Source organism: Talpa europaea, assembly GCF_964194135.1.
Source record: "Talpa europaea genome assembly, chromosome: 12".
In the NCBI taxonomy this organism is placed as follows: domain Eukaryota; kingdom Metazoa; phylum Chordata; class Mammalia; order Eulipotyphla; family Talpidae; genus Talpa; species Talpa europaea.
In genome coordinates this window covers 7,184,775-7,294,909 of record NC_140079.1, presented here as the reverse complement: position 1 = coordinate 7,294,909, position 110,135 = coordinate 7,184,775, and the positions used below count along the sequence as shown (strand labels likewise).

Sequence of the window (110,135 nt, the reverse complement as noted above, 5' to 3'; positions counted from 1 at the left end):
CAGGAAGGGTTTCGAGGCGAGAACAGAGGAGGGGCGGGGCTTATCACAAAGGAGGCGGGGCGAAACCTGAAGGGCGGGGGATAAGGCGGGGCTAAATTGAGGAGGCGGGACTTACTAGAAAGACCAATTGTGGTTGGACCGAGAAGAGGCAGGGTTAATTCTAGGGGGAGGGGTGTGTAGGAATTGGGCGGGGCCAAGTCAAGTTGTGGGGCCAATTATAAAACCAGTGAACCCGACCCTATGATCAGATTTGGGTCATTGCGCAAATGGGAGACTGAGGGCCCAGAGAGTTTGGGTCTACGGAACATCAAGGAGGCAGGGTGTGCTCCCCTCATCCACTGTTGGATCTTGGCGCCCCTCAAGGGGCGGGCGTGGGGGGAAAGCCGCAAGGACCCCTGGGAGTTGAAACTTTCAGGGGTTGCTATGGCGCCGGGGGCGGGGCTGGCGCCTGGGCCGACTCGGCGGTTTGGACGGGGGGAGGGGCTTTCTGTGGCCCCGCCCAGGCCCCGCCCCCGCCTCCATGCGGCCCCCCCGGACTGAGCTCTGGCTGCACCTGACCTTGGCCCTGGGCTTGGCCCTCCTTGGCCCCCCGGCTGTGGGGTGGGCCTCGGCACGGGCCCCCATCTATGTCAGCAGCTGGGCCGTGCGGGTGTCCCAGGGTTACCAGGAGGCCGAGCGCCTGGCGCGCAAATTCGGCTACGTCAACCTGGGGCAGGTGGGCAGACCCAGGCGGACCGGAAGGGGTGGGGGGCTGGAGGACCCCAGACTGGGACAGACAGAAGGGTCCTCCCAGGTCCCCTAAATATCAAGAATACACAGCCCAGCTCTGCCTCAGCCAACTTTAGGTTCTGGGGACCCCCTGAGGGTTCCTGGAGTCCCCATCTGGGCACCTGGTTAGGGGTGGATGTAAGCAAGGGGGGAGCCCTCTCTGTGCGGGCCTCCATCAGGGCAGCCAGGTCCCAGCAACGTAGCTCCCCCCCTTCCCGCCCACTTTCCCAGATCTTCCCTGACAGCCAGTACTTCCATCTTCGGCACCGGGGGGTGGTCCAGCGGTCCCTGACCCCGCACTGGGGCCACTGCCTGCGCCTGAAGAAAGACCCCAAGGTGAGCCTGGCCTGGAGGCTGCCTCCAAGGGGCCTCAGCACCTCCTGTTATCCTTGTGATTGTTATGAATGGTTGTGTGACCTTCAGCAAGTTATCTGGTCTCTATCTCAGTTTAAACTTGGCCCCGTCCTATATAATAGGGAGATCAATGGGGAGATCAATGAAGAGCAACCGGTCTCCTCAGGGCCTGGCACACCATTGCATTTCTTGTTGTTTCCCCATTCCCTCCTCCAGCTCACCCTGAAAGATTGAGGTGCCTGGGTACCCAAGTCAAGGGGCAGATAAAATTCCTCCCCATCCTCTAGCTCCTGGGATGGATGGAAGGGAAGTGACCCCTCTCATGGAAGAAGAAATGTAGCAAAGAGTGGGACCCTTGCTTGTGTCACTGGTGAAGCCCTGGCTGAGCTGGGACAATATTCCAGTCTCTAGACACTCAGGTGACTGGACCAGATTGGGGAAAGGCCCGAGGTGTCAAGCCTAGGAGCTCGGGCAGAGTCTGGCCAGCCCCTGGGAGCCACAACAGGAGATGGATGGTGGGGGGAGGGGATCACTGATGGGCAGGGAGGCAGAGGCGGCACAGCTGGAAACCTGCTGTGAGCATTGGTGACAGAGAGATGTTGTTGGATTCAGATCAGATGGGGCCTGCAGGAGAGAGACCATGACTTGTTGATGGATTAAATGTGTGGGAGAAAGAGAAATCAGGGCCAGCTCCCAAAAGTAGGGCTAAGGGCAGAAGACACTCGGATTGCTAACATGGGAGGGAGTAGGAGATTGACAAGGAAGAGGAAGAGCAAAGGTCTGAGAAGCTGCCTAAGGGAGGCAGAGGGCTGGTGTAAGGCCTGAGGGGAGACCACCACAGTGCTGCAGGGGAGGGGCTGTGGGGGGCGAGGGGCCCTGGAGAGGACCCTGGAGAGATCTCGGCAGAATGGGTGGGCAGCAGAGGCAGTGGGTCAGCTGGACGCCAGGAGGAGGCTGGTGTGCACATGCGGGGCGCCCTGCCCCGGGGAGTGGAATGTGAAGTGCCCCCATGGGCAGGCCATGGGCAGAAGGCTCAGAATAAGTATAGAAAAAGGGGCAGAGTTGGGGACCCCACAACCCTAGATAACTCTCCGACCTCCCTCCCCATCCCAGCCCACGTCACCAGGGCCCGGGGCAAGCGCTGCACAGTCCCGACACACATCCGCTCCCTCCAGCCTCATTCCTGCACACTTGCCCCTCGGCGGGGTGACTGGGAAGAGGCGGTGCAGACCCTGGAAGTGGACTGGGGCCCTCTGACAGGGAAAGGGTGGGGCAGGCTCAGAGGGATGGTCCCCCTGGCCAGGGGGGCAGGCTGTCCAAAGCGGAAGGGTGAGCGCAGGAGGGCTGGCAGGGGCTGGCTGGCTGCAGGGGCCCTGCAGGCCAGCAGGCGGGGAGCATGGGGTCCTGCGCCCTCCCGCAGCATGCCCCCTGCAGGTGCAGTGGTTCGAGCAGCAGACACTGCGGCGGCGGGTGAAGCGCTCCTTGGTGGTGCCCACGGACCCCTGGTTTTCCAAGCAGTGGTACATGGTGAGTGGTCTGGGCTGGGGTGGGCCAGGCAGCAAGGTGGAGCCCGCTGACCCCGGCCCTGCCCCTCACAGAACAGCGAGGCGCAGCCAGACCTGAACATCCTGCAGGTTTGGAGCCAGGGGCTGACGGGTCAGGGCATCGTGGTCTCCATCCTGGATGATGGCATCGAGAAAGATCACCCGGACCTCTGGGCCAACTACGTGAGCTTGCGGGCGCCGGCGTGGGGTGCCAGGGCCCACGCTGGCTCCAGCCCCTCTCATCCCCACCCTGTCCTCAGGACCCCCTGGCCAGCTACGACTTCAATGACTATGACCCGGACCCCCAGCCCCGCTACACGCCCAGCGACGAGAACCGGTGAGCCCAGGGTCCCACTTGGCAGGGGGGTAGTCCCGGGGCGCTGGGAACGGGGGCTGTGATGGCTCATCCCGTCTGCCCCGCGCCAGGCACGGGACCCGCTGTGCCGGGGAGGTGGCAGCGATAGCGAACAATGGGTTCTGTGGTGCAGGTGTTGCCTACAATGCCCGAATTGGAGGTACCCAGGGTCCCCCAGGGGCACTGTTCTCAGCCCCAGGCTCCTTCCTGCTGCTCTTGGCACCCCGGGTGGCAGGGGGTGGCAGGGAATGCTGGAGGGGAGCAGAGGAAGCTGACAGGCCGGGAAGGAGAGCGGGGTGCCCGAGCCTTCCCATCAGGGCGGGGGCCCAGCGTGGGGAGGGATGGCCTAGGCCCGGGGAGCCCAGAGCGGGGTCGGCGGGCGGGCCGTGGCCTAGGATGGCTGCCGCGCAGGTGTGCGCATGCTGGACGGCACCATCACCGACGTCATTGAGGCCCAGTCGCTGAGCCTGCAGCCCCAGCACATCCACATCTACAGCGCCAGCTGGGGCCCCGAGGACGACGGGCGCACGGTGGACGGCCCGGGCATCCTCACCCGAGAGGCCTTCCGGCGCGGCGTGACCAAGGTGAGCCGCGCCGCAGGCTGGCGGACAGGTGGACCGCGCCCGCGTGCCGCGCACCCACGCCTGCCCGTCTCCAGGGCCGCGGAGGACGGGGCACGCTGTTCGTCTGGGCGTCGGGCAACGGCGGGCTGCACTACGACAACTGCAACTGCGACGGCTACACCAACAGCGTCCACACGCTGTCCGTGGGCAGCACCACCCGGCGGGGCCGCGTGCCCTGGTACAGCGAGGCCTGCGCCTCCACGCTCACCACCACCTACAGCAGCGGCGTCGTCACCGACCCCCAGATCGTAAGCGGAGGCGCACCCCACACCACCGGGCCCCGCGTCTCCTGACCTGACCGCTGCAGCCACCCAACCCTAACTCGAGGGCCTCTGACCCTGGCGCGCCCCCTCGCCCAGCCCAGCCCCAGCAGCACGCCTGCCCCACCGAAACTCCCGGTCCCCCACCTTCCCTCTTGCCCCCCACCTTCCCTCCTCCCGGGCTGCCTTTGGCCGCTGGAGCCCTCTCCTCTCAAGCTCTGAGCACTGCCCATGACGCCCCTATCTTGCCCCCCGGCTCTGCTCAGAGCCCTGCATCAGAGGGGCCTCCTGATATGTAGTTTTTTAAATATTTATTTTTATTTATGCATGCATCCAAGAGCTGGGGTGTAGCCCTGAGGCGGGGGGAGAGGATTCACCAGAGACAGAGTGGGGAGCAGAACAGGCGGATCCACTGAAATCCACTGCTGAGGGGAGCAGCGGGGAGACAGGAAAGGTCTGCCGCGCCATGTGGGTAGCTCCCTGGCCCAGGCCTCGCTGTACCAGATGGAACTCAGGCCGCAGTGGCTGGCAATAGCTTGATAGCACCGAGACTGAACCCCTGCACCACCAGGAAGGCCCCAACCTCCTGACAGCTTGTAAACCTAGTCCGTGGATTTCTGCCCAAGTGCCAGGCTTTCACGTGCCAGGCCCTCCGTCCCCTCTCTGCCCCCAGGTCACCACGGACCTGCACCACCAGTGCACAGACAAACATACGGGCACCTCGGCGTCGGCCCCTCTGGCTGCAGGCATGATTGCCCTGGCTCTGCAGGCCAAGTAGGTGACTGTGGGGGCCCTGCCTCCTGCCCCACCCCCCTAGGGCCCCCGCTCACCCACCTGCCGCCCCCAGCCCCTTGCTGACGTGGAGGGACATGCAGCACCTGGTTGTCCGGGCATCCAGGCCGGCGCAGCTCCAGGCCGAGGACTGGGCGATCAACGGCGTGGGGCGCCAAGGTGAGTGGGGACTGGGTCGATGGGGGCACCACACGCACAGGGCGGTAACGAAGCCCCCCTGCAGTGAGCCACCACTACGGCTACGGGCTGCTGGACGCGGCGCTGCTGGTGAGCACAGCGCGGGAATGGCTGCCCACACTGCCCCAGCAGAAGTGCACCCTCCGGGTCCTGCACACTCCCAGGTGAGCGCCTCCGGGGCTTCTGCCGGCCCAGCATCCCCCACCTGTCCCTTCTCCCGGCCCCCGCACCTGTCACCCCGACCCTTCCCGAATCCGCACGCCTCCACCGCCCAGACCCCCGCCTCTCACCTCCCTCCACCCCATCTGCCTTCGGGGTAAACGTGGGAGGCAGCCCCGAGGCCTCAGGTTCCCCCTCTGTAAAACAAGAGGGTTGGCCCCATGCTCGGCGCAGACCCCACCTCTGGCTGCTCATGCCTGCTGGCTGGCAAGAAGCACCCTCACCCCACATGCCACCTCCAGACCCATCCTCCCCGTGATGCGCGTGAAGAGGAACGTGTCCGCCTGCGCCGGCCGCCCCAACCACATCCGCTCCCTGGAGCACGTGCAGGTGCAGCTGTCCCTGGCCTACAGCCGCCGGGGGGACCTGGAGATCTCCCTCACCAGCCCCATGGGCACCCGCTCCACGCTCGTGGCCGTCAGGTGCGCGCGGGGACCGTGGTGTGGGGAAGGGGCTGCGTCACAGAGAGGCACCCAGCTGGACCCCGCCCCTGCCCCATGGGGCGTCACACCAGACACTCACTTCTCGGTGTGGACCTTCCCAACTGTGGTTTTGAAGCCCCTCTCCTCCCCCCCGCCCCCCGCCCCAGGCCCTTCGATGTCAGCGGCCAAGGCTACAACAACTGGATCTTCATGTCCACCCACTTCTGGGATGAGGACCCGCGGGGCACGTGGACCCTGGGCCTGGAAAACAAGGGCTACTATTTCAACACGGGTGAGCGCCGGGCACTGGCTGGGGACTCAACCCCCGGCCTCTCCACAGGTTCTGGAGCGGGCCTCACACCCCACTTCACAGGGGCGCCCCTGGTCTCCTTGGGGAGACTGAGCACAGCAGGTGTCAGTGCCAGGGCACAGTGGGTATGCTGCTCGCCAGGGAGAACTAGGTTCCAGACACCAGCACACAGTAGGCGTTCACTTCCCAGCACACAGTAGGTGTGTTGCCACCAGGAAGAAGAGCATGTTCAGTTATCAGCAGGCTGTGGGAGTTCAATGGCAAGGGCGCCACTGGGGCGTGGGTGGCCAGGGTAGGGTGGGGGCCCCTGGGGAGAGGGACACCAGAATGGCAGGAACAGGCCTCCAACAGCCTCTCCCCGTCCTCCCTGTGCCCACCGTGACCCCTGCCCAGGGACACTGTACCGCTACACGCTGCTGCTCTACGGGACGGCTGAGGACATGACAGCGCGGCCCAAAGGCCCCCAGGTGACCAGCAGCGCGTGTGTGCAGCGGGACACAGAGGGGCTGTGCCAGGGTGAGTGCCCGGCGCGGCATGGCCCACTTGATGGGAGGTGACACCGGTGGGCAGTGTGCGTGTGCGCCCTGGGGTGGGAGGGTGGACCAGGGCAGTGGCCACCATCTGAAACCTGTGTCCATGTCCCCCGTACAGAATGCCACAGCCCAGCCTACATCCTGGGCCACCTCTGCCTCTTCTACTGGCCGCCGCGGCGCTTCAGAAACCGGCAGGCCATGAGCACTGTGCCTAGGTGCCCGGCTGCCTCCGCCCTACAGGTGTGTGCCAGCTGGCACTCTTCTTGCTACACCTGCTGCGGCAGCTCCCCACTCAACTGCACTGCTCGCCCCCCCGTCCTACATGCTGGATGGGTTTCAGGGCTCCTGCTCAGGACCTGCCACCTCCAAGAGCCCCGCACAGTCCATTATAACCGCGACCACCTCCCTCTGCCACCGCCATGGCCTGGCACAGACCATGCTGCTGGCCCTGCTGGCCCTGCCCTTCTGGAGCTCCCTCCGCTGAGGCTGTCTCTTCTCTGCAGGCTGCCTACCTCCATGCGGGGCCTTCCTAGTGCTGGGGATCCCCCCAGGCCCAGCGTGGGCTGGAACCCAGAGATGTCTGGTTAGGAAAGTGAGTGTGCACCTCGCAGGTGCCCAGGGTGGGGGCTGAGGGGTGAAGAACCTACCTCCGTAAGGTCCTTGCCGACCACCAAGGCCCTCAGGCCAGGAGTGGCCCTGGGGGAGTCCTGCAAGCTGGACTTGGCAGGTTCTGGTGAAAAAAAGAGAAGTCTATTTACACGGTTTGGGGGTTTGGGGGTTTGGGGAGGGGGGCAGGGGTAGAGGCGAGGCCTTGACCACTATCCCTCTCTGCCCCAAATCTGGGGAAAGGTGGAGGGAGTGAAGACAACACCATCCAGTCTCAGGCACAATACCCAAGCTCGGCATTTGCAAATAAAGGTTGAATAGGAGGTACACGTCTGTGGGCTCCTTTGGGGCAGGTGCCCAGCCCTGTGGCACCAGCTTGGGGCTTCCTCTGTGTCCTGTTTGGAATCTGCCTACCCCAGGGCATCAGCTGCCTAAGGACCTAGCAGCCCACAAAGGAAAAGGGGTCAACATGGACCCAGGAATCCCAGACATCGGTGTGGGGTGGGGGGTGGGGGGGGGTGGGGCCTGAGTATCCCCATATGCCCTACGGGTATGTGCCGGCTGCCACTCTTCTTGCTACACCTGCTGCGGCAGCTCCCCACTCAACTGCACCGCTCGCCCCCCATCCTACATGCTGGATGGGTTTCAGGGCTCCTGCTCAGGACCTGCCACTTCCAAGAGCCCCGCACAGCCCATTATAACCGTGACCACCTCCCCCTGCCACCACCATGGCCTGGCACAGACCATGCTGCTGGCCCTGCAGGGTCCTCCCAAGATTTCCACGTGCCTTCTCCCCTCCTGTTGGGCGAGTTGCTCTTGCCCAACCAGCCAGAAAGTGGTTCCATCTATTCCCATTTCCCTGCGGGTCACTGGGAAGCCGAGGGGAGGGGGTGGGGGGAGGTGACTCCACAGGACTTGGAAACAGAGACAGACGCGGGACCTGGCCCAGACCCCCGGGGGAAGCTAAATGCACATCCAGCTGCGCCCACCTGAAGCAGGAAGAACTTCTAAGCTGCCCTCAACCTTCTAAACCACCCCCGGACCATCTACCCGGTAGCCCACCAGGCTCAGCCCTAGCTTGAGAGTGAGCCTGAGGCCAGGCATGCCCCCGCAGGCCCAGGCTGTGTGTCCACGAGCTGCTAGGCCCCGCTCAGAGCCTGGCGGCCTCCCCTGTGCAACGGCACTACGTCCAGCCCCAGCCCACTACACTCAGGACTCCGAAGAGGTGGTTTCTCCCTGGGCAGTGAGCGGTCAGCACCCAGCAGCCCGGGGCAGGCAGGTCAGGAAATGGGCAGCCAGAGATGACTGAACACGGCGCTACCAGCTGACCCGGCAGCTCCCCTCCGAGGCCAGCGCCGGAAGGGCTGCAAGCGCGCATCCCACAGAAGCTGCACACGCGTGTCCGGAGGCACACCTCCGCCCGCTCGGGGAAGCGATACATGCGTGTCCGTCCACACGCTGGGGCATCGGTCAGCCCTGAAGGAGCGAAGCTCTGGCACATGCAGTGAGAACGGGCCTTGGGGAGCAAGTCAGACACGAAGAGTGAGCGCGATTCCGCCCATGTGGAATGTTCAGCACAGGCAGGGCGCAGAGGCCTCCGGGTCAAGGGTGCCTCTGGCTGGGGAAACAGGAATGGGGGGTCACGGCTCATGGCAGCAGAGCGGTGTTTGGAGTGAGGAAATGTCCTGCAGACACATGCATGCCCAAGCCACTGAACTACACACTTTAAACAGGTGGACGCCACGCCTCTAAGTTACACTCCATAAAGCTGTTAAAAACCAAGAGATCCTGGGCCTCCCTGGCAGCGCAAGGGGTTAAGCGCAGCACCATGAAGCTGTCCGCAGCCGCTGCTGCGCGAGTTCCATCCCCGGCCAGGGAGCCACCCACATGGCTCGGCAGACCTCTCCTGGCTCCCCGCTGCTCCCCTCAGCAGTGGGTTTCAGTGGATCCGCCTGTTCTGCTCCCCGCTCTGTCTCTGGTGAATCCTCTCACACACACACACACCCCACCTCTGGCCTGTACCCCAGCTCTTGTATGCATAAATAAATAAATCTTTAAAAAATAAAAGCCAAGAGATCCTCCCTCTGCTCGGAGCGAGCCTGGCCATCCTGGCGGGGGCGGGGGCACGCGGACGGGGAGAGGACGGTCCCTTGCCCCCGGCCGCGGGGAGGGGCTTCAGAGATCCCGAAAGACTCGACCGGGTTCTGGCAGGCGCGGTGCTGACTGGCCCCCTGCGCCCCGGGCCCCGGCCTTCGCTCAGCGGGGGGTGGCGGGGGGCTGGGGGCGGGGGGGCGGGGGGGCGGGTGCGCGCGCCCTGGCGCGGTCAGAAACTTCGTCCCCGAGACAGCCGCGCGGGCCGGGGGGGGGGGGGGCGTTCCCCTCTTGCAGAAAGCCGGGCGGCGGCCGCCCCATAACGCAAGCCCGCGCGCGCACCCCCGTCCTGCCGCGCCCCGCGCCGCGGGGCGTCCGGGTCCTGCCGGAGCCCCCCCCGCCGGCGCGCCCCCGACGACGCGGCGCGGGACCGGGCGCGGCGGGAGCGCGGGCGGCAGGACGCGAGCGGCGCGCGCCGGGCGGGGCCCGCCGGGCCGGAAGCGGAAGCGGAAGCGGCTGCTCGGCGGCGCGGGGGGGCGACCGGGGCGTCCGGCTCGGCGGCGAGGCCGGCTGGCGCCCGCGGCTGCTCTCGCCGGAGGCTGCGGGCCCGGGTGTGCTGCGGCGCGGCGAGGTCGGGGCGGGGGCTTCCCCGGAGGCGGGCGCTGGCCGATGTGTGGGGGTTCCTCGGGCTGAACCCCAAGGCTGAGACGCGGAGGCCCCAGTCAGCGCGCCCTTCTGCCTGCAGTGATGGGCTCCAAAACCAAGAAGCGTGTGGTGCTGCCCACCCGGCCGGCGCCCCCCACGGTGGAGCAGATCCTGGAGGACGTGCGGGGGGCGCCCGCCAGCGACCCTGTCTTCACCGCCCTGGGTTCGGAAGGTATGGGGAGCAGGGGAGCGGCGGCCCCAGGGCCCCGGCCAAGGGGCAGAGGAAGCACATCCCCACCTCCTGCACCCCCCCAGCCGGGTTAGCAGGACTTGTGAAATTCAGGGCACTCGGTACGATCCCGATACTCCCTGAGCCCCCACTTTCTCTGTAAAGGGAGGCGCCACTTCAGAGGAACTTCTGAGAACAGAAGTTGGCACACTGGGGTCCTCAGCCTTCTGCCTGGTTTTGTAAGGCCAGAGAACTAAGTCAGTTTGATGTTTTTTAAATTTGGGAAGCGGGTATTTTGTGAGAAGTGAAATTCAGATTCCCGTGTCCTTGGGTGAAGTTGTATTGGGAACCAGCCACACCCTTTACCCCGGTCTTGACTGCTTCGGGGTGTGCTGGCATGATTAAGTAGGCTGGACACACAGGCTTTGCAAAACCAGAAATATTTACTCTCTGGACTTTGTCCATTTTGTTCATCCCTTGTTTGGAGGAAGCAGACCACTGGTCAGCAAGCCTTCAGTCAGCTTGCACCGGGTGTGTTCTAAGCCAGGAGGGTAGAAGGGCAGAAGCGAACAAAAAGGACAAAAATGCCAGGCGTCGGGGCCATGCATTAAACAAGTCTTGTGGGGCCTCCCTGGTAGCCTCAGGTTTGGGTCTCAGCACTTCACTGCTGCAGCCTGAGTTTGCTCCCTGGCCAGGGAGCTGACCCATGTAGACCTCTCCTGTGTCACCCGCTGCTCCCCTCAGCAGTGCATTTCGGTAGATCCACTGGCATTTTGAGGGTGGGGACAGGCAAAGGGCGAGAAGGAGGCGCTTCCCCTGACAGCCTGGGATTGGTTTCTGGAGGCGGAAGTTTACATCTCGAACCTGGAGGGGGGACAAGGACCATCCTATTCTGTCATTCCATTTGGGGTGATTGCTGGTGCCCTTCGTCCCAATCATCCTGGCAGGGCCATGCCCAGCCCACGTCAGGCCTGTTCTGCGACCTGCTCCCTCACTCACATCCTTTGCTGGGGGGATAAACTGAGTCCTCCCCGCCCCTACCGGTGGTCAGTGACGTTGCCATGTCCTGTCCCAGACATCGCAGGCCCCTCCTGGCAGGCTGAGGACGCCGGGGCCCAGGAGGAACAGTTCTACCAGCAGAGCCGGACCTACGTGGCCATCAACCAGCAGCTGCAGCAGGCAGGTGACAGGTTGAAGCAGAAGTGCAAGAACCTGCGGGAAGCCGGCGAGGAGCTGGAGCGCGCCATCAGCCAGGTGAAGCAGGTGGCGCTGCCAGGCACAGAGGCCACCTCAGGCTGACCTGGCCAGCTGCGCGCCTGAACACGGTAGGATCTGGGGCCTCCCCATGACTCCTGACCTGGCTCACTCCACGCAGGGGCCCCTGGACCCAGAAGCAGGCTGCAGGCTGTTTGTTCCACGGCTTGGACTCACCTGGTACCTGGAGACCCAGGGCCAGAGCCCGCCTGCAAGGTGGCAGCAGGGAAATGTGGGCTATGACCGAGATGACCCCGCCTGCCTCTGCGGGGGTGCTGCTCGCCCCCAGGATTTCTCTCCAGGACCTGATCACATTCGAGTGCAGACTGGACTCTGTGCAAGGCCCCCAGAACCCAGGACCCTGCCTCTCGCCACCTGTTTGGCTGCGTTGCCCCCTTCAGCTGACACAACCCGCCCTGCCGGCCCCATACGTCTTTGAACTGCAGCCACGGCAGTTCTGGAACATGATGGGGTTCTTTCCCCCACTCCCCACCCTCACCCCCATGGCCCTACGAGGAGTGGTCACTCAGCACGCCGGAGCTGATGTGGGCACTCAGGTGGGTGCTGCCCTCGGGCATCGAGCTCCCTGACCTGAGGCCTGGGCTCTCCTCCAGGCCTCCAGTCTGGGTTCCGTCAGCCCCACGCTGTGTCTGACTTGATTGAGAGAAAAGACTGATCAGTCACTGCCCCAAGCCCGACTGCCCTTGTCCTGGCAGGCCTCGCCCCATTCTCTCTTGAGTGGAGTGGGGCAGGTGAGGCTCTTGAAAAGGGCCTAAAAACATCCCAGGGAAGCCATCGGTCAGCGAGAAGTGACCCAGGGGCCCGGCCCATTGTGGGTCCCCCCTGGGTACCCTGTGCCCCTACCCAGTTTCACCCTCTGCCACTGCCCGTCCTGGCAGCTACTCGGTGCGTCCCTGCTTGACCCGGGCCCAGGTGGGGGGCACGAGAAGCCCTTTCCTGTTCACCCCAGCCCAGCCTTGACCACTTGGAGGTGGCGCCGCAGGCACAGTGGGCAGCAGTTCGATAGCCCCGTTTATTAAAGGTGCACGTGACACGTCGGGTCCACGCTTCCTTCTGCCAACAGACGGCTTGATGAGTCATGGGGTGGCTATTTACACACGTCCTGTAACGCTGCAGACACCCGAAGGTGCGGGAGTGGAGGGAGACCGAGATGACCAGGCTGAGCTGTGGGCTGCTGTAGCTGCCGATGGGACAAACGGGGGTAGGTAGGGGCGAGGTAAACCTGCGCGGAGGGCATGTCGCCCTGAATTCAGCACCCAGCTGATGGTGGTGTCCATCTACCCCCGGGCTAAGGCCAATGGTTTGGGGTGCCAGGCATGTCCTCAGCTGGCCCCTAGAGCACTCAGAGGCAGATGGTGTCTCAGTGGCTCCGGCAGCCTGTGTCCCCTTGGGGTGGCCAAGGAGACTGGTCGTCCTGAGGAGACTGGGCTTCCAGGGGCAAGTCTTGTGAGTCCATAAACTTGAGCGCTCTTGCTTCGCCTTCAAGTTGATTGTTCAGTGACAGCTGATCTCCTTGGGGAAACAGCTTTTCTTCTCGGGGCCCCAAGGTCCCCCCCCACCCCTCCACCCTCCTCCAGGCTGGATGATGAGGTGTGCTGTGGCCGAGGCGTCAGGGGGATGGAGAAGGCAACGGTGGCCGCTGGACGTGGGATGTGGTGCAGGCTCCCAACTGTCTCTGCAGACAAGAGGCAATTGGAGGGGCACCCCCTCCAGCCTCTCCCCCAGTCACGGGGCTGCTCTGCCTGCCTGAGAGGTAGCTCTGGGGCTTCTCCCCATAGCCCACACGTGGAAACTGAGGCACAAAGTGGCAAGAGCACTGCCCAGGGTCTCCCAGTACATGGTGGCCCCTCCACTCTGAACCCCTTGACTGTGCGGGGCCGGGTCTCTGCTCCCCACCCCCATCACTTCCAGATGTGGCTGGCCCATGGCTGTCCTGAGTCAGTCGGCGTCCGGCAGCCCCCAGATCTGAAGAGGAGCTCGGGAGACCGCCTGTTCCCGGCCTTCAAGCTACAGATGGGACGTGGGGGCGGTGGGGGTTCTGAGGTGCGTCTTAGATCCTCGTGCTGTGTCCACTGGCAAGGCCCTGTCCAGTCACCCGGGAGCTCCTCAGCCACTGGTTGCAGCTGTGCTCGCAGGAGTGTTGAGCACGCCAGCTCCACTCTGCACACTTCTGTGTGCTAGTCGGGGTGTCTCGGGGAGTGGGGTGCAAAGCGATACATGTTTGAGAAGCAGCAGCGTGTGTCTGGGGGCAGATCAGACCAGTGGGGCCCACAGTGTCCGTTGGTCAAGAATGGTCCTGCCAGAGGAGACACTTCCCGCCCTGGGTGATCTCTGGCCCGCAGGGGCCCGTGGCAGGGGAGAGCCCGAGGACAGCTTCACCCAACTCTCAACCCACCTCCCCTCCTCCCAGGGCGGGGATTCGCAGTCCGTGATCGCGAGGAGCACCCATACCCAGCCCTGCAGCACAGCTGGGAAGGCAGATCCTTCCAGAGCCAGGATTCGACAGGAAGGGAGGCCCTTGGCTCTGCTGAGGAAGGCACACCCCGCGCAGAGGCTGACCAGGCTCACCCCAGGGTCCCTGAAGTAGGGACAAGATGCAGGGGAGACGGGCGCCCTTTGGAGCAGCTTCCTGGGCTCACTGTGGCCCCCTCTGGCACGGTTCCTCCCCAGCTGGCATCTGCCTCAGCACGTCCAGCTGATGATGCTTTGTCCCTCGGGCCCAGCACTTCCTCCAAGGGCCAGCAGCCTCGTCCGCCCCCACAGCAGTGCTGTCCAGGAAAGGAGGTGCGTGGCATGGAGCCCGCGTGCCAGGATAGCCCTCAAGTGCCTTTCCCCATGGAGTCTGCCTCGCCTGTGCCCTAAACCCTCAGGGGTCCCTAGAGGGTCACTTCCAAGACATGATCTCCCCCTGCACCATGCCCACCATCTCTGGACCTGATCCCAGGGTCTCGCCAGCTGGCTGCCAGCTGGGAATGTGGGGGTGGCCCACATGAGCAGCAAGGCCCTCCCATCCACCAGCCTACCTCTTCCGGTTCTTTCCAAGAGACAGGGAGGAGCCTTGGTATCGCTCCAGCCTCCTCCCTCTGTCCACTAGCCAAGGGTGCCTTAGGCGCCCTAAATGTCACTGGGGGCAGGGCTGTCTTTCTGCGGGGCTTAGTCACGCCCCTCCCCCTGTACCCCCCAGCTGGGGCTGAGAAGACAAACAAACTGGTAAAGTCATTATTAACCAATTACCCTGCCTTGGTAATTACAGACATTGTCCCTGTGCCAGTGCGTGCCATGGCCCCAGCTGGTGGCAGGCTGTGCCACCCTCTCTAGACTGTCTTCCCCTGTAGCAGGTGCAATCACCTCCCTGCAACTCTGAAGCGGAGAGAAGGGTCATGCCTGAGGCCTGGCTCTCGCTGCTGGGGGCAGCCCTGACCTGGAGGGTGGCCCTGAGCCTGCAAGGCTGCAACCAGGCGCCTCCTTCATGCTCCCTAGCCAGGACTGGAGGCTCAGGCCGGAGCCCTGTCTCCTCCCACAGCCCCCAGCACAGAAGCAAGCGTCTACGAGTGAGATGTGAGGCCAGTGCCAGCTGCGGTGGGGCTCCCAGAGCAGGGGCTGGGGGGCGGCAGGCCCTGGGCCCACTCTCCGGCGGCCGGGTGGCCTGTGAGAGGCTATAGCTGTGCCAGGGCAGCTGCTATTCCAGGAGGCTGGCAGGGGCGGGGGCTTTCTCCACACCTGGATCAGGGGTGGCGACCACCATGGGGCTGGGCACGTAGTTGAAAGGTGGGACGCGGGCCGAGCGGCTGGGAGAGCCATGCCGACTGGTGGGGAAGCCCCCCACAGCCACCCCCAGGCCCTCGTGGGCGAAGGGGACAGAGGTGGGCGCCTTGGCTAGGCTGGGCCCATCCACGTCGCTGCCAAGAAGGGAGGTAGGGCCGCTGGCCGGGGCCAGGGGGGGCCCCCTGCTCTCCAGGCTCGGGGACGTGCTGGAGTTGGTCTTAGAGGCGGCGAAGTCCTCTGTCTGGACCACTGCGTCGCTGGTCTTGCGCTGCAGGGCGGCCCCTGGGCCCTCTTCGGGCGCGGCGCCCCTCAGCGGCAGGGCCGTGGCGGGCAGCGTGCTCCGCAGGATGTGAGGCACGTCCTCGTCCCGGATGCGCCGCCACGTGGTGCCCGGCGAGGCCACCCGGGGCAGCGGCCGCGCCTCCCCGTCGCTGCAGCGGCGGGCGGCGTCAGCCGGGCCGGGGGCGCCGCCGTCGGGCCCGCGGCCCACGCTGATGTGCGGCAGCGAGGCGTAGCGCTTGACCGCCTCGGGCTGGGCGCCCCGCGCGCGGACGGGCAGGCGGGACGGGCTCTCGGAGCTGGTGCGCCGGGGCTGCCTCTCGCCGGCGCGGGCCCAGGCGGTGGGGGGCCGCTGCGGGGCGGGGGCCGGCCGGGGCGCCGCGCGGAGCTCATCGCAGCGCGAGGAGCAGAGGAAGACGGCGGGCAGCGCGGGCCGGCCGCGGCGGGGCGAGGGGCCCGGGGGCGCGGGGGCCGCGCGCTCGCCGGCGGGCACTTCCGAGCGGAGGCGCCGCGGCGGGTCCGGGGACTCCTTGATGAAGGTCAGCTGGCGCCGGAAGCCCGAGTGGCCGGAGGACTCGCTGCCGCTGGAGCGCGCCGAGGCCACACGCACCAGGCCCAGGCGGGCCCCCCGGGCGCCCGGGCTCCCCTCGACCCCGGCCCGGCCCGCGAGGCTCGGCTTCACAGCCGCCCGGGCCGGGGGCGGCGGCGCCCTCCGGGCCGGCCTCTGCATGAAGGGGATCCGCACGGGCGACTTCTGCGTCTTGTGCTGCTTGGCCAGCAGGGCCCGCGCGGCGGTTTTGGGCACCGGTGAGTCCCGGGGGCCAGGCAGGGGCCCCGGAGCCTGGGCGGCCGGGGCTGACCGCCTGGGCAGGGGCCGCGAGGCCGGGGAGGTCTGGGAGGAGCTGGAGGACGGGGTCTTGGCCAGGCGGGCGGGCGGCGTGGTGCTCCTCTGCGGCGGGCTCAGGGCCGCCAGCTCCGAGATCTTGCCGGGCCGGTGCAGGCTCCGAGACCGCTGCTGCGCGGGGCCCGCGGCCTTGGCGGCCGGCGCTGGCTGCCTGGGACTCGGGGGCCCCGCCTTCCTGGGCGCGCCGCGGGCGCCGGGGCCGTCTCCGGGCTGGGTGCGGCCGGCGGGGCTGGGCACGTAGATCACAGTGCGGCCCCGGAGCACGGCCGGCGCCCCGGGCGCGGCCCTCTGGGCGCCACACGCCTTCTCGGGGACGCGCGCCGCGCGAGGGCCGCTGCGGCGCGGGGCCGGGGCCGCGCTCCTTCTCTCTGGCTGCGCGGCGCCCGCCAGGGCTTCCCCCCGCGGCCCTCGCGCGCTGCGGTGCGGGGAGGGTTTCGGGGTGGAGCCCACGGAGAGCCCCGAGGCGAAGGACAGGATGGAGTCGGACTCAGAGGAGGCCTCGGGGGTGGCCACGGCCGCCGCCTGATGCAGCCACGTGACGATGGAGTTGGCGCCCTCCTGGATGGCGCGCCAGTCCACGCTGTCCAGGTCCGAGGCCTGGTCGGAGCCGGCCGCGTCCTCCGCGCGCTCCGGGGGCGCCTCCGCGGGCCAGGCGTCCGGCCGGGCCGCGCGGGCCTTGAGCCGTCGTGGGCCCGACGCCAGCGGCCGGCGCCGGGGCAGGGACGAGCCCGCGCAGCGGCGCGGGCGCTCGGCCTCCGCGCGGGGGCCGGGGGAGCCCGGGGAGCCGGCGCCCTGGTCTCCCGGGGCCGGGCCCTGGGCGCCGGCCGGCCGAGGCGCGCGGGGCCCGCCGCCGGGCTCGGGCTCGCTCAGGGAGCTGGCGGAGGAGCTGAGGGAGTAGCAGGGCGGGGTCTCGTCCGCGATGAGGCTGGGTTGGGCCCGCGCGGGCGCCTTGGCCCCCGGCGCCGCCTGCGCCTCCTTCCCCGCGGCCGCGCGCTCCCTCTGCGCGGCCGGGAGGGCGGCGGGGGCCCGCCGGGGGGGCGGCGCCGGGGGGGCGGCGGGCTCCTCCTCGGAGTCGTTGTCGCAGAAGCAGTACACGGCCTCCTCGGTGGGCGTGGTGAGGCAGAGCGACTGCAGCCCCCGCTCCCCGGCCCCCTGGCCGGCTCGGGGGTCCGTGCAGGCGCTCGCGGGCCGGCGCAGGGGGAGCTCCAGCCCCGCCCGCCTTCTGCCTGCCCCCCGGGCCTGCTCCGAGCTCCGGCCCAGGCCCCCCGCTTTGTGCCGGTACCCCGAAGCCTGCCTGGCGCCGGCCGAGCGGAGGGCTGGCTTCTTCCTGTCCGCACGCCGGCCGGGCGCCTCCGGGGGGGCTCCCTGCAGAGTCTCGTCGCTGAGCGAGGCGGCACTGGAGAGGTTGACGGGCGTGCCCTCGGCCGAGTCGGTGCCCGAGTCCTCCTCCCGCGTGGGCGCGGGCAGCAGCATGTAGACCGGCACGGGGCGCGCGCGGCGGCCGGGCACCAGGGCCGAGGCCACCTTGCGCAGCTGGGCTGGCACCGCCACGCCCAGGCTCTCCCGCAGCAGCTCCAGCTCCTGGTCCGTGGCTGGCGGCCCCTCCAGGCGACCGCAGGCTTCATCCCGCCGGTGGTGCCCCGCGAAGTGCAGGCCCGGGCCAGGGCCTCCGCCGCCTCGCTCGGGGCAGCCTGGGGGCAGCAGCCGCAGCTCCACGTCCTTCTGCACGTAGTGCTCGTGCAGGGCCAGCGCGCTGAGGCTGGAGGCGCAGGAGAAGTTCTCGTCAGGCTTCTCCACGGTGAAGCGCACGCTGCCGGCGTCCAGCTCGGAGGGCAGCCGGCACCGCTCTCGGCAGTCCGCGATGTCCAGGAAGCGCTTCACGTAGCTCTCCCACTGCAGGCTGAACTGGGTGGTCTCGCGCTCCCCGGGGGCCACGGGGGCCAGCGGCGGTGTCTTGCTGCGACTGGGCGGCATGGTCTGCCCGGGGCTGTCGGGCAGCTCGCTGGGGCTGACTGTGCCGCTGCCCAGCCCGCTGCAGGGGTCACTGGGGATGGAGCTGGCAATGGACGGACTCTCGAAGCTGCCCAGCGAGCTCACTGAGCTACAGCGGCTCAGCACCAGCGGCGTCTCCTGCACACAGTTCTCTGAGGAGCTCGATGGGGTGGCGTCCTCCACCCCGAGGCCACGACCGCGCCTGGGAACCGGGATGGCCATGGGCAGGGAGGCGGGCCCCTGCCCACTCCAGCCCCCATCCAGCTCCACCTCGCTGGGGCCTACCTCCTCTAGCCCCTCCAGGGACGAATCACTGTCCAGGTCCCCCGCCTCGCTGGGGCCCGGGCGGCTGGCCGAGGAGAGAGAGGACAGGGAGCTGCAGCGGGACAGGCACAGCGGCGCAGCCTCCACCACCCGCTTCTCTGGCACCTTGCCCAGGTCCTCCCCTGGCTGCCAGGCCTGCTTCCCGGCCCCGGCGTTCAGGAGCCCTGAGCTCGCCCTGGCCACACCCTCCAGCAGCGGCACGTGCTGGTAGGTGGGCGACAGCTTGATGGTGCGCACGCGGGCATCCACAAGAGCAGCGTCCCGGGCTGCCCGCTCTGCCTGGTTGCCCAGTGGGTTCAGGTCAAGCCGACTGGGCCGTGCCTGGCCACAGGGCGGCCCCTCGCGGCGCTCGGCGAGCACAGCCAGTGGGCAGGGCCGCGCGTGCTCTCGGGCACAGTGCCCGTCGCTGCCGCTGCCGCTGTTGAGGCTGTCGTTGGAGAGGCTCACGTGGGCCGCCTTGAGCCGAAGCAGGGGGTGAGCTCGGCTGCCGCCCTCCCGCCGCCCACCCTTGGGCCCCCGGCAAGGAGAGCAGGACTGAGCGCGGCCCTCCCTTGGGGCCTCCTGCCCGGGGTCCCCGGAACTGAGGCTGAAGCTGTCGTCTGAGGAGGTGTGCAGAGCCGAGATGTCCTCCACCAGCCGGTCAATCCTTGCCACGGCCAGCGCCAGCTTGGCCTTGGCCCTAGCCGCCACGGCGGTCTCCCCACCGGCCTCCTTCTCTGCCTCTGGGACGCCACCACAGCAGCCAGGCGGGGCGCGGGCCAGTGCCTGCCCCTGCAGGAAGGGGCTGCCCAAGAAGAGGGGCAGCACAGCGGGGCTGGCAGGTTCGGCGGCGGCGGCGGCCAGAGACGGGGCGTCGTCGTCATCAAAGCAGCCCGAGTCCGAGGCGTAGTCCTGGGCGAGCCCGTCCAGGTGGCGCAGGGGCGGCAGCGGCTTCTTGGAAGCGCTCTCAGCCTTGGTCTCGGGCAGATCCTGCTTCTCCAGGTGGTTGAGAGCCTGTGCCAGGTGCCGCGCATCCAGCTCGGCCTCTAGCGCCCGCTGCTTCCGCACATACAGGCTGGGGGCGCAGGCGCCAGGGGAGATGGCGGTGGTGGCTGCCTGGTACTTGGCTGGCCGGTGGGCCAGCAGGTTCCGGAGGGCGGCCGCACTACCCATGGCGATCATCTTGTGCTTGGAGTGCACCAGGTTGCGCAGCATGCCCACTGCGCCCAGGTCCCACAGCAGCTCCTGGTCGTGAGCGCTGCGCGCCGACAGGTTCCAGAGTGTGCCGCAAGCGTTACTCACGATGGTCAGGCTGTGCGAGGTCAGATGCTGCAGCAGTGTCTGCAGGCAGTTATGGTCCCGCAGCACCTGCCTGTGGGAAGGAGGGGCACCTCAGCCAGGCCGCCCACCGGCCACCCAGACCTGCCCTTCCTCCTCCCCGGAGGGGATCGGATTTGGCAAATAAAAATAGAAGTGACTGCGTGAGCTTGAATTTCAGAACAAGGAATAAATCTTTAGTGTAAGTATATCCCAGTTATTGCATAAGATATACTTGTGCTAAAATATCTATTAAAATAAACAAGATACTTTTTAAAGAATACACTAAATTAATAATATTCATCTTTTAAAATAAAGTGTACTTCTAGTATCTCATTTGAGCACAAGTGTATCATAGTTTTAGAGATATACTGAAGATAACTTGCTTTTTTAAAATACTATGCAGGGCCTCCCTGGTGGCACAAGAGGTTAAGCACCGCACAACAGGTGGATCTACTGAAACACACTGCTGAGGGGAACAGAGGGCGAGACAGGAGAGGTCTGCCGTGCCATGTGGGTTGCTCCCTGGCCGGCTGGGGATCGAACTCATGCTGCAGTGGCTGGTGATAGCTTAATAGCGCTGAGACTTAACCCCTGGTGTGGCCAGGGAGGCCCAGCAATTTTTTTTTTTCACTATTTAAGGTATAAAAATATGGGACACTTCACAAATTTTCACATCATCCTTGTGCAGGGGCCACACTAATTTTCTGGGTATCATCCCAATTTTAGAATATGTGCTACCGAAGTGAGCACAAGCATTATTCGACATCACCTAGTAAAGATACATATTTTATTAATTTTAATAAAAACAATGTATTTTTATTGAGTATTAATATTTATCAGTATTAAGCTTATTAATAACATTTGCTATTATTTACTAAATATTTTAATAAGCAAATGTTATTGATATTTAACAAATAGTATTTTTATTTTAATAAATCAATTTAAGTTTTAGCTTAACTGTCCCGTACGATATTTGGGGCATATTTTAGCATCCATCCACAGGAGGACAAACCAAGGCCGCAGTTGCCAGCGGAGGGAAAGCTGTCCGGCCCACCCCGGCTCCGCCCCGGCCCCTGCCCGCCATGTCTGACCCGTGGGGGAAGTGACCTGTAGTCCTCGCGAGTGGCAATGAGGCTGGACACGTTGCGCAGGATGCCGCCTCCGCTCTCGATAATGGCCAGCGAGTTGCTCTGGCACTTGTAGGTGAGTGTGCTCACCAGGAAGCCCAGTGCCCCCTCCACCTGGCAGATGGCGGCCTTGTTCTCTGTGCTGTGCGCCGAGAGGTTCCACAGGGCGCTCAGCACACTCTTCAAGGTGGACTCCTGGGCACCGGCAGGAGGGAGGGAGGGAGGGCAGGGTCAGTGGCCTGGGGGCGGGTCCCCAATACACGTTCAAAGAAAAGTGAAAGTAGGCACTTGGGCGGTGCAGGATCTTGGCCTTAAGGGCCTATAGGCCCGGCCTGGCCCACCTACCTGGTAGGTTGTTTGGTTTCACTTTCCCTCAAGACGGAACTTATACCTGTACCCATCTCTCCCTGACTGGGGCTCATGCTCAACCACCGTGGAGGCTCCCACTCTCTGGGCAGGCCTGGCCTGCTCCCCCACTGGGTGCCCACCTTGGAGGCTCGCAGGACACACTGCATCAGGGCGGTCATGCTGCCAACCTCCCGCAGCACCTTCTTGCTGTTGATATCAGCCCGCCAGGACAGGTTACGCAGGATGCTGGATACCACCTGGGTGGGGGGTGCACACAGCGAGCAAAGTGGACCCAGCGCAGGGTGCCCCACACCCTCCACCCGGCATGGGGTGGGGCTACCGTGAGCCCCAAGAAGCCCCTGTCACACTTGTGGGCAGGGGCTGCTGGGGCAGCAGCCACCCAGCCCCTCCCGGTACCTGGTGGAGTTCCTCGCTCTCAGAGGACAGCTGAGCCACAATGGCCTCCATGCAGCCCCGGCGTGCACACAGTGTGGCCTGTGGGGAGAGAGGAAAGTCACACCTTGGTGGGTAAGAGGGGGTCATGAAGGAAACTGACCCCTTCTTCCAGCTCCCTCCCACCTGAACCAGCATCTACTAGCAATTGGCTCTTGAGCCCTGGGCCTCCCATCCTGGCCACCCTTGGGGAAGGGAGAGCAGTTACCCCCTCTCTCTGATGAGGACACCGAGGCTCAGCATCTTGCCTTCCAGGCTCCCTGAGCTCAGAAGCCCCCTCCCTGCAGGGGCCAGTGGCAGAGGGGCCAAGAGGATGGTGGCCTGGCCAACAGAGTCCGGCTGCAGCCCCTACCCTCCCAGGGTCTCTCTGGCCTCCATCTACCCACATGTAAATTGGGAACAACTGCCCCCACCTCTCAGGGCTGTATCAAGGCTAGGATAAGGCCTGAGGAGGCTCAGGCTTGAGGGGGTTGCTGATCCCGCCTGCACCTTGTTGGCAACGTCCCCAAAGGTGAGGTTGGTGAGGGTCATGCCGGCATAGCGGCGCAGGGCCAGGTTGAGGGGGTCTCGGGTCATCTTGTGCATCTCATAGTCGACCTGCAGTAACTCTGCCACGGCCTGCAGCCCGCCTGCGGGGACAGGGAGAGATGATCTGGCTAGGGACAGGCGGGGTGCCCCGAATGACCCCACCCACCTCACCTTGAGCTCCTGCCTAGCCAGTTACCCTACTTAGATGCCCACCTTCCACCCCACCTCCTGATTTGCTCTCTACGAGTCCAGCGTGAAACCCCTACCCTGAGGACACCTCCTCTGGCTGCCCCGCCACCTGCACGTGGGCAGCCCTCAGCACCAGCCGTGACCTCCTCCTGCAAGGCTAGTGCCCGTGCTGGTACTCGGGCCTGGAGTACTCTCCCCCCTTTTACCCAGGTCCCTGGCTCTCCCTCTCCTCCCAGTTCAAGTCAATCTCTCAGGGAAGCCCCCGGCTCCCCAACAGAGGACCCCCCCAAAATCATAGACCTTGAGCACTGAGGGCAGGGCTGGTGGGCTGTGCCCTATTTTGACTGAGGGCAGGGCTGGGTGCCTCCTGCTCAGTAGCTACCGGCAGACGACTGTCACACAATTCTTTATTCACTAGGAAAATTAGATTTTCAGGGCCTCCCTGGTGGCCAGGAGTTAAGTCTCAGTAGTACCACCACCTCATTTTGGCCTGAGTTCAACCCCCCGCCAGGGAGCTATCCACATGGCACAGCAGACCTCTCCTGGCTCCCCGCTGCTCCCCTCAGCAGTGTGTTTCAGTAGATCCACCTTTCTGCTCCCCACTCTTTCTCTGGTGAATCCTCTCACCTCCCCACCTCTGGCCTACACCCCAGCTCTTGTATGCATATGTAAGTAAATAAAATGTCAGTGCTGGGCCATCTGCTTCATAAGAATAGTCCTTCACATCTTAATAATCCTATTAAAATGGAGCCTGTTGATGCAGTTTGGGGCCTTTGGTGCCATGTCCTGGTTGCTCCCACATGAAATGACATGAGATGGAGGCTCTGGAAGGCTCTGGAAGCTAGGCTTCAGAGGCCAGCCCTCACCCAACCACGCCATGCTCTGCATGTTCAGTCCGAAGTTCACCTTCGCTCGTGGCTTCTCACACTCTCCTGTCCTTTGAACCCCAGGGGACCAGTAGGGCTGAGAGCCTGCCCTGGGCTAAATGAGGCCTTGCGGGCTCAGGCCAAGGCGGGGTGCAGCCCAGGGGTAGGGGGCACTCACCCAGCTCATTCATGGCTCGCCGGTACTCCTCGTCGAAGGACAGCTTCATCACGGCGCAGGTGGCCTGGCAGATCTGCGGCTCCATGGGGACCGGGGCTGTGGCCAGGGGTGGATGCAGAGCCCTCTCAGTCCAGGAACGCCCCGAGTCCCTGCCCACCCTGCCCTCTCCATCCCGCAGGCCTGCAAGGACCCCAGTATTCTGCAAACTGCTGCATGATGAGGGGTGGCTGTGGGCCTCCTTTTCAGAACCTCCCCACAGTAAGGGGGTCGTGCCTCACTCAGCATGCGGAGGAAGACAAGGTCTGTCTGCTGCTCCCTCCTTTCACGCGTGCTTTGGTCTTGCATTCACTTTGCAATCAGCGGCAAGATTTAGAAACCTAAAAGTTTGCACCCATATTGTCGGGGTTACCCTCCATCCATTCATGAATTCAATTATCCTTCCTTGAGAACCTGCGCCAGGCACGAGCAGGCGTCAGCTGCTGGTGGCTATCTTTCTGCAGTTGTCACGACAAGGTCCTCAGGAGGTCTCAGCTGGCACGTGGTACAGGCCAGAGACTACTGCCACTACTACCAATTTGCCCACCCTGCCTGCCCCCTCGGACTGGGTGTCCTGCAAACCCTGTACTCACCACCGCCTGATCCTCCACCCTCTGGCCCACTGTCCTGAGCCTGCAGCCAGTCCCAGCAGGTCTCGCAGTAGGCACGGATTTGCTCCAACACATGCAGAACACGCATCTCTTTGCGGGCCAGGCCCTGGTCTGGCTGCGAGAAGACGATGTTGTGCAAAGCCGCGTTGGCACGCATGCGTGCATCCTTGGCTCCTGCTGCCCCAGAATTCCCGCTGCAATCCCCAGACCCCGCCTCCGCGCCATGCAGGATCTGCAGCAGCAGCGGCAGACAACCCGAGCGGCGCATGGCCACGCAGCTCTCAGGGGAGCTGGACATGGCCAGCAGCGTGCGAGCAGTGTCCTCCTGGTCACGTGTTGCCAGCATGGACAGCAGCCAGAAGACCACCTCCACCTGCGAGGGGCGGGGATGGAGTCAGGGTGAGGACATGCACTCTGTTCAACTGACTGATCCCAGACAATCTGCCTTCCCTCCCTAGCCAGGGGTGCAGTGACCCCAACTCCTGGTGAGTCACCTTAAATATGGTAGAACTCCAGCCTAGGAGACTGCTTGCTCACCCCTACTATCCCACACCCGGGGGGCGTCACACACACACACCCCTGGGGAGATGGACAGTGGGTGTAAGTCACTGAGGTGACGCCCTCAACCATGAAAGTCAAAGTCCCACCATCAGCCTCACCAGGCCTCCCAGGTGTTGCCGCCCAAACATACAAGACAGAGATCGCTGCCCCTCTGGCCCAGTGTGGCCCCATTAGTCTTGAACTCCCTCTTAAGATGGCCCTCCACACCTGAGGACACCTGAAGGAGGCACGGGCAGAGGCGGGCCCCACTCACTGTGCATCCCTACCCTCAGCACCCTACCTCTTAGCACCTGGCCTTCCCCTCACCTTGCTGTTGCCGGGCTGAGGGGCACCATCTTCAGGGTGCGTGGGGACCTCAGTCTCAGGGTCTTCATCCACCCGCATTGGCTTTACGGCTAGTAGGGCCTGTAGGGACAACGCAGGCCTAGGGGTTCCGTCGGGGAGGACCCCACAAAGTGCCCAGGCAGCTGTTGCCAGCCACATCCCCAGAGTGACCTGGACCTGGGGAAGCTGCAAACCAGTTCCTGCACCTGAGCAGGGCCCTGGGGCCGTCTTGGGTCATCACCATCTCCTAGGGCCTTGGCTCTGCCTCTCTTCGTACCTGGGGCTCTGTCTGCTGCACCAGGTCCTGCGCTGACAGCAGTTCCTTGTCGATCTGCTCCAGGCGTGAAGCACGGATCTGTCCAGGAGGGACAAGTTGGCTCGGGCCATGCTTGGCTGGGAATGACACTGCCCCCCACTCCCCCCTCTGCTTCCTCCGCGGAATGGGCCCGCCCTCTGTCCAAAGACCACCTCCGCTCTGACGCCACCTACACCCTGATCTACTAAATGGAGCCCTCGACCTCCTACCTGCTCGCCCCCACTCCCGGATACAGGTCTCCCCTCACTGTCCCAACCCCACCCTTGACTGACACCTTTCAGCCCACCCACTCCCAACCCCACCGGTTACCCGACTCACCCACTGCGCGGCCCTGCCCAGCGCGCAAACCCCACCGCCTGCTCCGGCGCCCCTACACCGTCATTTGGCCCTTCCACCTATTTAGATGGTGCCCCAACCTTGCAGACGCAAGCCCCCATCGAGCCCCGCACCCTGAAGAAGTTAACGCTCAGAGCGTGTTCAAATTCGTGTTCAAATCGGGGCCGCCTACTGGCCACATCGTCCCGGGGCTCCGTCCTGGCCGAGCGTGGCTCTCCCTTGCCCCCTCTGGCTGCACCCACAAACCTCTTCAGCTCTGGCTGCGCCCCTGGCGCCGCCCCGCCCACAAGAGTCCCCGCCACCCCCAGCCCCTCCCACGGCGACGACGCCCGGCTGCCCGGGCCCCCCACCTGCGCCCGCTGCACCATCTCATCCGAGGTCCCGAAGCGTTCCTCCATCAGCGAGCGGATGTGCTGGGCCTCGAACTCCAGCTGCTGGCGGATCAGGTCCATCTGCATGGAGAACTGCTGGGAGGGGCGGGGGGACCGCGGTAAGAGGCGCCCCAGCTGGACATCACCCCCCACCCCCGCGCTCCCCAAGTGCTCACCGTCTCCACGTGCGGCAGCTCATCCAGGCGCTTGGACAAGCCCTGCAGCTGCGAGTAATACCAGAGCTTCTCCTTCTCCTCCTTCTCAATCTCACTCAACAGGAAGCACCTGGGGGAGGGCAAGCGGTGGGCTCGGGGCCGCAGAGGGCAGCCAGAGTGTGTGTGCGGCCGGGCGCTTACGGTAACTGGCAGTGGCAGTGTTTGAACAGGGAAGGCCATGCCTACAACAAAAATAAAGGGCCAACTCTACCCAGGGCCCCGGGAAACACTTGCCAGAGCCGATACAGCCAGGGGAAAGCCAAGAAACGCCCAGAGGGGCGAAGGCAGTGCCCCCCAGCCTGCACATGGGTAGAGCCTGAGGAGAGCAAGAAGGCACACCGTGGGCAAGGCGGACACCCCCCACCTGCTGCCTGCACTGATAACACTACCCCAGGAGCACAGAAAGGGGGGTGACTTGGAAACTGCTCCCTGGGTTGATAAACCAACACCCCGGGGCGTCTACACAGTACACCCCAGGAAGGGACTAGTGACCAGCCTCCCGCACTCCATTGAAGCCAGGAGTCCCCTGCCTTTTCCTGCAGCGGCTCTCCCTGGGCTCTGACCGGCCTCTCCTGGGCGTGCTTTCGTCTGTCTCTAAATGCTGCGTTTGCTTCGGCTCGGGACTTGCTTTAAATGCTTTCATAGCCATAGTCAAGGACCAAGGAACCCAGAAGCATCTAGGAACCCCAAAATCCAGAAAGAGCAAGGTCTTGCCTGGGCACTCCCAGTACTTGAGGGCTGGGGACAGGAGTTGGGATTTACTGGGTGGGGTGCAGAAAATTAATTGGGAAAAAGTCATTCCTTTGTTAATTATGGTCCTGGGAGAAAGACTCTGAGGTGCACGGACTCTCCACCACTTGCTAACCTCCCTCTGACCTACACAGCATGAATTTCAGGCTCGGATAGCTCCAGCTACAACAGAATCCCCTTAACACACTGTGAGGAGCCAGCTGGGGCTATTCGCATTTGACACAGCCGAAGTCTGCAGACCAGGATTTGCGTGAGGCTGCACAGCAGAGCAGGAACGAAACTAGTCCGCTCCAACACTGCCCGAGCTGAGCTGGGCTCCAGGCCCCACCCTCCCTCTGGTGGCTCCAGGCCCAGGCTTCTTGGGCCGCAGCCCTGTCTCCATAAAGGCTGCCTTGAGCCCCTTCTGGCTCCCGGCCTGACCCGTCCTGGCACTGGAGACAGTGAGCCCCTGATGACGCCTGCAAGTTAGGAACCCCTGGAGGCATCTCCTAGGTACCCTCCCCTCTGCCAGGAGCGAACCCCACCATCCCCCCTTCCCTAAGCGAGATCAGCCAGGCCAGGAGAGGGAGCTGAGGGGTCACAGCTGGGGTGGGGTTGGCACACAAGGTGGGCGGGGCTGATGAGGAGGCAGAGCACGCGCTGGCAGGCCAGTCTTGGTGGGTTACTGGGTCTCACCTCTCCCGATCCAGTTCCTCCAGCAGCCGGATGGTGGCTCGACTCAGCTCCCCGAAGCCGTCCTTGGAAGGCACGGAGCCATGCACTGGGCTTTTCTCAGGAGTCTGGGCAGCAGGCTCAGGGCCCAGCGCTGGGGGCTGGAACTTGAGGTTGTACAGGCTGGTGATGTCCATCTGCAGGGCTGGATGGGAGGGAATGGGTGAAGGTCAGCACCCCTCCCTGCCCCTCCTTCCAGTTTCTGCTGGGAATGGACCGGGCTGGTCCCTCACCTTTCAGTTGCTCCAACACCTCAGTCTGCCCCGAGGACACCAGCACCCGGGCCTCCTGCTCCAGCTTGCCCTGTAAATGCTTCAGGACCTCCTGGTGGGGGCAAAAAAAGAGCCGTGGGCACTGGTCCTCGGCCCTGGGCTGCCCCGGCTCACCCCTCTCCCTCTGACATGCCCAGGCCTGCCCACACGCCCATCAATGAGGTGTAGTGCCCCGATGTTTTTTTTTTTATTTTTATATTCCCCATACAACTGCAACCCCCTTATTTTGACCCCAATCCCTCCTTTCTCCGCCCCCCACCCCATAGTGTGTCTCTGGTTCATAGCTGTTTGTTTGCCCCGATGTTTGTGCACGTGGTCCCAGCCCACGTCTGGCCTGCACGGTCCCACCTTCATGCCAGATGTCTCCGTCTCCAGCTTAGACAGGTGGCTTGAGTTGTCCCGCAGCTCCTGCCTCAGGTGACTGTTCTCGGCCTTCAAGGCCTCCACCTGCCGGACCAGCTGCTCATAGGGAGCCACAGAGCTCGTCATCTTCAGCTCCTGCAGCGCCTGAGGCCAAGGGTGAGAGGGCTCACCACCCGGAGCCTGGGGAGGGGCGGCCCTTGACCACTGGGCGGTGGGCAGGAACACGGGGGACAGGTGGTGTGGCATGTGGCGGGAAAGACGTATGCAAGGACAATGGGAGGCAGAAAGGCCAGTGGACGAGTGTCAGACACACAGTCAAATGCCCAAGTGACAGACGTTCTCCTCACTGCCGCGCCCCCGGACGCGCCCACTGACGACCGGTCAGACAGAAGGTGGAGACCCTGATTGTCCAAACCAGCACAGGACCCAGCCAGCTCCGTACCACCAGGCTCACAGACACTCTCAGCTGGAGACAGCGAGAGACAGACAGCTGGACAGCCAAGGCCCTCCCCTGGAAGAAGCACAGCTGCCCAGAGACAGACCACTGACGGGTCCAGCCGATGGACAGTAAAAAGTGATGGCCAGGCTGAGGGTGGACCCCTGCGGGACAGGCAGAACCAAGCTCACCCTGGAGGCTCAGAACCTGAATGCCCTGTGGCCCCCACAGCCCCTCCATCGTCGGGTGAATCCCAAGTAGCTCTCTGTGAGTCTGGCACCCCCTGGGTCAGCCCTCCCTTAGACCCTGGGGGCCCTAGTGCCCCATCCCCCGGGCTCGCCCCCCCACTGCCTGCTTCTTTGTGTGTCAGCGTCCTTCCCCACTCGGGCCCAGCCTCCCCCTCTGTCCATTTGGCCTGGACCTCCTCACATGGCTCGGCCCGCCCCCCACTGCTGTCAGGCAGGCCTCCTTTCGCTCTTTGTTCCTTCCCATCGGGCTCACCCCTCCCTCCGTCTTTGTCTGAGGAGCACCAATGGCAGCCTATCCGTTCTGCCACCTCCTTCCTGGGAGCCGCCTCCTCCACCTGCCTGAGCCTCCTCCCCAAATAAGCCAGCTGTCCCCTGCCCCAGGTTCAGGGGCATCTGACACTCCCCTCCCTTCCTGGCCGCGCTCATTCGTTCACTGCTCACTCACTCTCCTCCTCCCAGAACCTTCCCAAAAGGGCACTGGAGTAGAGGTAGCAAGCGGCTCACCTCCAGTGGGGGGCGAGGTCAGGCCGTCCTAACCTGCTCAAAGGACCCACCAAATGCTTGGTCCTGTCCTCTGAGCTTCCTGTCACAGGTCTGAGTGTCAGGGACAACCACCAAGCCATTCTTAGAGGGAGAAACTGAGGCTAGGGGGACAGACCCTTCCAGAGGTCAATTGGGAGATGCACAGACATGACCTGTCTCAGACACTGCTCCAGAGGTGCCCGGGCCAGGCAGTTCTGGGGGCACGAAGACCCACACCCTCCGTGTCCCTGGTTCGCGTGCTGAGGAGTGGGAAGGAGTTGGTTTGACAGCCCCATCCTCTAGGCTAGACAGAGGGAACCAAAAGTCACAGGGCAGATTGGATGGTCAGAAAAGGAGACAGTGTGACAGATGGGGGGCTGGCCATCTGTGGACTGCAGGCTTGCGTCCAACCTGGATACTGATCAGGGGCCCCAGCTGGGGGTCCAGTCCCCGGTTATAGCAACATCCCTGGGGTCTGAGTGGAGCCTTTTGTCCTGACTGATGCCACCATGCCATGTCCAGCCAGGGGGACACAAGTGAAACATGCCCCTCCCTACAATTCCCACCACTCCCCAAACCCAAACCCAGACCAGACACCTCCTGGAGCCCCCACTAGGGCTGGCCATGCCCCTCCCCACCAGCTCTTCTTAAATGGCCCAGGCCCAGCCTCCAACACATGCACTTCCTCACATGCAGTGGCCACTCCTGCATCCCATTAGGCAGCAGACCCAGCACCAAGCTCCCCCTCATTCCAGCCTGGCATCCTTAACTCCCACCAGCCCCTCAAACTCTGCCCAGCTGAACCCTCCCTCCCCCGGCGCCTCAACACGGCTCTAATCAGGGCATGGTCACCTGCTAGCCTCTTCCCAGCCTCCCACAATCCACTCCTCATACACAGCCAGAGGGAGCTTTGACAGTCACTAAGCTGGATTCCATTCCCTGCCCTGCTCCTAAACATCCCATGGCTCCCCAGTGCCCTCTAGCTAAGATCTAATCCCTCCACGCACATCCCACCTCACCAGCATCTCCAGAGCCTTTGCACAGGTAGCTCAGCCTGGAGCACTTTCCTGTCTCCTGCCATCCTTCACAGGGCAACTTCCTCCAGGAAGTCCTCCTGCCTGCCCCTCACCGCAAGGTTGTGTATGGGGCCTCCCTGAGAGATCATCATCACAGAAGGAAAAGCACCAGTATCTGGGGGTTCATCTGCTAGAGCAGTGAGTGGCTACATTTCAGGGGAGGGCGGCACAAGTTGTGCCCAAAGGACTCCTCTTTCCTTTAATCCAAACCTCCACTTTAGTGAGAGAGAAACGGATGCCCAGAGAGGTGCAGCATCACCCCGCGGGCAGGCAGCAGGCCCGCCTGCAGACTCTGGGAGGCCCAGGTGCCGGCGCCCGCGAACGGGAGTGTGCAGGGTGCTGGCTGCGGCGACGCTGACCACCCCCTCCCCCAGGACGCTCCTCGGGCTCCACCCTGGGTCACCCGACGCTCCAGTGTGTGCTGTGAGCGGGACAGAGAGAGGGGCCGGACACCCCCGCAGGGGTCGCGCCTCCTACCCCGGGCGAACCCACCGCTTACTTGAACTCCCGGGGGCTGGGCTGGCGGGGGCGCCGCGGGGCCTGGGTCCTCTTCCCTTGGCGCAGCTCCGCGGGCCCCGCCCGAGATCCCGGCCCTCCTGGGCCAGGGCGGCCGCGGGGCGCGGGCTCCGAGATTCCGGGGTCTCCACGGCGCGGGCAGAGGGCTCCGGGGAGGACAAAGCCGGATCTGGGCCGGACCGGGCGGCGCGGCCGCTCCCCGCGCTGGGCGCAACCACCGCGGGCGGGAGGCGGCGGGTGCGGGATGCGCGCGCGGCGGCCAATGGCGCGCGGGAAGACGAGCTGGTGCCATGGCAACAGCCAATAGCTGCCCGGGGCGGGACCTGGCTGTGGCCTCGGGGCGTCGGACCTTCGCGCGGGTTCTGGGGATGGGTGTCTGGGGGGGAACCCCCTAGGGGATGGGGGCCGACGACCAGGACCCCGAGTTCCCCACGGCCACTCTGGGGTAAAATCGCCTCTTTGGAACCTGGCGCTGCTGGCGGCCCCGAATTCGAGAGCAGAACAGCAGCGCTGGGTGTTGCATCAGCGCCCCGGTTGGGGGAGGGAAGCGCTCGGGAAGGGCTGGGGGCCAGGCCAGCCCCCTCCCTGAGCATCCCGGCCGGCCTTGTGTGGGTGGGACAGGGCAGGGCGCGGCACAGGAATCAGGCTGCACCTCCCTGGCGTTGGGGGGTGGGCGACCATACGGGGGACGCTCGGGACCCTGCATTTCTCCCTTCCTCCCCGGCAGAGCTTCAGCTCCTGCACGGACATTTGCCATGACTGTGTCCCTTCCCAAGCCCTTTTGCCCCTGGGTCTTCCTCTTTCAACCTTTCTCTCCCTGTGTTTGTCCCTCACTCACCCCTAATTCACCAACACAGAAGGGAAAACAGAGGGGGGCGGGGCGGGGGGTCCCGTGGGTGCACATCCCCAGCAGTCTCAGATCCTCCATGCTCCCCGGAGTCCACCTGACCCTCGGTTTCCCACTCTGTAAAATGGGGAGGTGGCGTTGGTCCTTGCAGAGTCGGCTTGGGGACCCGCCCTGGACCAGAAACACTGGGGGCCTCTGAGAAGACTCGAGCCTGCCCTATGGCTTGGGTCTAGGGCACTATGGCTCCACAACCACCTCCAGGCTGGGAGCACAGGGCAGGCGTTCAAAGGGCAGAGGAGCTTTTTCTGGAGGCTGGGAGACTGCACGGAGAAGGGAATCTGGGGCTGGGCCTCTTCAGGATGCATGTGTTGGCCACATGACCAAGGAAGGGAACAGTATCCAAGTCAAGGGCACAGCATGTGCACAGCCTGGACCCCAAGAAATCAGCCTCCTGCAGGGGCTCTGGTGGGGCCATTGAGCACAGCAGAGAGCGGGCTGGACGGAAAGGGCCATGGAGGTTTGAGACAGAGGCCGCCCCTCTGCGGGGCTCGCGGGGCTGAGGTCACGGGGGAGCCGGGGACCCTGGCAAGGTGGCAGAGGGGAGAACAGAACACAGGGCTCTGGCTTCAGCCCTCTCTTGATTTGTGTGACCTTGGACAAGTCTCTCTTGGCTCGGTTTCCCATTTGATTCGTTGGGAGATAGTTTGCTTGGATGATCCCTGCTCCACCTTCCCACGGCACTTTCCCCTGGCCCGCTCAGCCTCAGACGTAGCTGTTCCCGGGTACTTCTTGGCCAGACCCACGGTGCCCAAAGGGGCGTGGGGAATCCAGTCGTCATCCTGTCCTCTTCCATGACACTGAGGCTCGGGTCAGAGAGCACACTGGGTTCACACAGGAGCCCCACCAGGCCCTGGAGTGACCCGTCCCCCCACCTCTCTGGTGTGGTTGAGATCTGAAGGCTGAGGGCACATGGGAACTGAGACCCCGTGGCAAGACGTCTTTGTACTTATCTTGAAAGATCAAGTCCCTGACATCCACTCCCCCCGAAATCCTTCACCCTGTAAATCCCTGATCCACAGGCAGTCTCAGGCATCATTGGAAATTCCAGAACAGGAGCTTCAGAGCTCCCATTGCCCCCCAATACCCCAGGCCCAGACTCAGGGGCCTGAGAAAGTCTCCCACTGCAGGGTGCCCAGTACTGGGGGAAGGCGCTACCCAGGTTCCTTCCCTGGGATACTCCTTGCCCCCAACCACCGCTGAATTCTCCACGGAGAAAGCTGAATCCCCGAGGTTCACGTCTCCCCTTCCCCCTCCCCCGTCCCGATTCTCCCAGCCCCAGCACACGCAACCTGGCTCGTGGCAGCCTTGGTCCTTCTGAATTTAACCTTGGGTGTCTACACCCATGACGCCCCACCTTTCTCTATCGAGCCTCTGCTTACCAGGGGCTCGGAGGAGAGCCAGGAAAGCCCCCCCCCACAGAGTTGGGTGGGGGTGGAGGGTGACAAAGTCACCTGGTCATGGCTCCCCACAGAGGTGGACTGCGGGCTGTGACTGGCAGGGCCCCGACAGGTAAGGAAGGAGAGTCACTGGAGATGGGGGTGGGGCGGGGTCGCCCCTGAAATCTGACCCAGGATGGGTCACCAGATCAGGGTTCTGAACCTGCTTCCCGGGTGGGGAAGGCGGGCGTCTCAGAGCCGTCCCGCGCCAGGTGCCGTCAGCACCGCGGACAGCTCTCCAGGCCGCGTCCACTCAGGCCTCTCCAGCCAGGCTCGGGGTCCGCTCAGGCTCGGATTCAGCTCCAGGAGTGACCTTGGGCTCCCCGCGGCACCCCAAACCTAAGTTTGCTCTTAGGTACGAGGTGTCACAGTTCCAATATTCAGACGACCACGAAGGCCTGCAAAGCGCTCAGGCCCCGGGGATGGAGGTTGCCAAGAACACCAGACTAGACAAGCATCGGAATCCGCCCCACGCTTGGTGTCCAGGAGGTAAACTGAGGCGTGGAGAAATGCAGGGCGTGGCCTGACCCCCGGCCAGCCTGTCCTGGGTGGAGCCTCGGCACAGTGCGCCGCGGCCCGCCCGTCTCTGCGTTCACACTTTGTGGAGGGGTTCGAGACCCACGGCTGGGCCCCCAGCGGCTGCACATTATGCGGACCCGGTGCAGGGGGAGTCCGCTGCAGCGAGGGGAGGGCCTCCCCGCCCTGCCAGCATCCGGAGGTCTCCCTAACAACGGCCTCCAGACTCCTGTGGCGACACCCCAGGCCCGGGAGCCCCCGTGCGCGCGCCGGTGCCTCCCAAGCCACCGCGACCACCGCGCGCGCGGCGCACGCCCATCCCTGGCTGGGATTCCTCTGCCCCAGCCACGCCCAGGGTCGGCGCCGATCCCCAAGCCCTACCTGGTCCCCGAAGAAGGCCGAGGGCAGCAGGCTCAGGAGCCCCAGGAGCCCCATGGAGCCGCGGCCGTCTCGGACCAGCCCGCTCCCCGCCCCTCGCCCGCGGGGTGGGGGGAGGCGCCGGGGCCGCCCTGCGCCTGCGCGGAGGGGGCGGGCGCCGGGCACACTGCGGCCGGCGCGGGCGACCCCCCCGGGAAGGCGCGAACGGGGGGGCCGGGGCCGCGGCGGGCCCGAGAGGGAGTCTCGCGAGACTGAGAACTCGGGCGGGCCGGCGGGAGGGGACCCCGAAAGGAGACGGGGCGGGAGCCGCGTGACCAGAGGAAGGCGGGGGAGGGGCGGGGGCTTGACGGTCGGGGAGCCCCTCGGAAGCGGGGACGGGGTCCGGGTTCCGAGGGGAGGCGCGGGAGCTGGGGCAGGGCGGGGGGGTCCCGGGAGGCGCGGGCTCCGCGGAGAGAGGGGTGCTCAGGGGGATCGGGGGAGGCGCCCCCCTGCGGCTGCGCTAGAGGCTCGGCCTCCGCCGGCCCCGGACGCGCGGGAACGCGGACGGCAAAGCCCCTGATGTGGGAGGGGGGGCGGGGGGCCGCCAGAGGACATTTGCCGGCTGGACGAGCGCCGAGCCGCCGGCAGGGCAGGGGCAGGAGGTGCGGGGGGGCCGCGCGCGCGGCGTCTCCACGGGAGCCAGCGCAAGGCGAGGGCAGGTCGTGCGGGGCCCCCCGGGCCTGGCAGCGGTGAGCGGCTGTGGGCAGAGCAGGACCCGCCCGCCTAGCTGCTCACAGCCGCCCCCTGGCGGCCACGGCGAGGCAGCCCGTGAGCGCCCCGCGACGAGGGCGAGGCGCCGCCGCCACCGTCCAGGCGGGACGGGGAGGATGGCACGGCGCGGGCTGCGCAGGGGAAAGGGCCCAATTTAGGCCGGGACGCGGAGGCTGGGCTCTGCATCAAAAGGAGCCATCAGTGCGGGAAGCGGAGGAGGGCACAGCCCACTGCAAGGACTGGAGGGGAGAGCAGCCAGCAGTCCGCAGAGCAGAGCGGGGGCAGGCGTGGGGAAGGGGCGGGGTGGGAAGCTCGCTGCCACAGGGAAAGCTGCTGTTAGACATGCAAAAATGGACCAAAGGGGCCTGCCGGTAGTCTTTGGGCCTTAACTTGTGGGCTGGCCCCCAGGGGAGGGCATCCCTGGTGGCGCAAGGGGCTAAGCCTCAGCACTATGAAGCAACGCCCAGAGCAGACCCACAGGGCCCGGCAGACCTCTCCTGTCCCGGCTGCTCCCCTCAGCAGTGTGCCTGTTCTGCTCCTCACTCTTGTGTCTGGTGAATCCTCTCACCCGCCACACTTCTGGCCTACACCCCAGCTCTTGTATATTGTAAAAAAAATTAAAAAAAGCTAGAACTCAGGAATGTGGCCAATAGGCCTTAAGGCAGAACCTGGGCCGTAGAAGGTCCAGAGGGTGAGGTTATCAGGGTCACAAAGCCTCACACCCTCCCCCTGAGGGTGCTGCTCTGGAGCCTTTAACACTTAGTGGCTGAAGCCTGCACCACTGTCTGAAGAGGGCACAGTATTTTGCTCATTTAACACTAATAAGCATATTCTCCCAACCTTAAGTTATAAAAAATTGAAAAGCTTGATCATGAGCAGCCCATCCGGGTGACCTGTGGGTCAGGCTGGAATGCTCCCTGTGAAAGACAGGGCTGTCTGATGGAGGGTCAGCTGCTGTTAAGGAGGAAATTTCAGCGTTGTGAGAGTACCATGGATACGGAAATGAACATGTCTATTCAAACTCCTGAAAACTGGGCCTCCCTCATTAACGGGTTGAAGTCAGTGCTTTCCAGCTCTCTGGCAGGAGTTCGATCCTTTGCCAGGGAGCTGACCCATATGGTGCAGCAGACCACTCCTGTCTCCCAGCTGCTCCCCTCGGCAGTGTATTTCAGTAGATCCGCCTGTTCTGCTCCCCACTCTCTCTCTGGTGAATCCTCTCACCCCCTGCCCCCAACCTCTGCCCTATACAACCAGTTCTTGTATGCATAAATAAATCAATCTTAAAAAAAAAAAAAAAGCAAAACTCCTAAAAGCAGATCACAGGCCAGACTTGAAGGATTCTAGTTTGACTGCCTCCAACAAAGGGGGGCTCGGAAACACCCATCTGATATGCACTTTACTCCTGCCAGTGGGCCTGGTAACCTAAGAGCTATTTTTTTTAATATTGAGTTTTGTTTTACATAGAAGAACTGGGGTGTCGGGGTGAGATGATTTCAGGGATAGAATGGGGACCCTAACAGGCAGATCCACTGAAATACACTGCTGAGGGGAGCAGCGAGCAAGACAGGAGAGGGAGAAAGGTCTGCTGCGCCTTAGGTGGGTCAGCATCCTGGTCAGGGATCAAACTCAGGCCTTAGCAGGGACAGCACTGAGACTTAACCCCTGGGCCACCAAGGAAGTTTTTAAAACACCACAAAGCAGCTGAGGATCTGTCTCAGCGGAGGATCTGACTATCACCCAACATTCACTCTCCTTGAGATGGACTGAACTGGTCTTATTTGAAGCTCATGGGGCCCAGGGGCCATCCCAGGAGAACCCAGTTGTCTCCATTTACTATCACATGCACACCAGCCCCTAGCACACCTCCTTGAGACTTACTCCCCCACATTCTCTTTCTGCAAGGTGCCTTTTGGAAGGACTTCAAATCCTGAGGGGAGATGCTATTCTGCTTTCTTCCTGCTAGTATACTAAACCCTAATTCTTCTAAGACTCCCCAGTATTCTTTTGCTTTGCTCCTCTGTCACTCACCAGGCCTCCTGTCTCGCAAGATGCAGAATCAATGACCACCTTGGCCAGCACCAAACATTCAACAGACAGTAACTCCCATTCCGCCTGCTCAGGCCTACAGGGATAGCTCAGAGCCTCACCACCGCCTGGACAGTTCCTGCAGCATCTGTTGGGCACCTGCCAACTTATCCTCCTTGGTTTGCCAAGCATCTCAAAGTACCTGTATGTATCTAGTCAAGGATACCTCAGGCGGCCATGTTTGGGACCTCTGGCTGCATCTTCAGGTTTGAGGTTACAGGCTGCGAGACCCTGGACCAACCCGGGATTTGCCACAGGGCCCAAATCACTTGGATCTCCCAGCACACCCACTTCTCGGCCACTGAGTTGGTCTCAGTGTGCAAACAGACTGAGCTGAATGTCTGGCACTTTGTCTGCAAAGCAAGAAACCCAGGGCCACACTGCACACAAGTCATGTCCAACCTGTGCCTCCCTTCAGGTGTCGAGACCAGGCATAGCCCCCCAGAGCCCAGATACTGGAAGGACGGGTCAGAATCAGGATTAGAGAAGTCTGTGCCTTTACTGGTCATGCAGTCTATTTGAGGGGGATGAAGCGGGAGGAGTGGGTGGCCCCAATGCCTGGCCGGCCGTGTTTGACAGGCTTGTAGGTGATGGAGAACTCGCCCAGGTAGTGGCCAATCATCTCAGGCTGCAAGAGGCAGAGAGCAGGAACATTAAGTGACCTTCATTGGGTAACAGACCACCCCCACCGCCCAGGCGCAGGGCAATCACAACACACCTTAATCTCCACCTGATTGAAGGTCTTGCCATTGTAGACGCCCACCATGCTGCCCACCATCTCAGGCAGGATGATCATGTCTCGCAAGTGTGTCTTCACCACCTCTGGCTTCTCCATGGGTGGGGCCTCCTTCTTGGCCTTGCGCAAGCGCTTCAGCAGAGAATGCTGCTTCCTACGCAAGCCCCGGTTCAGACGCCGCCGCTGCCGGGAGCTGTACAGCTGCATCAGCTGCTCGCTGGGGACAAACAGCGTATTTGTGTCCCAAGGCCCAGAACCACCTCTACCTTTCACCTCACTAATATCGCTGCTCCCATGTGTCCCCAAAGGCTGCTGGCTATAAAGGGACCACAGGGAACCCTATGCCAAATACTCAATATGAACCCTTCAAGCTCAAGAACCAAGCACCGATGTCCACAGTTAACAGACTAGGGGGCCGGGTAAGGTGGCCAAGCAGATAGAACCCTGGGGAACACCACGCTGTGGTCCTAAGACTCAAAAATCCAAAACAGAAGCTCCCAGCCAGTGGGGAGACTATCCTGTTCCCCTCTGCAATCTAGGAACACCCTGATGAGACGGTGGTGTGAGGTGTGCCCTAGCAAGTCCACCTCCCCATCCTGGGGACAGGACCACCGCCCTGCCCGGGAACTGTAAATTTCACCTCCCACCAAACCTCAGACCTAGGATTGGCAACTCTGATGGATGTGCAAAATCCTGGGCTGCTGCGGGTTTTTAAGGCCCATGAGCTAAACATAGATTTTACTTTCCTAAGTGTAGGGTAAACGGTTTTCAGGCTTTTCTGCCCTCTGCCATTAGGACTGCCCTGCCTGATGGGGCACCTGCAGTTGTTACATGGTTGTAACCTGTGTTGTTTACTTCTGCGCGCCACGGCTCAGTATTGAGCGATCTGCCAAGAGGAGGAGAAGGAGAAGACGCAGCAGAGAAGGGGAGAACGAAGCCCAGAGTGAAGACTTGCGGGGGGCTTGAAGGCCTCCCGGCCCCGCTGCCTGCAGTGCCTGGTGGCTGCACCACCCCTAAAAGCGCAATGAAAGCCTGAGGACGCCACCGCGGGCCCCAGGACTCTCCCCCGCCCGTCTGGCCTGCTCGAATCATGAAGAACCAGCTCTGCGCACACCAGGCCAAGGGAAAGCCGCGTGAAGCGCACAGGCGGACCACCACACTCGCGCTCCGAACGTCTCCCCGGCCAGCCCCGCCCCGGCGCGCGGGCCCGAGCCCCCCTTACTAGGACATGTCCAGCAGCTGGTCGAGGTCCACGCCGCGGTAGGTGAACTTGCGGAAGGTCCGCTTCTTCTTCTGCTCCACTTCCGCCTGCGCGGGCCGGGGGTGAGCACGAGCCTACGACCCTCCTCCCCCGCGAGGGGCCGCGGCGGGGGCACCGGCCAGAGGACCCCGCCGCCAGCCACGCGGCGCTCCTGGGCAGGAGAGCGGCGGGGACGCACTCCCGCCGCCCGGGGCTTCGGCCAGGCCCACGCGAGCCCTCCCGGGCCGGGTCGCTCCGACCCCCAACCCGCAACCCCCATATCTGGCGTTCCCGGAGGCCCGGCGGAGGCTCCCGCAGTGGCTCAGCCTGACCCCGCGATCCCCCGTGCGGCCAGAGCGCGGATGTCGCCGGATAGGCTCCGCAAAGACACAAGCAAGCGCCCTACTCACCATCCCGTCGCCTCTTCAGAAAGGACCGCTTTCCCGGCGCCGGTGCAGTTATCGCGAGGCTAGCCCCGGGCCCCGCCCCTCTGCGCACGCACTTCCTTTCCCCTCCAGAGGACGCGCGCCCTCTGCTGTCCGGAGGCCGGAGCGCAGGCTAGAGGTCGAAAAAGGTGGCCACCACCTAGGGACTTGGATCCTAGAGTCCTAGTGTTTGGGGGCCATTTCCTCTAGGGGGGACGGAAAAGTCAAAGATAAAGTCCCCCTCCCCCGTTTGTAAAAAAGATTTATTTATTTATTTATACAAGCACCGGGTACAGTCAAAAGCGTGGGAGGGTGAGAGAATTCACCAGAGCCAGAGTGGGGCGCAGAACAGGCAGAAGGACCGAAGTACACTGCTGAGGGGAGCAGCGGGCGGCAGGAGAGGTCTGCGCGCCATGTGGGACCCTCGCCCGGCGGCCGGGGATCCAACCGGCGCTGCAAAAGCTGCGGGCAGCTTCGCAACCCAGCGCTCAACCACTGTGCCACCAGGGGAGACCCCCCTTTTTTAAAAAAATATTTATTTTTATTTATTTATACAAGATCGGGGTGTAGGCCAAAGGTGCAGGGGGTGAGAGGCCTCACTAGAGACAGAGTGGGGTGCAGAACAGGCAGACTGACTGAAATACACTGCTGAGGGGAGCAGCAGGGGAGTCAGGAGAGGTGTGCTGCGCCATGTGGGTAGCTCCCTGGCTGGCCGGGGATAGAACTCGTGCTGCAGAGGCTCCAATAACTTCGTAGTGTTGATTAATCCCTTGCGCCACCAGAAAGGCCCTATTTTTTTTTTTTTTTTTTTGTCTATGAATTTGCTATTTACTTCTCTTGGCCTGTCTGATGTACCTATAAAACATATTCAACAATAAGCAGGAATTTACAAAACCAAACAAACATGTATATGATAAGTTCTGAAGATTTTCTAAGAAAATCACTCAAAATATAGAATGAAAAAATCATTAGGTTAAAATGCTACCCTAGAAAATTCTTATTTAAAGCAAAAAAAAGAAAAGGGGGGGAGGGGGCCTCCCTGGTCGCCTAGGGGCTATGACTCAGCATTATCACTGTTACAGCCTGAGTTCGATCCTCAGTCAGGGAGCTGACCCACATGGCGCAGCATAAGTCTCCTGTGTATTTCAGTGGGTCCGCCTGTCAAGCTCCCCACTCTGTCTCTGGTGAATCATCTCACCCCCCACAACTCTGGCCTGTACCCCGGTTCTTGTATGCATAAATAAATAAATAAATCTTTAAACAAAAAAATATGAATGGCTGAGGCTGCTCTTGTCTTAAGGCTGCCCACCTGTGTCTATGCGGGAATCTCTTCACAAACCTGTGCCTTTCAGAAGCAGCTCTCCTACTCATTTGTGTCTGTGAAAGCATCCTTTCCTTTCCTTTTTTTATATAATAATTCTGCCCTCTTGGATATGAAAACAAACAAACGAATGGATGGAGAAGGCAGTCAATCCAGCTGAGAGGGACATTTCTAGGATGCGGCAAAGTGTGCAAAAGCTCTGGGGTAGAGATGAGCTGGGTGTTGCTAAAACAAATAAAAAGGTCAGTGTGCCAACCCACTTTACACCACTGCGCCTTCAGTTTCCCTGAAGGGTGGGCAAGACAGAGCATCCAAGCTGGGCCCGGCTCATTGAGGGGGCTGTGGCCTAGGCTAGTGGCTTTGTGGGAAACTGGGGTTGGCCTATAGGGAAGGGCAAGTCTCCAAAGCTGAGCCCTCCATAGCCACTTCCACATTCCCAGAAGAGCCAATTAAACTCCAAGCCAAAGAGGTATCTCTCCCAGTCCCAGGGAGTGACCTGCAGCATTGGAGCAAACTCAGTTCTGTACACTCAAGCTGACTGGAAACCCCCTTAACTGTTTGCACAATGCTTTTTTGTAGGGGCCCTTAATTTTTTTAAATATTTATTTATGCATACAAGAACCAGAGTGTAGGCCAGAGGTAGTGTGTGTGTGTGTGTGTGTGTGTGTGTGTGTGTAAGAGGTTTCACCAGAGACAGAATGGGGAGCAGAACAGGTGGATCTACTGAAATACACCACTGAGGGGAGTAGCAGGGAGACAGGAGAGGTTTGCTGCACCATGTGGGTTGCTCCCTTTCCGGGGATCGAACTCATGTCATAGAGGTAATAACGCTGAGACTTAACCCCTAGGCCCCCGAAATGGCCTGCTAACCAGCACCCTGGCCTGGGCCCAGCACCCCTCAGAAGTAACTGCTGTTGCCTGACCCACTACATTGCCTGCTAACCCGGGCCACTGGCCTGTGCCCAAGCCACCTCTAGAGCTCTCCTGTTGGTGTTGCCTCCAGCGCTGCCCAGCCCAGTCTCTGCACTGCTGCTGTCTTAGCAGAGCCATCTGTGATAACCTCCAGTTGCCACGGTGAGCTGGATCCTGGTACTACCAGCTCCAGTGATACCATCATGCAGAAGCTTTTGGTTTGGACTACTGGACACTGCAGACATCTGGGGTAGGACAGTTGGCCATTTGTGGCCGTAGTCTCTTTCCTCCCCATTTCCCCCCTTGCAAGTAGACCCTGTTGTTACACTCGAGCCTGAGTAGTGTCTCACAATTTTAAGCAAACAGGTGAGGACCCACAAACCCTGACATTCCCCAGGCTTGCATGATTTCAGGAGAGTCAGAGGCAGAGACCAGAGGCTGCTATGAGGATGGAGGAAGACCCTGAGCCCTGGATGTGCTGCCTCGAGAAGCTGGAGAAGGCAGAAGAGTTTCCCCTTGCAGCCTGAGGAACAGTCCGGCCCACCAAGTCTAGCCCCTACACTCCATGACTGCAGATGAGATGAAAAACCTGCGTGGTTGGAAGCACCAGCCTCTGCAGGAAAGCAATCACACACAACAGGGGTCTCACCATTTTGTTCACAGCCCGTGCCTGGACCAGACCCCAGCTCCTCCCCACCTTGCCGAAGTGGATCTCCCCACCCTCCCCACCTTGCCGAAGTGGTTCTGGGCCCCCTTCTCAGGGCTGCAGTATTGAACAGCAAACACCCTTGCACCTGGGCTGGGGGCAAAGAGCAGACAGAAACCGGGTCACCAAACACCAAACACCCAGGACTAGAAAGGTCCTGCAGGAGGGGTGGCTGCTGTGTGATGTCTGAGCTCGCCCTCCTCGGCCCCTCTGACGCCGTACTCCTCCATCCTCATCCTGCCATTCCAAGTGTCAAATGCCTGCCCCACTCCCACTTACTTCTGGGATCCACCCTCCTTTGAGTGAGCCAGAAGACCTGGGTCCAGCTGCTCCCCTACTCTAGGTGCCTCAGAGGTGCCATCAAAGCTCCTTGGCAGTGAGCCCCACAGGCCCCTCACTTCCGATCTGAGCTCTGACTAGGTGCCCAGCCCCCACCCACCCAGGCTCCAGAAGTGCTGAGGCAGGGGCCCCCTCAAGCAGGCCTCCTATGACGTGGCTGAGACCAGGGGAATAAATGGACACAACGTGGGTTTCTAATCCAAACGTACTTCTTTTTATTCAAACCAGGGTCAACTGGTCAGTGGGAAACGCCCTGAAGCCTCGTGCCTGGAGATCGGCCTCCAGCCCCTGGTGCCATGGGGTGTGATGGATGGGAGGCTGGGCTGTGACCCCCACAGCACCTGTGGACATCCCAGGCAGTTCAGTCGACAAAAGCAAGGAATAAACAAAAAACAAAACACTCAGTAGACTTCTTTAAGCTTCCAGAGTTTCTGGACCAACGAGTCCCAACCCTCGAAGCCAGGAGTGAGGAGACTCAATCGCTCCCTCACTGCCACCAGTGCCGGAAACCCTGTTTTAAATTAAAAAATAAGCCAGTATACATTGTAGAAAATTTCTCTTAAAAATCTCACAATTTGTAAATGTATATTTTTTCTTTAACATAAAAGTTTACAATATATGGTAAAACAAAAGGCTCAGGAAAATAATTTCAAAAAAAAAAAGGAAAGAAACCTGAAGTTTTGAATTAAAGCTGAAGACTTTTTTAAACCCTGTTGTTGAACCAGTGACTTTTCTTTTATTGTGCTGATGGGTTAGAGAAAGAAATATATTTAAAAACTTCAGTCCAGACACCCACAGCCACCTCCAAAAGCCTCTCACCCTCCCCCCCGCCCCCCAGGTTGAGTCGCTATTGTCCACCAAGTTTGTGATTGTCACGAGTTCACAAGTTTCAAATCCTGGGTCCCAGCCGTCCTGCAGTCCGTGTGGTGCCGGCTGGCTAGCGTCTATAGGGATGGAATCCTTGCACGTTGTGGTTCTGCCCTCGTCCAAAGCCACTTCCGCCAGCGGGGGGGCCCCCCGACCCTGGCACCGAGGGGCCCCCGTAGGAGGGGGGCTGCTGACTGGGGTCTGAGAAGCCCTGTCCAAAGCCAGCCAAGTCCTGTCCATAACCTGCTGGGGAGAGAGTCCAGTGAGCCCTGGCAGGAGCACCTCTGCCAGATCGCCTCTGGCACCTGGCACCTGCTTCACCGGGCATCCTGCTGGCCAGGGCCCACGCCAGAGGACAGGGGCAGGTTGTGGGGAAAGTTAGGAACCAACGTTTCCCCGGAAGCCCACCCTGAACTCCCACAGCAGGACCCTGCGCAGGGTTGTCCACACAGAAAGAAAAGTGCTCTAAGGCCCGTGGGCCCAGCCCTCAAGCTGCCAGCTCCAAGGCCCCCATTCCCACCCTGGGGCTCTGCGGGCTGGGCCCTTGCAGCAGGTCTGGGTGGCGGAGGAGGGCTTGGAGCTTGAAGCCACAGGCTCTCTGACCTGCCTCCCAGGGTGACGTCTAGGTTTGCTCCCAAGTGAACTGCAGGGTGGGCACAGTACTGCTTTCAAGGATAAGAAAATACGAAAGCGAGCGCCTCAGTCATGCGGGGTTTACCCCCACGTCTGCAGGAGGCAGACATGTCAAATTCTTTAAAAAGTTAAACTTTTTCTTTTTCTTACAAAAAAAGAAAAAACGAAAAAAGAAAAAAAATTCAATGCCCCTTCCTCCAGGACGCCCCCCCAGATGTCCTCACTGCGGAGGTCAAACAAGCAGGTGACAGGCACAGGTCCAGGAAGAGACTGTACCACGAGCAGGTTTCAGCGCTCCTGCTGGATATGTTCCCAGAGCCTGTTCAAACAGGTCCCAGACCTGGCGCACGACCTCAGAGGGCGAAGAAGTGCTTCTGGAAAAGGTGACCGCACCATCCTGGCCCATGCCCCCCTGGAATGCACTTCGGATGAAGGCTCAGCCCTGGGCCCTCCTGGATTCCCAACGGGGGCTAAGAGGCACGGGGTCTGCACAAGCCTGTAGCGGCAGGGCTCTAGGGTCTGTCAAGAGGCTGGCCCCAGCAAGGGCCCCGTCCCACGGGCACCCCTGGGTCCACCCCGCCCAGCATGGCAGAGAAAGCCATATCCATTGCCTGGGTGCAGGCAGAAGGGGGACCATGGATTTGGAAGTGCCACCTACCTAGGCCACATCACTGCTCAGCCTGACCATAAGAGTGTAAACAAAGTATGGACCCGAAGTTCGACGGGTCTGGAGAATAGGAACCCAGGCCTGGCAAGAGACGAGACCAGGGTGACTACCCCGGGGTGGCCTTGGCAGAAGAGTAGGGTAGGTGGGGACACACTCTTGCTCATGCACACCCTCACCTTGGGGACTTACACTGTGCCTACCACCAAAGCCTGTGTGTTCCAGGGTAGGGTCAGGAACCCAGGCACTGGGTGGCAGCAGTCTGGCGATAGCCCATGGGGAACAAGAAGCGTGATGCAGGAGTGTGAGGGGCACATGGCTGGGAATGGCATTCAAGGGTAAGAGCAGTTTTGCTGCGCAGACACGGCAGTGTTGAGCAAGCCAGTCTAGGCAAGGAAGTAGGAACAGTGGAGCTCCCAGTGGGGAATTCAGCAATGAAACTGCAGGTTCCGCAGCCCCAGCTGTCCTTGGGACCTGGGCTCAGGCCCCTGGTATGGGTGCATTCCCAGTGCTGGGAGACTGGCAAGCTGTGAACCCTGTCTGACGCAGCCCACCAGCCAGACGCTGCCCTCACAGAGCTCTGCCTCCTGGCACACGCAAGGCTTGCAAGGATGCACTCAACCACCAGCCTGCCGAGTGCAACACAAAGCCCACATCTAAGGCAGAGCCTGCCACAGACGAGAACCACCAGCCCACAGTCCCAGCAGTGCCTTAGGAACTGGAAACCCGAGAGCCACCGGGAAAGGGCCTGCTGGGTGTCTCTAGACCCAACAGAGACTGCAGCCTCAGACCATTCTCCAGGGAGTCCAGGACAGATGTCAAACCCATAGGACACCTGCTGTGCAGCCAATGTCTTTCTCAGACTAGCGCCCTGGCAGAAACCTAAGAAACCAAATCCAGCTCCATGGTTGCCTGGCCCTAGGTCACTTGAGCTCTCTCCAACACCCCCCACACCACAGGCCATCCCCTGGCTTCACTAAAACCTGGCGGTAAACTGGTCTGCAAGGGAGGAAGCTGGAGACTGCAGGGCAAGGGCTGGGGCCCAGGCGGCACTGCAGGTCTGAGCAGGGGTAAAGATGGCAGTGACTCACCATACTGGCTGTAAGGGAAGTCTGGCTGTGCCGTCGGGGGTTTGCTCATGTCTGGGGCGGCCTGAGATGGAGGCGGTGGGAAGGCCAGAGGTGCTGCCCCTGGAGTAGCAGGTGGAGGGGGGACCCCCGGAGGGGCAAACTGATCCGGAGGTGGAGGTGGAGGCCCATAGCCGAAACCTGTGAACAAACAGGAAAGAAAGACACAGACACGAATACACCCATGACCCTGTCCATTTGAACACCAGTGAGAGGCTAGTCCTTGAGGGCCTCACACGGTGAACCTGGGCTCTGCTTAAGGGATTGACCTGCTCCAGAAAAACTGACAGGTACACTTTCCAGTGTTGGCAGAGCTCACCCAGCTGCCAGTGCTATAGCCAACCATGAGTATTAGGTAGCAGCTTAGAGGAGGAGGAGGAACTGCCTGGAAAATACTTTTAAAAAAAGATTCCTGTGCCTCCCTGGTGGCGCAAGGGGTTAAGACACAACTTATGAAGCTAACCGCAGCCTCTGCAGCACGAGTTTGATCCCTGGCCAGGGAGCAACCCACATGGCGCAGCAGACCTCTCCTGCTGCTCCCCTCAGCAGTGTATTTCAGTCAGTCTGCCTATTCTGCTCCCTGCTCTGTCTCTGGTGAATCCTCTCACCGCCCTTCCCCGACACCCCGCATCTCTGGCCTGTCGTCAGCTCTTGTATGCATAAAAGTAAACCTTTAAAAAAAAAAATTAAGAGAGATTCCCTTACACATAGAAGAACTGGGGTATAGGCCAGAGGTGTGGGGCCAGGGTGGGGAGAGGGAGGAGGAGAGGGTTCACCAGAGACAGAGTGGAGAACAGAACAGGCAGATCGACTGAAATACACTGTTGGGGGGAGCAGCGAGCGAGACAGGAGAGGTCTGCCGCGCCATGTGGGTCAGCTCCCTGGCTGGGGACTGAACTCAGGCTGTAGTGGTGGTAATGCTGAGAACTAAACCCTAGGCTACCAGGGAGACCTCTGCTTGGGAAATACTTTTAAGAACAAAGTCAGGGGCCTCCCTGGTGGCGCAAGAGGTTAAGTCACAGTACTATGAAGGTATCTACAGCCACTGGAGCATGAGTCTGATCCCCGGCCAAGGAGATGACCCATATGGCACAGCAGACCTCTCCTATCTGGCCCGCTGCTCCCCTTAGCAGTGTTTTGGTGGATCTGCCTATTCTGCTCCCCACTCTGTCTCTGGTGGGTCCTCTTACCACCCCGCACCTCTAGCCTACACCCCAGCTCTTATATGCATAAATCAATCTTTTTTTTTTTTTAAGATTTATTTATTTTATTTATACAAGCACTGGGTACTCAGAAGCGCGGGAGGGTGAGAGAATTCACCAGAGCCAGAGCGGGGAGCAGAGCAGGCAGAAGGACCGAAGTACACTGCTGAGGGGAGCAGCGGGCAGCAGGGGAGGTCTGCGCGCCATGGGGACCCTCTCCGGTGGCCGGGGAGCAGCCAGGGATCAAACTGGCGGTGCCGAGGCTGCGGGCAGCTTCGCAACCCAGCGCTCAACCGCTGCGCCACCGGGGAGGCCCGCATAAATCAATCTTTAAAAAAATAAAAAAGAACCACGTCAACCACATACACAGCACCATCCCTGTGCATGGGAAGACAGAGAACCCTAGGAAGTCAGCCGTGCAGGGGCCGCACTCACCCAATGTGCTCAGACACCCCCCAGTTCTTATCTACCTTTTGACTAATTAGAAATCAAATCGAAGGGCCTCCCTGGTGGCGCAGGGTTAAGGACAGCTCTATCAAGCTACTGCCAGCCACTACAGCACAAGTTCAATGTGGTCTGGGGAGGAGGAGCACATCTTTTACTTGGTGGTGGCTTAGTCCATGGCCCTGGTCCCAGGTGACCGAGCCCCCGTGAGAACTATCCAAATTGCGGCACACCTTGAGAGGCAAACACATGAGACTCGGAGGACTCAGCAAGAAAAGAAAGGGGTATTGGCCCTCCCGGTGGCGCAGTGGGTTGAGTACAGCACTGTGAAGCTGTCCACAGCTTATGCAGTGTGGGTTCGATTTCTGGCCGGGCAGGATGAGATTCCACATGGCGTGGCAGATCTCTCCTGTTGCTCCCGCTGCTCCCCTCAGCAGTGTTTGGTCCGTCTGCCTGTTCTGCTCCCTGCTCTGTCTCTGGTGAATTCTCTCACCCAACCGTGCCTCTGACTGTACCCCAGCTCCTGTATAAATAAATAAATAAATCTTTAAAAAAAAAAAAAGAAAAAGAAAAGAAAAGAAAGGGATGTTTCCTGCCAGCTGAATAACAAGCGGAGGTGACCCTGTCACATTTGGGTAAGGTGTTGCTCTGCTCTGCACTGCTCGTAGTTGTTTCCTACTGAGGGCAGGAGGGGAACTAAGGAGAGCCTCTAGGCCTGTTGGCTGTTAGAATCCAGATCTCAATTACAAAGCAAAGCCCAGAGGCAAGTGAATCTAGACCCAAGGTGTTCAAATCCTCAAGTCCTCTGTTTCAAATTAAAACTACGAGGTCCAGACACTCTCCTGAGAAGCTGACGTGAGGTGAAACTGGCCACACTGCAGGGATGTGTGGCAGATGCAGTGGCCAGGGTTGCCCTGGCTGTGGGGCAATGGCCCTTCAAATCAAAGTCTCCCTCAGGGCTCTCCCCTCGGGGCTCCCACGACTTACTGAACTGTGGGGGGGCGCCGTAACCCTGTGGGAAGCCCTGAGGAGGGGGGAACCCTCCAGGAGGGGTGGACACGATGTAAGAGGTGAATGGCGGAGGTGGCGGTGGGGCTCCTCTTCCCGCAGGGGGTGGTCCATAGCCACCTGGAACACAGGATGCAGGGTGAGCAAGGCAGACAGACAGACCCCACCCACCACCCCAGGCCTGTTTGGCCAGAGTCTGCAATAATGCGCTTTCCCTGTTTTCTACAAATAGGGACTTACCAATTGCCTGTCCTGCTGGCACCCACATTCCTAAGAAAACAAAAAGGGGGGGTGTATAGTGTCAGTTCAATGTCAGTGACAGCAGGCGACACTCTACCCTTCTGCTCTGTAGCATGTCATAGGACGTTTCCCCTGCTATGTGGACACACTGGAGGAGGCCTGTGACTTCTCAAGAACAAAAGGCAGAGGGGTCCTTGCTTCTACAGGGAAGATCCCCACAGAGGCCCGGGTCAAGTGGCACAAGCACAACAGAGCACAGAAGGGATGGAGACTAGGAACTGAGATGCAGACACAGGTGGAACTTAGAGCTGGGAAGTAGATCCCAGGACTGGGCAGGTGGCCAAGGCGAGTTTGTTTCCTGCAGCTGGATTCTGCTTTGCAACAACATGCCTGTTTTAAAGACAGTTCTGCAGGCTCTTGGATTTAGATCAGTCGTACCTGGTCTCTTTGCCTACCCCTAAAAGTTGGGGACGGTGTGCTTTCTGAAGGTGGAGGCTGCTACAGCACCCTGAACCTCCCACCACGCTGGTTGAGCCTGCTCTGCCCACCCCACACCCCACAGAAGACCAGAGTATTCCACAGGTTAGCCTGCAGCCCGGGGAGCAGGAAGAACACAGGGCAAAAGGCAGAACTGGGAGCCGCCTCCAGGCTGGGTGCAATCCCAACCCTACCAGCAGCATGTTCTGAGCCCTGAACCAGTCAGGCCTCCATCCACCCATTACTCATGCCACCTCACTGTGGACATGCCTGGTGCTCCCCCCTGAACTGCCCCAGGCACTGCCCTGACCCTCCCCCAGACCAGGGGCAGTGAAGGGAAAGAGCTTTATGTAACAATGTGGCAACATCAGGCATATAATGCTGGCTGAGGACAGGATGGGTACCAGCCACACACCAGAAGAACCAGTGATTACAAGGAGCCCAGGCTCCCTGACTCCCATCTTCATCTTGAAACTGACGCAACATTACCCACTCTAGGGCGTAAGGAAGGGTTTAAGTGCTTAGTGCCCAGCATGGGACTGAAAGGTCAACATCTGTGTGTCGGGGGCCTAAACCAACCTGTCAACTAGGCAGGCCAGGTGGGCGTGTGCCCCACCTCTGCGGTGCGTAAAGGGATGCACGAAGCTGCTGGACCCAGCCTCAAAGGCTGTCCCAGGGCATGATAGTTGGCACATGGAATCTTACCTTGCGGTCCATATCCTTGCTGCCATGTGGGCGGGGGCTGGCCTGCCCAGCCATTGGCAGCACTGGGCATGACCCGGCTCCCCCACTGGCTGGCACCTGGCTGTCCTGGAGCTTGGCTTTTGCTGTCCCGAGGCTCGGCCCGTTTAACCTCCACCTGGATAAACAAAGCTCTGGTTTAGGCTGGGGCCGCGGGTCTAGGAGCCCCTTCCCTTCAGACACACCCTCAGGTAACTTACAACTACACTTAGCATCTTAATAAGACTTAAGACTAAATACTTAACTATAAACCTTACTTAGGCCAGTAGCTTTTTTTCTTTAAAATTTCTTTTGTAGTTTATTTTTTTGTTGTTGTTATTTAAAAAATGTTTCTCAGGTACAACAAATCAACTCTAAGACATGTGAGCCCTGTCCGCTGCAGAGCAGGGAGTAGGGCCAAGACCCTCAGGAGTTTGGAGCTTGCAGTTAAGTTAAAATGGCAGCATCCTCGTTCAGCAGCCTAGGAGCCTCAAGGACAGAGGCCAGGATCATCCCAGCCTCCTAGGACCCCTATGAGGCAGGAGGTTGAGAGCACCCCTCTGGGAGAAGCCCAGAACCTCTCCAGAGCCCACCCACCCTACCTGCACTCAGAGATCATACCTGAGAAACACAGGTGTTTGACTTAGGCTTTTATTTAAAACATCTAATGGAAGATAAGGACTTACCTTCCCCAGGCTAACGCTTAAAGCATCTCAATTAACTCAAAATAATGTCAGAGGGAATGGATGTGATAAAGAGAATCTTACATTACATCTAACAAAAAAGTAAACAAACATGCAATAAAATGGACATTGGAATCAGTAAGCAATCTTCATACTGTGTGTGGTCAGCACCCGGAGCCCTTCCTTTCTGGGACTTGGTGACAGGAAACCTGCACTGGGCAGCGTTCAGAAACAACGGGCAGGGACTAGCCTGACCTACTTAAGCTGAGGCCCCGCAGCAGCACAGCTCCCTCCTCCTCCAGCGCTTTGAACTCTGGACAGAGGAACAAGATTTCCCAACTTGAGGGCTGCTTCAGCAGAGGAGCTTGAATTTCTTATTTTTATGATAAATTTTAATGAGAGGAAAGAAACAATGAAACCACTTGGAGTCATCCTTGGGGGTCCGACTAGCTGAATGGTAAGTATTCAGAATTCCATCAGTTCTGCCTTAAAACCCTCTCCTGGTAGAGAACAAACAGGAAGTGGGATGAGGCACAAAGACCCGCCTTCCTGTGCCCTAAGGACACTGCAGAGATGGGCATGTGACAGCAGAACCAAGGGACCTGGTTCAAAGAACTCTAATTAATGAGTCCTCACACACTCTCCTCTTAAGGGAATTCAGTTCCTGCTTACAAAGTAGAGCAGCCCTTGTAATTTAAAAACAAAATCTTTTACCCTTTTCCTATCAAAACACAGATGTAGCCACTCAGCATTCTGGTTTTAATACCTAGTGGGACCTGAGCCATTTAGGAACAGAAGTCTCCACTGGGGGAGCCAGGGGATACTGCCCACCAGTGACGCAACGGTGACTGTGTGTTTTACTTTGGACATTGGGGGAAGTCACTCAGAGCCTCTAGGTACCTCACGCACACCGCTGCATCCTGTGACAGTGGGGCTAGGACAGCTGCCAGGGACTGGGGCCAATCAGCGCACCCAGCACACCTTGCTATCCCTCAGGCAGGACCATGCTGCTGACCAATCTTACATGTCACAGTCTGATACGAAGAACTGAATTCGGCCTCCTCTGAACTGTACTCATAATTCCTACGTGTCCTTGAAACCTGCATGCTCATTTTACACCAAGCGCTCAATGCACCCCACAGCAGGATTTAAATGCTGTCTCCTGCTCATTCAGGTCAAATGGAATGAATTAAAAGCATGTAACAAAATCTAAGGACCTACGTATGAAATCAGCTATATATGCTACGACTGTGAACTTTGAGGAGGGTCCATGTCCCCCACAGCATCCTGAGAGAGGGACAGGGCCTCTTCAGAAGAGGGGGGCACGCTGAACCAGGGCAGGAAACCCGACTGCACAGCACCAGTGCTTCCTGCCACAGGGCTACGCCAAGCATTTAAAAAAGGACCTAGACAGGAATCCTCCAACAACTGGGACCCCCAAGTCTTTGGTAACTGTAAGAAATTCTGCACTGCAAAACTTCTACCAGTTATTCACTTTTGAGTTGATGGCTTCGTTCCATGACAAGTTGGGGCCACTTGTGGGAGACACAGTATGAAGATGGAACAACTGAGGTCACTTGACTGCATGGAGTTAAGTTCTATCGAGAGCATGTGGTTGGGACCGAGTTTCACAGTAAGTGACCCAATTTACAAAAACCAATCCTTCATGATGTTTATATTTCTCTTAGTTTTAAAGGGAACCTCAGTTCTCAAAGGTTCACTTCTCACATTGTGGGTCGGCATCAAACAATAGATACAAGCAGACATCTGAAGGAGTGGTCTCTGAAACCAAGCCTGAGGCAACCCGGCCATCTCACTGGAGGCCAGCCCACTGGACCCTCTGACCCGCTAGGCCCTGGCCTGCCCGCCCGAGGTGATTTAGAGCACAACTCTGGGAGCAGAGCTGGTCAAGATGGCGCCTGCTTCTTCAGAACCAGGGCCAACCCAACACAGCAAAGGACCAGGACTCACCCCACCCATTTTCCTGTTAAGGAATTTTTCATTTCCAGTGAAATCCCTAAGTTGCCTAAGACTTGGTTTGGTCTTAAGGTAAAATAAAACTACAACTACACACTTTTTTGCCCATGATGTCGTGAAAATGCATGTTGACAGCCTGGTCCACTGATTGTTCGTCCTCGAAAGTAATAAATCCAAAACCTAGCCAACGACGAAGAGTGAATCAAGGTAGCAGGGTGTTGTGACACAAAACAGGATGATGAACAGTATTAGGGACGGGCCGAGGGATCGACCAAGGGTTTCAGCAAAGCTGCAGTGTGTGAGGCCATGGGGTCAGGCCCCCAGCTCTGGCAATTGAGGCAGTAAAGAAGTCTCCATACGGACGCCTGGGGGCAGAGGCCAAGGACAGCTCTGGAACAACCAGGGGCGTATCTGAGAAAGCAGCAGGCAGACAGCGGAAGGGTGAGGGCCTGGCTTGTGAGCAGCCCCAAACGCTGATGTGGACAAATAAAACACCAGAGTCTGCTAGAACACTCTGTGGGAGGTCACTGCAGGGGATTCCTGCAGGCAGGGAGCCAGGACCAGAGCTCTGCCTCAGTCGGCTGTGAATGTGCTTCTGCTTTTCTGAAACCCAGGTTCTCCCCCTTGGCTTGCAATTTGCTTTGCAGCTAGTGCTGACAGCAGCCATATATTGTTCTAGCGCGTTAAAAAGAAGTACGTCTCTACACAGTTAGTGCCTCGCTAAGCTTATCCAACACTGTTGGGTAAGCCCAAGGAGTCCTGTCAGAGTAACATACGTATGGATACCGTATCTATCTGTACATATCTACATCAGTAAGATACACAAAGATACAGGCCACAACGGGTTCCAGCAGGTCAAACTCTGCTGTCAGCAGCAAGAGCAAGAGGCACCATGTCATCAAAAGAAGAATTTTACAGAGAAAAAAATTTAGCATTTCCCAAACACAAGAAAGTGGCAGTATAAACGAAGTTTGGTTGATCTGGGTGAATTCGACCACCCAGCTAACGTGGCGTGTCTGGTTCTAGTCTCTGTGCACTAGCTCTGCCTAGGGCCCATCTGCTCTGTACTAAAAGACCAGAGAACAGAAGTCGGGCGTGCGGGGAAGGCCAGTGTTGAAGACAGTGTGGGAAGAGAGGTGCAGGGGACAGTGCATCACGAGGCAGAGGCAGAGGTGGGGACAGGCCCATGCCAGAGGGGCAGGAGAGCAGGTAGATGTGCATCCAAGGACCAGGGTCAGAGCAGAAGGGGAAGGGCTCTGGGAGGGAGCAGCTATCCTAAGACCTCTTAAGTTGATGAGAGAGGGATGGGGGGCTGTAGGTGCTGGAACTGCACAGGAAGATGACAGGCTGAACTGTGGAGGGACAATGATGGAAATGGGGAAAAGACAGTTTAGAAACCCGTGGTGAGAGACTGGCAGGGAAGGCACCTGGGACTCGGGAGCCTCCTGGCATACATGAGTCTCTCTATGCAAGTGCAGCCGGGCCTGACCACACACAAACATGTACAAGAGGCCTGCACATGATGCAGAGAAGGCACTGAGCATTTAGAAGTTTGAGGGCAAAACAGACAAAAGGAGACACAGCTGGAAAGGAGGGACAGGGGAGGAAGGCACAAGGCAGACAGGAGTCCGAGGGCAGGAGCAGGGCCCAGCACAAATGGGGAAGAACCCCGAGGATGGGGCCTTAAACCCACAGCGGGAGGGACGGGGAGGCAGAGCGTCTGTCGAGAGATTCAGGAAGGACAGGACACCAGGAGCATGCTCTCCAGGCAGTCCCCTGACCAACTACTGCTCTCGGGGAAGTGCCCGTCCCCTGCTTGCTTAGCATTCAGGACTCTCAGAGTTTCGATGGCAGAGGATGTTCTAAGCCAGCTCTACCGCCCATGGCCAGCCTGGGTGCTCCCAGATCCGGGGCAAGGAAAAGAGGCAGTTCTGCCTGGCCTGAGAGGTCCGACCCAGGGATCTAAGAGCGCCTTCAGTAATCCCATCCCGAGGTTCCGTAAGACTGGAGGCAAGATGTGGAACACGAAATGGGTGATGAACAGCGTTATATAAAAGTTGACAATTTCTCAAGCTGCAGGAATGCCTGAAACCATGGGGCTCGAGTGGTCCATTAGCGCAAGAGGCCGTGAGTCCTGGGAAAGAGCCCCGGGACGGGGCGTCTACAGTACGTCTGTCTGTCAAGAGGCGACATCACCACTGAGGAAGCGGAACAGAAACACACTGAAACTTCGTTTACACCCCACTGGAGCAAAGCCCGTTCCCTCCTCTGACCGCGGGCCTGGCCTGTACCTGTGTGATATAATTTAGCACCTGGAGAAGAGAAATCTAAAGAGATATCGTTAATCACAAACAATTCACAGGGAGAAAAGGAAAAACAACTTACTTAACATTACTGTACTTTACTATGAAACACTTAATTATGTCACTAAGCATGTATGTCTAAATTAAATTAAGACTAAGACTTAACAGCTTAATCAACATGAAGTGAAGAATGCGTTACTTAAATCACGGAGTAGAGGATGGGATTCAAATGGCAAACTATTCTCCAGCATGGCGGGCATGCTGCGGGCCCTGCTCAGTGTTCTACTGAGGCCTCCAGGGGCGGGCAGGTGCGCGGGGGACTCAGCTGCTGCAGAGCCCAGCCAGGGATCAGCCGGTCCAAAAGCAGTTGATGAACCAAAAACATATGGGTGGGGACAAACAGCAGTAGCAGCAGGCAGACACACACACACACACACACACACACACACACGCACGCACGCACGCGCACACACACACACACACAAACATACACACGGGACACGAAAATTGGGAGCCCGCCGCCCCAGTTCCACAAACCAATTTAGACGTGCAAGTTTAGAAGCTCAGGGACTCTGGAGGGGATGCCGAGGCCACGCTACTCTTCCTCCTACCTGCCCCCGCTGAATTAAGGGGGGAAAAAAAAAAACAACAAGAAAAAAGCATGGGATGTAGAAAGTAAACTCCACATTCAAGCAGAGCGGGGCGGATCTAGCCTGACGACATGACATGGACTGACTATGCTGCTGTGGACATAAAACAGGAGACAGTCGTCAGTAGGTAAGTTCGTGATTTTAAAGAACCACAAATCTTTCAGGACACATTTGAAAAACAGAAACCATGTTGATATTCATGTCAACTTGTGAAAATTTCAAAAGAACAAGCAAAAAAAAAAGAAAAAAAGAAAAAGAAAAAAAAAAGGGTAACGTCTGACCTTGGGAAGCAGACAGGCTGGGGAGCTGCACAGGAAGAGCCTATGTTTTTATCATTTGTCTCCAAATCATCCTTTGCTGAGGCAATGTTGCTACAACCACCACCTAATTTGTGAAATAGTTTGCCATCTGAGGGGAGGAAGGTCAGGACAAACTCCATCTCCTTTACCTCGAGGCCTCTGCTTCTCTGCATCGTAGATCATGACAACTTCCGTGACCTGGAAGAGAGACAGGGTGAGCCAATCCGGCGCCATGGGCACTGCCAACACGCTACCACATTAAAACTCCTTAGCCTGACAACTTTGGGGCCAGTCTCCACTGAATTGGGAAGCCCTGAGGCAGAGGCTGACCCGGTCCAGGCTCCAGATTGACAAGCAGAAGCAGGCAAAAAGGGAAGCACATGCCCCCTCCACCCACTCAGCACTCACAGGGCAGGTGTCAGGACCCTGAGACCCAGGTCACACCAGACTTGGGTTCTGAGTGGAGCCACCTGCTCTAGCAGGGAGTAAGAGCCGGGAGGCCTGCAGGACTCCTCCGGGCACAGAGAGCTGAAGCCAGGACCGGTGCTCGGATGCTCGCTCCAGGCATCCCCACTGCCACCAGCACCCATACAACCACAGAGCCCTCTAGGCCCCATCTGGCCTCACTCACTCCAGCTTTCTAGTTGTGGGCTGGCAATCCCAACCCCCGCCCCTACCCCCAGCACACTCAGGCTCCACTGATAACACAGCTGCTGGCAGGGACATCCCCATAAACCCACTCACCCTGCTCTCACCTACCACACTCTCCCCCTCCCACTTCTTGTTCCACCTGCCCCTCTAGAACCTAGTTCCCTATGTAACCCTGATGAACTTATGAGTCTAAATTCCAAAAAAATGTCCAGAGGATTTTAGACTTTTAAAGAAAACAACATCACCCCACAAGAAAGTCTGCCCGCGCCGAGGAAGCACCAAGCAGGAAATGGGCCATAACATCTTGCTTTATATCGCCTGGTGGGGCTGGAGGACAGTGCTGACTCACGACGGTGGGGTCTGGGCCGTCGGTCCAAGGATCCAAGGAAGGTACTGGCTTTTTAGCCTGTCCCAAGCCCACTTTCTGCTGCAGGCCACAGCTACCTCTGGTGGGCGCCTCCTGTGGTAGGTCCTTAGGGGAGGCCCCAAGATCCCACGTGGGACTGGGTTTCTTATGGACTTGGTCTAGAACATTTCCTCCTGTGATGAGGGACAGCAGACCAGTATCATGGCCAAGATGAACCCTGTTCCAAACTACCTAATGCTCACAATCAGAGAGGCCTTCCAGGAGGTCAGTCGGCAAATTTACATCTGCCCGGAAAAGTCACAAAAATGATCCCTTAGGGTACAAATGGCCAGAGAGGACAAGGATGTGGACTGGGGTAGAGACTGAGAGGCCAAATCCCTGGTACAGAGAACTCACCACTCCAAATTTCTTGAAGTATTCCCTGAGCTCTGTCTCACCACAGTTGTGAGGAATCCCACCGACAAAGATCTTATTTGATTTACTGTTATCGCTCCGGGGTCCTTTCTGCTATTTCAAGAAGGAAAAGATGATTAGTTCATAGTTACGGGGTTGGGGGGAGCAGGGCATGACACACAGCAACCCTCAAAATACCCTTCATGGATTGGGTATGATGAAGTCTCTGCACTGACTAACAGCTAAAGTTAGACCAAAATATCCCAAAATCCAGTAAGTCCTAAGAGAACCAAAAAAATCAAGCTATAACAATTCTCATTTCCCAGACACCTAAGGACACAGGGACTCAGCCCAGAGGCCCTGTGTGCAATTATTCTCAATGATAACGGCTACAGAATTTACAACCTCTACAATGTGGAATAAAGAATTTTAGGAGGGAAAGGAAGAAAAAATAAGGCAGCCTCAAAGATTATAACTGGTGACAGAGGGGCCTCCCTGGCAGCACAAGGGGTTAAGCACCGCACTATGAAGCAATCCGCAGCCTCTGCAGCACGAGTTCGATCCCCGGCCGGCCAGGGAGCAACCCACATGGCACAGCAGACCTCTCCTGTCTCACCTGCTGCTCCCCTCAGCAGTGTGCTTCCGTTACTCTGCCTATTCTGTTCCCCACTCTGTCTCTGGTGAGTCCTCTCAGCCTGCCCTCCCCACCCCACCCCACCCCTGCATCTATGGCCTGTACCCAGCTCTTGTATGCATAAATAAATCTTAAAAAAAAAAAAAAAAAAAAACCCAACTGGTGATAGAAGATGACCCATATCATTTGTCTCATCTTTCCCACTCCTGACCCCACCCTGCTCTCTGCAGGAAGCCTCACTCCTCAGAGGGTGACCCTTGCTGAGGCTGCTCTCTCGGGAGGCAGAGGAGGAAGGGGACACGCCCACCCAGGCCACGGGGGCTGCTCTAATCTGAGCTCCTGCTCCTGCAATGCTACCTACCTTCTGCAACCCCTCCACCCCTTTTTCTTTCTACCCAAGGAGTTCATAGGTTAAGCTGCACTGGATTAACCACCATGGTGTGCAGGTTACTAAATGGGCCTATTCTGTTTCTAAGGGACTACAGAGACATTAATGACCAGATGAAGACGAGCCCTGGATGGATTCCAGCCTGAAGAGCAGGGCCATGACACAGCCCTGTGCGGCAGTCCCCGGACTCATGAGCATGCCTGTGGAGATGTAGGTGCTACCAGGGAGCCCACAGGCCTTTCAGGTGTGCTGATGGGCTGCATGGGGGGAGGATACACTCTTAGGAGACGCACACTCCAATATTTAGGAAAGGTTCATGCAGACCGAGAGCCTCATAAATATAAATAAAGCACTTCGGCAAAATGTTACGACTAATGAATCTAGCTGGTGTATCTGGATGTGTACTGCAATAGTCTCTAACTTCTCTGTAGCTGAGTAGCTTACTAATAGAAAGTTGGAAAAACAAAAACTGTTCCAAGAGTCTGAGGCCCCTGTCTACCAGCAGCGGCTGGGATACTTATATAGATGCAGGTTCTTGGACTCCAACCCAGACCTGCCGGTCAGTCCTGTGCGGTAGGTCTCCAGTCTAGCTCTGCCCAGCAGGACTTTCTGTAAGAACCCGACTGCTCTGGACTGCCGAGTGGTAGAAGCGGCAGGGCAGGATATGGACAACTCTGCTCCAGATGGCCAAGCATCAAATGCCATACACAGATCATAGAGAAACCCCACACTGAGGATTGTGAAAGTGGTTACTTGAGCCACCCACAACCAGGTCTCACACTGACCCTCGCCTGTGAGCCACAGTGCCAGGACAGGAGCAGCTACCAGCTTAGCTTTGAAGACAACTGTGTCACCAGCAGGGATGAAGGGGGTGCCCACTAGGGCCAGCTGGGAGCAGTCGATGAAGATAAAATGGCTCCTAATGACAAATGGATCTATGCTATTAGTTTTTTGTGTTTTTTTTTTTTTAAAGGCAAACTAATAAGAATCTTCTCAGATATAAAATAAAAAATTTCCAGTGTTGGATAAACTGAACAATTCTCAGTTGTTCAAATGATGAGCAAAAAGTCCCTCTGCTGCTCTCAGTCTTGATGAACACCACCATCAGATCAAAGGCTTTCAAATGTGACTGTGAATGCACGAGTTGCTGCCCAGCCCCTTACCCATCCTTCCTTCGGCCGGGTCCTCTCTGGCTGCATCCCCCGAGGTGTACATGGCTTTGGGTCTATCTGTAGAAAGGTTCAAACCAGTCAGTTGTAAATATGGGGCTATTTTCTCTAGAAAAGAAGGAGTTAGTGACAGTTGCCAGTAGCCCAGTAAACTAGCACACTCCCCCACTCCCCCAGGTGAATTCTTCCCATCAGTGCTAACATCCAATCTAAGCCTAATCCTTCTAAAGCAACCCATAGGAAAACTCTAATATAAATATCCACTGACGCTTAAGTGACGCGACCCAGAATCCGGGGCAAAGGAGCAGGAGAAGGGGCATGTTCAAGAAGACACTCACGTTGCGGCCGTCCAGGGTGTGTGGTCTGCTGGCCAGCACAGTCCCCACGCAGTTTGGGTCTTTAAACTTGACAAACCCAAAACCTCGAGACTGGTTGGTGGTTTTGTCTTTCATGATCACACAGTCTACCACTTCTCCATACTGGGAAAAGTAGCTGCGCAGAGTCTCTGCTCAGAGATTGGGACAGAACACAAACATACACGCCAGGACACTAAGCACAGTGTCACAGCAGGTGTGCGGCACACATGCACACTCCTGCTCTACTAGCTCAGCCTGACCTGGAAAGCAAGGAACTAGCAACTTTTGCACTATTAATCAACTAACCTGAGGGGCCGGGCAGAGAGAATGGAGATACTTGGGGAGGAAGGGGACTCTGTGTGACCAGACATCTCTATAAATACAGGGTAGCCAAAGGCCTCCAAGAAAGCCAACTTTAAGAGAATCCTAATATGAGAAACTTGAGAGTCAATTTTGTTATGAAACCACACACCCCCACCCCCCTGCTCTCAGAACGTGCCTCGACCTCAAGTTAGGAACCTGCCCTCACAGTTCTTCCCGAACTGTAGGCGACACATCAGGACAAACAGTTTCAATGCCAATGATCAGTTTCTCTCCATCCCCAGTCAACTCCCAATCATATACCCCCCAGTCACCCCCCCCCAGAAACCAAGACAATAAATCGAGACTTGAAAAATCCCAAGGTAGCAGCAAGAGATGGATTTACACAACTTGAAGACCAAAGCATGAGCCTTGCAGCAGCGCCTGCCATAGCCCATCCACACCTACCTTGTGTGGTACTCCAGTCAAGACCGCCCACAAACAGCTTCCTGCAATTCAACAAGACATTCAGGGTCAAGATGGTACTTGTGCTAAAAATGCTACCCAGCTGATCCATCCTAAAGTGGCGACTCACCCGTGGGGGAATCTGATGCTAACTTGGGTTACAGCCATAGCAATGGTGTTTCACCTACTACCATCTCCTACTTAGCGTTACAGACTTGCCACCTCAAGGGGGACATGAGGGTTGTCATGTCACACCTAGAATTGCTCCAGGGTGGGGTTATGACAGGTTTCCCTACTACTCTCAAAATAGTGTGGAATTGAAAAGTCAGGATCCGAGACCATCCACAACTGACCAGAGACAGGGGTTACAGGAGAAGCCTCAGATGTCTTCCACTACATGGTCGCAAGTCAGGATCCACACATCACTGGGTTAGGCCATGCCCCCAGCCCAGAGCCTGGCCTGTCACTTATCACACCCACCAGCCCTGCAGTTTACCCCGTCAGTATCCCCTCAAATCAGTCCTGATCCCACAAGGTCACTCCTGTCCCTGAGCAGCTTCTACCTCTCCTGGGAGGGGCCAGGGGTGCCAGGGTACACCCCAAGACAGGTGATGTGATGTGCTGTTGGTGCTCCTGAAGGTGACCATGCTTACTTGTGTTACTCGAATACCCCTCAGCACTGCAGAGATACCTGCGCATGGGGCATTCCTCCTCCAAGTCTCCCCAGCCCCAGGGGCTAGAGAAGCAGGGGCGACAGCTCTCCCTCCTGCCCTTTTGCTTTCCCCAGGAAAAGAGGATACAAACACCATCACCCTGGGAGCTGGACCCAAGTGCTAACAGGCAAGTCCTCTGAGGTACTGGATGGTGGTTCCTTGCACAGGTCAAAAGCACTACTGCCTGCCTCTCCCCCCCTCTCCAAGGCCAGACTCCAGCCAGGTCAAGTCGCATCCCCTGATGTGCCCCTCCCCACCCACACTACCACCCCAGTGAGGTATGTACTAGGCCCTCTAACATAAATATCCATTGAAGCTTAAGTGACAGAGACACAGAATCAGGGACAAAGGAGAGGGAGAAGGAGGCAAAAAGCCTGTGACAACAGAACTGGCAGGGGCTAGTTCTTTCTTTGGCTTTCTCCTAAGAAAGGGCAATTTAAATTTGTTATTATGAAAAACAGCTTCCCTGGCACCAGAGAGGTGCCCAACGCATTTTTTTTTTTTTTTTTTTGCACCGAAGAGCTGCATGTAGACTAGAGTTGTAGGTGTGTGTGTGGATTCACCAAAGACAGAGTGGGGAACAGAACAGGAGGACCCACTGAAATCCACTGCTGAGGGGAGCAGCGGGGAGACAGGAGAGGTCTGCTGCGCCATGTGGGTAGCTCCCTGGCCAGGGATGGAACTCAGGCTGTTGTGCTGAGACTTAACCCCTAGGCCACCAGGGAGGCCCCCAATGCATTCTTTTTTTTTTTTTAAAAAAGATTTTATTTATTTATTTATACAAGCACTGGGTACAGTCAGAAGTGCGGGAGGGTGAGAGAATTCACCAGAGTTAGAGGGGAGAGCAGAGCAGGCAGAATGACAAAGTACACTGCTGAGGGGAGCAGCGGGCGGCAGGAGAGGTTTGCGCGCCATGTGGGACCCTCGCCTGGCGGCCGGGCATCGAACTGGCGCTGCAGAGGCTGCGGGCAGCTTCGCAACCCAGCGCTCAACTGCTGTGCCACCGGGGAGGCCCCCCCAATGCATTCTTTAAAATGTCAACAAACCCAGTTCACAGCAGAGGCAGGCTGAAGAGTCAGGACAGCGTGTCTGGCTTCCGCCTCCCTTAGAAGGGAGATCTGAGGACAAGTTTCAGAGAAACCTGCTGATCCAACAGCAGTGGGAAGCTGAGACAGAGGCACTGTTAAACACCCTGCAGAACCAAACCCAGGCTCCTCCTCCCTCCCCACAATCTCCAAGGCAAGGTCTGTGTTCCACTCTCCGAAGGGCAAGGCATGACTCATGATCAATTCTGGGCTGTCCCCAGCCTGGCACCCAGCAGGGGGCGCAGGACAAATGAAGACTGAAAGGCCCTCAAGGCTGGCAGGCATGGTGGAGAAAGTGCCTACTGGCCCAGTAGGACACAGGAACGGACACAGGGGTTTGCCGTGGAAAAGCTGCTTTATGCAGGAGAGACTGAGCATCCTTAAAAACAAAAACAAAACCCGACTCACTCAGAGAACCCCCAGCCTCTGCTCAGTAGTGTATCTAGTCAAAGCAGGAAGGTGTCCCTCCCACAGCCCAGGTCTCTGTCCTCCCACCAGCAGAAAGAAGGAACTAGTCTGACCAGACCAGGCTCCAGTCCTCATTTAAATTTCAAGGGGAGGGTTCCCTGGGGGTGCAAGGGGTTAAGCACAACACTATGGGGCTAGCTGCAGCCTCTGTAGCAAGAGTTCCATGCCCCCTCCACAGCTACCCACATGGCACAGCAGACTCTCCAGTCTCTCCCGCTGCTCCCCTCAGCAGTGTATTTCAGTCAGTCTGCCTGTTCTGTTCCCCACTCTGTCTCTAGCGAGTCCTCTCACCCCCCACACCTCTGGCCTGAACCCCAGCTCTTGTACACATAAATAAATAAATCCTTAAAAAAAAAGTTCCGGGGCCTCTCTGGTGGCGCAGTGGTTGAGAGCTGGGCTGCGAAGCTGCCCACAGCCTCTGCAGCGCTGATTCGATCCCCGGCCACCAGCCAGGGTCCCACATGGTGCACAAACCTCTTCTGCCGCGCACACTGCTCCCCTCAGCAGTGTACTTCATCAGTCTGCCTGTTCTGTTCCCTGCTCTGGCCCTGGTGAATTCTCTCACCCTCCCTCCCACGCTTCTGACTGTACCCAGTGCTTGTATAAATAAATATATAAATACATACATACATACATACCTAAATCTTTAAAGTTCCAGGGGAGATGATTAAAAATGCCACTATCTGTGCAAATTTTGAAACCAGAAGATGTAGAGTGCAAGCACTGGGTTTCCCAATTTTATCACTGTACCGTGTTCATTTAAGAGAATGTTTTCTTCTCTGAAAACAATTCACACTGAAGTGCCAACAAAAAGTCTCCAGGCTCCAGTTTACTCAGATCATCGCAAAAGACACACACAGTGGGGTAAGGGAGAGCAAACTGCAGCCAAGACAAGTCTGACTGGGTAGAGCATATGGGGATTTTTGTTACTATTTCTGTGATTTTTCTGTAAGTCTGAGGTTATATAAGATCATGTCATGAAAACTTTTCATTACAGAGGAAATGACGTTTCTTTTGCAACAGCCTCCTCAAGAAGGCTACGTGATGGGCCTCCCCGGTGGCGCAGCGGTTGAGCGCTGGGTTGCGAAGCTGCCCGCAGCCTCTGCAGCGCCTGTTCGATCCCCGGCTGCTCCCCGGCCACTGGAGGAGGGTCCCACATGGCGCGCAGACCTCTCCTGCCGCCCGCTGCTCCCCTCAGCAGTGTCCTTCGGTCCTTCTGCCTGCTCTGCTCTTCACTCTGGCTCTGGTGAATTCTCTCACCCTCCCGCACTTCTGACTGTACCCAGCGCATGTATAAATAAAAATAAATAAATCTAAAAAAAAAAAAAAAAAAAAGATGGCTACGCGAGACGATATCAAGGACACCTTACTTGGATGCTTGTTTACTTAGATGAGAACTCAGACCCTCCATGCTGCACTATGCAAGGTGCTTTGTGTTTCCGTTTCCTACCCTCCTGTCCAGAGGAACACTCCCCCAGCCTACAGAGGTTCGCCAGGTCCCAAATGGGTAAACTGACATGTGATGGCAGGGGTGTCTCAGAACCCCAGCACAAAGCCACAACCGCTGAGCCTTAGGCTTTTAATTCATAAAGTAAGAAGGCTGTCCACCTCACCAGTAATGAGTGAGAAGCGAGGGGGTGGCACCCCACTGCCTGTGTAGCAAAGTTTGTTCTGGTCAACACGAGGAGAGGTTCTGCCTCCTCTGGGCCATCTACATACTCACTCTGCATGTGAGTCTAGGGCTCCAGGGGCATTTAAACGGGGTCCAGGCAAATCAAAGGATTAACAAAGTGAGGGGTCATTCACCTTTTAGCCCTTCCCTCCCAATGCTCAGCTGGAGTTAGAAATCTGTCCTCCCACCCCCAATCCTGTACCCCACAAACCCTCTGGCTTTATTAGGCCCTCCCAGGTGATCCAGAGTCAAGGCCCTACTCAGGCAGTCAGTGACAGGCAGACCCTATCCAGTTCCCAAGGCTTACGAACCGCCCTTCATGTGTCTAAAGCCTGCACCCCAAAAGCAGGTACCAGTGACCTCTTCCTGGATGGGTTCTGCAGAAATGACTCGTGGACATGACGCTCCAGTTACTATTCACCTTCTTCTGTCTGCTGAAATCGAAACCTGGTTTTGGATGACTACCTCCTTTCGCTGTGTGCTTTAGGGCAACCACATGGTATTTACGCCAAAGTCATTCTTCAGTGGCTTCCCCTGAACACCGGCAGGCTTCAGAAAGGCAGCAGCTGAGCTACCTGGTCCTCTGGGGAGGAAGCAGAGTGTCCAGGGCCAACCCTGGCTACTTGTCAATAGTCCCAGCACCTACACGTGCACCTTCCTGTTTATCCCCTGAGGACACACTGGGACCCCTAACTCCTAAGAATGTTCTTGTCTCCCTGCAAGGAGGGAGGCAGTCCTGGGAGGAGGCACATGCAACTCTGGCTAAAGTGCCAGGGGAACCACCCACTTCTGGGCACTTCAGCTGCAACAATGAAGGGCTGAAGGCAGTTGGGGGAACCCATGGCTCATCCCAAACCCATCCCACCCCACCCTGTGATCTGTGAATTGTCCTGCCAGCCTCTGTCCACTGCAGTTCAGGCTTCCTTTTTGTCAGCAAGGTACACTACTCCTCCCACATGACACACGAGTCAACCCCACACCCTGAATCCAAGCCCTGGCTCGTCCACTCTGGGGTGACCTTTCCAGCCTCAGTCTGTGCTGCAGAGGGAAGGATTAGAGTTGGGACTCATTGCAGTGGAGGCAAGGAACCCATCAAGGGGTTCAGCCTGCTGCAACTGAGACACCAGAGGAAGTCATCTGAAGCACCAATTCTCCAGGGGTCAGGAAGCAAACCCCAAGCCACAGGAGCAAGTGGCCAGGACACACTGGCAACCAGGCACAGAGCGCCAAAGTGCCCAAACAAGATCTCATTCAGGGCAATTCTGTCTCCTTGGGGGATACTTGGTGACACGTGGGAACATCTGTGGTTTTGAGGACTTGGGGTTCTCCTGTCACTGAAGCGATAAGAGTCAGGGATGCTGCTCGGCAGTCCACAGTGGCCAGGATGGCGCCATTAGGAAAACCAAACCCTACTGTCAGCATTATCAAAGGGGAGAGACCCTATCCCAGAAAAGCTCCCAAATGCAACTGAAGAGCCCCAGAGAGGACTGGCTCTATCTCTCAACCCCAACAAGTTCCTATTATCCCCTGTACTTCGCAAGAAACAGTCTCCATGACACCTCTACACCAAACAAGGACACCCCCCCCCACCACCACACACACACACCCCCTAATCTGGCTGGGCACTTAGCACACGCATCTGACAGGTACATCGCCCTGTCTCTGGTGCCCACACTTCCAGGCCAGGGTTCCACTCAGGGGTGTCTGCTTCCAAAGCTTCTCCAATAAGCCATTCCATAAAGAACTCTAACCACAAAGGACCTGAGTGCTCTGCCTTCCGATCACTCCATCTTTTGGAGGGTGCCTGGAACCTTGTCATCACTCCCGCCGAGGTCATTACTTTCACTGTCTGTGGCTTCAGCAGGCTTGGGCTCACTCCACATGCCCAAGGCTTTCTAAGAGACTCAAATGCTGCTTTCTCTTTCCTTCCTGCGCCCTTCTTCCTAGGGGATGCCCTGGCTCTCAACAATGTCCAGATATCCCTGTCTACCATCCCCAGGTGACACAAATAGAACTGAGCATGCCAGATAAAATCTTCCATGAATTTCTGTCCAGTTCCATGACACCATCAGCTGCTCCAGAGGTGGCCAGAACAGTCTCTGGACGTCTGGAAATGAGTAACAAGAAGCCAGGTGCCCCAAAGGCTCATGAGACTCCAGAAGTCTTGTAAGCTTCTGAAATCTGTATCAATTGACCTAGCTTGAAGTTGATTCTTCCAAGGTCAAGGTAGGGGTAAAAGGCTCAGATCTTTCCACTCAGCAGTTTCCCGGGATTCCCTGGGCCTGGCTCGGAAGAGACATCTGCCTGCCACACATCTGCGCACAGGGCCACCCAGGACACCACAGCTCCACTGGCCTTCTGCCCTCAAGCTCCAGCCCTAGCTCTACCTGGCGGACACTGACAACGTGACCTAAATGCAGTGGTCTCCCCAACATCTTGTCTTCCTTCAGATTTCACGGTCGTTGAGTCAAGCCCTGGGAAGCTCTCCCTTAAGGGAGACTTATTCCCATCACAGATGACATGGTGCCCCAAATACCCACACCCATGTCCCTGTGAGGGAGGGAGGAGCACTCCCAAAGAGTCACTCTGGCGGAACGGACCAGACACCAAAGCAAAAGAGATGGGAGTTGAGGGGCCTGTGTCACCAGAAATCAACTGAATCCTCACTCCTGCACAATACCCACCCCAAATTCAGCCACTGTGGTCTCCATGCAGCAGTCTCAAGGGGACTGGTCGTGAAGCTCACAGCATGGTTCTGAATCAGCTACATGGAGTTGTGCAGGAGGTCAAAGTGGCCTCCCACATAAGAGGGAAACAAGGTCCCTACATCAACTAGAAACTAGTCAGTACTTTCTGGAAACTGATTTTCACCTTCACAACAATAAAAGTTTGTGGTACCTGTAATTCAGGACTTTATACCCAGGCAATCTGGGTGGACTTGCTGAAGAGGGATGGGAGAGTAAACTGGTCCTGGTCCCTACCCCCAAACTAGGTTCTACTCCTTGGCTTTCCCAAGCAGCCTGGATCTGTAGTGCTGAGGGGTGGGATCCCCAGAACCAGCCTGGGGTCCTGGCTCTGCCACTCCTGAGAGTTGGGCCAGGCTGCAGGGTGAAGTGCCAGGTTTGTCTCTCTGGCAGTCACACCAGAGGGTAGGCGCCTGCCAAGCCAAGTCTTCCCCTTCTCTAGTTGGAGAGAGGGGCAGCCGAAGCCCGCAGCGCCTGCCTGCGGCAGTAGAAAGCTGCTCACATGCCAGGAGGGCAGACCTGTTAAAGCAGAGTCCCTCACCCCTTCCATTCACCCCACACAGAGCTCAAAAAGCCTTCAAGTACCTGAATACATTTCATAGAACAAAGGCGGCTAGGAACCAAGAGTTTCCCTCCTGGTCCTCTAAGTGCTGTGGGGTGGTGGTGGTGTGTTTTTAGGGGAGAGATGGGGGGGTGCCCACAAAATGCGCTCTCAGTCCGCAGAAATAATCTGCAGCTGAAGGGATAAGTGAAGTCAGCCACACACCACCAGCAAAGTGCCAAGTACCAAATCAAGCAGTTATGAACACACACCCTAAGCACACCCGGGAAGGTACCGGAGCCAGGTTCTTCGGGTGAGAATGCAGCCAGAAACTTAGCTGGATTCTGTAGGAGTTGGTCTCTGCAAGGAAAGTCATTCCTTGACTACTGTAGAACTGGGTTTTCTACCTTCTTTATTATCACTTCTCTGGGTCCTTCCCTCCTTTAGCATTAGGCAAGGCTATAAACACTAGGCTGTAATCAAAGGGGAAACTTAGTTACAGCAAACCTCTTCTAATAGCTGTGCCCAGGAAAATACACCTAGAAAAAATTTTGCTGCCCTTGGCAGGAGTTTCCCTTTTCCTTTATTTAAAATACAACTTGCGGGGTGGGGGTGGGGGTGGGGGTGTGTGTGTGCTGAACCGGTAAGAGGCATTAAGCAAAATAAAAACAAGCGCCCCATGAGGTGGCGCGGCCAGAACCAGGACCGCGGATACCGGCGCGGGCAGCGGGCACGGACCCCGGACTGGCACCCAGTGATCTTGGCCCGTGGTTTGCTGATTTTCCCGGGGGTGATGGGGAGGGGGAGAAGGGGTCGCTAGGAGAAGCCGAGCGGCGGTAGAATCAGAACCTCCGGGCCCAGCCTGCCACGTGCGCCCGATCAGCAGAGTTCGTGTGCGGACCAGGGGCGCCCCGGAACCCCCTGACTTCCGTTCCGGGTTCCTCAGCCGGAAACTCGAGCCTAGCTGCAGCGGCTGGGGCGCCCCGGGCTCCCCTATGCTCGCATTTGGAGCCACCCCCCGACCAGGAAGCAGCAAGGGCGCCCGGTAGAAACGCGGCCACGGGGCCGCTGGGGCACCTCCGAACCTCCAAGTTGCCGTTCGGGGATCCCCGAGCGGACATGTAGGCGCTGGAGCCGGCAGGGAGTCCTAGACCTCGCAGGTTCCCGCTTTGCAAGTCCCCCCCAGACTCCGCGCAAGATCCCGCCTGAGGAACCCCAAACTCTGCTCCTGCATCACCAGGCCCCGCTCGGGCACCCCAAGCCCCCAGGCCTCGCTCGGCTCCCCCCAAAAAGTCCCCCAGACCCCGCTCGGGCTGCCCCAGGACCCCCGAGGCCCCCTTCGGGCACCTTCCAGGCCCACTTCGGGTGCCCCCAAAGTCTCCAGGCCCCGCCTGGGTGCCCCCGGCCGGAAGGCGGCGGGACTCCCGGACAGCCGACCCCGGCGCGGCCCGCGGCGTGACCTTGACGGGCGGAAGCGGGGCGGGGGCGAGGCGAGGCGGGGCGGCGCGTCCTTACCCGATCTCGTCGGCGCCCGAGTTGTTCATGGCGGCGGCGGCGACGGCGGCGCTCGGCGTCTCCGGGCCCCCTGGCTCGCTCCCGCCTCCGGAAGGTCACTGGCCCCGGCGCCCTCTCCACAGCCGCGCCCGGATCTGCGCAACGGCGGCGGCCGCGCTGCCTCCTCCCCTCAGCGCCAACGGTCACCGCGCGTCCCCGTGCCCCGCGCCGCCGCCCTGCGCACGCCCGGGCGCGCTCCCGCACGGGGCCTCCGGGGGCGGGGCCAGGGGCACGCCCTGCGTGCTGCGTGCGTGCGCGCGCGCGCGGGGACGTGCTGCGGAATCCGCGCCGCGGGCCGCGCTTCGGCCTTCCCAGTCGGCGGAGGCCGGCGTCGCCGTGGGGCACGCTGGGAAATGGAGTCCCGCGGGCTGGGCCCGCCTCGCGGGGCGAAGGGGCGCACCGGGGCCCAGTCCCGGGCCGGCGCGCGCTGTCGGGCGCTCCGGGCTAGGCACGCAGGGCGCATGCGTGGCTGCGGCCTCCCGGCTTCACCCTTGAATCCCAAGCGGCGGCGGCACGTGGGTCAGCCGTGGGTGGAGGCCAAGCCCGCCCCTGAGGAGGGTCACAAGGCATCGGCGCCAGCCTGGGCTGTCCTTGGTCCGAGAAGATACAGACGGTCTGAGAGGCTCAGTCATCTGCCCAAGGTCACCACGAAGACCTGAATTCTAGCCCAACAGTTGGTTGTAAATGCAGTAATCCTGAAAGCCTGCGTCCCTATGAATGGCCTATGTGGTTCTGCCCCCAAATGTCAGCCCTGCGGCTGCGTTGGACGGTTTGGGTGATCACCCCTGGGGGCGGGATGATCATGGCATCTAGAGAATGGAGGTCAGGGATGCTGCTGCAATGTACAGGGCTCCTCCCACCCCCAAACACAATAATCCGCCCTTGTCAACGCAGAAGGTGGACAGGTGTGCACTGATGATAATAAATAGCTGACTCGTATCGTTTTTTGTCAGTTGGTGATCCAAGCTTCTTAGTGGCTTCCACTCTCAGCCTCTTGATACTGTAATTTATTCATCATCATAAATTAATGTAAAAATGGAACTAGGTCACAAAGCACAAAATCAAACATTTAAAATATACTTCACGAGTGGCCTCCCTGGTGGCGCAAGGGGTTAAGCATCAGTATTATGAAGCAATCCAAAGCCACTGCAGCATGAGCTCAATCCCCAGCCAGGGAGGTGACCCACATGGCACAGCAGACTTCTCCTGTCTCCCCGCTGCTCCCCTCAGCAGTGGATTTCAGTAGATCCACATTTTCTGCTCCCCACTCTGTCTCTGGTGAATCCTCTCATCTCCCGCATCTCTGGTCTGCACCCCAGTTCTTGTAGGCATAAATAAATAAATCTTTAAAGAAAAAAAAAAAGGTCAGACAAACCACATGTCCATCCATGGTGACTGGCAGGTAAACCATGATGGCTGCACAGGAAACACAGGATGTGGTCAAATGTAGGAAGCAGACACAAACTGCTTAAACTAATTTATTTTTTAAATATAGACACCAGGCCTCCCTGGTGGTGCAGGGGTTAAAAACACAGTGCTGTCAAGCTATTGCCAGCCACTGCAGCACCAAGTTTGATCCCAGGCAGCCAGGGAGCTGACCCACATGGCACAGCAGACCTCTCCTGACTCACCTACTGTTCCCCTCAGCAGTGTGTTTCAGTCAGTCTGCCCATTCTGTTCCCCACTCTGTCTCTGGTGAATCCTCTCACCCCCCACACACACCTCTGACCTGTACCCTAGTTCTTGTATACGTAAATAAATACGTCTTTAACAAAATAAAATACAGACACCTATAAAATAACAGGGATAAAATAACAAGCAGTGATGTACCTGCCAGGGAAACAACCACATTTTAGCATCTTTTCATGTTCACTTATGATCTCTTTCCAACGATAACTGGATAGTTATTCCCCCCACACACACACACTTTCTTTCTCTCTCCCAGCCCAGGTGACAAGGTGACTAAAATGGGCTTGCGCACGCATTTCTGAATTTACTCTTAACATGAATACCTGCATACCCAAAAACAAAATATTGTCCTCTCCCCCAGTTTTTTTGTTTGTTATGTGGTAAAAAAAAAAAAAAAATCACTGTTTTAGCCATTTTTAAGTGCACAAGTCAGTGGCATTAAGTACACCCACATTGTTGTGCAATTGTCACCCTCATCTATCTCCAGAACCTCATCTTCCTAAACTGGAAGGCTGATCCCATTAAACACTAACTTCCCACCCCAGCCTCTTGACACCCCTCATCTCATTTCTGGCTTTATGGATGTGACTCCTCCTGGGACCTCCTGCATGGGGAATCAGGCAGTATCTGTCCTTCTGGCTTGTTTTACTTGGCATCATGTCCTCAAACTCCATACACGTTGTAGTAGATATCCTGTCTCTTTTCATTTATGTTCAAGGTCCCTTTTTTATTTGTTTATTTTTAAAGATTTATTTATTTATGCATACAAGAGCTGGGGTACAGGCCAGAGGTACAGGGAGGTAAGAGGGTTCACCAGAGACAGAGTGGGGAGCAGAACAGGAGGATCTACTGAAATACACTGCTGAGGGGAGCAGTGGGGAGTCGGGAGAGGTCTGCTGTGCCATGTGGGTAGCTCCCTGGCCGGGGACCAAGCTCAGCTGTTGTTAAGGTGATAGTGCTGAGATGTAACCCCCTACACCACCAGGGAGGTCCTCAAGGTCCCTTTTTATTAAAAAATTATAACCAGGGATAATACCATGCACATAGGAAAAAATACAAGCGGCATGGACATTGCCTGGGAAAGCAGGGCATGAGGGGCTCTTGGGTACTTTGTTCTGTCATAGCTGCTGCCGTTAGGTTTGGTAACAACTGGAAAAAGGTTAGCGGGTGGGCGGGAGGGTTTATCATTTTTGAAAGTTAATTTATCTAGCATTTCAGTATATTCATGATCATTAAACTCATCCTCTGACTGGGAAAGGGATTCCTTTGATACGGGAGCAGAGGCTTGAGTAGATCATTATTGTTTTTAGGATTATCCTGAACTTCATCCTGTTGGCCTTCCCACAATTCTGCCTCAGTGGCATCAACCAACAAATCTCTAATTTGTACCCACAAGGACAGAGCCTGTCTTGGAACCTGAGATGGTCCATGAAGGGCATAAAACTCTTTCACTTCTTTTCCTACTTTCTTCCAAGTTTCCAGTGACAAACTACCTTCTTCTGGAAACAACGGGCATACCCGTAATATAAATTTATAAAGTTGCAGTAGAGCTTTCTTATTTTCTTTAATACCTCGTGTTTCAATCATATTTTTTAATATAGATAGAAAAAGATTTTTGTTTTGGGTCTGTAATTGACACATGGTCTCGTGGTGCTTTTGTTCACTCAAGCAAAGATTTCTTTCAACTGTGCTGTCCAGCCCGTGTCCCTCGCGGGACCTTGCGGAGGCGTCTTAGCTAAGGTCTGTCCCTATAAGTCCCAGACCAGGCTACTCTGAAGAGCAGATGACCGTTATGTCATATGACATTCCTCCACGGGAATCGCAGGTGCAGCCCACTCAGACTCCGTAGCCACGAGGCCGTGGAGCCGTATTTATACACTCTCACACACGCACACAGCACCACGAGCATTCACTCTTAGAAAAACTTCTCACTATCTCGAACTGATCACCCTTTATCAGCGAGCTCCGGACGCTCCAGTGAGGATCCTATCCCTGACTGTTTAAAAGAGGGTATTTTAAGGGAATCACATTCACACTCACACACAAGAAGGGAGATAGCTTACCCAACACGATCTCTTCGTTACTCACCTCTTCTTTGGGTGGAAGACTCAATGAAATGAAATGAAATGTCGGGGCCCCACGTTGGGCGCCACCTGCCGCGGACCAGCACAGCAGTAGACGATGAGGCCACCTCAGGGTTGAGAGAAGCGTGCAGGGTGGTCAGGGCGTCGGTGAAAGAAATGACAAACAGACACACTTCAAGAGTGAAAATCTGAGTGTGATTTTCTTTGAGTTTGTGACCAGTATATATATGTTTTCCAAAAGCACAGGAATGAATATCAAAGAAATTAGCTTGCTCATGGGCTCAGTCTATCACCATCAGGGAGGTGATCTACATAACAAACAATGACCATTATAGAAGAAAGAAGGAAGTTTAGAAAGACAGATAAGGGATTAAAGTTTGTAGTTCTAGAAAGAGGGGATAAGATTTTTAGCATTCTTGTAGTGGTTCTTGGTGGTCGTTATCTTTTGATAAGCTTCTGCCTTTTCAGGGAACTTCTGCTGATCTTCCTCTGCTTCAGGCTGTTCTCCCCCCCCCCCCCCCCCCCCCCCCCCCCCCGCGCTGGTTGCCCAGCCGGATCTAGGGACCCTGGCGAAAGCCATTCCTAAAGATCACTGTGGGGGGAGGTGCAGCAGGTAGGGTTTTGCTGTTCTTCCCCTGCGCGCTGGTTGCCCAGCCGGACCTAGGGCTGGTTAGCCCTAAAGGTCACTGCAGGGGGAGGTGTAGCAAGCTGCCACACAATTTGTAATGGTATCATTCACTTATTACTTTTTCCTGTCCATTCCTCCCCACCCCTCAATGGATTGAGAACTCCAAGAGAGCATGAGGCTGGGACCCCAGAGTAAGGGGGTTATAGATACATAGATGAATTTCACTTCAATGACCTATTGCCCTGTAATAAGGGCTGGCAAGCTCTGTAAAGGGCCAGACAATAAATATTTTTGGCTTTGGGGGTTTCTGTGGCCCTGTGGCCTGTGGTATTGTAACAGAAAACCACAAATCCATCAGTCAACAAATGGGTGCCAGTAAAACTTTATTTACTGGCAAGCAAATATAAATACCATTTAATTTCACGTATCTCAAAATACAGTTTTGTTTTTTTCTTTTTTAAAAAGATTTATTTATGCATACAAGAGCTGGGGTACAGGCCAGAGGTATGGGGGGGGGGTGAGAGGATTCACCAGAGACAGAGCGGGGAACAGAACAGGCAGATTGACCGAAGTACACTGCTGAGGGGAGCAGCAGGGAGTCAGGAGGTCTGTTGTGCCATGTGGGTTGCTCCCTAACCGGCCAGGGAATCAAACTCATGCTGCTGATTGCTTCATAGGTTGCATCTTAACCCCTTGCGCCACTGGGGAGGCCCTAGTTTTGTTTTTCTCTTTCTCCCAACCAATAAAAATGTAAAAACCATCTTCAGCCCACAGGCTTTACCAAAGCAACAGCAGGGGGACATAACTCACAGACACTCTCTTCTGTCACCTGGGGCACTGAGGCCGCAGTGAAGGCTGCCACATGGCTGCCCCTTCTGGCTTCCTCTTAGGTCTGTGTGGTCAGAGAGAGGGGCCCAGGAGTCTTACTTCCCGGTATTCGTGGTCTTGTTCAATCCCTACCCTGTGTGCTTGGCTGTCCTCCTAGAATATGGCCAGGGAAAGAGAGCGACACATCTGTAATTGAATTGCAAACAAGTTGGACTCTCTAGCTGGCTTTGATAAAGCAAGTTATCACTTGGGAAAGCAAGGAATGAAGATCCTTGGCCAACAGTCCAAAGGCTGGCAGAGCCCAGGGAGAGAGCTCAGAAATGTACCCTTCTTGGGTCTCCCTGGTGGTGCAGGGGGTTGAGCACAGTGCTGTGAAGCTGTCCACAGCCTCTGCAGTGCAAGTGTGATCCCCGACCAGAGGGTAAACCACATAGTGCAGCAGACCTCTCTTGTCTCACCTGCTGCTCCCCTCAGCGGTATATTTCGGTCTGCCTGTTCTGTTCCCCACTCTGTCTCTGGTGAATCCTCTTACCCCCCGCGACTCTGGCCTGTACCCCAGTTCTTGTATGTATAAATAAATAAATCTTAAAAAAAAAAAAAAAAAAGAATGTACCCTTCCCTGGCTCAGCCTTCAGATGAGATCTCAGCACTGGTGGCACCTTGGCAGCAGTCTTGCCAGAGTCTGTGCAGCTGAGCACCAGCTGAGCTATGCCTAGAGGCTAAGTTTGCATTGTCTTAAGTAACTCTATCCTGCAGTAATGTTTTACACAACCATAATTGACCAATAATCCATCCTCCTCCTGAGGGTCTCATTAGACCCCAACATGTGCTCAGAATTTGCCAGGCACCTTCTACGTGCCAGACCCTTCAGAGGAGCAACAGAAACCATAGTAAAAAGACCTTCAGTTAAATGCTAAGGAGAGGTGGTGAGAGGTAAAACCGCTTCTAGTGGGGCCACACCCAGCGCAGGGTAGGGGGGGGTGTCAGAAGGAGAAAGCAACATCCAGGAGAGAAGCCTTGGAGGCAGAGGGAGAAGCATGTGGAAAGGTCTCAGGAGCAGAAAGGACAGGAGCCCTGTAGGAGGTGGCCAGATGCGGTGGGGAGGAGTCTGGAGCCTGGTTGGTCAAAGCTGTAAGCCGCCAATCAGAGACAGATATAGAGGTGCAAGGAAGGAACCCAGCTTGAGAGCTGCTAGGAGGCTGGTTGGGTTCAAACCCAGCTGCAGTTTCCACCTGTGTTCAGTGGGATGGAAAGCGCTTGGCAGGGATGGCGAGTTCATTATGGTCCCATGGCGGATGGGAAGAGGGCTAGCGTCAGAGTTTGGAGCTGGCCCAGCTGGCTAGGGTGGAGGTCCCGGGATCACAGAGGCTGTAGCTGACCCCAGCCTGCTGGCCTTGGTGGGGGCGAGGACAGTAGGGTGAGCCCCTCATCCCTGCGGTGCTGCCCTGCCCCACTTCCCGGGTTGAGGGCCAGGAGACCTCCAGTCAGCATGCAGGTGCCGGGACATGAAGGTGTAACCAGAGAACGGGCGCTTGGGCCACCTGTCACCATGGGATGCCGATAGAGACAGGAACTGAATCTTTAAGGTGCACTTTAACCAAGAAGCCTGCGATCTGGAAGACTGGGGGGTTAACACCTTAAAGAAGCCGCTTTCACTTTTCATTTCCAGCTGGTATTTTATAGTGAGTTGAACAAAGACGGTTCAGCAGTAAGTGCGCCCTCATTGAGGCTAGGAGCTAGCGGTGTCCAGCCCGGGAGTTCCTTGTCACCCCCCAGGACACCTGGCCTCCCCCTGGCCCGGGCCTGAGCCTGGTCTTCTGCCCCCGGGCTGGGAAATTAGCTCGGAGCAGACAGGCCAGAGCGGTGTGTGTGCAGAGTTCCTACCGTCCCCTGCGCGGTCTTACCCCAACTCCTCCCTCTCCCTCGCCCCTACCACAGGCTCTGTGCACTGAGCCCTCCATCCAGATCTTGGGGTGTCAGGTGATCCCCAGCTTTGGGGGATGGGAACGAGGAGAGGCGCTCAGCCTCCAGGTCTGTGAGTGCTGTCAGGGATCTAACTCTGCCCCCCTCGTGTAGGCGAGATTGCTGGCTTGGCTTGGGGAGCCTCAGGTCCCCATCTATGCGACGAGGATAGTAACAGAACCTCTCGCGGCATCTCTGAGGATGACATGACTTCAAGTCCTTAAAGCACCGCCAACAGCGCCGGGGGACCGGGAGACCCGCACCGGAGAGGCGCGGGCTCGGGCGGGAACGAGGGACGGGGGAGCCAGCCAGCGCGGGGCTCCGAGGGGGCTGGAAGGCAGGCCCGGGGCCTGGGGGCGGCCGCCCTGGGCTCCCTGCCGCCGCCGCCCCGTCGCGGCCCGGGCGGGGGGACTCCGCGCGGAGGGGCGCGGGCGGGACGCGGGCCCGGCTCCGGGCTGTAGATTGCGCCGCGGCCGCTAGAGGCTGCTCCCGCCGCCCCGCCGCCGCTCGCGGGCCCACCCCCTGCGGGACCCGCCCCCCGCCCGCCCCCCGCCCGGCCCTGGCCCACAAGGCCCTGCAGGGACGCGGCGGCTGCGTCGCGAGCCGAGGCCGGGGTGCGCCGTCCCGCCGGCAGCATGAGCGCCCCTGCCGCGAGCCCCATCTTCGCGCCGGGCGAGAACTGCAGCCCCGCGTGGCGCGCGGCGCCGGCGGCCTACGATGCATCCGATACGCACCTGCAGATCCTGGGCAAGCCGGTGATGGAGCGCTGGGAGACCCCCTACATGCACGCGCTGGCGGCCGCCGCCACCTCCAAAGGTAGCCCCGGCCTGGCTCGCGGGGGTCAGCCGAGGCGGGGGGCGCTCAGGCCGCACCCCGCCGCTGCACCGCTTTCCTCCTCGGGAAAATGGGGCTGCTAGCGGGGAGCCGAAGCGGGGCACGGGGCGTGAGGCCGGGGAGGAAAGTGGGTGTTGCGGACACGGGGCTTGCACACCGTAGGTTCCCCCTAAGTGATGGAAACGTCCTGTGGGAATGAGGCTCTGGCCTGGCCGGGGGTGGGGGTGGGGGTGGGCGCTCAGGCTAAGTCGGGGAATGGGTCTTCAGATCCGGGCGCTGGACGGTGGTGGTGGGAGGTGTCGGCTGCGGTCGTCGCTGAGGCGCTGCCTGGGCTAAAAAAAGCACTGGGAAGGCCAAAGCTGGGAAACAGCTGTCAGGGTGGCCCGGAGCCTCAGGATGTCAGAGCCCGAGGGTGCTGGGGCCCCCAAGGGGCCAGGTGCGTGCCTCCGGGCTCTCCTGTTGTGTTGCCGCCTGGCAGTGGACACAGCAGTCCCTGTAGGGTTGTGGCTTTTCTCTGTGCCTCCAACTGTGGTGCAGTTGGGACCAACTCCTCCCCTCCCAGATCATTCCAGACCCTGGCTTGAATCCTAGTCCTCCCTTAGCCTTGTCTGAGAACTTCATTGTGGGGAGGGTGGGAGGAGGAAAGTAACCAAATTGAGATAAGCTACTCCCTTGCAAAAAACAAGGGCTAGTGTCAAAGTCCAAGGTTCTCCCCCCCCCCACCCCCAGAAGCCAGGGCCCACAGTGACCTCTCAAGGCTGCTGTGTTCCCTCCCACTGCCCCCTCTGCCTGTGGCCTACTGTGCCCTCCCCAGCCTTGTAGCAAATGTTTCTCTGCCAAGGCCCCAGGCCTGCACCCCCCCCCTCCAGGCAGTCTCCCTAGTTTCACCCTTTGCCTGCCCAGGGGGCCGGGTGCTGGAGGTGGGCTTCGGCATGGCCATTGCAGCCTCCAAAGTGCAGGAGGCCCCCATCGAGGAGCACTGGATCATCGAGTGCAATGACGGCGTCTTCCAGAGGCTCCAGGACTGGGCCCAAGATCAGCCACACAAGGTGCCTGCCTGTCTCTGCTTGCAGCCCCCCTCTCCATCCCCACTCCTTGGTTAAAAGCCTTGCCCCGAAGGTTGCATGGGGCAACTGCAGAGATATTGGAGGGGGCTTCCTCCCTTGGGATTGTCTGTCTCCTCCCTTGCAACAGGTGGGGAAATCCTGAGGACCCCTCTGACGCTTAGCTGTCTTTTTTCTCCTGTCCCAAGGTGGTTCCCTTGAAGGGCCTGTGGGAAGAGGTGGCACCCACCCTGCCAGATGGTCACTTTGATGGTGAGAGGATGATGGGAGCTGGGAAAGGGGAGCCTCTGCCTTGTGGAGGGACTTTCTAAAGAACACAGGGCTGCGACGTGTCGCTTGGGTGACAGCGCCTCGGGGGAGGACACACACAGGGCCCGGAGCTCAGTAGGTGTACAGTGCACCCCGAAGGACTGCATTCATTGCACATGATCCTGGGGCAGGTGGCAGCACAGGAAATGCAAAGGGCAGCCTGTGGGATTCTTGGGGTTCCTGGGGTTCCCTCTGTCCCCACCTGCAGCTAGCGTCTAGAGTGGCTGCGAGCCCTGCCTGTGTGGCTTCTGTCCTCCTGTGCAGGGATCCTGTACGACACGTACCCACTCTCTGAGGAGACCTGGCACACACACCAGTTCAACTTCATCAAGGTAGGAGCAAGCAAGGTGGAGCTGGGGTCCACCCAAGCCGGGTGTCTACCTCCCACACCAGGCATCTTTCCTTCTACTTCTTTCTCTGACCTGGTCGCACGAGGCCTATCTCGACCTTCCCCGTGACTGCTCTCCCCTCCCAGGGCCACGCCTTCCGCCTGCTGAAGCCAGGGGGCATCCTCACCTACTGCAACCTTACCTCCTGGGGGGAGCTGATGAAGTCCAAGTACTCTGACATCACCACCATGTTTGAGGTATGGCAACTGGAGGGGCCATCTAAGTGAGAGCTCCATGGGGCCGGCAGGGCAGCCTCCTTCTGACATATGAATTCCCAGCCACGTTTTTTCTGCCCTGATTCCGTGCTGGCCACGCTGGCAAGAAGGTATGGGTTTGACGCCCCACCTTGGTGCTGCTGGATGACAGGCGGGAAGGCGCTGGACCTCTTGAGATTCCCATCCAAACTCGGGCCTCCATACTCTCAGTGGGCAGCTGGACCTGGGGTCGGGGGCTGGTGCAGGTCCTGCCTACTCCAGGGTCCTAGCACATGTGAGTGCTATCTGGGAAGGAGGGTGCCAGGGGTGGGTCCTGGAGGTGACAGGTGGCTCCCTCCCCAGGAGACACAGGTGCCCGCCCTGCTGGAGGCAGGCTTTAGGCGGGAGCACATCAGCAAGCAGGTGATGGAGCTGGTCCCACCCGCTGACTGCCGCTACTACTCCTGCCCGTGGATGGTCACACCCCTGATCACCAAGCACTGAGCCCCTGCCCTCCAGCTCAGTGCCAGCAGCTCCCTGAGGTCTCAAGCTTCAGGACCCTCCATCCCCCCACTTAGTGCCTTTGGGTCAGAGCAAGCCTCTGGCTGCCCATGGCCCCATGTTCAAGCTGGGCCCCACCAGCTGCATGGCCAAAGTTCTCTAATCTCTGCAGTTCCCTTCTAGGATGCTAGAGGATGAAATAAACACTAACACTGGGCTTGGTGGCCAACTGAAAGGTTGGAAACGTGCTTTTATTTACTCTTCCTGGCCTTCTAAAATCAAGAAAAAAGACATGCCAAGTGGCCCTCCATAGTCTGCTCTGATGTTGCTGGGCCTGCCTGTGGCCCTTCATTGCGGCAGTCCATCACCAGCTGCCTCCTGCCAGGCAGCCAGGACCAGTCCGTTAGCCCATGAAAACTATCTGCCCCCAGTCCCTCTTGGTCAGGACCACACAGAGGTGGCACCCCAAGGCCCAGATCCTCAGGACACTGGTGGTGGGGGTGTCTCTGGGCTCACCCAGCAGGCAGAACCACAAAATCAAGCAAAACCTTTCAATCTGGCGTTCCTCTCTTTAGGAACCTGGCCCTGCCCCAGGCCCCTCTCCCCAGCCCCTGGAAGTGTTAGGGCCACGCTCCCATTTCCAGTATCTGCCTTCCTCTGACCCAGCACTCTCCACTAGGCCCAGGGCAGCAGCAACCTCACCCCACCCACCCCAGAGAACGCCTGCTTCCATCTGCCCCAGGTCGCCCCCGCTTTGCCCTCTGCTAGCACACAGATCCGTCTGCTCCCTCATTGATGGTGGAACCTGGGCCCACATTATGCTGGCTGCCCATCTGGGGTCTGCAGCTCCATGCACAAGGGTAAGGCGTGACCCTGGCTGACTCAGTCCACGCCCACTCAAGATGGGCACCCCTTCCCACGGGGGCCCCTCCCCACATACAAGGCGGTGGGCCGCGCCCAGCTGAGTTTACCAGGTTTATTGACAATCTGAAAATGACGAGAGGTACGGCAGGGTGGCCGGCTGAAGGCACTACCTGCGGTACCAGATCTTGAGCCTCTTCTCCCGCTTGATCTTCTTCTGTAGCTGCAGAATGCCGTATAGCAGGGCCTCAGCTGTGGGTGGGCAGCCTGTGGGGTGGGGGTGGGGAGGTCTTACCTCAGTTTCCAGGCCCACGGGGAGTGAGTCCATAGCCTTGGGACTCTTAGGCAAAATGTGGGCAGTGGGGAGGCCCAGGCTGCCCCATTTGGTCTGAGCTGCTTTGTCTACTGCCCCCCAACCCCCACAGTGACCTGGCTTAGAAAATACTGGGAGGAGAAGCTTAGGCTGATTACTGACCCTAGAGGCAACACTGGCCTATGAGTGAGCCCTTGGAAAGGAGGGAGATAGAGCCTTCCCAGTGGCACAAGGGGTTAAGACGCAACCTATGAAACTTCTGCAGTCTCTGTAGCACTAGTTCGATCCCCTGGCCAGCCAGGGAGCAACCCACATGGCGCAGCAGACCTCTCCTGACTCGCCCGCTGCTCCCTCAGCAGTGTATTTTAGTCAGTCTGCCTGTTCTGCTCCCCACTCTATCTCTGGTGACTCCTCTCACCCCCCCCCCACCTCTGGTATGCATAAATAAATAAATCTTTAAAAAAAAAAAAAAAAGGAAAGGAGGAGACAAGAGGAAACAGAATGGCCAGGGTGAACGTGGAAACTGAGAAGGAAACCCCTCAGGAGGAAAGCTCCCCCTACAGCCCCTGTTCCCAATACCCCAGCTTAGAAAAGCAAAGAGACATGTCACCCCCTGGAGGAACTGAGTTGCTTAGGACCTCACATGCCTGAAAGTGCTGCTATGGTAGCTGGATAAACAAGGTGAACTCCTATGCATCTCTCAAAGCCCCACCACCAGGCAGGAAGGGGCCTGCCTGTGTCAAGGGCTATCTCCCCACTCCTGTGACACTGCCCCCCAAATATGACTCATTCCTCAGGCCTGTCTGGGGCCCAGTACTGCCCAAGACAGGTCTGGCCTACAAAAGGTACATAACAGATATTTGCAGAATGCGAAAAATCATTTTCAACCTTCTCTAATCCAAAGTCAAAACCTGTTTTTCCACCTTTTGACAGCTGCCAGAGCAGTTTTTTGGACACCTCAGAATCATGACCTGGGATGTTCTCTCTGGGACACAGGATTATGCTTTCTGTACTTGCACTAAGAGAGCAGTACCAGGCAGCCAAGAACTGGGTGCCTTGTCCCCAGGGTAGCACTTCTGCCTCACCCCAAACTGGGTGATGCCCTGGGTGGCCACTGTTGCTGATAAGCTGTGCACCCGGCGGGGGGGGTTGTCATATAGGGTGGCCAGATAAAAAATGCCCCGTCGAATGTGAACTTCAGACACACAACCAGTACTTTTTCAGCATGAGCACATCTAAATGGCACATAGAACACATACAAAAAATACATATATTGTTCACAAACTAACATTTAACTGGATACCTTGCCTACTCATTTGCTAAATCTGGTTACCCTGGCAAAGCCAGGACTGAGAGACTCTCACCCATCAGCTTTGAGGCTGAGAAGTTAAGGACAATGTTCTGGGTTCCCAGGAACCTTTTTCTGCTTCTATTTCACATTTTTGGGCTTTCTATGGAGTCACATGAAGCCATAGTTTAAGAATGACCAAACCAGTGGTTCTGTAGCGTTCAGCCTAATGTCTTTGGCGGAAGACTGCCCCACATCTAGGTGAAACTGAGGACTTCAATTGGGGAAGCCCTGGGAGTCACTCTTCTCCTTGGGCTCATCTATAACCTAGAGAACCCACCTTCTTGAGGGGGAGCATGGGGCTTCCATGATGGAAGGGAGGAGTAAGAGGGGTGAGGCCCAGCCTGTTTGTGCCCAGTCTGGGGCCCTTACCTGGGACGTAGATGTCCACCGGCACGATTCGGTCACAGCCCCGCACAACCGAGTAGGAGTAGTGGTAGTAACCGCCCCCATTGGCACAGCTGGAAGGAGCAGCACGTGAGGGCAGCCCTGGTCACCCCATCCCTCTTCCCGACTGGGGCCCACCCCTAACTTGCAGCAGCCATCAACTGTAAACATATGCCAGGCTGTGAGAAAGGGGCAAAAGTCTGGACTCAGAGTCACAGAAAAGACAACAGCTACCCAAGAGCCTCTGTCAGTCCAGGTGGAACACAAGCAACATGAACCCTGAAAGCATATTGCTTGGGGAGAGAAGCCAAATGCGCAAGGCCGCAACAGTGAGCCCACTGCTGGGAAGTAGTAGAACAGGCTGATCCATAGACAGAGTGTGTTCATGGTGCCAGGGGCTGGAGAAGGGGGAAGAGGTAACTGCTGACGGGGTGATGGAATGTTCTAGAATTAGAAGTGAATGATGTTTTTTTTCATCTCATTTGCAAGTGCACTAAAACCCATGGAATCACACACTTTAAAAGAGTGAAATCTACGGTATGTGAATTTCATTTGAAAAAAATTCAGTGACTAAACAGCTTTTAGCTACGTGTGGTAATGACTGTAAGTTAATGGCCAGTTAGAAAGATGAAAGCACAGACTGTCTACAGGGTAAGACATGTCAACATGTTCATAAAGCAGAGAAACAGAGTGAACAAAATGCACTACTATGTGTTTGAGGGGTCATGACCATGACCAGGCAGGAGGGGGCATCCTGGGGAGAGCGCCACGTACACAGACACATCAGAGTATTAATGACCTGCTCCTTGAATATGTGCAATTTTACTGAGCGTGTAAATTATTCCTTGATCAAACTGATCAGAGAGAAGCAAAGGAAAAAGGACTGCGGAGACCCGTGCCAGTGTGTAGCAGGCGTACCCAACTCTGGAGACAGTTGGAAACCACCCAACCCCTCACCTGGCACTCACCTCCCCATGGACACGACATAGCGAGGCTCTGGCATTTGGTCATAGACCTAGAAGAGATGGTGGGGTCTGTGTGCAGCCCGAGCCCGGGCACCGGGGGTGGACAGGCGGGTGGGGGTCTGCGGAATCAGGCCTACCTTGCGGAGCGCGGGAGCCATCTTATTGGTGAGCGTCCCCGCCACAATCATCACGTCTGACTGTCGTGGGCTGGCACGGAAGACCACACCGAAGCGGTCCATGTCGTAGCGGGGTGCCGCCATGTGCATCATCTCCACGGCACAGCAGGCCAGGCCAAAGGTCATGGGCCACATGGAGCTCTGTGGGGAGCACGCAGGGCAGTCAGCAGGGCTGGGAAGGAAGGGGAAGGCCCCTGGGAGTGGGGGGCCCTTCTGTCAAACGCAGCCCAAGAATGGATGACTAAGCCTATCCTGTTTGAAGAAACGGGGTGATTTAACAGAAAAATCTAGATTTCTAGTCTCATGAAAAACAACACATTATACGCCCCACCCCCTGCCCTGCCCCACAGCGACCATGTGCTCTCCAGGCCTGGCAGACCATCCCTGGACACCTGTAACCAGCCTGAATTTGCTGCCGCGGCCCAGAGCTGACCGACAGGGATGTAAAATAAGCTGTGGGCCAACACGCCCCCGCAACCGCGCTACCGAAAAAGAAAAAATGAAATAAAACCAGGAGCGAAGAGCCGCTGCGTGAGGAAACAGGACACACTTCCAGTGGGAGGTGGACATGCAAGAGCTTTCAAGGAAGGAGCACGGAAAGTGAACTGTTCTGTGGCTGACCCTGGAGGCGGGGAGGGTGATGGCATTTTTGCTGGGATGCAGCTACTGTTTTCTGCATCATTTTTCTACTTACAAACATGATTTTTACATTGAAAGGGAAGAATGAGTGAGCAGAAAACAGGCAGAACTAAAGGAAAGCAGCGTGTCTCTGCTGAGAACTGAAGAGGAGGAGCCGGGGACCAGAGCTGCGCAGGGTGGGGCTCGTGGGCGGGTGTGTCCGTGTGCAGGGGCCTGAAGGAGGAGGGAGGGCACGGACTCACCCTGCGGGCCCAGTTGACGAGATCGTCCAGCTTGGCCACCACATACTCGCCCCGGCTGCTGGGAAGTGTGGTGGATTTGGTTCCAGTCTTGGGCAGAGCTGGCTGGCTGCCGGACACAGGACACATCACAGGGAGGCGTTAGCTAGGCGGGCAGCCTGGGAAGCGGGGGGATGCCACCCAGGGCTCAGTCTCCCCGTTGCTCTCTAGGGAGGGCCCTGCTGGTTGAGAGGTGTGTAGCCATGGGCCTGGACATGAATGAGGGGACCGGGCAGGGTTCCTAGCAGGGACCACACTGCACTGCTCCACAGGGGGGATGGGAGGGGACTGGAGTCACATCACGGATGTGCCAAGGTGGGGTTTGGGGGTGTGTGGACTCCCCGGCAGGCTGGCCTCACCTGCTTGGGCTGTCAGCAGTGGCACTCAGATGGACACTACGCACTGGTACCGCTGCACACATGCCAGAGCTGCAAGGAGGGAACACACATGAAGACGAGTCCAGTTACCCCAAGGTGTTAAGACAGGGGCCACCCTAGAGCAGGGCTGGAAACTGAGTCAGGGGCCATATCCAGTCTGCTGCCTGTTTCATAAACTTTTGCTGGCTTGGCGCCATGCCCATCATCTCCCCACCCGTGTGGCCGCCTCACACCACAGGCACAAGGTCAAGTCATCGCAACTGACTCCTGCCTGCAAAGCCAAACACACACACCATGTGGCCCTTCATAGGAAAAGTGTGAGTCTCTGGCCTAGAAGGTGCCCTGTTGTCATGTCATACCACTCTCATGGCCCCCACTTCCCTGTTTTATAGTGAATGTGTATTTACTCCTAGTAAAAAGTCATCAATATAGAGCAAAAGTCAGCCCAAACCCAAGCCATCTTCAAAGTTCACAGACTCCCCTCCACTAGGAAGACATGAGATGCCATGTCCATGTCAGCACAGTACTGGGGGTTCCATTTCTGGATTCTCCTTACTGAGGGGCAATACACCACCTGCTGCACTGCAGCTCCCATGCCCCACCCTACACTGCTGCTCAAGGACCCTCCCAGCTTGTAAGCTGAATCTCCCAGAGGCAGGCACTCACCGCAGAGCCAGGATCGGACGGAGCAGGCCTGGAGCTGTAGAGAGAACCACAGGGATCCACTGAGTTGCAGGCATCAGGAGAAGCCCAGATTCCTGGACTGGCTTGCAGGGTCCACTCCCTAAGTGTTTGTCCACCAGGGTCCCCACCTGGCATGGCCTCCCTCTTACCTTCGGTCTATTTCAAATTCTACTTAATAAACATTTGGCAAAGAGGGGTCTTTCTGAATACGAACCAATGTCACTGCCCTGCTTAAAACCCCATGACTGGGCCTCTCTGGTGGCGTAGCGGGTTGAGCGCAGCGCTGTGAAGGTATCCGCAGCCTCTGCAGCGCGGGTTGGATTCCCGGCCAGCCAGGGCGATACCCACATGGCACGGCAGACCTCTCCTGCCTCGCCTGCTGCTCCCCTCAGCAGTGTATTTCAGTCAGCCTGCCTGTTCTGCTCCCAGCTCTGTCTCTGGTGATTCCTCTCACCCTCCGGTGCCTCTGGCCTGTACCCAGGTTCTTATATAAATTTAAAAAAAAAAAAAAAATGAAAAAAATAAAACCCCATGACCCCTGGAAAAAAAGCTGGACCACACACCAGGGCCACCTTCCCTCTCCTCATACTCCTGCCTCAAAGTCCTCTGCCTGGAATACCCTGCTCCCCCACTTGCAGACCTGGTTTACCTGGTCTGCACTAGTCTCTATAACACTAAGGCCTTCCTGGATTTCCCACTGTCCATCTTGGTCTTGGCCAAGCCTGACAAGTGTGTACCAAGTAAACAAACCCAAAGACACCAGCAAGGCTCCAAGCACTGAGCTGGAAGATCCTGGGTTTCAGACACAGCCAAGCACAATCTGTCTTTGAGGACTCTGTGGTCTGGCAGAAAAGGCACTGTCCACAAAATCCCACATAGCAAAGCACCTCAGAAAGGGACGCACAGGAGACATAAGGCTTTGAGAGGCATCCCTGGAGATCCTTTCCCAGAGAGGAATCATAAGTAGGGCACTGCGAGGCAAAGGGGTGTTGGGGGTGGAGAAAAGGTCTGGAGGTATGGTGTAAAAGGGGGAAACAAGACATAACCGGAGCATGCTAGGGGCTGAATTTGGTCCCCCAAAGCCCTAACCATAGGGCTTCAGAATGTGACTGCATTTGGAGAGAAAGCCTTGTCCCTGCTGGAGCCTGTCTCCTGCGGCCTCATCCACTGCACCTGATCTTGATGCCTGCTTTTTGGCATGTTCCAGGCTGGACACACAAGAGAGCCTCAGGCTCCTGTTTGAGCTGTCCCTCTCTCAGCCTGATTCCCCACCTGAAAATTTAGGTTTTTGGATAAACTCACAGCAGAATAAACGCCCCTCACCTCTGAGGTGAGAGGATTCAAAGGCCTCAGGTTCATGCATTCTTAACCACAGGCTGCAGGTGAGAATTAGGAGTCTGGTGAACTTGCATGGGAAAGAAAGCTGCTCTCTCTCTGTTGCGAGCAACAGTTAATTTTACTGAAAATTCATTTTTCCTTCAATTCTGAGTGGAGCCCATAAGCTCTAGCAGTTTTAACCGGGTCGGTGGCTTCTTACCAACAGGAACCACGATGTCTCCTAACCAAGTTAGAAGCTGCAGACATTTCCAAGGAAAGCAAAGTGTCCACTCCTCGTTAATTCGAAATTACAGTAGTAATTGGAACTGGGCATATCGCGCGTCAATATAATGCAGCACTCGGATGACTAGCGCACCAACCCGACTTTGAAACAACACTTTGAAAGCTGTCTCTCGATATAATCAATTTTCTTTACAATCTCTGGACTGCAAGAGTTTTAAATCAATCCAAGCAGGAAACGTCCTCGGGGCAGGCCAGGCTGGGACGCCTGCCCTGCGAGGGGCGTCCTCCTCCTGGGGTGGCGAGAGGCCGCGGTGTCTCGGCCGGAGGGCGACCCTCGTCGGGACCCGCTTCACGCCCGCGCCGCCTCTCCCGGCTGCATTAGAGGCAGCATCCCGGGCCGTGCCTCTGGCCTCGCCCAGGGCCCCCGCCTGGCGCTCGCCCTGCCGGGCCCCCACATCTCCGACGGCAGCCTGGCGCGGAACCCGACCGCCGCAGCCCGGCCAGAGCCCGAGCAGAGACCCCAGGGGTCCCCAACGCTCACCCGCCAGCGCCGCCATCTTGGCCTCGGCCTTCAGACAACCTCTGAGGTCCGTCCGCGTTAGCGCTGTGTTCCCAGGGCCGTCGCCCAAAGCGGCTCGGCTGGGGCGCAGAAACCGCTAGTCAGGACGTTCCGCCTCTGTGAATGTCCTCCAGGCGCGTCCCCTCTCCGGCGCCGCCGCCCCGCGCGGTAAGGAAGGCCTCGGGGACGCGTGGGAAGCGCCATCAGCAAAAGCAGAAGCATTGTTGCCTTTTCCCCGGGAATAAAAGTAGCCCGCGTCCCTGGGTGGGCTCGAACCACCAACCTTTCGGTTAACAGCCGAACGCGCTAACCGATTGCGCCACAGAGACGACGCTGTGGCTTCATGGCCAAGCGCAGACCTACATGCACGGCCGCGCCCGCGGAGCGGCCCACACCCCACCCCCGCCCCCCCCAGCGGACCCGCAGATACGCCGGGCGCGTCGGGCGGGGCGCCCCGGCCGACGGCCCCAAATAGCTCAGCGAGCAGAGCCTCGCCCCGGGGATCGCGAGGCTCCGCGTTTGATCCCCGGTTTCCGCACGTCGGCCCGGCGCAGGCTCGTCGCCTCCCCCCCAGCGCGCGGCTCCTCCAGGCTCACCCCGGGGCCCCCCGCGGAGGGCCGGCTGCCGCGTCCCCGGCCCCGCAGACGAGCGGGGATGCCGGCCAGGCGCGCCCTTCCCGTGCGGCGCGCGCTGCGTCTGGTTTCTTTTTCGGCAGCGCGGCGAGAACCGGCGCTGACGGCCGCCCAGACCAGCAGGAGTTCGCGAAAGTGCTTTCCGCTGCGGGCTTCAATCTGGACAACCGCCCCGGGCCTCTATTTTGCCCATTTTTCTCCTGGGGAAACTGAGGCAGCGTCGGGCTGGCCCGGGGGGCCACTTCAACCATCCAGTCTTCGCCAAGGCTGGTGCCTGAGGAGCCCGGGGTTTTGGGGCACCCGCAGGAGAGCAGGGGAGCCTTCCGGCGTGTTTGACAGCATCGGAAAGGGGCCCGGCTCCACAACGGGAGTTTTCTTTTTAATTTAAATAAACTTTGCAATTTAGAGTAGTTTTGCAGAAAAGCTGCAAACAGTAAAGAGGAGGAGGAAGGCGGAGGAGAGGCGAGGAGGAGGGGCGGTGGGGAGCAGAGGCGGTGGGGAGCAGGAGAGGGGGAGCTGGGAAGGGTGGGGGTAGAACAGGAAGCCAGGGACTGTGGAATTTAGGAATTGGGGGGGCGCTAGAACCTTCAAGTGGGGTTTTGTGCTCCTCTGTGGACTGAAATTCTTAACCTGCACTTGTATTCTTTTTTTCTAAATCAATTTTTAAGGTAAATGATGGACTTGAAGAGGCGCCAAAGTGCATGCACTGAAACCCCACTTCCAGGAAGTGGTTCTGCTGACGGGTTCTGCTTCAGTTAGGGGGTTTCATTGTTCTTGGAGCCAGAGGGCTCAGACTAGGAGAAACACCCCTGAGGACAGGGGATGAGTGGGGAGAGGATCAGCGAGGCGTGGTCTCTGGGCAGCAGAGAGGCTGCTGCGGTGCCGCCTCCCGCGGCAGAACTCAAGTGATTGCAATCTAGTCCTTGATGTTCCGCACGGTCAAGGTACCGAGCACGCGGGAGGAACACCCCGAACCCCGAGAAGATTACTGCGGATGACACACCGGACCCTGAGAAGATTGCTGCTGCTCGTCATGCTTATCCTATGCTTAATTTTTCTGCCCAGTAAAATAAGTAACCCATTGTCTTGTCGATCTCCTGCCTCTCAGGAATGTATCTGGTGAGGGTACTGTAACTGAGCTGTTTTCTGTTTACCTCTCAGGTCATGAGTTATAGTCTATTTGAATAGTTTTAAATCTTGTAGTTTCATAATGATATAGATTGATAAATTTAGACATAACAATTCTTTGGTTAATCATAAAGAATATAATTACAGAATATGGCTGGAAAAACTTCCTCCAACAGTCAAGACCTCACTTAGAGTTGTTTTTGGCAACCACCTCTAAAGGTGGTCATAAAAGGAATGTAGTTAAATATATAATCTCAAATACCATTAATGAGCTTATGTCATTTACAGAAATTAAACTAAATAATCAACAAAAGAAGTGGAATTAAGCAGACTTTTAGGTTAGAATCATGAAATCAAAAACGTTATGAGATTTATATTCATTACATAGTAAAGATAATCAAAAATAGGTTTACTAGAATGTTTAGAATTCAAACATACAGGAATAAGTCATCTAAAAACATTAAAGCACTTAAGTTAGAACTAGCAGAACTGGTTTTAGAGAACAATGATGTTCGTATGTCCTGATTAACTACATATGCCTAGCAACTTGTAATCATTAACTAAAAAAATTGTATTTTATACCTTGATATGCAACACTGCTCACATCTTTTATGAAAGAATAAGACAATATATCTTTTGCGTCAACAGTAATTTTTGCTGAGAAAAATAGATTTTATGTAATCCAATACTGCTTGAGAATGTATAAAAATGCATGATAATTTGAGCACATTACAGTCAGATATTCACTCCCGAAGTGTGTCTGTCATTTATGCGCCGAATCCTTGACCATCCTGCACAGTTTCTCATCCCTGAGTCGGCCTTGCTAGTCTACCGCTGCGCTGGTCTGCGGCAGGCTGCCAGAGGGTGCCAGCTGGAACTAAGCCCATGGGTGGGGCAGAGGGGAACCTTGCAGATGGGGAGGTAAAAGCTGCTCTTTCTAAACTGGAGGCCCTGTATCTAGGGAATGGGCCCAGGAATGCTACTCAGTGCCCACAGAGCCCAGTGCGCTCCCCAGATAACCAGATGTCCATGTCCATGTCAGCAGTGCTGAGGAGGTCCCTTGTATAAAGGACACAGGGTCAGTAGCCAGGGGGTAGGATGGATCAAGGGCAGCCTTCTCTATGGAGAGTGCCCAGGCTACCCCACAGGTGCTGCATGAAATCTGGCTTAGCAAGAAGCCAGCTGCTTCTCCAAGGGGTTTGGATTCCTCCCAGGCACTTGTAGGTAACCCCTTATTAGGCAGGCCAGCCAGGCTCTGACTATAACCTACAGGCCAGCTGACATCTTGGAGTGTCAATAGACCACCCTCCCTCCCCACCCAACTACCTGCCCCAGTGGCCTCAGTTCCGGGTTTTAAGACAAACACCTTCAAAATCCACAAAAAACATCACATAGCAAGTTTAGCACATAGCAGGGTGCCAGACAGGATGTGGAGTAGGAACCACACAGCTGACAGATGTCTGTTCTGCACTGGCTGATGTAGAAACACCTCCTTAAACAGGTACCCAGGGACAGGTCATCCTGTGAAGGGCATGTTGCCCTTGAGTGGGGCAGGTGGGGGTTCAGAAAGCACAGCTAGAGCTCTAAAACAACATTTAATTCCAGTCTGAATAGTTCAATTCCACAGTCAAAGCTTGAGAACACGGGAAAGATCAGCAAAGAAACAGAGATAGAAAAATATTTCATTCACATTAACGGAATCATTCCCACATAGGCCAAGGGGCTTCACAAATCTCATCTCAAGTAACACCCTGTATATTCATGCTCGCTGAAATGAAGTTGCTCTCAGTAGGAACCAACTTCCGAGAGGATCGCTAATGGCAGGCCTGGTCCTGTGGGATGAGGGCCTCTCTCTGTCCAGGGGAGAATGACCCTCACAGGCCAGCTCCTCCATCAGACATGGCACCACTGCCCTTCTGAAGTCTCACTGTTGCTGTAGGCACAGCAGGCAGGGCCCAGGGAGAGGGTGTCCATTGCAGCAATTGCACCTTCTCTCCTGGAGCCCAACCCAGACAGGACGCCTGGAAAGGACGACAGCAGAGCAAGGTAAAACAGCTGGGCCGGGCAGGGTTGAATTACCTGTTCCTAGATATCAGCAAAGTCAACTGAAACACAGGGAGCAGCAGGGCTCTGGGTACCCTGTGTCAGCACAGCCTCCTGGCCTAGCCTCCTTACTATTCATCTCATTATTCCATGATAATCTTCCAGCCTCCCTCTGTGGAAGCCACAGTTAGGTGAGGGGACATGAAAAAGGCTTGTCCCCCTGAAACAGCGGTCCAGTCATTATGGTGGGGGTGCTAGCCCCATCCAAATGTAGTAATGCAGTCACAGCAGAAATGATGGAGTAGTGTCTTAAGATTAATTTCAGCATATACTTCCACAGAGAGTATATTTCCACATCAGTTAGACTAAATAATTAATTGGAGCGTGGCTTTGACTTGTAACAGAATTTCCATGACCATGTTCTGAGAACTAGCCCGGTGACGCTGAGTCACATGCCGTCACGCAGCTCTCTCTGCAGGCTCTCTAACCCAGGGTGGATCCTGGGCCAAAATTCAGCCCAGCTTCCAGACAAAGGCCCGTTGCAACAGGTGCCCTGAAGACTGGGGTGAGTGGGCATCTAGCGGAGACTCACCAGCCACACAGAAACTGAGCAGCAGCCACGGGGAGGACGTGCGTGCCCATCCTCCTGCACAAGCAACCACAGCTGTGCTAAAGAGCGAGGAAGCAGCTTGTCTTCAGTTTGCTTTTTTGGATTAGATTTCCTCAAAGTGTCAAAGAGGGAGCAGCATGGCACACCTGGAAGTTATCTCAGGAGGAAACCACGCAAACAGGGGACCAGAAACACCCCAACATTCCTATCTTGTTCTTTTCCAAACTCCTGTTTAATAATGTGTACAATGCTTTTCAACATTAAAAAAAAGTACTTTGTAATAACCCATACAGTACAGTTACAAGTAGTGATACAAAAATATGAAATAAAACAAATGCCTTTTTGTCCTTTTAAAAACCTTCCAGGACCTACACCTTCCCAAAACAAGAGGAAAAGGGTGTTGAGGAAACATGCTCTTCGGAGCCCAGCAAACAGGAACTGAAGAACTGAAGATGCGAAGAACAAAGATAATCCAAAAACAGACATGAGGGCCGCGGCGTCCCCGGGCCTCAGTCCCGACTGCGGCTTTCGGGACAGCCCTCAGCATCTCCGGCTCCTCTCCTCCAGGAGCTGGTTGTCGAAAATCTCCTTTTCCCTTCAGGAAACAAAAGGGGAAAGTGCCGTATTAGTAATCATTCGTGTTTTCAAGAGCGTGAAACAGAGTGGTGGTTGACAGAGACACAGTTCCAGCAGGGGACGATGAAAAAGTTCTGGAGCTGGAGGTCGGGGACAGCTGTACAACGTTAATGCCACTGAGCCCAGCTTTTAACCATGGTTAAGACGGTACATTTTATAACGCATATATTTTACCACATTAAAAAAGTGTCTTTAATAAAGAGACTATGAAGAAGCAAAATGTCCTTAAGTGACCTCCCAGTGCAGAGCAATTGCATTAACATTAATGCAATTAATCACAATTAATCACTGTGCTGGCCACCCTCTCTGGACAGGCAGCAGGCATGGGTTCCGCAGATGGCCCAGCCAGGCACATCAACCAGAGCCTGCAATTCAAGCGGGAATGTGCAGTGCGCGCATCTTCAGCATCGTCGATGAGCCTGTTAAGTGCAGCTGTAAGGAAAACGATGTATAATGAAAGCAGGTTCTCAAATAATTTTTTGTTCATTGTGGGCCAGAATTCTTTTTTGTCATTGACATCAACTATTATTCAAAAATCTGTGGTGGGGCCTCCCTTGGTGGCGCAGGCGGTTGAGCGCCGTGCTATGAAGTTATCCGCAGCCTCTGCAGCACCAGTTCAATCCCCGCCAGCCAGCGAGGATCCCACATGGCACATAGACCTCTCCTGTCTCACCTGCTGCTCCCCTCAGCAGCGTATTTCAGTGGGTCCTCCTGTTCTGCTCCCCACTCTGTCTCTGGTGAGTCCTCTTACACACACCCCATGCCTCTGGTCTATACCTAGTTCTTCTATGCAAACAACAACAACAAAAAAGGGTGCCAGACTAGACCGCTAAGATCCAGTGACAAAAATACCATGTTTCTGTTTCTAAAGGCCCTTCCAGTTCTGTTAATTCAGCTGAGTCAACACTCCTGCGCACAGAGCCACGGTGGCCCTTCTATGGGCAGCTATGGACTTCCTGTCCACCAAGCCTGGCACGTACCCAGATGCCCCAGGAATGACTTGGCCCCTTATGCTGTGACAGTACACCCAGTCAGCCCTAAATGGAGACCCTGGCCTGTGACTTTTGTTGAATCTTTAATTCTGTCATTACTATGTGGGCCAGCCTGCTCCTGGTGAGGCCTGGCAGCATGCCCAGAGACAGAATTAAGGCCTTTGGGGGCCAAAGATGCAAGGGCAGCAAAATGCTCAAGTGAAAATGACATCTTGATCACAGTCTTTCTCTGACCAGCAAGGAGCTGTGCAGGTGGTACCGTCTCTTAATCTTGCTTCTCAAACAGCCTGGGGATTGAGCAAGGGGGAACAAAGACCGAATTATAAACATCAGCTCCTACAACAGGAGATGAGGCCTGGCAGGCCTAGCACACAGCAGAGGCCAGCCCTTAGTGGAGGTCGATGGCCAGCCCCTCTGGCCCTGGGTCCCACTCTGCCCACATGTGGGAGTACGGGAGCCACCACAGGCTCACTGGTCCATCCGACAACGCCTTAGTCTAGTGCTAGCCCATGCATTCAGGCCTATGCAGTTCTCTGACCAAGGGTCTAATATTAAGGGAGAGGCCATGGACAGCTCAGTCAAAACTACCAGCGTGTATGCAAGTAACTGCCTTTGAGGACAAACACAACATATAGCATGGAGCTGAGAGGCATACCGGTAACTGAGGGACGGCCCCTTTATGTACTTCTCCTCAGCTGTCTTGTAGTCCACCGCATCCACAGCAGAAATCGCACAGATGATGGCCTGCAAGAGAGCAGAGAGTGCAATGGTGGGCACAGCTTGACCAACACAGCATGTTCATCCACAAATGGCTCCGTGTCAGCTCCAAACACTGCCCAGTTTATGGTCCAAAAAATATGTTCATAATCTCAAAACCTCTGCTTATAATGAAGTTTCTTTAAAAAAAAAAATGTATTGGCCTCCCCGGTGGCGCAGCAGTTGAGCACTGGGTTGCGAAGCTGCCCGCAGCCTCTGCAGCGCCGGTTCGATGCCCGGCTGCTCCCCGGCCACCAGAGGAGGGTCCCACATGGCGCGCAGACCTCTCCTGCCGCCCGCTGCTCCCCTCAGCAGTGTACTTCGGTCCTTCTGCCTGCTCTGCTCCCTGCTCTGGCTCTGGTGAATTCTCTCACCCTCCTGTGCTTCTGACTGTACCCAAAGCTTGTATAAATAAATAAATCTTTAAAAAAAAAATGTATTTATGCATACAAGAACTGGGGTACAGGCCAGAGGTGTGGGGGGGTGAGAGGATTCACCAGAGACAGAGTGGGGAACAGAACAGGCAGACTGACTGAAGTACACTGCTGAGGGGGGCAGCGGGAAAGTCAGGAGAGGTCTGCTGCACCATGTAGATCACCTCCCTGGCCGGGGATCAAACTCAAGCTGCAGTGGCTGCGGGTAACTTCATAGTGCTGCATCTTAACTCCTTGCACCACCAGGGAGGCCCCTGTAATGAAGTTTCTTAATTAAATCAGTAATGTAATCTTTTGGACTCAAGTTGAGAATTTGCATCCCTAAAAGCTGAAAGAAAATGAGAAGGACCCAAACCAACAAGTGCATTTTTAAAAACATATTAAGTTTGCAGTGAAAAAAATTAAAGATACAGTAGAGGTCACCTGAATATACAACAGATGTCTGATATCACCTTAATATTTTTTAGGTGAAGTATTAGTATCATGGTTTTGTTAAAAAAATTTTTTTTTAAAGAATCTTAATGAAGGGCCTCCTCAGTGGCGCAGTGGTTGAGCGCTGGGTTGCGAAGCTGCCCGCGGCCTCTGCAGCGCCAGTTCAATCCCCGGCTGCTCCCCGGCCACCAGAGGAGGGTCCCGCATGGCGCGCAGACCTCTCCTGCCGCCCGCTGCTCCCCTCAGCAGTGTCCTTCGGTCCTTCTGCCTGCTCTGCTCCCCGCTCTGGCTCTGGTGAATTCTCTCACCCTCCCGCGCTTCTGACTGTACCCAGTGCTTGTATAAATAAATAAATAAATCTTAAAAAAAAAAAAAAAAAGAATCTTAATGAAGCCTCCCTGATAGCACAAGGGGTTAAGTCAACACAATCAAGCTATCACCACCGACTGCAACATGAGTTTGATCCCCAGCCAGGGAGCTGACCCACATGGCGCAGCAGACCTCTCCTGTCTCCCCGCTGCTCCCCTCAGCAGTGGATTTCGGTCAATCTGCCTGTTCTGTTCCCCACTCTGTCTCTGGTGAATCCTCTCACCCCCTGCACCTCTGGCCTGCACTCTGGTTCTTGTATGCATAAATAAATAAGAACTCTTTTTAAAAAAAATCTTTTTTTTTGTTAAAGATTTATTTATTTATACAAGCACTGGGTACAGTCAGAAGCGCGGGAGGGTGAGAGAAATCACCAGAGCCAGAGCGGGGAGCAGAACAGGCAGAAGGACCAAAGTACACTGCTGAGGGGAGCAGCGGGCGGCAGGAGAGGTCTGCGCGCCATGTGGGACCCTCCTCCGGTGGCCGGGAAGCAGCCAGGGATTGAACCAGCGCCGCAGAGGCCGCGGGCAGCCTCGCAACCCAGCGCTCAACCACTGTGCCACCGGAGAGGCCCTAAAAAAAATCTTAATGGTTTGGCTTGGGGATCCTCCGAACCCCAGTGCTACAGACATTGGGGTAGACCATTCTCGGGGGGGGGTCATCTAGGACACTATGTAGCTAAGTAGCACCCCTAGCCTCCCCACACTTGACACCAGGAATATTCCCACTGTGACAGCCAGATAAGCCAGATGTCACCTAGTGTCCCCTGGAGGCATAATCATCCCTGTTTGAGACAGAAACACAAATGTATTTATGGATTAAAAATGTTTGGGTTTCCTCCTGGAGGGGCCAGGAGGAATGTGGCGTGTGATTACGGTTCCAGTTGGGAAGAGGCACAAAGGGATTCACTACGCTATTTTAATTTTGTATACAGCTAAAATTTCCCACAATATAAAGTTCAAAAATTTTGAGTTTGATCATGTTCTTTCTCCACACATGCACAACCCAGCAGTGAGCCCTCTCTGAACTTCAAAATAATTTCGAGTTGCGATGTTTGATCCCCGTCTATTCCAAGAGCCACGGAACAGTACCGAGAAAAGGTAAAACTCCCCCTTTCCAATGCTCTCCCGTCCAGAAGAGCCGCACAGTGAAGCAGGTAGCGCTCACCACGTGTGCTGACGATTCCAACCCCAAGGCCTGGCCCCCCCACCCGCAGTCCAGGGCTCTCACCAACCCAAGCCATGGGTCCTCTGCCATGCAGAGCCTCTGCTGGCCACTCACCTCAGGCAGAAGGACGTCCAGGATGAAGCGGATCCCGTCGCCGTTGATGCGTGTCAGCAGCCTGCTGCCCATCTCCCGGTAGATCCCTTGCAGGTACTTGACCACCAGGTCTAGCTGTTCCTCATCCTCCAGGTAGGTCTCCACGCAGGTCACATACTGACCCGAGTTCAGATAGGTCTTCAGCCACCGGGATGGCTTCCTATTCTTCAGAATGGCACACAGATGGCTCTCGGCTCCCCTGTTCTTCACAATGTATTCCACGAGCTTCTGGTTGGCCCGGTCTCGTGCAGCTCGAGATCGATCAGGCAGGACTTTTCGGCAGGGCTGCCGCCTGCCCCAGGGGCTCCCCTCCACAGGCTCCTCTGGGTCCTCTGTGCTCAACTGTGGGAACCTGGTCCCCAAGACATCGCGCTGGATGGACTTGCGGACGGGATTACCTGCCGCAGGAAAATGCATGCATGGGGTGCTACTCTGGTCAGGGGTCCCTGCTGCCTCCCTCCCTTCTACATTGATGGCCCTTGACAATCTCGAGGATCCTGGGGTGTGGCGGAGTGGTTCCAAGTGCCTGGGGTGTGAGGATAAACCTGAGATCCCACGAGTGAACACTGCCATGTTCCTAAAGGGCTGCTGCCTAGACAGGACCCATCTCTCCCCCCAGCACTGCCCTCCAGCCAGGTTTAATCTGAAAATGCCAAGTTCCTAGTCCCACTGAAGAGCGACTTCATTTCCACTCTCTGATGACCAGGAGGAAAGGCTATCGCGTGACCATCAGTAACATGAAGCACCAAGTGATGACACACTGTGTGGACCTTTCAGTGCTCAAGCGACTGTCTGACAGATGGCACTGGCAGGCATCTGTGGACGTGGCTCTACCACCAGGCCCATGACAAGAGAAGAGGCCTGCAGTGCCTAACAGAAGCCCAGGGCAATGCACAGCTGGGTCTGCGGTGGCAACCCAACATGGACTAGGGACACTGGTATCACCTCTACCAAGACACAAATGTCACTGCCTTCTAAAGGATTGAATTTAGGTCACCTTTTGAGAGGTGCTGGCAGACTTACTGATATCAGCAGCATAGTATTCCAGGAAAGAGCCAGAGAAGGAACCACAACCTATAGAGGAGGAAAGTCAAATTTACACGGAGGGGGCACATGGAAACGCCACAGGGTGACAGGATAGAGATGCCCGGACAGTCCCCACAGACCCCCCTCCTGTGGCAGGGCAATGGGACATGTATGGGCAGCCCATCAGCATGGCGATGTTGATACTGGGGGCACCTGAAAGTCCAGGGCTTTTTAAAAAAAAAAAAAAAAAAGATTTATTTATTTATGCATACAAGAACTGGGGTATGGGCCAGAGGTGTGGGGGGACCGGGTGAGAGGATTCACCAGAGACAGAGTGGGGAGTAGAACAGGCAGACTGACTGAAATACACTGCTGAGGGGAGCAGCAGGGGAGTCAGGAGAGGTCTGCTGCGCCATGTGGGTAGCTCCCTGGCTGGGGAGTGAACTTGTGCCGCAGTGGCTGCGGACAGCTTCATAGGTTGTATCTTAACCCCTTGAGCCACCAAGGAGGCCCAAGTCCAGGACATTCTTACTTTTTTTTTTTTTTTTTTTATGCTTTATTTATTTGTTTGCTGGTTTGTTTGTTTGTTTTGTTTATACATGCACTGGGTACAGTCAGAAGCGCGGGAGGGTGAGAGAATTCACCAGAGCCAGAGCGGGGAGCAGAGCAGGCAGAAGGACCGAAGTACACTGCTGAGGGGAGCAGCGGGCGGCAGGAGGGGTCTGCGGGCCATGTGGGACCCTCCTCCGGTGGCCGGGGAGCAGCCGGGGATCGAACCGGCGCCGCAGAGGCCGCGGGCAGCTTCGCAACCCAGCGCTCAACCGCTGCGCCACCGGGGAGGCCCCAGGACATTATTACTAACAATGCCACAGCTTAAAGACTCCCAAGGGCCAGAATTGGGATGGATGGTATACTAAGTCGACTCAAAGGAAACCCATCTGCTGTTCATACCCAGTGTCCGGGCTCTACCTAGGAGCCTAACCACCTGCCCTTGCCGGAGAGGTTTTTATGGGGGCAGGTCAGACCACCACCCAAAGGTTTCCGCTGTCCCTGCCCAATCCTTTTGTCTGTTCCACATATGGCACGGGGCCCAGATGCGACACAGACACCAGGCCGCCTGCTACAGGCAGCAGAGGCTCCACATACCTAGCCGGACCCTGTAGTCAGTGATGAGGGAGATGCACCAGCCGATGGCCTGGTCGAAGGCTTCCTTGGCTTCATTCTATGAAATCGAGGCACTGGGAGTTAGCAGGGTCTATAGGGGGCTCCTACAACATTCCTTCCTCAGCCTGTTTCCTTGTTCTTAAAGGGAACCCCCAAGGTTAGATGGGAAACACACGGAGGCCCAGGACAGAGTTAGGTTGCTCAGAAAACAGTCACTGTTTATTCTGTGGGCTCCCAACAGGGAAGCAGGAAACACCCCACAGTGTAAAACATGCCATCTTACGGAGATGACCCCTAACACAGTCTGTGCCGACTACTCAGCACAGGACAGAGTGAGTACAGAGGGCACCTGGCCACCAGGGCAGGACCACTCAGGCCTTACAGTCCTCACCAGCAAACTATAAGCACTGGGAAGTCCCTCAAGCCGGAACGAATTCTAGGAATGTGCTCACAGGCACAGGCGTCAACATGGACCGCTGTTCTTTTCTTGCCAAGCCTGCCCGCCCCCGCTCAGCCTGGGTCCACATGATGGGAATGGAGCAGGTAGTGTCTGCATAGGAGACCCTGCTGTCAGCCTCTCAGGAAAGGGCACACTGAAGGCCACACAGGCACACAAAATGCAACCATCACAAAGGGGCCTCAGCTGAGCCATCCACCACCAAGAACAGGTGCTACACCGGCTCCTCACTGCCACCTGTGTTCCATTTCACAGGCAGGCTCAAGGGCAGATGATGCCACAGTGCCCTCAGGCACCTGGGTGGTGTGAGACCTGTGGGGCCTCTTCTCATAACCCAGACTTGTGTTGAATCACTGTCCTTATGTTCCTCCTCTACACGCCCCCCGCCCCCCTCCCATGTTGGGAAGCCATCCAGACCCCTGAGAGCAAGTGTCTGCACACTCAGCTCCACGGGCTGTGGAGCTGCACTTCAGGTCTATGGAGGCCTGGTGAGGACAATGTGAGAACAAGGTCCTGCTGGTCAGTCTTAGAGCCTGAGCGCCTGGCATGGCTATGGGTTGGCAGTTGCAGGGAATACATTCAAACAGACAGAGAACAAAGCTCAGTGAGGGACTCTGATCAATGAGTAAAGGCAAGTTCTGTGCTGAGTATCAACCTTCCAGAGAGTTCAACGTTAAAAAGTTAAAAACCCGCTCCAATCCAAAGTCTATTCTCTGTCTTAGAAAAGCTGCAGTCCCCAGCAGCCTCTGGGCCTGCATCCCAACCGCAATCTGGACACAGACAGCGTCAATGGGATGGCCACACCTGAGCCAATGCCACGATGGTGACCTTTGAATACCCTCACCCACCTTGTATGGGTATGTTTCTTAATGCTGGAACCACAAAAAGGAGCATTTCTTAGTCTTGAATGGACCAGCTCCTGTGGCTCAAGGACATGGCATATAAAGGGGGGTGGGGGGGTACAGTCTCAGGGATGGTGACAATGAACAGCCCAGGATTCCTGCTGACGCTGTCAGGGTCATCCCACACACCTGGGGCTTACTATGCTCACGTGCCGGGCCCTCTCTGCCACCTCACACACAGCCCTGGTCTCAGTTTCCTCACCCACACAACAGGGAAATGGCCCCAGAGTGGAATGAGAATTCAGTGCAGGGGCTCACTGCCACCATTGCTCACACTCAAACCGGGCTTCCAGACATTTAGAGAAGCACAGAAAGGGGATTCACCTACCAGAAGTGCTTGTTTCTCTTTACAGTCAAAGTGCTTTAATCTTCTCAGATTCACGGTGATGCTGAAGTAGAGACAAAGGTTAACACTAATGAACTTCACACTCAGGACATAAAAAGGTTTCCCCCTTCTAATACAACTGGTGGGGCCCGGTCTATTTATGGGGGCTGCTGCTTGCTCCAGCTGCCTGAGGAAGCTCCCCGCGCCAGGCCCTGGGAACTCTGGCCCTAGCCTCCACCTCACCCACCCCTCCCTAGCCCAGCCACCAGTTGGAGGGGTGGCAGTGTAGCTGTGGGGAACAGCCGCCACCTCTGCACCTTGCAATACAGTTGTGTGAAAAGCCCACTCTGAACAGGCTGGTACACTGCACATCTTCACCCCACAACTCAAGACTAAAAACCAGGCAACTAACCCACCAAAGGCCAAACTTGTACTGTGGCAGGACTGCTGCCTTCATGGGCCCACAGGGACCACTCTGTTGTTGTTTGCAGGGAAACAGGAAGGGGAAGACAATACCCCGCGAGTGCTGGGCTGGGCTGCCTTTTGAAGCCCCAAGTTTTGAAAGTGACCTGTCTGATGAGTTCCTTAGTCTTTGACCCTCTTCTAGGGAATCACATCACAGGACGCCATCAGACCCCATAGGGCCTGTGCTCCTGCCCCTCACCCACAATTCTGCCACCCCAGAGCCGTCAAGCCTTCATATGAACTATTCATGAAAAGCAAACAACAGTGTTTTACCCTCTCCCTTTCGGATTCATGTTCCCTTCGATAAAAAGCACACTCGCTTTCTTATCTCTTCGCCTGATGCTTTTAACCTGTTGGCAAATCCAGGAAAAGAACACATCAGGAACCAAGGCAAGGTCGAGGGTTTTAAATACTCAGTTGACATCATCTCACTGAGGGGAAGGTGGACAACTGCAGCATGACCAAGGCAAGGTTGGCAGCAACCATGCGCCCAGAATGCCACCAACCCTGGCTCTGGGCTTCACTCTACAGAGGAATTCGGTAGGCTTCTGTCTAGTTTGGTGTTTAGAAAGAGCAACTACACCTGCTGTTGCAGTTACCTCCATGTACTGATTGTGGCTGGTTCCCCTGATGGTTCATTTTTTTGGATGACCCAAGTGAACTGAGAAAGGTGTGGGTCTAACTCAACCCCCTCCCCCAAGGTGGGCCTCAGAGCCCTAGGCCCGGAAAATGACCAGGACTCCTTCTCTGCAGTGCCTTGTATGGTGGCAAACCAAGAGCTGGCTGGTAAGGTCAGCTCAGATTCTTCCACCCCCAGAACCTGTCAAGTGGTTACCAGCAGGGCCCACACTGTGCCCAGAGCGGCAATGAAGCCCGCAGCCCCTTGTCTGCCAGCCTTTGCTACATATCTCCATGCAGTGCTAACAGGAGGCCAAGCAGACTCTGATGGGAGCAGGTGCAAGATAAAAGTTCTCCTTGCCTCTTCAGAATACCTTCTGGGTTTAAACATCATTGTCTCTTAATAAAAATTAAAGAGCTGCAGTTGGAAGTGTCAGCATCCTGTCTGTGCCTGAGGGAAATAAGGGGGTCAGAGAAACAGAAAAGGGGCTGGGATGGCTGCTTAGCTCACAAGGTGCCACTTACCGGCAAACAGGAAACAGAATTGAGCTGCATTTAGACTCATCCTCCATAGTGGGGCTTGGGCAGGATTTCAAATACCTGTTTTTGTATGTACAATTGTTCTCTACCATAAAATGTAAAAAATTAAAAAGCTCCGATGGGGAAAAAGTTTGAAATACACAATATTTAAAACGAGCAGAGAACTTAATTTCAGGTGGCTTTTTCTAAGCCTTTGTAATAAAAATGTGACCTATAAACTTCATATTCAATTGTGCCCAAATGACTGAACTCCTTTTATTTAGGTAAATGAGTCTCCAGAAATCTTGCTTATAAATATTGTCACTTTTCCCGGTAATCAGAAACAGTGAAAACATGTGCCCAGGTCAGTGTGCTGAGGCCTGAGGAGAAAAACCCGTGGTGGGACTAACTGCTCTCAGAAGACGAGGGTCACTCTTACCACCGCTGGCCAGAAGGGGTATTTTTGGTATTTAAGCCAGACTAGCATTCCTACTTCAAACGAACGTGGTTCTAGAATTAAAAAAGAAAGAAAAAAAAGAAAAACAAAAAGATAGAACAGACAAGTCAGATCCACATGAAGCACCAACCCACAGCCTGAAACATACATTACTGTGATATTGTTTAAACTGGGGATAACACAGTCCACTTTTTAAAAAGCTCAGGAGAATTCAGAAGTGGATTAATCACCCCTCACTGGAATCCAAGTGCCATTACCAGCATGTTGGGAGGGGTCAAGGGCAGGCATAGGCTGGTTTCTTACTTCTGACCCTGTGCCAGTGTTCCATAGGGGTGTCAAAGGGGAGCTGGTGGGCAGGGACTCTGCCACCTTTGCAAGTTCTCTGTAAATCTCAGATTATTAAAAAATGAAACATTTTAAAAAATAGTATGGTACAAAAAGAGGAGATAGTGGCACACAATGGTCCAAGCACGAGAACTTCTTACTAAAAATCTGACCCGTGAGAGAAAATGGTCTCTTAAAAGGAAGAGAATTAGAATCTACAAAATAGCTTCTGCGCAAAAACTGCATCTTCAACCAAAACTTAAATCTTCAAAAAATCAGGTAGCAAAACCCACAGGACATGGGGCCTGTCCCTAGCCATAAAGACCCTCTCCGCAGAGGAAGGGGCGCCATGGCGCCTGTGCTGACAGGTCAGGTCCAGAGTGAAAGCGAGGCCAGGGAGAGGTGGGCACAGAGAAGCCAGAGCAGTCTTGAGGGGCCCTCTCCACAGGGAGCAGAGTCCCCTTTCAGGAGGCCCATGAGGACAAACAGGGCCTGAGTGCAGACGGACAACTCAGGGACTAACCGAACATACCTAGAAAGACCCACAGCCTGACAGATGAAAATAAAACCAAATGGAAGCAGAACCAGAGAAAAGAGCAATGCCCGGCTTTCTGGGGCAGTGGTGGCCTGAGCCCCAGCTGGCAGTGACGGGGACAAACAAATGTGCTCTTCTGGAGGAAGGCAGAGTCTCCCCTCTGTGCCAGGGGCGCCCCGCTGTGGGGAGCCGATCTACAGGAGCTACTCCCGGAGGCTCACAGCCTGCAGAAGAGCAGTCCCGGCCGGGGAACACTTCCCATCTGCAAGGGGCAGAGGAGGGCCGGTCAGTGATCAGTCCTCACGCCTAGTCGATAGTGACTGGATGCCACAAGCAACGCTCAGTAGGCCAGGCAGGAATGGAATAAACATCTGAGTTACCACTGAGCGAAAGGGAGAAAATGCAAGCCTGAAGGAACGGACAGCATGGCAGGAAAGCACCCTGACTCCGGGGGGCAGCAGCGCGGCACTCGACGGACAACGGGCGACTTTCAAAGTGGAAATGGTTCTAACTAGTTCTTGGGCAAACCAACCTCCCGCTGGCTGCGGGCAGAACTCCGGTGGCAGCTCTGCTCTGGAACCACCTCCAGGAGCGGCGCTGCGAAGCCGGCCTCTCGGGTCAGGCGAGTGAACGCTGCTGACCAAAAGCAGCACGGCCTGGCCTGAGGCGGGGAGGCCACACCCTAACTACAGCAACAGACCCGCCTAGTCACAGTCCTGCTATCTCTGGTTATAAGACAGACAGCACGGCCTCCCCCCCCACCCAGTGGCGCGCGCTGACACAGGGCTTTGTGTTCAGGGCTCTTCCCCATTCTCGCTGCAGCACGAGCCGGGCCAACGGCAAGAGTCCTTCAGCCCAGGAGGCAGACATGGGCATGGGCGCGGCCCCTCACCAACGTACTTCCTGGGGGTCACTCAACTGCAAGCAAGCTCTCCCATTCCTTCGCGTTTCTTACCACGATAGAAAAGGATTGGTTTCGGCTCCTCATCGTCCTCATCTTCCTCCAGGAGAGAATGAATGGAATTTAACTCCACAGACTCTCCAGAAGACTGACGGTCTGCCAAGAACAATGTGAGAGTAGACTTTCACAGCCACTGTCAAGATTGGCTCATCCCAGGAGAACATCTCAGGATACACCCCGATCCAGAAAAAAGGCTAGATCCCAGGCTACACAGACTCCCGCTGCCGAAGTCAAACAGCACACTTCAACTGCAGCACGGCTTAAAGAAAAACGGGTGCTGGGGGGAGCGGGGGGAAGGCCCTGCACACAGCACAGCAGCGCAATCTGACTGCTGGACGCTGAATGGACTCTAGATCGAGGCCTCTTGGTGTGGTCGCTGCCTGTCCAGTCTGCACCACACGGTGGATGCACAGGGAGAGGGGACAGACAGGAGACAGCAAGGACGTGGTCGCTCACTTCAGAAAATGGCCAGGGGTCTGCCTTAGAAGGCTATGCCAAGGAGTGGGCCTCGAGGAGGAAGTGATGGGTAAGGGCGCAGGTTTCAAGATCTCTAAGGATGCAGAGATTAAGATTTTTGAATTAGCATTTCAAAAATAAGTGGGGTGTTACAGTGTTAAAATGGAAAAAATCAGAGCGCATGACTGCACTCTATCTACGCAGGGATTCTGAAAGTCAGGAACCTTTTCAGACAATTAGTCACTTTTCCGATTACTGCCAAACGCATCAGAGCGCATTAAGGCCTCTTCCACAGCGAAGACGCGCACGCGAACCCTCAGGAGCAGATGCAGCGTCTCAGTGCTGACACCGCCCGCCCGCATCGGCACAGCCGCCCGCTCAGCCACAGGCTCCTGCTCCACAACCTCCAGTTCAAAACAAAAACACAAATATGTGCGAGCAAGGGAAAGAATTATAGCCCAGTGAGAGACAGACGGGGCGGAAGGAGGAAATCCCCACTCTACATCTATTTCGGGAGCGATCCCATGAAGATCTGGGGAGAAACACACCAGTGGGGGCCAAGACTCCAGCCGGGAGCCGCCAACGCCCTCTCCGCAATCCCAGCATGAGCCAGACTTCTTACCTTCTTCCACCTTCTTGGGGTCCAGGAGGCTAAGATTTCTTGTTTCATCTGCAGGGGTGTGGTGAGGAGACGTATATCCCGTAGGCCCCTGCGTGGGGGATGATGCTGCCCTTGGTGTAAGTGGCCTCTGCCTGCCAGCCAGGCACAGCCGCTTGGCAGGGTGGCGTCTGGCCTCTGGGCAGGCCAGGAGCATAGTGGGGCCGCCTGAAGGCAAACCCAGGCCAAAGCCTTCAACTTTGGTTTCCAAAGTCTCCTCCCCCACCTCAGCCCTGGAAGGCGAGCACGGGACTCCCGACGTGCCTGCCTTCTCTCGCTCTGCCTTGCAACCTCCCTCTGGAAGTGGAGGTCCGTTCTGACACAAGCTGGGCTCTTGCACGGAAGTTCGTCCCCTTTTACTTGGGGTTGTCCCATTTTTTCGGTGTGTTCTTGACCCACCACCATCCTGAGGACCATCTTCAGCTGAAGAGACAGGCGGGGCTCTGGGGCTTTCACCTTTCCCAAGTCCCTTCTTCTGCTCTGTTCTGTACATGGGGTCCTTGCCACCCGCGGACGACCCCGAAGGTCGTGGGTGTGCACGTTCTCTGCGCTCCAGCCCCAGACTGCCCACGCCGTCTCTGTGGGGGGAAGCTGGAGAGTTTGATTCACAAGGCAAGGTGGGCAGCTCTGTGGGCTTCTCACGTGGAGACGGAGCAGATCTTTCTACCCTGGGAGAACTTTCCTGACGTGAACAGGTTCTCTCATTCAAAACATCCAGAGCCACCCGAAGTGACCGTCTGTAGGTCAGCTCCTCCACAGGCGCAGCAGGAATCTCATTCTGTGAGGCTGCAGAGGGAGAACGCAAACAAAGCCGACAGCTCAGACCGGAGCAACGCCTGCAAGGCTTGGCTGGCTGATTCTCAGTGCTGGTTTTTGTACAAAAGGGCCAACTAACATTTCTCACCTACATCTTCCCAAATGGAGACAAAGTACAAAACAACAGCTGTTCACTCAGGGCTGCCAGGCCTCATTTAAAAGGAAACAAAACACAAATTTACTGACCTTAACCTGATTAGGTTACAAAGATAAATTCTTCCAGCAGAATGTATTTGGATTTTCTGCAAATCCTCTCCAAGCGTTACACTTTCAAATTTAATCAGGGTCACGAAAAACCCACGCCAACTAGATAAAGAACTCGTCAACAATGTATGTTGGGTGGGGTAAGGGCGAGGGAGAGCCGACTAAAAAGATTCATTGTGGCTGGTAAGTTGTCCATACTTCTTTGCAAGGGTATTTCAAAGCCAGAAAAGAGCATCATGGGCACTGAGATTCCAGCCTGACCGCCCCACTGCTACTTTCCTCTTTATTCACTCTGACAGAGACAGCTCTTTATTCCAACAAGGTGACGGATGCAATATTTCAGCTCAGCAGGCATAATACCTCAATCAACCAGACTAGCCTCGTTTAATATTAAAGACACTACAATAACCGGCCTCTCACGTAACCTGAGCCACAGAGATGAGGTGTGTTGTGGAGGGCGATGGTGAACATGCCTCAGGTGGGCCCCTGAGCATCCACCCTCAGGAACAGGATACGCTGTTCCTATGTTTTTGGAGGAACAGCTTTTGTCAGGTGGATGCTGCTCTGACAAAAGCTGTTCCTCCAACAACGCAGGAAACTGGGTCTACTCAGTAAACATCATGAGAAGGACCTGAGGTCACCCTTTTCAGACTGTGCTTTGCACATGGAATAAGCACTCCCACTTGGAGGAGAGATAAACACCATTACGTCTGGGTTTGTGGAACTGCGACCAGCTGTGTGCACAGCCCAATTCTCCCAGGGGTGTACTCAGTCCCCAGACTGGGGGGCCCAGCAGTCCTCACACCCTCCACAAGCCCAGTGGTAGGTGCTGAACTGATGGCCCTGAAGGCTCTACTCCCCCGGCAGACAATGGCTACAAGCTGTGCTAACGCTCCCAACCGCCTTTCCCCTCTGTGCTCACGGCCCAGCCAGCTGCTTCTCAACCCCCAGGCAGAGAACAGACCAGCCACAGGACCATTTCACAGTCTTACTGTACGTGCAAAATAAGCCAAAACAAATTTTTAAAAGGACAAGTGTCTCTCCCTGCCTTCAGGGAAGCGAAGTGATTCAGCGTCTGGGGTGGCGCGGGAGTGAGAGCAGGTCTGGACACTCACTGCAGACCACCCTGTGAGTCAAAATTAGGATCAGCTCGAGGGGCAAATTCTAGAAAGGCTCACAAAAGTAGATAATTTTTTCCTTCTCCTTAGATTCAGGGAATTTGCATTCCCCTTGCATGAAGAGAAAAAAGGGTAACCAGGGTTAGTTTTTTTGTGGCGAGACAAGTCTTTACATTCTCCCAAATTATGTCTTACTTAATTCAAACCTAGTGGTTACTTAGAATATGCTCTTACCTAATGAAGAGGCAATGTCTTCAATTTGAGACTTCTCCAGGATCTTGACTTCTGTGCTCTTCACCTTAATTCTGCAGGGACAGAAACAACCCTTATGAGCTACCAACCGATGCTACCAAGACGTTTCAAACATGTTTTTCTTCAAATGACAAAATTATTAAATTCATTGTCTTCCTTCTCAACCTTCCATTTAAACCAAAAGTCACAGTCACCCAGGAATTCACATGCCTGAGGTTAGAGGCAGCAAGGACCCTGGTGGATGTGAGGTTTTTTTTTCTTTTCCTTTTAGGACAGAAAAGGATTTGAGATTTGAGAGTAAAAATGAATACAAATTGTGACTTTTATAAGGTAAATCCTACTTTCAATTGCACAAATAACTCCTTTGTTAGATTTTCCGAGAAGATGATAATGTCACTAAAAGCTGTTTACAGCCCAGCAGGTATGTTTTAGTTTAAAAGGATGCCTTCCCTTTCAAACTGGAGTATTCAATTACTTCGGCAGCCTGGCAGCCTCAAGGGAAGTGTGAGCAGAGTGTGAGCCAGCGTCTAAGCCAGCTTAGGAGGCGGCTCTGAAGAAAGAGGTTGGGGACCCAGGAACTTGTAACTGGACCTGACTGACTTTTATTCTCTATTTAGAATTGGGAATTCTTCCATTAGACAGGCCCAGAGCACAGGCAGGCAAGAGCTGGGCGTTTTCGTATGTCCTTCCATGATTAGATAAGTGAGAACAGAACAGGAATGCCCTACCCAGGCCACTTATTTGTTTTATGAATCCTGAATAAATTTCTTATTAGAGGGACAGGCGCAACTCAAATATGTCACAACGGGTGAGCCTGTCACAGTTTCCAAAAAGAAGACATAAATCTTGCAAAGGGAATATCCCTATCTGAATCTCAGAGAGCTTACCTCTGTATAATTCATATTTATTTAATTTTGGGGAGTGATCTCTCTGGGGATCACACAAAATGCCTTATATATGGTTCTTCAATTTCCAAACCGACATAAAATTTGCCTGTTTTCATCTCAAGCACTAGTTAAATTAACTAAAGTGTTATCAGTAAGTCCTTAAGAACCGACTTGAGGGCCTCCCCAGTGGTGCAGCGGTTGAGCGCTGGGTTGCGAAGCTTGCCGCAGCCTCTGCAGCGCCGGTTCGATCCCCGGCTGCTCCCCGGCCACCGGAGGAGGGTCCTGCTGCCCACTGCTCCCCTCAGCAGTGTTCTTCGGTCCTTCTGCCTGCTCTGCTCCCCGCTCTGGT

At 56.9% G+C, this 110,135-nt stretch overlaps 8 protein-coding genes across 17 annotated transcripts in view; 3 read left to right on the top strand and 5 right to left on the bottom strand.

Annotated features, from left to right (window-relative positions):
• Positions 1-520: 520 nt before the first annotated feature.
• Positions 521-6,260, top strand: PCSK4 (proprotein convertase subtilisin/kexin type 4; the record flags this gene model as incomplete). The annotated part of the gene is made up of 13 exons (XM_084249224.1): positions 521-715; positions 1,000-1,104; positions 2,557-2,649; positions 2,721-2,849; positions 2,927-3,003; positions 3,093-3,181; positions 3,433-3,605; positions 3,680-3,892; positions 4,578-4,678; positions 4,752-4,855; positions 4,920-5,037; positions 5,335-5,514; positions 6,218-6,260. 13 exons carry the CDS (start codon positions 521-523, stop codon positions 6,258-6,260), a joined length of 1,620 nt encoding a protein of 539 aa, XP_084105350.1.
• Positions 6,261-9,801: 3,541 nt separating this feature from the next.
• Positions 9,802-11,308, top strand: LOC311180833 (UPF0449 protein C19orf25 homolog; the record flags this gene model as incomplete). Its single annotated transcript, XM_084248812.1, has 2 exons — positions 9,802-9,931; positions 11,004-11,308. 2 exons carry the CDS (start codon positions 9,802-9,804, stop codon positions 11,225-11,227), a joined length of 354 nt encoding a protein of 117 aa, XP_084104938.1. The 3' UTR covers positions 11,228-11,308.
• Positions 11,309-14,882: 3,574 nt separating this feature from the next.
• Positions 14,883-34,413, bottom strand: APC2 (APC regulator of WNT signaling pathway 2; the record flags this gene model as incomplete). Of its 5 annotated transcripts, none has more annotated exons than XM_084248937.1 (15): positions 14,883-19,818; positions 20,874-21,088; positions 21,382-21,498; positions 21,659-21,736; positions 22,184-22,323; positions 23,456-23,551; positions 24,085-24,475; positions 24,970-25,068; positions 25,265-25,342; positions 25,990-26,106; positions 26,187-26,295; positions 27,651-27,831; positions 27,920-28,010; positions 28,307-28,465; positions 34,360-34,413. In XM_084248937.1, the coding sequence occupies 15 exons, from the start codon at positions 34,411-34,413 to the stop codon at positions 14,883-14,885; spliced, it is 6,861 nt and encodes a 2,286-aa protein (XP_084105063.1). The 5 variants fall into 5 exon arrangements, with proteins under 5 accessions (XP_084105063.1, XP_084105064.1, XP_084105065.1 ...); XM_084248938.1 differs by having other exon boundaries at positions 24,088-24,475; XM_084248939.1 differs by having other exon boundaries at positions 24,088-24,475; positions 25,990-26,103.
• A 3,258-nt stretch (positions 34,414-37,671) lies between these two features.
• Positions 37,672-39,602, bottom strand: RPS15 (ribosomal protein S15). The gene is made up of 4 exons (XM_084250435.1): positions 39,578-39,602; positions 39,150-39,235; positions 37,910-38,144; positions 37,672-37,819 (listed from the first exon to the last, which is right to left on the bottom strand). Exons 1-4 carry the CDS (start codon positions 39,578-39,580, stop codon positions 37,706-37,708), a joined length of 438 nt encoding a protein of 145 aa, XP_084106561.1. The 5' UTR covers positions 39,581-39,602; the 3' UTR covers positions 37,672-37,705.
• Positions 39,603-43,807: 4,205 nt separating this feature from the next.
• Positions 43,808-69,654, bottom strand: DAZAP1 (DAZ associated protein 1; the record flags this gene model as incomplete). Of its 5 annotated transcripts, none has more annotated exons than XM_084248807.1 (12): positions 43,808-43,983; positions 46,126-46,302; positions 48,795-48,935; positions 49,056-49,085; positions 50,238-50,391; positions 53,010-53,092; positions 56,314-56,362; positions 57,579-57,689; positions 59,761-59,826; positions 60,105-60,271; positions 60,891-60,931; positions 69,626-69,654. In XM_084248807.1, the coding sequence occupies 12 exons, from the start codon at positions 69,652-69,654 to the stop codon at positions 43,808-43,810; spliced, it is 1,224 nt and encodes a 407-aa protein (XP_084104933.1). The 5 variants fall into 5 exon arrangements, with proteins under 5 accessions (XP_084104933.1, XP_084104934.1, XP_084104935.1 ...); XM_084248808.1 differs by having other exon boundaries at positions 43,808-43,980; XM_084248809.1 differs by having other exon boundaries at positions 57,579-57,686.
• A 7,836-nt stretch (positions 69,655-77,490) lies between these two features.
• On the top strand, positions 77,491-80,374 carry GAMT (guanidinoacetate N-methyltransferase; the record flags this gene model as incomplete). 2 transcript variants are annotated; one of them, XM_084248806.1, is made up of 6 exons in its annotated part: positions 77,491-77,671; positions 78,593-78,738; positions 78,942-79,005; positions 79,327-79,394; positions 79,538-79,648; positions 80,009-80,374. In XM_084248806.1, 6 exons carry the CDS (start codon positions 77,491-77,493, stop codon positions 80,147-80,149), a joined length of 711 nt encoding a protein of 236 aa, XP_084104932.1. In that variant the 3' UTR covers positions 80,150-80,374. The 2 variants fall into 2 exon arrangements, with proteins under 2 accessions (XP_084104932.1, XP_084104931.1); XM_084248805.1 differs by having other exon boundaries at positions 79,327-79,435; positions 79,498-79,648.
• A 617-nt stretch (positions 80,375-80,991) lies between these two features.
• NDUFS7 (NADH:ubiquinone oxidoreductase core subunit S7) lies at positions 80,992-88,353 on the bottom strand. The gene is made up of 8 exons (XM_084248667.1): positions 88,276-88,353; positions 86,157-86,190; positions 85,473-85,541; positions 85,078-85,183; positions 84,158-84,337; positions 84,024-84,070; positions 83,041-83,129; positions 80,992-81,274 (listed from the first exon to the last, which is right to left on the bottom strand). Exons 1-8 carry the CDS (start codon positions 88,289-88,291, stop codon positions 81,177-81,179), a joined length of 639 nt encoding a protein of 212 aa, XP_084104793.1. The 5' UTR covers positions 88,292-88,353; the 3' UTR covers positions 80,992-81,176.
• Positions 88,354-93,246: 4,893 nt separating this feature from the next.
• The window catches only part of PWWP3A (PWWP domain containing 3A, DNA repair factor), a gene marked incomplete at both ends in the record, with an annotated part of 17,792 nt that continues 903 nt past the window's right edge, over positions 93,247-110,135 (bottom strand). The window contains 13 exons of the mRNA XM_084248617.1: positions 93,247-93,301; positions 94,990-95,078; positions 97,604-98,040; positions 98,666-98,716; positions 99,815-99,890; positions 101,520-101,580; positions 102,255-102,331; positions 103,558-103,628; positions 105,390-105,491; positions 106,096-106,255; positions 106,400-106,521; positions 106,690-107,295; positions 108,882-108,952. Coding sequence (XP_084104743.1) covers positions 93,247-93,301; positions 94,990-95,078; positions 97,604-98,040; positions 98,666-98,716; positions 99,815-99,890; positions 101,520-101,580; positions 102,255-102,331; positions 103,558-103,628; positions 105,390-105,491; positions 106,096-106,255; positions 106,400-106,521; positions 106,690-107,295; positions 108,882-108,952 — 1,978 coding nt within the window. The remainder of the gene's footprint in view (positions 93,302-94,989; positions 95,079-97,603; positions 98,041-98,665; positions 98,717-99,814; positions 99,891-101,519; positions 101,581-102,254; positions 102,332-103,557; positions 103,629-105,389; positions 105,492-106,095; positions 106,256-106,399; positions 106,522-106,689; positions 107,296-108,881; positions 108,953-110,135) is intronic.

Excerpts from the sequence above, each read along its gene's own strand:
- RPS15 (XM_084250435.1), bottom strand. Across the intron at positions 38,145-39,149 it reads CAGCTGCTGGACATGTCCTA|CGAGCAGCTGATGCAGCTGT; the intron begins GTAAGGGGGGCT and ends GTTTGTCCCCAG. Across the intron at positions 37,820-37,909 it reads TCAATCAGGTGGAGATTAAG|CCTGAGATGATTGGCCACTA; the intron begins GTGTGTTGTGAT and ends TGCCTCTTGCAG.
- NDUFS7 (XM_084248667.1), bottom strand. Across the intron at positions 85,542-86,156 it reads CGTCCGATCCTGGCTCTGCG|CTCTGGCATGTGTGCAGCGG; the intron begins GTGAGTGCCTGC and ends CCCTCCTTGCAG. Across the intron at positions 85,184-85,472 it reads ACTGCTGACAGCCCAAGCAG|CCAGCCAGCTCTGCCCAAGA; the intron begins GTGAGGCCAGCC and ends TGTGTCCGGCAG.